This window comes from Salarias fasciatus (genome assembly GCF_902148845.1).
Source record: "Salarias fasciatus chromosome 23 unlocalized genomic scaffold, fSalaFa1.1 super_scaffold_20, whole genome shotgun sequence".
NCBI lineage: Eukaryota > Metazoa > Chordata > Actinopteri > Blenniiformes > Blenniidae > Salarias > Salarias fasciatus.
Genome location: NW_021941230.1, coordinates 15,278,807 through 15,412,935, shown reverse-complemented (window position 1 = coordinate 15,412,935; position 134,129 = coordinate 15,278,807). Strand labels below are relative to the sequence as shown.

Sequence of the window (134,129 nt, the reverse complement as noted above, 5' to 3'; positions counted from 1 at the left end):
ACACATACACACACACACACACTGATTCACTAACATCACAGGAAATATTACAATATTAAAATATGATCTCAGTTTTATGGAAACACTCAAAATAATTCAAATTGTTTCAAATCAGACTTTAACTGAATTTTTCCCCTGGATCTCAAATATTTAGACTTTTTCTGAAATGCAGAATGTTTACATTTTTCCCCCAACACTTTCTTCTTCTTGGAGCTTGTTCAGAGCTCTGCCGGAATGCTCATTCACTGCTCGACTGTTTTTGTGTTTTCTGGAACTCAGAGGAGAGCCTCTCGGAAGTTTACCATGTAACGAGACACTCTCTGTTTGCTGTAACCAGTAAAGCAACTCCACCACTTTTTTCAAAGAGGTATCTCCCAGTTCCTGGTCTGCGGTCTCTCTCACAGCGCTGGTGGAAACCTGCTGACAGAGCCTGAAAGCTTGCATTGTGTTGTCTCCAGTGCCTGAATAAATAAAAGTATGGGAGGCTCATATCCTCGCAGGAAACGGTGTGTTTACACGACTCGGTGGGTTTATCTGCTCCGGAGCCACAGACATCACGTCCTCCATCAGCACCGCCGGGATAAAGGCCGCGGCCTTGAACCGAGTGACTTGCCGAACCCAACAAAGACTCACTTTGAGCCGCAGAACACGGTAGGAGTGATAAAGAGCAGAAAGCGGCCGCTCTCTTCCTCTTTTCGCGCAGCCGGATCTGCAGCCCGCCACCAGGCCGGAGCTGGAGCTCCACCAACCCGCTGCAGGCGGCTCCACGGCCCACGAGGAGCCGGCAGACCTTCTGCCCACTGCCCCGAGTGAGGGCCCACCTCCGCAGACGGAGGAGGCGGCGCAGACGGGTGCACTTGAGGAGGAGAGAGAGAGGAGGGAAGTGCATGCATGGCTGGATTAATGCGGAATCATAAAGCGGCATCGCAAATATGACCCACTTTCATTTTCACGGTAAATCAGGTCGCTGTGTTTCCAATCAGAGCAATTAAAGCCGCGGCGTTCCTCTTATCGGCTCCAATCCGGCCGCAGACAGACGTCAGGCGCGGTCGCCACGGTTACGCGCTCACGGAGATTAAACACAGGCAGCAGATCAAACCAGGCTTTCTATGTACGTATGTTCGGTCCGTGTCGGAGCTGCTGCTCACAGCTGTGCTGCGGACGGCAGGAGCGCTTTGTGAGCAGCTCACTTTGATTTAGACCATTCTGCAGAGAGACGGTGAGCAAGTCGTCTAAAAACAGCTCCAACTGTTGGCGATCTGTGTTTTTAGTCATTTTTTTTTTGCTGAGGCTTGGGCTTTTGTGATGTTCGTCATTTCGGGTGAGGCATTCAAGGACAGTCAAATCAGGACAAGAAGATGGATGTGATGTCCCCCGTAGGTGTTTCCTGAGCCTCAGCGGGGTCATCCTGGGCTTTTTAGCGGAGGTCAGAGCGGGTCGAACGCACTGAAGTCAGGTCAGTTCAACGAAGCCTGACGCCACGCTCCGGCTCCACTGGAGCCACATTATGGAAGAAGCTGCAGTGAATCATCAGAGCTGCTGCAGCTCATCTTCATCTGCGGCTTCTCACACACACACACACACACACACACACACACACACACACACAGTGTAACAGGCTATAGGAGCTGACTCGTCAGAATTACAATCCAAACAAATGACACAATGAAACACAGAGATAAAAACGAAACCCCCTGTGTAAATCAGCGAGTTCACACATCTGATTTCACTTATTTCGGCTTTCAGACCCACTCTGAACTGAATCCTGTGGCCTCAGCAGATTCTCCCGCCTCAGCGGCTGAGCTAACAGCGCTAACGGAGCTCACACATTAACTCACCGGCGGGCTGAGGTCCTCCGTCGGCGCTCCCGTCCCGTCGCTACAGGTGTCTGCTCATGGTCCCGCCGTCCTGCAGCTATGTGCACACCTGGGGGGGCCGTGCAGGGAGGGGGAGGAGGTGGGGGAGGGGGTGGGGGAGGAGGGGGAGGAGAAAGTCAGCGCTTGACATCCGGTCACACGTGTTTCTGCTGACACTTTTTACAGCAGATCAGAGTCTGCTTGAGGAGCCGCGGGATTTTTTTGATCTTTATCTGCTTCCTGTTTCTAACCTCAGCTTGGTCCTCGTGCCTGACAGGGATACCCCCCCCCCCCCCCACCCCCCACCCCCCACCCCACCCCCCAACAAACAAACCACACCCCCTGTCCCACCCTGTGTTTTTCTAAGCCTCTCCAAACAGAGCCGGGACCGGTCGGACCTGGCCCGACCGTTCCCGCTGCAGAAGATAAACACTTCACTTCACGCATACTACTCCTTTACAAAGCCGCCATGCTTTCACACTGGGACCACTTCCTCGTCCCGGGGTAGGGCGGGGTCAAAGGTCGGCTGCTGGGGCACAAACACTGTCTGCGAAACACAACAAAAGCAGGAGCGTGGAAGAACGACTTGGTAAAAATCAGGAGCTGATTACATTTACTCGTTGCTTCTTTAAAAAAAAAAGTACAGCGACAGAGAGAGAGACAGCGGCTCTGCAACCGTTTACGATTCAATCTGAGACGGCTGCCGCTGACCTCGGAAGGCCCCGGCTCGCAGCCCCTCCGGGAGTCTGCAGCCGGCAGTATCGGTTACAGCTCGTCTGAGGCTTCAGCAGCATGACTGCACGCGTCAAACAGCATCAGGCGTCACGCCGACACGTCCACGCCCGACCTGCTCAGTCCCGACGCGCCGAGCATCTCCGCCCGACACGGCCTCCTGCCCCCGCCTCCCCTCCCAGCGGCGCCTTGCCTCCAGTGTGGGGGGCGACCAGACATTTCTCTTGAACATATGAAATACTGACTGTTTTTTTTTTTTTTTTTTTTTTTTTTTTAATTAAGATGCTGGAACCGACCACTCGCCAAGCCATGAGGCTGGAGTCAAATGACAAGAACTCTTAGCTACATGACGAGAGGATTCCTGAAGCGGCCGGGGTCAAAAATGAAGCTTTCTGACGAGTAAAATGTGCAAATGAAACAGGCCCTAAAAAGGCCAAGCAAAAGAAGCTGGTGTGAAATTACAAGCCCAGAATTCTGCGTGTCAGCAAGGTTTACAAACAGGAAACGAAAGGATCTTCATCAAAAATGTAATTTTTCACTAGAAGTTGCAACGAAATGATGCACAGCTTGTAATTTGACACCAGTCTCAACAATTTCAGAGCCATATCATTTTTTTTTCTTCAAATGAATAACTCATCATTTTTCAATGCTTCCAAGAAATGACTTGTCTTGAATTGACAGCCTCTGCTGAGCACTGAGTGTTTGTAATTTCACTCCAGCTTCATCATTTTCTGACCTATACTCGAAGGTATCAGCCAGAGAAGAAGCCAAAGAAGTTAAATAAAGACCATTTCTCTACACTTTTGCCTAAAAATGGTTGAGGGCTTGTAATTTGACACCAGCCTCATCAGTGATTTGTCCTTTTACATAAATAAAGCGGCGTTAATGGTCATCCCACATCCCCCCTGAGCCCGGCTCCCTCTGATTTACACCAAAGCTAATTACTGGTAAGTTACAGCGCTCCGCGGCGGACCTCCGCGGAGCGACACGCGCCGACGCCCAGCGTCCGCCCGCCCCCCCCCCCCCCCCCCGCAGACCGCCCGCCAGCCAGCGGGGTGGAAAGGATGTAATCAAAGGAGGCCAGGAGGACGCTGACATCTGGGAGTCTTTGTGCTGAAGCCTAATTAGATACTCGGGTGGAGGGGGCAGTGGGGGCTGTGGGGGGGGGGGGGGGGGGGGGGTCTCTGCTTTAACATCTGCTCCAGGAACAAGGAGGAGCCAGCTGAGGTCACACAGCCTCTCCTGGGGGGGCCAAACAGCTGAGCGATCACCGCGGAGGACGGCCGCCAGCCCGGGTCAAACAGCCACAATCAGCACAGATTGTCCATGAATATGCATCGTCATGATTTGATACTGTTCCTTTGTAGGGAGGCAAGAATCAGGCAGCTGTACACTCAGAGGCAGGATCCCCCCACTCATACAGTAACGAGCCCCCCCACTGTTCCCACCCCCACCCCTATACAGTATCTGTATTTCAGCACTGCAAAGCTGCTCCTTAAAACCCATTAAAGGTCGTTGTATTCGTATATAGAGGAGCTGGTGTAAATGTAAGACGGGGCTTAAATGTTTGAATCTGTAAGAAATCACCGGCGGACCTTCAAACACGGCGCTGAGTGAATCTGAGGTGCATTCTGCATGAAGCGGACCTCTGCGATCAAACCCCGCCGTAAAAAGAGCAGCATGCCAGGAAGTGCCAGGGCCTGAAAATAGATGATGGGGGTTGGAGGGGGTGGGGGTGGGGGGGTCTTTTGCCCCAGGAACCAATTCATTTTGTCACGGTGCCCTGAGCTGGGCTTTGAAACGGGGTCAGACGTAGTCCTGATCCCAGCTCGGTGTGCTCCTCCTCAATGATTCAGCCAGATCGGCGTGTCCGGGCGGAAGAAAGAACGGCCGGGAAGATTATACGTTTCTTTTAATTCGCCTGCTCCTGGATGGGGGGAAGAGGGAGGGGCTCCTATGGGGGGTGCGGGGCGGGGGACATTACTTTCCATTCATTGAGGAGAAAATTGAAGCATGCCAGTGTCTGATGTGGGCTTTCATGTGTGCAGAGGGAGCTCCATCTGTACGCTGGCAGCAGATGGTGCTGCTGCTGCTCAGAGGTTTGGAGCCCCCTGCTGGTCCACCTCTGTCCCCCCCCCACCACCACCACCAGCGGGACATCCCAGACGGTCCTCACACATCATCAGCCTGAGCACTGCTGCATCTCTCTGCCTCTATGGATCTAATATCAAAGCTTGCAATTTGACGCCAGGCTCACGTTTTCAGCACGAGTTACAGTCACCCGGCCCTTCAGCAGGAACGAACCTGCAGACAGTAATCAGCTGGTAATTTGACATCAGCCTCATCATCTCGTATGGATAAAGAATGGATCTGAGACTAAATCCTGCGTCGTGGTCAAGACTGAAAGGTTTTCTGAAAAGAAGCCACATAAAAGTTTGACGTAATGACTTTTAGAAAGCTGCTGCCTGGATAAATGAAAAACCCAAAAAAAAAACACTTGTTACAATTCTTGTAATTTGACAGCAGCTTCGTCATCTTGACCACGTGAAGAAATGTGTAACTTTGGCTGGTCCAAAATGAACCTGGAAGATTTTTGTCAAATAAATCACTGAAAATTAATAATAATTTGATATTTGCCTCTAATCACAAATTTTAAGCACAAATTGGGTTTTTTTCTCTCAATAACAGCATTCTGAGGTTTTATATTTCTTCATATATTTTCTATGTTTAACTGTACTATCATTGGTCGGACACAAATATTTCCTTTTGTGTTTTTTACTGGTTTAATTAACAATGAAATTCATCTCATGTCATGTTCATATGATTTTGTTGAACAATTTACCAGAATATTATTTTTTTAGCTTACACCTTGTAGTGATAATACACCATCTTACATTTTAAGAAGGAACTGAAGCTCGTTTGAAGTGTTGCAGTATTTATCTCTGTATATCTTGTTCGATATAGAACAGCTGTGAACACTGGAACTGCAGCTCAAATCACCTCTACTGATTACTACGAGTATTTTCTCTCCAAAAGCTGAGCACACTGAAAGGTGTCAGCTTTATTTGCTAAAAAGCCCGTTTTAAGTTCAAAAGGGTATTTCAGCTAATGAAGGAGCCAACGTGAGTTTATTTCAGCTCAGATGCATCTTTCAGACTTTCTTCAGTTGACAGAAGTCTTCAGACTAGTATGACTGCCTGACTTTGAAGTTAAACATTTTTGGAATACGTGACTGTTTCCTGCGTCCGTGCAGCGGGTGACATGTGCTGAGTTTCCCACAATGTCAGGAGGTGAACTCACCGCGAGGAAGCCGGGTCGGGTCCGCCGGTCAGGTCTGCTGCTCGCTCCGAGGGTCCTGCGGAGCAACGGCAAGGATGATGAAGGTGTGGACGGTCCTCTGAAGGCAGCTGGACGCACGCCGACGAAAAATTCCCCACAAAATATCTGTGCTGGCAGGGCTGCAAGTCTGCAGCAACACCCAGTCAGACTTGTAAATACGAGAGAGGAGGAGGAGGAGGAGGAGGAGGAGGAGGAGGAGGAGGAGGAGGAGGAGGCGTGGTGGGGCGGGAGGATCAGGAGAAGTTCCACATTACATCACCAGCAGCTGCTGACAGGCCCGTGTTTATTAACCCGCTGTCTTTCGCACATGTTTCTTAAATGTCTATCCAAATGGTGTGAAGGTGAGTGTTCAAAGTGTCCTTCAACCTGGTGCATGTGCAGAACCGCTGCAGGGCCGGTGCGGACCCTGCAGAGTCTGTGCAGACCGAACAGGCCCACGCAGACCTGTGTGAACCTGTGCAGACCCTGCAGACCCTCCAGAGCCTGTGCAGACCCGCGCAGGCCCCCACCCTCCGCCCGAGCTAACTGAGATGTTGGACTCTGAGTCACAGCGAGTTGCATTCCTGCAGTGTCTGCAGCCTCCTCTCATTTAAAAGGAGGCACATGACTCTCGGCTCGGCTGCCAAGTGGGCTTCTTTCCGCCACCGGCGCTCTGCTTTTCATTGGCCTCTCTGCAGGGCTCTCCTCACAGTGCTGCATTCCTCCCTGCCACCCATCCACAGCTCAGCTGCAGCGAGAAATATGTAGGTCATTGACTGTTTCTGCTGAATGCATGAAAATACAACCTGTGTTTGTTTGACTGTTTTTCCCTCCTGCGTGAAGCTGAAGCTGGATGACAGGCTGCAGCTGAAGGCAGGGCGGATGATAATTAAACTAATGAAGGTTTAATCCTGATGCTTCTACACCAACCCGAAATGAAGCAAGAAACCAAGGATACAAGAAAAAGCACAGTAACAGAACAGGATCTTTACGATTTACATACCATCATTACTTTGTATCTGCAGTAACTACTTTTTAAAGGCGCACGCTGTGAGCCTCTGAGCAGCTGGAGACAGTGAGTAAGACTGCCGATGATAAAGTGGAGCTGATGGGAGTGCAGACTTGTTGCAGACATGCTTGGCTGCTTTCTCACTCAGCCCCGGAGCTTCCCTCCGGATCGGCCGAGTCCAGGGCGCCCGTAAAGCCGACCGCAGAGAGCAGTCTGGAAACAGCTCTGCAGCTTCCAGTGGAGACGGGCTTCGTTCGGGCCTGGCAGTCCTGTGAGCTCATCCTCGGCTTCAGACTCGTCTGCGTCCCCGAGCACCGGGAAGCGTGTCCGCTGTGACTCCCTGCGCTACGCTAACGCGAAGGAATGCTCGCTGGATGTTATTTGCGGCTGCACTGGGAACCCGCCATCGCACCAGCGGCTCCAAGGCAGCTTGTTTATGTGCATGTGAGCGTGGAGCCCGGTGCACACGGTGAAGATCTCAGTCTCCACAAATCAGAGCGAAGCGTTTGCGCCGATGTCAGCAGCTGGGATCCACAGGAGACAGGCCGAGGGGATAAATCCTGCTTCCACTCAGAGTGGGGCTTCCTGCTCAACGTTGACTGTAAAAACTCGTGTCATCTGACTTCCAGACTCCGATCACTTTCAGACAATCGATGGCACTCCACAGGGAGCTCAGAGGGGCCTCCTGCTATTTCTGTTCCGTTTCCATCTCCAAATGCTCATGGTTCAGATTGCCAACACTATGAATAATGTAGTTCTCCTCCTACAGAGTCACAGTTTTATCATCGAAAATAATTTCTCCTGCCAAGCTACCTAATTTCATCACAGTCTAAATCTACTGTAGTCATACTGACACCCTTAACAAACGTTATTTATGCTAAAAAAGAGTGCTGTTGCCAACACAACACAAAAAATATCATCAATAATTACTCATTACTGCAACAATAGGTTGAGACTTCTGTCAGTCATTTTAACAATTTAAACCCAAAGCAGCAAATGTGACCTTTAAGTCTTTTATATAATGCTAATAGTATAGGTTTGGATTACCATCACTCAGTTAGGTTGACATTGGCTTTCAAAACTATGCCCCAAAATTTTCCTAAATTATCCTGATATATGTTTATTTTGTTCTTCCCTTAAATGTTGATTTATGCTGCTGCAGGTTTGAACGCCTGCTGCTCAAAAGTCATTCTTTATTGTTGCCACCGCACGTTTAGGTTGTTATTACCCTACATAAATGGAAATAATTTTTTTATTTAAGATGCTACAGATTGAAATTACTATCATTGAAAAACTTTTTACTTTGAGTTTTACAGTTTGAGAGTCAAATATCTAGACTCCTGTGTAGCTACACTACTAAAATTGCAGACTGTTAATACCACAAATAATTCAAAACAATTATTTAACTGTGCTGCCATAGGTTTAGATTGTTAACTGTTATATTATTCTTTAGGTAATTGCTACAGTTTAAATGTCTGCAATTCAAAATATATTCTTAGTTGTGCTTATTAAATATGAATAATTGTCATATCAATAATAGTCCTGATCTACAAAGTCTAGTCCGTGGATGTTGGAGTCAAACGAACACACAAACACGGCCTGTGTTTTCACCCTGTGTTTGTATGCAGCGCCACACTGCAGCCTCCTTCCTGCTCCTCCTTCATCACATAAAGACAGAGGCAGAGGCCGGTGCATATCCCCGAGAACGTGCCCGGATTAAACCCGGGCCTTGATGAAGACAGAGGTGAAGGAGGAGGAGGAGGCTCTGCGGAATGGATGTTATTTCACGGACAGGACCCGGTGGCCTTTTGAGCCTTTGCCAGCTGGGACGAGGAGCGGCATCCTCGGCTTTCTCTCCTGGTCTGAATGAGGCCATTGTCGGAGCTGGAGGAAGGATACCAGCTCTCATTTGGCCGTCATTGACATGTAAACAGAGTGTGGTGGTGACAGCTGACGAGATCAGAGGCCTGTAATTAGCTGAGGATGTATGATGGACACACACACAAACACACACACATACACACAAGGACACACACCATGTCACCAAAAACGAGGGTTAAACAGGAATCCACTATATGATGAGTAATCTATTACCCTGTGTGGGAGCCAGCTTTGTGAGCCATGTGATCCGAGCAGGCCAGGTTATTTTTAAAAATGCAGCACAAGGGCGAAACTCGTGACATGCACTGAGACTCAGGTGTGATAATCCAGCTGTGAAAAACACCTTCAGGGGTCACAGCTGGAATGTGTTGATTTTAGGAGGACTCCATTCAAAAAACATTTCAGACACTTAGTGTAAAATTTTACATTTTACAAGCCATTACAGAGCCTTCATTATGAACGATGTTGCTGTAAGTTTACAAGTTCCTTACCTGGAGGAAGAGAGTAAAGGAAATGGAAGTAATGGAAAGTCACTGCTGTAAAATTCATGACTTTGTAGACCACTGGAGCATAAAGGCCTCAAAATCTTAAAGGTGTTAGTTTTAGTAGTCCTGGGAGAAAAAAAAACGTAATTATTTAAATTCAAGAGCTTCATATAAATCGAAAACAGTTCTCCGTGGACATTGGGGAGTGTTCTTCCAAAAAAAAAAAACGTTTATTATGACACGCGTGCTCACGTCCCTTCAAAAACAAAAAAACTGTGCATCATAACTTTGACATTTCCGCGGAAGTGGTTTTCTAAATAATAAAAATATCATAAAACGATAACAAAAACTTACCTGTAAGTTCTGTTCCCGTCATTTCATTCCTTATTTGGGCTTCAAAAATTAAAATTGAAATACGCTTCTGCTTACTTCCGGGTTCATTTCCGCGTTTTTGAAGATCAACCAATCAGGTTGAAGTGTTGATATCAATTTGCTTTCTGATTGGATAGGATGGAAAATAGAGCTCGACAATCTTTTTTTTAAGTTGCGCAAATGAGATTAGTTGTAATTCTTATTCTTAATTTTTTTGAACAATTAATTATTCAATAAATTTACATAAAATCCAGGCTTACATCAGGGGAAGATCTTCATTCTTACCTGCTTTTCATGTGGATCCCTGATGGCTCTAATTGTAATTTGACTCCAGCTTCGACTGCTTACCTCAAAGCCTTGCTTTGATTGTTTTCTCTTTAATCGTGTTAAGCACAGAGCATTAGAGGTGAGGAGAGGTGTGTTTGTTTGGAGCACTCGTTCATGGTGGACTGCAGTTCATTTGATGAGATGTTTCTTTGTGTTGAGGCTCATTTTACATTTTATGGTTCACAGCTCAAAAAGTTCACAAACAATCCTCCCTGTGCTGTCCCAAGGGCCTCTCAGTGTGTGTGCATGTGTGTATGTGTGTGTGTTACCCTGGTGATTAAGCTCCTCTTTCATGTGAAGGTGGGTCCTCTCTTTGAATCAGGCCATCTCTGGGGCCGGCCTGAAAAAGGCCCCGATGACAGTGTGAGCTGGGAGAGGAGACCTGAGGGACGCTGCGTTCTCATGGGAACCTGTGGGAACCCCTCTGGACCACCGAGGCCCCCCGATGACCCCCGATGACACCGGGGCCATTGTGTCCGGGGGTCAGCAGGGGGAGAAGTGATGCGAAGTAAACAGTGTTTACACTTTCTGCCTTTCACCATATGTAGACACACACACACACACACACACACACACACACACACACACACAGAGTCTCGTATTTCTATCCTTGTGGGGACCTTCCATTGACTCCCATTCATGTCTAGCCCCTAACCCTGACCCTTACCCTAACCCTAACCCACACCACAATAAAGCCTAACCCTAAAGAAATGTTTTTGCACTTTTACTTTTTTCAGTAACAACAACATGGTCAAGAAAACACTGTTTCTCCTACTTAGGACCGGAAAAAGGTCCCCACAAGGCACGTCGTTCCACGTTTTGCTATCCTTGTGGGGACATTTGGCCCCAACAAGGATAGAAATACGAGAACACACACACACACACACACACACACACACACACACACACACACACACACACACACACACACACACACACACACACACACACACACACACACACACACACACACACACACACACACACACACACACACACACACACACACACACACACACACACACACACACACACACACTTTGCACCTCAACGAAGTCATTTTATTTAAAAATTGGAACTCACAAAACAAAAAGACAATTCTTGGTTTGAAGATTAACAGCATTAAGGACACTTTAGGGGGTAAAAGTGTTTCAAACTGTTTTTAAACAACAGATAAAAGTAGTATTATAGTGTAAACTGTGCAGCTTTGATTTTGAAATGAGAGATTTAAAAACAGGAGTTATAACTGCTCCTTGTGGTTTGTGCGTCTTTCAGGATGAGGGGCTCTCGCCCCCTGCTGGTGGTGGACTGAAGGTGCGGCCCTGGTGCCCTCACATGTGCTCCGGATGGTTCTGCAGGCACGTGATGAACTCTTTCACTTCTTTGCCCTCAAAACAGATCTGATACACTGCTACAAAGAGGGGAAACCTGCAAACACACACACGTACATACTGTAAACAGCGTGCCACGTAGAATTTGTCAGTGTGTGTGTGTGTGTGTGTGTGTGTGTGTGTGTGAGATGTAAACTCACTTGTCGATCATGTTCTTCTTTTTCAAGATCTTGTAGACTTCGGCTGATGTTTGTGGACCCTGCAGCTTCTGACCGTTCAACATCTCAGCCTCCAACTCCTCGATCGACTACACACACGAACACACACTTATTGATATTTGATTATATTTTATCTTGAATGATCAAGTACACAGGAAATTTGAGTTGAAGCTTATGATGACATTTTTAGAAGAAATACAAACGGGGAAATATAAAAATATGTATTTGTCTAAATTTTGTATTCTTAATCTGTGGATATGAGTTTATGAACGGAGATAAAAATTATATATGAAGTAAGATTCTTAAGTTAAAGGTGATTAAAGTAGAAGAGGGTAAACCAGCGATATTAAATATGGATACATTTGTTAATATGTTTCTCCATAGAATAAAATGAAGAATAAAGAGTATGTGACAAAAAAGAAACAACAAAACGAAAAACGGAAATCTCCAAAAAGTGTTTATGCTTTAGAAATTTCAAATAAAAATTAAGATAGAAAAAATGGCCTGCAGCGAGAGAGAGAGAGAGAGAAATACTGTGAGTTCATGAGACCTTGGCGGTCCTGACGAAGGCCTCGGCCACGCGGCGGTTCCTCCCCCCGTAGCACGTGGTGATGAGGTCGGCCACGCCGCAGCTCTCCAGAAAAGTCCCCGAGGTGACTTCGCCGCTGCAGAAGAGCTTGGCGAAGGCCACCATCTCCATCAGACCCAGACGGATCACCGCCGCCTTAGTGTTGTCACCGAAACCCAGCCCGTCGCAGAAGCCGGCGCCCACCGCCACGATGTTCTGGCAACAGGGAGAGCCTCGTCTGTCAGGACGCCACACTCACAAACAAGCGCTGCTGCAAGCCGGAGCCGCTTTACCTTCAAGGCCCCGCACAACTCCACCGTGTCGCTCTCTTGGACCACCGTGATCCGAAAGTTTGGCGTCTGCAGGAGCTCTTTGAAGATCTGCCCGTTGGCTTCATTTTTAGCTCCTGTTTTCACACACAAACACACACAGATATTTAACTGACTCACACTCTCACACAACTCCAAGTTCTAAGAAGAGATAAGAATCGAGTGGGGGGGGTCTGACCGATGGTGGTCTCGCAGAACTTCTCGTCGGCCACCTCGTTGGCGATGTTGGCGCCCATCAGGACGCTGACCTCCACCTCCAGCTTCTCCCTGATGATGTCGGAGATGAGCTTCAGGCCGTCCGGCCCCTCGTCCACGCCCTGAGCCACAAACAGGAAGTTCCCGCGTTAGACTTCCTCTCTTGAGTCACAGCACTCCTCGTGATGCGTGGGGGAGCCGCGGCGGGCTCGTACTTTGATGAGCGAGATCCCGATGGTTCCCTCCGTGACGTGAGGCTTCATCTGGTCGCACAGCTTCCCGATGAACTGGTGCGGCACCACGAAGACGAGGACGTTCGCTCCTTTCACCGCTTCTGTGATGTCGGGAACAGCAACCTGAAATTTAAACCACAGACACATCTGATCACACTCCAATCTTTATTAGAAACACCACCTGAACAGCTGAAGGTGTCCCTCAGGGAATAAATCTGGGTCCTACACGTTTGGGTTTTTTTTTTTTCAGTTACTTTGTCACACTCTTTAAGTTCTTTTGGCTCTGTTTCCTGGTTCCGTTCCATCCAAATTAACCACCTACAAACGGATGTTTCTGGACCATTCACTCACCACGTTCTTGGGCAGCTTGTGTCCGGGCAGATATTTGACGTTTTCGTGCTCCGTGTTGATGATCTCCGTCAGCTTCCTGCCCTCTATCATCTCCTCATACACCCACATGTTGACCATCGGGTTGAAGCGGTTCGAGCCCTTCACATTGTGTCCGATGATCTTGGCGATGGACGAGCCCCTGCAGAGAGACACCACCACCCACCACGGTGATCATGATCAGAGAGTCTGCAGATTTTAGGACTGGGGAGGCGCTTTGTGATCCAAAATAAAAAAAAAGTCAGACAGCAGGAACGGTGAAGGGAAGCTGAAGATCTGAGTGCCTGTCTGTCAGCAGGTTTCACTGAATGGCTTATGATCACACCAACCAGTTTTTTTAAAAAGGCGTTTCACTGGTTTCAAACCGCTTTAAACCAAGAGTTAAGCATGCATGATGGTGGTTTGACAGCTTTTGAGCTTGAATGCACACTGGCTGAACAGGATCTTGAAAATCTCTGGTTCGACTTCAGTGTTCAACTGGTTTCTAAGTGGGTCAAGACCAGGGACACGTTGTTATCATTTATTGCTGTCAGATTGGTCTTTAACCTGAGCTTGGAACTCTATCTGATATGGTTTTAGCTTTCTCACTGACCCACACCCAAACAGAAGGGCTCACTTCCACATTTTTTAAACAACAATCACAAAGGAGGATATCTGCGTGCAAGTTGCAACATGCAGGTCCAACCCTGTGAAACATAAGGAAGGATCCTCCAGCAGCAGCCATCAAACATGCAAGGAAACACAGAATGAAAGGAAGCTGCGGGTTTCAGAGTCAGTTTCAGGTTCAAAATCGCAGAAGAAAACCTCAGTTACCAGTTTCCAGACCCGACGATGCAGACCTTCTTCGCAGGCATGTTGACGCTGGAAACAAGGTCCTGGAGCAGCTCCTGTTGTTCTCAGCTCACTCTTCCTTACACGCCCTGGACATGTCCTCCTCTTGCTCCTCCCCCTGCTTCCCCTGCTGCTCCTCCTCCTCCTCCTCCTCCTCCTCCTCCTTCCCCCTCCTCCTTCCCCCTCCTCCTGGTTCACACAGACATAAAACACATGAGATTAAAACAAGAGTAAAGACAACCAGAAGTTACTTTTCCCCACCTTCAATAATATTTTTTTTTTTTTGCACTTTACCGATTCTTTATGCTTTCAGTGCTAGTTTCTATGTAAAATAAAAAACAAACATTATTTCTATCATTACTATTTTTCGCCGACATTGAAGACTGCCCCGTTGGCATTTGCGGCGTTGGAAGCGCTTTGTCCCGCCCCCTCTCCCCTCCGATTGGCTCACTAACACCTGCATGACTTCCGTTACTCCGGGGACATTATGATTGGTTAACATCAGAGAAGCCTTTGAATTGAGCCAATCAGAGGCTGAAAAAGGCGGGTCATTCCGTCGCCATGGTAATCCTGAAGCTTCCATAGAATAGAATAGAATAGAATAGAATAGAATAGACTTTTTCAAATCTAGTTTTTTTTCTTTTATTTATTTAATTTTATAGAACTTACAAATAACAGTTTAAAACCTGCATTATTTAACTCTTTCTGTGTGCATACATTTACGAATATATTCTAATTCCTTTCTCTTTTTGTTTTGTTTTTTTTAAGGCTTAATTTATTTAATTATTTTACTTCCTTGTTTCCTCGTTGTTGATTTTTTTCTGTTAAACCAGCTTTGAATTAATTTCAATAGAGTTAATTATATCATACTTATTATATGTTGTTGTTAGTTATTAATATACATTTCAAACATATCATTATTTCAGGAATAAAATTATTTCCTTGCTTTATTAATTGAAGTTTCAATTTATTTATTTTATTTTCTCACCATTTACAATAATAATCATGACAAATAAATTAAGAACATTTATCAAATAATGTTTATTTCTGTTTTTGCCATTTATTATATTCATTATGTCTTAAATTTATCTGATATTTTAAAATGATCATTTTCATATATTCTCATATGCTTCTGAAATGTCATTAAATCATCCTTTGATAATTGCATTTTTAATTTTGACCTGCTGCTTGCTGTGACCACGTTTGACCACCAGGTGTCGCCAGAGGTGCGTCCTCAATGGACAGGTGTGCGTCGCCGTTAATTACAGCTCACCTTGATCTCCTCACAATCATTAAATCCACTAATTATCGTTATAAAAATTTTTTAAAACCCATCTAAATGCCAAAATTGTGAATATCCGCCCAGAAAAACTGAGAAGTGTGAAATTTTTGAAGGTTGAAATGGTTTCAAAGTGACAGTGTGACATCTTTAAGAGACCACGTGTGTCTGGGTGGAGCCACGCGCTCTCCGGTGGGTGGGTGAGCATCCATCCAGACGGTACCAGGCGCACGAGTAGCGGCAGGCGCTAGAACCCGGACAGAGGGCACAGCGGTCGGGCCTCCTCAGCGCGTCGTGCCGCCTGGATCTGCTCGGGGGCGGCGGTCGGTCGGTCGGTCGGTGTGATGGAGGCGGCCGTGCTGGTCATGCCGGAGGTGGAGTGTAAGAGCCTGAGCGCCGAGCTGGAGGTGAAGAAGCTGCAGGAGCTGGTTCGGAAGCTGGAGCGGCAGAACGAGCAGCTGCGGACCCGGAGCTCCGGACCGGCGCCGGGCTCCGCCGCCGGCCTCTGCCTGCCCGGCCCGCTGCCCGCGCTGCTCTGCCAGGCGTCCCGGGGGGGCTTCGCTCCCCCGGAGGAGCCCTTCGACTACTTCCAGCCGCACGGAGCCGCCGCCGCCGGGGAAGAGGAGGCCGAGCCCGGGCCGTCGGTTCTGGACGAGCTGGAGCTCCTGGACCTGGACGGTGTGGACGGCTCGGATGAGACCTGGTGAGTTCAACCATTTGTTGCTGCTGCAGCTCCGGAGAGGAGAGGAGAGGAGAGGGGAGGGGAGGGGGGCTTTGTTTTAAGAAGGAGGAGGAGGAGATGTGAGGAAGAGGAGGTAGAGGTGGTGCTGAAGTTGTCAGGAAAGGAGGAAGATGTTACAGTGTGAGGAGGAGGAGGAGGAGAGGTTCTGGTGTCAGATTCACCTCTGGCTTCTAAAAATCTGGATGCAGTTACTTAAAAAGCAGAAGCATCACCTCCTGATTCCTGAATGTCAAAGTGAATTTACTTAGAAAAGCAGCTGTGGTGTTCCTTCAGTTTACCTGTTCCAGAAACCAGTGGCATGTTTCCTCGCCGTTTCAGTTTGACATCAGGATGAGTTTTAAAGGGACGTCAGGAGTTTTCATGATTACCCCAGCAGAGCCCCTCCTCCACCCAGACGTCTCCCTCCTCACCCTCCAGGTTGTACGTGGCCCCCGGGGGCCGAGAGGCGGCCCGGGACTGCCTGTCCCCTCAGCAGTGGTGCCGCCAGGTCCTGGACAGTCCCAGGTCCGAGGTGGAGGCCGCCCGGCGCTCACTGTCACTACGACTGGAACAAGGTTTGTGTGTGTGTGTGTGTGTGTGTATGTGTGTGTGTGTAGTGGGACTTCCTTGTTAATAAATGCTAAATAAGTAGATTTAAAAAAAAAAAATAAAACAGAACCAACATCAAACACACACACTGTTGTCATGAGCGGAGGTTACCTCACCAGCAGTGTCTGTCACCAACAGCTCACACAGACGAGCACAAAGCCTCATTCAAAGCGCACACACACACACATACACACACACACACACACACACACACACACACACAAAATTCACAGATTTAATTGGTAACTTGTTTCGAAGAGGAGGATTTTCTCTCTCTCTACCTGTCAGACGATGAAACAGGGGATTTGTAGGTTGGGGGTGTGTGTGTGTGTGTGTGGGGGGGTGTCTTTCATGTTAATGGTTACTATGGAAACGGCTCTCCATCTCGACGGCGGGCCACTGATGCAACACGGCGCACAGCTGGGGCAACTTGGGCCGGCCGCCGATGGCGAGAGCGAGGAGCGGCGCTCTCTCCTCTCTCTCTCTCTCTCTCTCTCTCTCTCGCTCTCTCTCTCCTCGGCTTTCTTTAAGTCGGCGAGCCGTTAGATAATGAGCTGCGGAAGGATTACAGTCTGGCAGCGCCGCGCTCCCACGCACCTCCCTGGAAAAGACGGTTACTTAACCTGTTTACGGCCGGGGATCAGCGCGGAGTGAGGAGAGCTGCGAGAGGCGGAAATGTTGCGGCTGCAGTGGCTGGGAAGGGGAAAGCTTCATTCACCAGGGAATTAAAGAATATTCATGGTTTTCCCGTCTGCTCCTCCCTCCAGTGTCCAGGTGGCGTAGCTCCCTGTCCAGCCCCGCCCCCTCCACCCCCTCCTCCTCCTCTCCCGGGCCTCCTCTGAGCCGAGTGTCTCCCGTCCCGGCGTCTCCGTCCCACAGACCCGAGAGGCCCGGTACATGGCCGTCGCACCTGTTGCCGTGCGTGTGTGTGCGTGTATGTGTGTGTGTGTGTGTGTTTGATGCTGATCTGTTGTCCCCAGCTCCATCCCACTCCTCCCCGCTCCACCCGGCCTTCCATCGGACCCTGAGCCCCATCGGGAAGGAGCTCTCCCCCGTAGCCGAGAGGACGCCCACCTTCCTCCCCCACCCGCCGGCTCGCAGTAAGAACCCGTCCCCCTGACCACACTTCCCCCAGGCCCTCGGGGGGGGGGGGGGGGGGGGGGGAGCGGGTCGCGCTCGCTGCCGGTTAGCGGTAGACGCCGGAGGCTGAGTGGGCGGCAGATTGCTGTGCATTATTACTGAGGGCCGAACCCGGAGTCGGCGTCTCGCCGATGGAGGCTTTTCCCCTCGAGCAGCGCAGAGTGGGTCCCCCCCGAGGCTGAAAGGCTCAGAAACGCCGCGATCTGTCGGCCTGGTTGAGCACAGAGTGGCTAAAATTATAGCCAGGCGTCATGATTGTGTTACCGTCGGTAAATTGACAGCAGGGTTGCTGACGGCTGCACTTCTTTATCTATTTCTGACCCGGAGAGTCTGTATAATTCAAGCGACTGTTTGTGTGTGTGTGTGTGTGTGTGTGTGTGTGTGTGTGTGTGTGTGTGTAGGCCGCAGCCTGCGCGGCTGCGCCGTCAGCCCGCAGTCGTCGGTGGACAGCGACCTGGGAGCGTCGGAGGCGGAGGACGACTCCATCGCTCTGGGCTACAAGCTGCAGGACCTGACGGACGTCCAGGTGATGGCCCGGCTGCAGGAGGAGAGTAAGTCCCGGAGCTCCGCTGGGAATTCCCGGTTCCACGGACATCTGGAACACGCCGCCGCGTCTTCCCGTGTCTTCTCGGTCGTTGATTCTCGTGTGTGTGTGTGTCTCTGTGGTTTCCTCCTCTCTAATAACGTAACACAGACCTCAGAGCTCATCGCTACTTCAGCTTCATTAACCCCAGGAGGTGCTGTGTGTGTGTGTGTGTGTGTGTGGTGTGTGTGTGTGTGTGTGGCCTCCTGGTCCTCATGTGTGGCTCCTGCAGGTCTCCGGCAGGACCTGGCCAGCGTGTCGTCCGTCCTGGCCGGCCGCCGCAGCCAGAGCTTCACCTTCCAGCTCAGCCAGCTCAGCGCCGGCCCCGGCCTGGAGGAGGAAGACGAGGAGGAGGACGACGAAGACTACGGCCTGCTGCCGCCGCCGCCGCCGCGCCTCACGCGCCTGCCGCACTCCCACACCTTCTCCAGCATGCGAGACTGGCGAAGAAGCAGCAGCTCCCTGTACACCCCTCCTTCCACCCCCTGCACGCCGCCCTGCCCTTCCGCTGGGTTCGCCTTTCAGGCGGCGGCGGTCGCGGCGGCGGCGGGCAGCCCGTGTCCGGCCGAGCCGCAGCCGGCCTTCAGGCCAGGATCGGGTGAGTGTTCCGGAGTTCTGGGGCGGCCGGCGAGCCTGCTGCCGTCATGTGTCGCTGACCTCTGCTCCCTCTGTTTCTCCCTCCAGCCGATTCTGACAGTAAGTCGATCCCCACCCGCCCACGTGAGAATCGCCCCGCGTTAGGCCTGCCGAACGCTGCGAGACGGCGGGCGGAGAGGGTTTGATGGGATCATGGCGAGGAGTTTCTGTCTGACAGCCTCGTGTGTCTCACGACAAAGGAGCCGATTAACTTCTTCCCCCCTCGACTCTTATTGTCCAGGACTCGGCGACGAGTCGCAGCGGGAAAATCTGGCCCGCTCTAATCTCCTTATCTTCACCCTTCCTGCGTCTCTCCTCTTAGATAAGCTGCGGAGGAGCATGCCTAACCTTGTGAGAGCTCCCAGCATGCCGAGCGTGCCCGTCCCCGCCAATCCCAGCGCCTCCCCTTCGCTGCTTCGTAACAGCCAGAGCTTCGACTCGTGCGGCGGCCTGGCGAGACTGCAGTCCTCCAGTGAGACGCCTCGCCTCAGAACGACAGATTTTCCATCCAAAAATCACATTTGATCTCATTTCTGTCCAGAAAATACATTTGCAGTTTACATTTACAATACAGTTTCAGTCCAAAAACTCTGTTTTCTGTTTAAAAAAGAAGAATATGTCCTGTGACTTCTGGCAGTTCCCTCCCCGGGCCAGCTCCAGCACCGGGTCCAGAGCGTGGGGAACTTCTCCTCGTTGTCACGGCAGCCGCTGAAAGCCACGGCGTACGTCAGCCCCACCATCAAGGGCTCGTCCTGCCCGTCGCCGTCGCCGTCCGCCGGCGGGGCGGCCAACAGCGGCATCCCGCTCCTCAGTAAACCGGCGGGGGCGTCCGCCTCGGCCCCCCGCAGCGGCCTCCCCCGCCCCGCCTCCTTCGTGGCCGCCACAAGCTCCGCCCCCCGCGGCAAGGCGGTCCAATCAACACGAAGGTAAAGTATTGAAACTCCTTCACCGCCATGTCTTTTTCTCAGTTCAGACTGACCTGACTGAATGTCTGCGCTCAGTTTACTGACGCCTCCGAAGAGCCTGTCCGCCCTCAGCGCCCTGCGGGACGGCGCCTGGAGGGACGGCTGCTACTGACGGAGCGGCGGTGCGGCGGCGCGCCCCGCTGGCTGGGGCTCCCCCCCACCACTGCACTCCCACCCGGAGCTTCGCTCGCCGTGGAAGGACGATCGAGACCAAATACGAAGAGACTGTGACCGTGCCAACAGGAAGCTGCTCTGTGCAATAAACTCCGAACTCTTTTTACAACTAAGGACTCCGACTAATCAGGGAATCCTCCTCCTGCTGCCAACATGCTGCTAAAAGTCAGTCCCTCCCCGTCAACTGGTAACTGCTGGTGTTTCGACCGATTTTGAATTTAATTGATGCAATATTAAGTTTTTAATGTTCTCTGAATGTGTCTCACTTTAAAGACCTCCATCTTGCACTTTGTATCGAATCTCATTGTTTTCTAACGTTTGCACTTCTGTAATTCAAACGGTAAAAGTAAAGTTTTGTTGATGTTTCACAGCAAAATGTAGCACACTTACACACACACACACACACACACTTACACAGTTCTATTTGTGTTTGTAACTCAGTCTCACTCTTTGGATCAATCATTTTAATAAAAACTGATTAAACATGACGTTTCCTTTCATTTTTCCATGCAGAGGTTTCAACAGGAAAAGGCAAAGAAATGCTCATTCGTAGAGTTATTTAGGGCTGAAACTGTCACTCGGTAAACAATCAACTTGATGCCCTGATCTGATGGCTAATCACCAGCCTTTCTTGTAAATTTGCAGTTTAGTCTATGTCATATTGCCTATCCTGGCTGGATATTGCCAAAAAAATCCCAAACTATTCAAATGAACACCTGTCATCAGGTTTCCAACAGTTTAAATCACACATTTCTCACTCTTATTTTTATAAATAATATATTAGAAAAAAAAAAACATGTTTCCTGTCTGACCTGTTCAGTGTTGCAGCCTCTGATGGTCATTTTTAAGTGAAAGAAGCTCAACAAAGGCTGGATTTCTCACCTCACGTTTAGAAACGGCAGCACAGCGCCACCTCCCGACGGTGTTGTGAAGGCGTCAGCAGGAAAGAGGACAATGAGACTTTATAAAAACTCCAAAAGTATCGAAATATAAGATCTTCTTGACGGAAAGTTTGTTATTTATTATGGAGATTAAATTTCAGGTTGCAATAATCTTACATATAAACTCAACATAGTCTGTTTTTATTATTGAAAGTCCAATTTCACTTAATTTTTTACATTAATTTTCCGCTATATTCATAGTGATTGATTTAATAATCGTTATAACGTGTCTTTTGACATTGCTTTGAACTTTTTCTTCTTTTTAAATTTATATTTTGGATTCATATGGATTGTATTCAGTCATTTTGACTAAATTATCTTTTTTTTCTATTTATATGTATTCAGATTTATCTCACCTGCGTGTTCAGTTGAATTAGTCTGTTTTAAGTGATTTTAGTATTTATGTATTTATGAAGTTATTTTAGTTGGTTATTTCCCTTTAATCGTCTCATTGTGTTCATTGTTTTGGATGCTGGTGACACACGCCCAGCCTCAGCACCACCAGCATCCTCCATCATCCTCTGAGTGTGTGCGCGCGCGCGCGTCTCCTCCCTCCTCCTCCTCCTCCTCCTCCTCCTCGGGGTCTTCCCCTCAGTCTGCTCCGCCATCGCCACGCTCCATGCCTCCATGATCGGGCTGCGTCCCGGGTCCTGAGCTCTCTGCGCGGCCGGAGCTTCCCTCCGGCGCCCCGGTATGTCTTTGGGCCGCGCGCCCGCCTCGCCATGCCCGCCGCCGTGCGCTCCGCTCCGCCGCTGCTCGCCCTGCTGCTGCTGCTGATCCTGCGGCCCGATGGAGCGGTGAGAGCCGCGGAGGAGGAGGAGGGCGGCGGCCCGGCCTCCACCTCCTCCTCCATCCCGGCCGGGGACAATGGGGTGGCGGCCGGTACCGACGGGACGGCCCCGGGCCGGAGCCCCGGATCCTCCGCAGGTAAACACCCGGAGCTGCGCTCATTGTCTGCGGCCCGCGGCAGATCCGGGCTAATTAAAAGTCATCCCGCAGGATTTATTGATCCACATTGATTTATTATCTTCAGTCTTCATGTTATTTATAATGAGAATCATCAAACTGTTTCTCAATCCGCTGTTTGTTCTCGAAAAAAGGTGGAAAATGGAGACATTTCTTCAAAACAGGGCCATAAATTAGCTGTTTATGTCTCCTGTCACTGGCCTGGCTTATTTTTGTTTACATGGCGCCTCCTCTGGACACACAGGCTCTAAAATCTGGAGAATAATCCCCATGATTTATGAAGAAAAGCAAACACGTCTCCTGAATTAGAGTAAATTCACATTTAGTCCATGTAAAATTAACAAAATGCGCAAGATCGGATAATTGCGGCCATTGCAGGCTCATTTGCATCCGTGACTGACGGACCCTTGGAATAACGGATCCATTATTTGCGCTGCGCATCCGGTAAATCGCGCAATTCGCCAACAAGCACTTTGAAAATGTATTATTTTCACTTTCTCTGAGGCCTCTTGGGGGGAATGGAAACGTTAACAATAAATGACACAACTGTTTCCTGAAGTGTTTAATCACAAATCTCTTAACTCCAGTTTCACAGGAAACAGGAAGATGGCATGATTACCTCTGAAGATCAGTCACGTTTTGTTTGACAGTGAGAAATGTTTTGAATTATTTGCCATCTTCTCGATGAGCCTCATCAACGAAGTCTGTTTAGGTGTACAACAGCGATCAAATGATGTATTAAATGAGTCAAATCAGCAAATTTTGTGGAAAAAAAGACTTAAATGAGCAAAAATAAATGTAATTGTTGTTTCCTAAATCTTAGCTGGTGTCTGAAGACATGATTTGAAGTCATTTCCTGTCTGAAAGACAATAAGACAAAGCTCGCATTATTTAATAGATGATAGATTTTTTTTTTAAGGTATAGTCTGTCAGTGAGAGATTAGAAGCGGAGCTCCTCTGCTGTCACTTGGTTTGTGATCTATTATTCATCCTGCTCTGAGCCTCATCACTTCTTCATGTTGTGAGAAAGGTTACAGTCTTCCTCCTCCTCCTCCTCCTCCTCCTCTTCCTCGCCCACAGAGGCCCTCTTCGCTCTGAAGGTTCTGGTGAAGGACGCTGTGACCCGCCAGCCTCTGTCGGGGGCCTGGGTGGACGTGTACCTGAACCACAGCGTGAGGAGCTCGGCCCGGACCGGGGAGACGGGGGAGGTCCTGCTGTGGGTGGCGTACAGGCCCAGGGCCCCCGGTCTGATCCTGCTGGGCCGCATGGAGGGCTACGTGCCCGGACCGCTGCCCTGGACCACCTCCAAGAGACCCAGTAAGGAGCAGCGTGGAGGTGTCCCGCTCCTCTTTGTCCTCAGTCACATGGAGGAGGGGAGGGGGAGGGGGGTGGAAGGGGGGGGTCCTGAATGTTTGGGGGCGGTGCGCCTCCTTTGTGTGTGTGTGTGTGCTCCTCCAGCTGGTGATTCAGAGGGAGGGAAGCAGGCGCCTCCTTTGTGCTGCTCACACTGATGAAGATGCTCACAAGGTGGCGCCACCTGCTGGAGGCTGCACACACCTGAGCCTCACCGCTCAGACAGCACACACACAAACACACACACACACACACATGCATGATGACTCTTCTTGATTGTTCCTCTAATTAATTTATTTTTTTCTCGTCAGTTTTCTCCGCAGTGACGCTGCTGCTGCTCCCTCTCAGTCAGGGAAACATCTGGCTGTTCGAGGACTCTGTGCTCATCGCCGCAAAGTTACCTGGTGAGTCCACACACACACACACACACGCACACACACACACATGCAAAAACACACACACACACACCTGATCTGACTAACTCCGCCGCCTCCCACAGACAGCTCCTCTCAACCCAAAGTCAAGTTCCCGAAGTCCCTGCTCGCCATCCCTGACAGAAGCAATGTGTCTTCAGTGAGCGCCTTTCTGACCGTGCCGCAGCGCCACCTGGCCAAGGACTGCAGCAACTGCACTCCGGGCATCATCAGCAACAAATCAGGTGAACAGGAGAAGGGCGTCGTTGCGAGTCCCCTCCGCAATCTGTTGAATAAAGAGGCGAAGCGGCAGCAGGTGGTCGTTTCTGAACTGGCCCCTCGCCCACAGCACTGAGGAGCATCGAGCTGAAGGCGGTGGCGGCCGTGTGCGTGCAGCTGTACTCCGGAGCCGAGGAGCTCCAGGTCCGAGGGCCCATCCAGATCAGCCTGCCGCTGGGCCGTGGCGCGCAGCTGAGGGCCGGGGACACCGTGCCGGCCTGGGCCCTCAACCTGAAGACAGGTGGGACCCGGAGTTCACGGAACCAGCTGAGACCATGAAGACCGGAGAGATGATTAAAATGGAAGCAGAATGCAGTCGCGCTTAAATCCTCATTTCTGTCTCTTGTGTGAAGGCGCCTGGGAGAACCAGGGTCTGGGAATCGTCAAAACGGTTGGAGATGGACTGGTCTGGACCTACACCGCGTCCCACCTGGGTTACTGGATCGCCGCACCCTTGCCATCGTCTTCATCGTCCAGCGGTAGATCAATCGAAGACCTGCGTCAGTACGTCTGAACCGATGCCCGACCGGCTCTGACCTCCGTCTCTTTTCAGATTACCTGGCACATCTGAACTCCTTGGATTTCATGTCGTACCACACCTACCTGCTGACGGGAATCCTGGGAGGAACTCTGGCCGTGGTGGTCGGGTTTCTGTCGCTGCTGCTGTGCCACTGCGGGTGAGAGGCCGATCTGCAGAACTCCGGATGAACCCTGATGGTTCTCGTCTGAAGCTGTTTTCTCTCTCCTGTGCACAGGGGTTCGCATCGAGAGCCCCGGCGGCGGAGAGCTCGCTTCTCCAAACTCACGGTGGTGAAGAAAGACCAGACCACCTCCACGGACCTGGAGGAGGGCCTGCTGTTCCGGTCCGGAGACAACAGCCTGGCCTCCTGCAGCATCCAGTGTGAGCCGCTGTCCACGCCCAGGCACAAGGCCAACTACAACATCTACGTGGAGGATCCGGGGGGCCGGGCCTCGGCGCCCCTGTACCAGAACATCCCTGCAGACCGGATGAAGGGTCCACAGCCGCCGCACTACATCAACAGCGAGGAGCTGGCCCGGCTCCGGGAGCAGTCCGAGAAGGCCAACATGAACACCGACTTCTTCCCTGACAAGCTGGTGCATCTCTACAACCAGCCGGTGGCCATCATCCAGGCGCCGGAGCTGTTCGGCGGTGCGGAGCAGCAGCTGTCGGGATGCAAGTCCGCCACCTTCCCCCGCAACGGCGTGGAGTACGACGCCCACTCGGAGCCTGCGAGCAAAGACAGCTACACCCAGACACTGCCCAAAGCCCAACACCACCACTCGCAGGGCGGGGGCAGTCCCCAGCAGAGCAGCCAGGATGACCCTCAGCCTCTGGAGACCCCTCCCCAGGGTCAGGGCCCCAGCGCCGGGGTGTGGGGGCGCTACAGCAACCTCCTGGAGTCCTCCGTGTCAGTGCCGGGGACTCTGAACGAGGCGGCCGGGATGCAGGCCTTCAGCGGCGGCCACGGCGTTCCCGGCGAGCTCCAGGGGATCTCAGAGCGCACCTTGCTGGAGCTGACCCGCGGCAAGTCGGCGTCCTCTCACCCCAGAGCCTGGTTCGTGTCTCTGGACGGCAAGCCGGCCGCGCAGGTTCGCCACTCCATCATCGAGCTGCAGAGCCGCCACCGCCCGCCCAGCAGCAACGACACCAGCCTGGACTCGGGCGTGGACATGAACGAGCCCCAGCACAACCTCCGCGAGACGGAGCGGGACAGGCCGTCCATCAGGGCCTCGTCCCTGTCCCACCACAGCCGAGGGGGGCGGTACGGCGAGGAGCAGGACCTGAGCAGCAGCGAGAGCGGCACCACCGCCACCTGCACGCCGGAGGACCCCGCCCTCAGGAACATTTTAGATGGCAGCAGCGGCGCCATTCCCAACATTCCCGAAGAGCGGGACGGGATGGACACGTCCAGCGCTCAGGAGGACAGCGAGTCCAGAGGGACGCCGCCCCCGCGGCGCCTGAGGAAGGTGAGGGAGAAGGTCAAGACGGAGAAGAGGGGCGCCAAGCACGTCCGAGAGGCCCGACCTCTGACCAAGAGAAGCTAGAGCGCCGCCGCCTCTTTTCAAGCCTGTTTTCCAGTTCAGTGTCCCATCATGCACTTCACTTCGACGACGGCGGCCCAGGAGGACGAGCGCGGCACCGCATGCAAAAGATACCGCCGTACTTCACCCATACGGAGAGACTGGGGTTAGTTTGCTTCCACGCAGGCATCGTTGTTGTTGATTTTCCGTGATTGTACAACCTTGCCAAAGAATGCATCGAGCTCGCTAAAGGCGCGGAGCGGCGTCCCGACTCTGCACCGCGTTAATGTCACTCTCCCCAACCTGACGATCACCAGCGAGACCCCCCCCCTCCCGCCACCACCACCACAGCAAGCGTCCGCGTGAACACGATGTCCCACAATCCCCAGCGCCGGCATTGAAGAGGGTGCCTTCCTACTGCCCGAGGTCGCGGACTCCGACCGCGTGGAGGCACGGGCGGAGCTCAATCTGGCGAGACGGGCGGATGCGCAGTGCACTTATCCTCACCGTGAATGCCTGCTCGAAATTCAGAGGCTTTCCCAATTTGCAGTTTTGATAGCAAAGCCTTGATCCACTTTTTAGAAGCAGAAGAAAGAAAAAGCCTCTGGGATTTGTTGACCATTAGCAATCTGATTGTGAGTCGAGGACGTCCAGCTGGACTCTGGTGGTTTTGGAGCAGAGACATCGATGTACATTGTGAAGCTAAGCTGCCGTTATTTAAAGTGTTTTCTGAATGCATGAAAATGAATGTTTCTTTGTGGGTGAGACCGTATTTTGCATTTTTACCGTAGAGTTCCATGATCATAGCTGTTAGACGACTCGGTGACAAGAAGCTACACGACTCGTACAAAAGCCCCAATGACACTCATGAATTATACACATTCCTGGGCACAACCGGAGCCGATACCCGGCAGGACTTTTAACCGCGATCCCTCCTGCCATTGTTTTCTTGTCGCTCCTTGTTTGGTGCCTTGTAGATCGGCTGTATTTGAGAGCCCGAACCTGTACTATTAGCCTGGCCCTGTGGTGCGTTCATGAAGGTCCCACCTCCATCCGTCTGGAAGTAGCATTGTCCTTTTTTTCCCCCCACAAGTTCCATGAACGCACCGTCAGGTACCGATCAGCCTAAATTTGTAATTTAATACTTTTTTGACATAACAAAAATTGTGGTAGCCAACTTGTCTTAACTCAAAGTAAAGAAAAATCTCAACATCTATTCTTAGTCGCTGATTTAGATGCGTCCAAATGAATGAAATAACTTCTTCCTCTCAGGATAAAACATCATGACACTTTTGACCTTTTAACTTCTCATCCTTACTGTATATCAGTGGTAAGCTTTCTTTTTTTTTTTAACTTAAAGGTGCAGTATGGAAAATTTACTGACATACTGTACCTTTTTTAAACAGCTGAAAAAAAAAAACTGCAGCTGTTTTAAAGCCATGAAGCTCCGAACAGATATCCACAAAAAAAGCACATCCCACTTTATACATGAGATGCTTATACGGCTCCCACGCGCCGCTGGAGACTCGACAACCACCCGTCACGCCACCGAGAAGCAATATTTACAGCAAATTCACTCTTAAAGTCAACTTCCACGAGTTGATGTTGGATGTACGACGTCTCATTCACAAGTCTTTTCCATGTGTAAATAGTAAAAAAAATCTCATGTACTAAGTGACAGTGATTTGTTTTTTTGTTTTTTGTTTTTATTGTGTGTGTGTGTGTGTGTGTGTGTGTATCACTGTCCTCGGGCTTCTGTTTCTTGTGTTTTTTTTTCTCTGTAATAATAGTCGTGTTATATTAGTCTCGCCTTTTTTGTGCACTAAATAAATTTACTTGATACCGGAAAACTGCGCACAGTGTTTTAAATTCCTGTGAATACAACTACGCAGAGTGAGATGTTTATGAAAACACTGCATAAATAAAATCAGTTACACTTATTCAGCCCATCAAGAAAAAAAATAACAGGAAATTCTTTGAGCCTGACACCTCAAATGTCATTAGATTGCTTTTAAAGAAAAAAAGGCAAAGTTGTGTCTGGTTTTAATGACAAAATATTTGGTTTACATCCAATAGAAATAAAAACTAATAACATTTTCACTGTTATTGTTGTCAGGAACGGTTTATCCAGTTTTAAGAGCCACAAAGAAAAAAAAAGTCAAAATATAATGAAGGAGGGGAATAAAATTATTATTATTATTATTTTTTTTTTTTAAAGACTATGTTGTTTTAGTAGTGTGGTGACATTTCACCAGAGGGCGCTGTTGACCAGGAAGTGAAAAAGCAATTCCCGTTGATTGGTCCTTTCTGAAACCTCAATAAAACAAACAATAATTATTAATTACATGATTAACTACTGTCCAAAATGAGAGTAAGTTAAATAAATTATGTGAATTAGAGATAGCTATCAGAACATTTTAAAACAATGTGTATTACGCATTATATCATGAAAGGAAGTCAACCAATATTAAACAATAAGAATTTTGAAGTACTATTTTGACTAAAAATGAAATAAAGCAATAGAAAATAGAAATATCAAACAACAAAAAATAACTGTGGCCCCAAATTAAAAAAATACTAAAGGATAATAATTAAGAAAAACATTAACAATAAAAAAAAACTGATATAGAATATTACGTAACATGCAACCATAAAAAAATGACATTATAGTAAAAGAATAAAATAAACACCATGAAGAATTCAAATTAAATATATTTTAGCTATAATTAAAGTCAGAAATAAAACCCAAAGGTAAAAAGTGAAGTAGCAGCATCCTGGTTAATGTTAAGGTTAATTCCTTTAATTAGGAGACCAGCCTCCATTAAATAAAATACTTTTTAAGATTGCTTATTTGCGCTGAGTGATCGGCCAATATTTTAATCAGTAAAGATCCTTCATTAGTAGATCTGCCCATCCCCTACTATAATACCAGATAAATTAACCCCTGCCTTCCCGTCATCACTGGTTAAACAACTGAAAACCAGTCAGTTCTCTTTGTGTATCAGCGAGTCGATGCATTTCCAGGTCAAAAAGGGTGAAATGTGCCACATTTGACCTTGAAACAGATGTAAAATAGTGACAGTGTGTTGTGTTCTGATGCCTGCAGCTGAGCAGAGCCCCCATGACTCTCCAGGGACGAGTCTGCACAAAAGGCAAAGCATGGGAGGTCACTGCAGTCACTTCTACACACACACTCACACACACTTCTGAGCTGCTCCTCAAGCACTCCTCTCCACGCACTCAGTAAGGATTACCCTGGAAAATACTCATCACTGAGGTACTTTTCTCCCTCCTGCGCGAAGGTAAGCAGCTTTATTCAGCATGTTGGCAGATTTAAGTCATTTTACAGACTCAGAAGCAGGGAAATGCTCGAGCTGCACACTCAGGACTCAGAATGGGAAGATATCAGGACTGAAAATGTATAATTCAAGCATGGGTGCATAGAAACATCTGCTTTGTGTGACAGTAATGCACAAAGGATCTGAGTTAAAGCAGTGTTAACTGTTAATTCTCAAAAGGGTGAAAAACAACAACAAAAGAATCATTTTTTTCTGTCTTTCACAAGTGCATTTTTTTGAAATACAACACAAAATAAGGATTTGAATTTTGAAAAAAAAGAGAAATCACAATAAAACTACACTTTATCAAATATAATTGTATTTACATGAGTATTAAAGAATAAGCAGTGAAAGTAGACTCCAATTTGAATGCTTCAGCTTCAAATGTGTTGATTTATTTACATATTCATCTCAGATTTTCTTTTGTTTTTTGTGAGTTTGTGTCACCAACTGCTTTTGACGGAAAAGCTTCTGGACGGCGACACATCCAGGAGCTGCTCCCTGTTGTTGTTCAGTCTTCTGGGTGTGTTACAGGACACATTCATCATGAAAACCGTCTCATATTTCCTGGCTGAGCCTTCAGGGGGGCTCGACTTTTGATAAAATTGAGGCGGTACACGATTTCTATAACAAAATGAATGACTCCAGAGCCTCACTGTTTCGGTCATATAAAGTGTTCATGTTGCAGAGCCGCTGTCTCTCTTTCTCTCTGAGCGTATACTAACTTATTCTGATATCCAGATCATCAAGTGTTATCACCATTTTTAAAATAACGATAAGAGAGGTTGGAGCCTTGTGCCCTTTGTTGTTGTTGTTGTTGCTCAGACTCAGATTGAGTGACGATGCATTCAAAGACATGTGTCGGTTCCTCAGCCCCTCCTGACGCTCGGAGCACAGATGGGTCTGAACTGCTTCACTCTTCTTCTGGTGCTCTGCTCACTCCACACGGTAACCGACTGGTGCACCCGAACGCCACATCGTCACCAAGATAATGTTCCTTTCCACTTGAGTTCCACTTTGCTTTGACGTTTCCTGTCACCTCTCAACCCCCGGGGTCTGTTTACGCCCTCAGCCGCTGGCGTCCGCCACCTCCGAGGACGAATACAAGGACCACCCGAACTACCAGGGCGAGCCGCAGTCCACCAGGATGATCAGGCAGGCGCAGTACGAATGTTTCCAGAGGATCATCAAGGAGTCGCATCGCAAAACAAGACCAAACGGTGAGCAGTCACGAAAACGAACAAATATCATCGATCAAGAGTCAAACTGAAGTGATGCTGAAGTCAAAGGATTCAGGAAAATGTGCATAGCTTTCTACAACATGAGTAAAGGGAGTAAAATAAACTGCATTAGCATTAGCGTTAGCATTAGCAGCCCTGCTGACCTGTGTTAATGGTCTGCGCCTGCAGGGACTGCAGGGCCGGCGTGCAACGCGACGTGGGACGGGTGGCTGTGCTGGGACGAAAGCGAAGCCGGGCTGACTGAGCAGAGCTGTCCAGACTACTACCACGACTTCGACACCCTCGGTGAGAACAAAAAAACAAACGAAAACCCAAATCTCTTATTCAAATTTTCAATTATGAACTGCTGCTGATGACGGCGTCCCGTGTCCAGCCATGGCGTCCAAGGTCTGCACAGAGACGGGCGAGTGGGGACGCCACCCGGAGAGCAACAGGACCTGGACCAACTTCACCAACTGCAGAGCCAACGTGACGCAGGGGACGGTAGGAGTGTGACAGCAGAGCCGGCACGTGCGCTCTCCGCCAGCCGTGCACGCGTAAACCCGTGTGTCTGCGTTCTGCCGCAGGCGGCCATGACGCACTTCTACCTGGTGATGATCGGCCACGGGCTGTCGCTGGTGTCCCTGCTCATATCGCTGGGAATATTCTTCCATTTCAAGTGAGTTTCGCCGTGCTCGGCCGTGTCTGGCCGGACGCCGCCCGGACGGCTCCGTTAACTCCTCTCGCGGTGCCTTCAGGAGCCTGAGCTGCCAGAGGATCACGCTCCACAAAAACCTCTTCCTGTCGTTCGTGCTGAACTCCATCATCACGGTGGTGTGGCTGACGACGGTGGCCACGAAGCAGGGCCACTCGTACAACGACTCGGTGAGTCTCCCAGCGGAAACGGCGTGCATGCTGGGAGATTTCTTTGTGTGCGTGTGCGTGTGTTTGTATAGCGTGTTTCCGTGCTTCCAGGGGAGCTGCAAGCTGGTCATGTTCGTGCACCTCTACCTGCTGAGCTGTAACTACTTCTGGATGCTCTGCGAGGGCATCTACCTGCACACGCTCATCGTGGTGGCCGTCTTCGCAGAGAAGCAGCATCTGGTGTGGTATTACCTGCTGGGCTGGGGTGAGAGAGGGCTTTTTTTTTACCCCCTACACTTCAGCATGCTAACTAGCACTAGCTAGCACTAGCGTCACTCCTTTGACTTTCCAGGTTTCCCACTGGTTCCCGCGGTGATACACTCGATAGCTCGCCACTTCTACTACAACGACAGGTGAGTGTTTGTGATCCCGTCCAGCGTTTCCGACGATTTTAGCCGTTTTCCTCCGGGTGTGGATCTGACTGCCGCTTTCGCAGGTGCTGGGTCAGCTCCAACACCTCCCTGCTCTACATCATCCACGGGCCCATCTGTGCTGCGCTGGTGGTGAGCGCTGACACACACACACAACACACACACGCACGCACACGAGCCTGTACCAGCGGTAGTTGTGTAACTGACCCACACGGTGCCGACGTGTCGCACAGGTGAACCTCTTCTTCCTGCTGAACATCGTCCGGGTTCTCATCACCAAGCTGCGGGTTACCCATCAGGCCGAGTCCAGCCTGTACATGCGGGCGGTGCGGGCCACCCTCATCCTCATCCCTCTGCTGGGCATCCAGTTCGTCCTGCTGCCCTACAAGCCCCACGACCACTGGGTGTCTGAGATCTACCTGTACATCATGAACATCCTCATGCACTACCAGGTACCAGAACACGACTGTGGACTAATCTCAGACCCCAAGTGTAAGGTGGAGTTTCATTTTTCTCATAGTTTCTGCTCATTGTCATTGCAGGGCCTCCTGGTTTCTACAATATTCTGCTTCTTCAATGGAGAGGTGAGTCATGAGATTGTGTTTTTTTTTTTTTGTCTAGGCTGATTTATTCAAATTTGTGAATTTCCTGCGTACCGATTGCCCTGCTCCTCCACCCACAGGTGCAGACTGTTCTCCGGAGACACTGGAACCTCCAGCGGATGCAGTTCGCCGGCACCTTCGCCAACGCCGACTTCTTCCGCTCGGCGTCCTACGTGGCGTCGTCGCTCACCGAGGTGCACCGCTGCTACAGCATTGAGAGCCACACCGAGCACATGAACGGGAAGAGCTACTCGGACATTTTCCGCTCGGACAGCCCCTTCGTGTGAAGGCCAACTGTCCACGGACCGAATGCCAACTTTTTCCCTATATTCTGCCCAAACTTCCCAGTCCAACTGCCTGAGGACCCGACTGTGGATTAAACCCCAAGAGTCTGCTGCTGGGATGCTGCCCTGTGAAGACGCCAGGGCAGCTCAGAACTGGGCGGTCAATGGTTTGTGAGTTTGGAGGAAACGGGAGAGCGTGAGGAGATGGTTTAACACGCGAACAGTAAATCTCCCTCGGTCTCTTGTTGCTCCTCCTGAAGAGAAACTCTGGAAACATGAAGAACCTGTCTGGATTTCCACTGTTTAAGGCCCTCTTAGAATTTGTTTGACTTAAAAAAAAAGGCTAGCTTCGGCGCTAACAATGCAGCAGTTTCACATATATGTGCGTTTATTTGCGAGGTTAGCAGTGATTCTGCCTGAGAATCGTATTGACTGGGGAAACGTCCACCGTGGAGGCAGTGTGTGTCTGAACGCCCTTTTCAGTGCGTTCGTAATATCCTCGATTAATCAAGGTCTTGCTCGGTTAAATAGAAACGGAACGGTTGATGAAAAGAAAAAAAAAAAAAATCAAATAACTTTGCATGACCTGTTTTGACACTCCACATAACCACCCAACGATCTTTGCGAAACGCTGTGTTCTCAGTGAAAGGTATGAGTGGCAGGGAAAGAGCTGAACTCTTCTCTATTTATGTTAGAAATATAACATATGTAAAAGGTATTTATGTTATATTTCCTGTTTACTAAGTTAAAGGAAAAAGAAATGAGTGGACGTTCAGTGGTTTTACACTTCATATCTGATTAATTCTAAATGCTGGAAAGTGTTTGTACATATTTAGAGTAGTTAGTACTTTTTTTTAGAACTTCTCGGCTGGTTAAAGCTTTAAAAAATAAAGGGAATAATGTCATTTTATTGCTTTTTTCACTTGAATTGAGATGTCTCACGTTACATTAATTATCACCATGGCCTGATCTCAATTTGTCTTTAATGTTACTGCATATGGAGACAAATATTGCCCCCCTTGTTGGAGGTGAAGTGGAGGTTTTCCTGTCGCGACTGAAGAGCTGCTGGTTTCGGCCTTCAGAGACACGAATCCCAGAGAGTTTTTATTCATTCTCGACCTAAACGCGGTTCACACCAGCTCAGTGAAAGAAGAAAGGAGTGAGTTTGAGTTAAAGAATGATGTCGTTTCGTCAGCATTTGGGTTGCATAGTTCTGTGAATAGATCCCCACTGTGCTGTAAATAAAAAGTAGCTGTTTGGTTCCAGAATGTGAGTGGGTTCATTTCCCTGAAAGACAAACAGAAGAAACCCTCTGAGTGTCTCTCTCCGTCACATATGGTTAATGAAGGGTGGGATTTCCTTGTGTGACCTTTCCCACTCCGCTCAATATTGTTTTCAGACAAAGCCGGGTGTGTCGCTGTCTGCCCCTCCACTTCAGCACGTATGGATGTGAACAGGTACGAGGAGGAAGTCCCAAAGGAAAAGAGCCCCATCTGCCCCTCTGAGGGCATCATCCATCAAGCCCAGCCGGCTGGAAAAGCCCCGAGCAGGCCTGGGACCAGAACACCAGAACACCAGAACTTTCCACACCAAAGGGAATCAGAGCACCTTGATTTTGCGTCCCTCAACTCTCTCTGCTCCAGCAAAGTTTGTCCCATTGTCTGATTTGTTGTGACAAACTTGACTTCTTCTACTGATGAACCCACAGAGGTATTGATGCATGCGTCAGTCCCCAGTGACTTTTCCACCTCCAGACTGATGGCTCTGCTTGCCAAGAAGGTAAATGTCGCACCATACCGCTTGAAACTGCCTTTCCCCTTCTAATCATAACTGGCCCAAAATGATCCACACCAACAAATGGAGCTAGATCTTTGACAACTCTCTCGCTTTGAACCGTCTGCAAAGCGTACACTCAGCTTTGGCAACATTAACCAAGGTTCTTCTTTCGGCCTCTGGATCATCACAATCCACTGTGTTGTCACAGCCATTGCTGGTTGGCCAGTCAGAAAACTCGGACCTTCAAACCGGCTGAATTCTGAAGTAACTCAGAGGCCCTAATTCCTCTGGATGCAATATTCCTCTCACCCTGCATTATCGCAGAAGATTCTGTGATTCCCATGAATCTTACGTCTTCTTCAGACATCTTTGTGCCCACTGATCCTATTTATGAAACCGTTTATCTCCAGCCCCGACATTTCCAGTTGGATGGAACAACTCTTTCCTGTCTCATGGTTTACAACAGAAAATTAGTCTTTGTTGTGCTATTTTCAACTTTTGTGTGAGATGTTCAGGACAAAGGTTGCTGGACAGCCAGGGCCTAAAAAAGCGGAAGTTTATAGTATCGTTTCCTTTTGTAGACTTAACTTGCACTGAAACGATGGAAGTGTGCGTTGATCTTTTCCAGCCAGGCAGCGGTGGAAGAATCGAGTTTGATGCCTGGTGACTCAGTTGTCCTGCTGTGAACTGCTCAAGATAGTTCAAGCAGTCAGCTTTACCGGCTTTGCCCTCAGCTCCTTGTTCAAGTGCTTTAACGAAGGCTTGGTGCCGGAGTGGAGAACTGAAGGTGCTGCCGACGCAAAAGAGCAGTGGCAATCTCATTTTGTTAGTGCATGGTTGCAACATCTCCGAGTGGTATTTGGTTGTTTTATTGTTGATTTATCTGCTGAGTATCCTCTTCATTAAACCAAGCAGCAGCTTCTGGTTTTAAAGGTCTTTGATGACATGTGCATGATAAAGATTCAACACATTTGCTTCTTTAATTTATATTTTCTTAGATCTTGTATCCATTGCAGATTGTTTGTTTTCTGTGCTTGTCCCACATGTTCTTTTCTCTTTCAAAGCTGCAAGCTTATGTTATACTCCATATATTAGCCATGAAGTCAAGAGTGTTGCATGTTGACGCTTTCCTCTTCTTTTTTTCAAAATTAGAGTTCATCCCATTTGAAGATTCATGAGAAGAACTTCCTCTACCTCTATTTATTTGTTGCTCCCGTTCCACCAGTGCATGTGTCTCCTTTAAAGCTGCCATACGAGCAACAAGTGCAGTTCTCTCTGCAGCACTTTTAAGTTGTGCAGAGGAAGCGGCACTTGGATTCACACTTGTTTAAGAGTTGCCCACATTTGAAACACTGTCATTGGGATTGAAATCATCTGGATTTGTAAAGTTGCTCATTTGCTCCTGTAACGATAGTAATCACAAGATTGTCTCCTTCTATCTTCTTTTTCCATCAGAATTCCAAAAACACATCATAAAGTAGCTGTAACTACTTGTAAAATTACCAAGCGTTGTAGTCCTCTGTTCTGCTGTCTCCCCCTGTTAGCTTTAGCTTGAGCATGATCAGATGCGTCTGTCCCTCACGGCCCCGATCTATGAGCAAAATATTAATTTTAGAGCATCTTCCTGCTACTGACTGGTGTAACTTCCTGAACTCAATGAGTGAATCAGTCATCAGGAAAGTCATGGGCTACTTTTATCGGCAGTGAAGAGTTATTGCTATTTTCACTTTTCCAAGAAGTAATTACTATTAGCTGACATCCTGCTCCAGTAATCTGATGGCCTGAGTTGTGTCCTGTTGAGTCAACCAAGCGGTGGTTCTGTTGAAGAGGAAAGCTGCAGTGAAAACATGTAACTGATCTGAGCAGAGGTGTTTGTGTTGTTTACCGATCACAGCAGCAGCGAGGAGCCGCTCCTCCCTGTGTTTACCTCGGTGGGAATCAGAGCTGTGGATGTATTGCAGGCTTCCTGTTTCTAAGAATACATTGCCATTGAACTCTTGATCTGTGAGCTTCGGTGTGCTGCGAGCAAAAACACTTCCTCGCACTCATGACTAACGCTTGTTTACTGCTTCCACTTCCGCACGCTTCCACAGAAAGCTGCAGCGTCCAGCCGCTGCGAGCCGTGCAGACGGAGGTCGCTCTGGGAGTCTGTCAAGGACATTTCCACATGAGGGGAGACAGCAGCTCTGCGGCGGAGTGCAGGGTACTGAATGTTACAGCAAGAACACACAGTGCAGGATCCACTGTGCGCACACGAGCGCATTCTGTAGTACAGAGAGTATCCACTGATCAACACAGACTAAAATGTGCCGCAAGACAAAGAATGTTCCATTCGTGAAGCGTGTAAAGACACTGTAGAGTCATTTGATTTTTGGTGACTTGTTTAAGAAATGCAGCTGATTGAACTCAAACTGAAGTGTGCGCCCTGAGACTTTTTTTCTCTCCTGAAGCTTGAAAGTCCATATTTGTCATTGAGAGGAGGAAGGTGAGGAGCAGACACAGGAAGGAATCACATCTCGGCTATAATTGTCTGAGTGCAGCTCGGTGATGGAGCAGCCCATTCGAGACCGAGTGTGTGACTGGTTACCAGACGACTAACTCCTCTTTGATCCAAAACACGCAGCAGCTATTTACTGTTGGAAAAGAACAAGTGAGTCATCTGAAAGAATCTCTTCCAGTGAAACACACACCCGCAAATACATATATACTAATATACACACACATTGGAATGTTTCCCTCTTGAGAACAATAGATAGAGTTCTTGAGTGTGTGTGCGTGTGTCTGTGTGTGTGCGTGTGTGTGAGTGTGTGTGTGTGTGTGTGTGTATTGTGGCAGGCTTGCCCAGCGATGTGGACGTGACCCAGGTATGGGTGGGACAGCAGGAAGCCCACTAATGAATGGTGGGGTCACGAATCATTGCAGTGATTTCACCTCTGGGTGTCCACTGCTGTCCGTGGAAGGTTTGTATAAGTAACACACACATGCACGCACGCCCACACACACACACACACACACACACACACACACACACACACACACACACACACACACACACAGCAGCCAGGTTCCCTTCTGGCTCCCTGTCGAACAACTGTGAGCCACTCGGTAGAACACTGGTTCTGTGTCATATTTTTGTCGACTATTGAAACAATAAAGTAATAAATAATGTTTCCATCTTCACTCAACATGAACTGTGATGATCATCGATTGAACATGCAGGATTCATTAAAAAGAATAAGAAAAAATGATGTATTTTGGTGTAAAAGAAGACTGGTTTCAGACTCTGTCTGCTTTAGGACTATTTGTTTTCTTAATTTGGTGTGTTTGGGTTGTTTTTATATGTATACTGGTTTTTGTTCTGGGTATAAGATAGTTTTTAGCCAGGTTTTGGCCACCTCATGTAAATTCTTGGCCACCTCCTCGGCCCCCCAAACCGCATGGTGCGGCAGTGGCAGCATGCGGAACCTTTGTACACGGTCACAGAAGCACTGTCGGACTCTTTACCTGCGCACCACCTGCTGCGCCGTGCTAAATATGAACAACCAATAATTACAGGCAAGTGATTACTCTCTTACATTTAATAATTATGAATATCCCACGACTGCATGATTATATAAATGTTATATGTGTAATTGACGCTATCACTGTTATTATGATATCTGCTAGCTTCAGCTAATGTTTTTTAGCGAACATGTCACACGCTCTGTTTTAGTTTTTTTTCCAACTCCAGAAACGTTCTGTGCTCTTTATCGTTCACGAAATTTATCTGAAGTCTGTAACCAATGAATTTGGCTTAAACTGGAGTCAGTTTAAATATTCGTCAGGTTGCGTGTTGCTTGTGGTGTTACAGTTTAACTGGTACCCCTGTTAACTGGTGACCGACTTCCTCTCGCGTCAACAAATAAATTCACGGGTAAATAAACAGAAAATGAGCGGTAGCAGATGAGAGCACACAAAAATTAAACACTGGCTAATCTTTAAACAAACGAGTGACATGAGGCCCAGTTGAACCACCAGGCAATCCAATTCATAATTCTAATTCTAACTTATTCCTAATACTCATAATAACATAATAATCTGATACACTGGATCACTGGACTTATCTGATCATTCATCAATATGTTTTTTTTTACACGAGTTTTTTTTTTTTTTTTTTTTAATGTTGATCAGCTTTGACATAATTAGTCTCAAGTATCATGAAACATCTTGGTCATTAAATTAGATTTATCTTAAGGAAAAATGTTTTGACTAAATTACTTTTTGAAATCAGTATTTGAAGGAATAATTTAGTTTTGGTTTTTTTTTTCAAAGTGGGACAAGAAGAAAGAAGACTCCGGGGTGAGAGGCAGAGAGACCTTGGCAGCTCCCATACATGAAGGTATTTTGGATTCTAAAGCACAGAGAGTGGGGGACTGATGCATATTTGTGATAGTCACATAAAATAATGTGTTTTTTTTTTGTTTTACAGTGTGACAACTACCTTATTTACAACTTCTTCTTATCTTTTTGTGATTAAATCTGCATATTTGGAGTAATTTCATTCTGACCGGTCCACTGATTTTTTTTCTGGCTCTACCACTGTAGTTTCAGGCCTGTTTTTTGCTAGTTTTGCCATTAGTCTGGACATTCAGCATCTTTGGACTTCTATGAACTCTGTTGTTTTATGGTGGCGCCTGGGGTAAAATTAAAATATTTCACTTTTTCATATTAATGTATGAAAGGCAGCTGGAGCAGACTGAAGCCGACAGCTCCGTGTGATCCAGGTTGTTTCACTTCCTGCTGTGCTGATCTCACAGAAGAACAAAAAAAAAAAATCATTCTTATTGTCTTGAAGTGTTTGAGCTCACATCCACTGCGTAAACCCTTGAGGATCTCCTCTCCTCTCTGGACTCATCACTATGACACTGCTGGAGTCTGCGACCCTGCGATGACTTTGCAGCGACGCCCAGATCCGGACTTAGGGTGTCTCTCGCTCACTGAGGAGCCTCCATGAGATTTCCCAGCTACTCCTTTTCCTTCCTCTGCACCCTCCAACCCCACCACACCTTCATCGACGCCCCCTCTGAAAACACTTAAGAAGAGCGGGAAGGGACCCTGAGAAAGGTTCAAACTGCTCCCACAGTTGGCAGATCGGAGTCGGTTTTTCTCCGTAAACAAGGAGATAAAGTTTGCTGGTGGGAACCGGCAGTCAACGAAGCAGTCACAACTCGAGTCATTATACTGCAGAACCAACGCACAAAAATATTGTAGATTCACAAAACAAACAAAAAGAACATAGAATCAAACATTTGTGTTAAAAACTGGACTCACAGTATTTGTACTGAGTTGCCCCCCCCCCATGAGGACAGTTACCCCCTCTCCCCCTGGGTGAGGTCGGAGCTGATCAAAGGGGAAATTCTAACTTCCCACCTTTTCCCAGATCCTGGGAGGAGTCAGCGCCTGCTGCAGGCTGCACAACAATGGCAGGAAACGGGCAGAGGAGTGAGGGACTTCCTGTTCGCTGAAGAGGAGCGCCGCTCTGCTGCCGGGGGGAGCTTGGGGGGGTGGTGTCCAACTCGCATGGGCCGAAGAGCAGGGCTCTTTAAAACCAAGAAACGGGAGCGCTTCAGAGAAATGGTCTTTAAAACTTTCCATCTCTTTCAGCCTACTTTAGTCTGCACTGGTCCCTTTATTTACTGTCCACAATACTGCAGAGTTCTTGCAGTAACCGCTTCTGATCTGCTCCTGCTAACTGTAGAAGAGCTGTGAACTCTTAACTCTCTGAATTTGCTGCCTGAAGACTTGAAGTTACAGCCAAAGCAGCTCCGTGGAGCATAGACGTTTTCTGCACTCGTAAATGCGAAGTCAGACAACAATATTTTGCTCCCTTCTAACAATGAACTACTGCAGCAACGATTTTAGCTGTCTCTTCACTTTGTCCTCTTCACACCTGGAGAACAGCTGTGAACACTTACTGCAGAAAATCAGAGGAATGTTGTACCATCTTAGATGTCATGTCCAGGCAGTAATGGAGTCATCGGCATATTATCTACTGTGGTGAAGTCTCCTACTGCTCAAACATGTTCTCAACATGAAGGATTTGTTAAAAAAAAAGACCTTTGATGAATCGCCTTGAGCAGTTTCAGCTCCATTATGAGTTTCTAACTCAGTTTGTCAAACTCTTTTCAAACTACAATAAACCTGTGCAGTTTAGGTTCCCCTTGCCTTCATTTTAACCTTTTAATGTGTTTAACTTTCCACAGTGGATATGAAAATAGCAGCTCTGGCTAAAAATGACCGGGCCGACAGATGTGGAGCGGGCCCGGGCTCCGGGAAACGGTGAGAGTGTCACGTCTTTCAGCGGGCGAGGACGCCAGAGGTCGAGCCACGAACATGTGCGGCCTGAACTCTGGCTCTTTTTCTTCCTGTCAGGACGCCTTTGCGCTCCCTCTCTCTGCACGGTCTCACACCCAGAAACACACAGAGGACACACTCGAACCACAGACGTGTCAGACACTAAAACTGATAACCCTCACTGGCAATTGTAACGTCATTATCTGGCTCCTTTGCTGGTTAGCTTCACCCTAAATGGAAAAAAAATACTCAGTGGAAATATTTTTAGAACTTTACCAAGACTTGCTTTAAATTCACCCAGACTATTAAACCGCGCAATACATCTGAATTCTTTGAACTTCTCAAAAACCTTTGCTGAAGCAGCAATGTCTACATTAGAAATGTTTTTGTCTCCCCCTGCTGGAGGAAGTTGGTTTCTCCTTTAAACTCATGTTAATGAGAAGATTTCATTAAACTCCAAAGAATTAACATTTATTCCACATCCAAAGTCAACAATCAACAATTTACAGTCATATTTTGCATTTACAGCTTTAAAAAGGCGAAAAAAGAGTAAATACAGGAGTTCCTGCACAGAACTTTAAATAATTTAGGTTCAAGCACCATTTGCATGTTTCATTTTATTAAAATTAAACTTTTTTTCTCTCTCTGCACGTGCATGTACTGGATAAAAGTTCTCACCTGTAAAGAATAAAAAGGTCGCAAACCTTCACGTTTTATCTAAAATTTCCCCCCAAATCCCACATTTTTCCAGTTCGTGGCTCCTCTCAGTGGCCTGCAGGCTTCATGCTTCACTTCTAGCAGCTTCAGATCATGACGCGATGGTTGAGTGAATAAATTATCTTCAGCTACTCACACACTCAGGGAGATCCCCATCTTTTCTGGGCTGTGTGTGTGTGCGTGTGTGTCCATGCTACACTGGGAAAGAGTGCATGTTCTCATGAGAAGCACACGGGGCCGATGTCCAGGCCGAACTCCTGATCGGCTCTTCCAATGTCCAGAGGAGCCACGTCCACGACGGGCAGCCGGGCCGGAGTCTGAGTCCTGTACTCCATCACCGTCTTGCTCCACTCCCCGTTGGATTTCTGAGCAAAAACACAGCATTACACCTTCTTTCCTCAATAAAACTTAACTTTTATCAGTGCCTGGCATTTAGCGGTGTAGCTATAAAGTAACATATTTTCATAAAAGATAGCTTGGAAGTAAGTAAATGCTCTATAGAGTGGATGTTTGGTAAAGCTTATCAGCATTTTTCCAAAGACTTTTCTGTGCGACTCACCGAGCAGCCGTCCTCGGTGACGGTGTAGCGCAGCCGCGGGTTCCCTTGCGCTCGCACCTCCTGGCCGTTGGAGCCTCGGAGGATGAGCGCCCTCTTCAGGTTGCCGCTCTTGTCGTCCCTGTGGGCCACGCTGTTCCTGCAGTGGTAGGTGATGCTCTGGTGCGCCTCCTTGGACAGGAGCTGCAGCAGCTTCAGCTGCACGGACACGGCGTTGGGCTGCTCGTCCTTGTTCCCGTAGCGGAACTGCAATCAGACGTGATTCCATTCAGGAAATACACATTTTGACAGATTTGCTGGCTAACATATGTCGCTGTTATTCTGACCCAATATTGCCCCAAAACTTGGTTAGTCTCGTACTTTGGTTCCAGCATTCATGTCGGCTCCGAACCACACCGGTTTGTTGGCAGTGGGGCTGGACTTGGTCCACCAGGCTTTGCGGGGAACGTTGGCCGGATTGGCAGCCACGCAGGTCTCTCCGGTCTCCATGTTGCAGAAGACCTTGATGGCGTCCTTGGCGCTTCCCTGGTTCGGGTCGATCCAGTACTCTCCTGCGTCAGAGAGAGAAGTGTTACCGCGGAAACGCCGGAACACAGAGGAGCTTGAAAACCTGCTGGAAATGAGTTGTGGTCCTGACCGCTCTTCTTCTGAGGGTAGCACTGCAGGATGTCCTGGCAGGTTTTGGCCGGGTTCATCTTGCTGCCGTCGGGGCTCCGGAGGTTCTGCAGGTGTCCGCTGAGGGTCTTGAGCGTGGCGTGCACGCCAGTGTCGGTGCGCAGGACTGCCGCCGCCTTGTTGGGAAGAGCTTCGTCTTTGTTGAACTCGGGAAGAGGGGGAGGGACGGCGGCGGCGTCGTCTTCTGTGAACGCCACAGCCTCTGGGATGCCACCTTTGAAGTCATAATCCACCAGCCCAGCGAAGAGGTCTTCTACTGCAGCCGTAGGGGGCCCTGGAGACCCCGGAGGACCTGGAGGTCCAGGTTCTCCAGGAGGACCCTGATGGAAACAGATTCATCTGTCAGAAGAGCTCCTTCAGGGTCAGGGTTTTGATTTCAAAAACCAACAATATTAGAAAACATGTGCTTTGCTTGAGTAGATAATCCTCTCAGGTTTGATGTCATGAACCATAGTGGAAGAATCCCGATCCCACCTGAGCCCCGATGTCTCCGCCGGCTCCTCTGCTGCCCGGAGCGCCCATCGGTCCAGGGTGTCCCATGTTGCCCTCCTTTCCTGGTGGTCCCACCACTCCTGGAGGCCCCTGTCACACAGATGAGAAAACCAGCGCCTCAGAGCGGGAGCTCCGGTGGAGAGTCGGTGTTGGACATTATCTTTGACCCATATATGATAATGAAACCTACATGTGTGTGAATGGTTTAAGCAGTCGGTAACGAGGGACGCTGAGTGGAATTTGAATGGTTTCCCCATTTTCACAAAGTCATTCACTGACACTTTCGGTGGATTTTGCACAGTGTGACCCTTGTTTGTGAATACACAGGTTAACAATTCATTAGACGATGAAGACTCTAAACAAAATCTTGAACCGAATCGAGGTTCGGTGGCTGGACGTCTGTGAAAAACCGTCTCACCTTGCCTCATCCATTATGTTGGGCCTAATATCATCCGAACTACTTCAGACTGAGCCTCTCAATGAAGGAGAACACCTTGCTCAGTCGTCCAACAAACTCCCTGTTGAATCTCTGGCGGCCACTCACCCTGGGTCCAGCTGGTCCAGCAAATCCTGCAGCTCCAACGTCTCCCGTTGCCCCCTGAAACAGAGAACCACCCTCAGATGTGGGCATCTCCACCCAAACAGGACCACCAGTCAAGGACTTCTTCACGAAGTCTTCATGGTTCTTACAGTGATTCCTTGCAGGCCTTGGAGTCCGGTGAAGCCTCGGTGACCTTTCTGACCCCTCTCTCCTTGAATTCCAGCGGCTCCTTTCTCTCCCTGTGGTCCTTGAGGGCCCTGAGACCAGACACAGGTCATTGCTATGGACCCTGCCAAATGTTTTGTTTCTGCCCCGATGCCAATTGTGAACCAGGAAGTCCTCAACTTACCACTTTTCCTCGAACTCCGGCTCCTCCTGGAGCTCCAGGTGGACCTTTAGCACCCTGAGGGACAACACAGTAGCAAGCGCGTTCATGACCATGTAGCAGATGCTACGTTAGCTTTAATTTTGTCCCGACTCTGTTTGTGAGACCCACTTTTTCGCCTTCTGGTCCCGGACTGCCTGTCATTCCCACCGGACCCTCCGTCCCCGGAGACCCCGGAACACCAGCCAGACCCTCTGGACCGCTGTTTCCCCGGTCTCCCTGCAGTTACACAAAACGTCAGCAATCAGCGCACGTCCAAAGCTCAGCTGACCTCAGAAATGCGTGTCAAATCCATTTGTACCCTCTGTCCCACGAGACCGTCTTTGCCCGGAGGCCCCTCTTCTCCAGTGACGCCCTGCAGAGTGAACATAAAGACACGACGTCTCAACACACGACAGTGAATCATCTGCAAAGAAATCACAAAGCTGAGTCCAGACGAGACAAACCTCTGGCCCAGCCTCTCCTCTTGGGCCTGTAGAGCCGGGTAATCCCACCCCACCAGCTGGCCCTTTGCCCCCCTGAGACCCAACAGGTCCAGGCTTTCCTGGCGGACCCTTAGGAAAACACAAACTCAAACTTTTTAGTCACAGCGCACCGGCTCTGTTCGGCCAACCGTGAACAAAGCAACAATAGAATACACACAGCAGGACCAGGAAGTCCCAGCATGCCGCTCTCTCCTCTGATTCCAGGCTGTCCCACCACACCTCTCTGTCCTGCCGTGCCAGCCGGTCCCGGAGGTCCATCAGGACCCTGATGGTGGCACACCAGAACTCATCAGTTGCCGAAACGTCTCGGGATTTATTCGCTGACAGTTCATCTAATCACCCACCGGAGGTCCATCCTCGCCGGAGTCTCCTTTCTCCCCAGGACCACCCGCGGGACCCGGAGCTCCACTTTCACCCTGACGCCCCACACCGCCGTTCTCTCCTCGAACCCCTGGAGGACCGCGCTTTCCTGGAGGACCTATGGGCCCGTCAGCCCCGACAGCACCCTGAGACGGGCAGAGAGTCCCGGTGAGGACGTGAGAATGTCATTAAAAACTGACATTTGTGTCACTTTTGACCAAAAACTGTCAAAATTCCTTCACAAAATCAACAAAATCAGATAAATTCAAGGTGTTGAAACTCACGAGGGATCCAGGTGTGCCCACTCCTCCAGGTAAGCCAGGAAATCCAGCAGAGCCCTGCAGGGAGAGAGGAGGCGTCCTACTGACAGCTGCTTTGGTTATAAGCCCGGAGGCGATGTGGAGAAAGGCTCACCGCTGGACCCTGAGTCCCTCTTCCTCCTTTCAGTCCGGTCACGCCAACGGGACCCTGGGAACACAGGCGCAGGCTGATTCATCTAAAACAGGAAGTGACCCCGCCTCCCTTCTCCGATCACAGGTACCGGTGGATCCACCAACTCTCAGATCTCGTACCTGTCCTCCAGACTTCCCGGCCGTCCCCTGTGGACCGGGTGGTCCCCCTTCACCCTTCAATCCGGGTTCGCCGGCTTCACCTTTGGCCCCGGGCTGCCCGTCCGGACCCTGTAAAGGACGGGATGAGATGAAGCCTCCGAGCTGAGAGAGTGATGGTCTGCCGGGCCGTTCGCGGTGCTCGTTGTGGATCTTACTTGAGGCCCGGCGAAGCCAGCAGCGCCGGTGGGACCCGGCTCTCCCGTAGAACCCTGTTAGCGTCACAACAGATTTTAAAGACTGTTTTTTTCTGAGAAACGTCCAAGAAAATGTACGAGAACCCCGGTACGCACCGCGATGCCTCTGGTGCCTCTGCGCCCCGACGGCCCCGGCGGTCCGGGTTCACCCTGAAGACCACGGGAGACTTCGTTACTTACTGATGGCGAAATCTTGACCTCCATGTTCAGAAGGTTTTAAATCAAACCTCTGAGCTCACCTTGTCTCCGTTGGGTCCGCCAGGACCGACCGGGCCGACAGAACCAGGAAGTCCCTTTTTTTTTAAAAAAGAAGCAGAAAATAGAAAAATACGATTAATTTAGACATAAAGTAGAAGTTTAAACAGTGACAGAGTGTGTGTGTGTGTGTGTGTGAGACTCACCCTCGCACCGTCAGCTCCAGCTTTGCCTTCAGATCCTTTATCTCCAACAGAACCCTGAAGGAAGAAATGAGGAACTCAGTTCTTCCGGTTATTTCAGACACAAAGTAAGCAGCCGTCTGGAGGAACTCACAGTGTCTCCTTTGGGTCCCGATGGTCCTGGTACCCCCCTCTCTCCAGGCATCCCCTGGAGTCCCGGACCGCCCGGTTCTCCGACACCGCCGGCCGGACCCGAGCTGCCCTGGAAGGTGCAAACAGAGCCCGGTTCACGGCGGATCCTGAGCTCACCGGTCTGCTCTGACTCGAGGTGACGGCGGAGCTACCTTGGGTCCGTCTGGTCCGGGTCCACCTGGACCTCCTTTAGGTCCCTGCAGCCCGTTGGGTCCAATTTCACCCCTCTCTCCAGGAGGGCCTCGTTCTCCCTGTCAGGTACAACCACACATGCATGAGTCCGGATGAACGGATACTGATGGAAGGATGGAGGAACGGGTGGATAAACTCACTCTGGGACCCGTGGCTCCGTTAGCGCCGACTTCTCCCGCGAGACCCTGAAACGTCAGCATCCTTTTTCACCCAGAGTTCATCTCTTCACTCCAAAACTACCTTCTGTCGCATTTTTCACCATCGTACCTCAGCTCCCGGTTTCCCCGACTCTCCAGGCGGGCCTTGGGTTCCAGGCAGTCCCTGAAAAAAAACACAATGAAATGTTGATTTTTGTGTCGTCGTGTTTTGACGCCAATCGGAGAGGACACACACGTACCTGGAAACCGTTCACTCCCTGAGGCCCCTGCTCTCCTCTTTTACCAGCGGGACCCTGAAGAACAGCAAAGATCAAAGGTCAAGATGAAGACATCGGTTTGAGTGTGTTTGTCTCGGGGGTGGGGGGTGGTTCTTACAGGAGGTCCGGCCGGCCCAGCGGCTCCCGCCTCGCCGTCCTTCCCGTTGGCTCCCTGAAACACAGTGAGAGCTACGGTTGCAAAATTCCAGGAATTTTCAAAGTTGGAAACTTTCCATGGGAATTAACGGGAAAATATGGGAATAAACAGGAATTAACAGGAATATATGGGAATAAACGGGAATAAATAGGAAATTTACAAAATTGAAGGTCGGCCCTTAACAGGGAACCTAAATATAGTTGGGGGGAATATATTGCAGCATAGTCTTGGCTAAAACAACCAGATTTAATGCAAGTACACTGCTCAATCACATGCACACAGCACACTGCTTACTGCAGGGCTATTGAGGCCACGCCCCCTTCATGCACTGGGCATTCCTCCATCACATGCACTGGTGATTTCTTGAAGGCTGGAGGCCACACTTTTCAGCTCAAAGCACAAGACTATTGGAGCTACACATTTGAGGCGAGTAAGTTTTGATAATATCATGGGGTAAATATATTTACGTAAGCCCTGTTAACTTGCATATATTAAATAAAAATGTATTAATACAGTTGCAGTAGCTAACTAGCTGTTAAGTTCGGTGCTAAATGAAAGCTAGTTTTCATTTCATTGACCATTTAAGAGGCTAGCTAATTATGGTGGTAGCTACCTCAAATTTGATGCTGTTTCTTCTGCAGATTGGGAGGGGAGGGGTGAGTATTTACTCAACATTCATGTTTTGGTTGTTCGTTAAAATAATTGCTCATGATACAAGAATAAAAAGTAAAGTTCTACTGAAATAAATCTGTTGAAATGTCATGTTTTTGTATTATTTTGCATGGATGTCTGCTTATGACATAAAATATTTACATTTATGTTTGGATATGATTCCTTTTTTTTTTTTTTTTAAATTACCCCCAATTTCCAGTTAATTCTGATAAATTCCCATAATTCCCATGGAAAGTTTCTAATTTGGAATCTTTCCAAAATTCCCCAGCTTAACTTCCCATGGAAAGTTTCTGGAGATTTACCGGAAATTTACCGGACATTTTCCGCCCCTTTGCAGCCCTACTGAGAGCTGATGAGGACCCTTTGTCCCGGCGGTCTGCTACTCATCGAGAGACCTGGACTCACCCTCGGACCGGGAGCTCCTCCGCTGCCCGCCTCCCCCATCTTCCCAGCGTCCCCCTGGAAAACACCACATGGAGTCAAACATGGCTGCTCACACACCTCCCCCCCTCACACACACACGGTACTCACAGTGAAGCCCTTGGGCCCCGGCAGACCCATGGAGCCCGCGGGGCCCCTGGAGCCCGTCGATCCGGCCGAACCCTGCTTGCCGTCGTCTCCCGCCGAGCCCTGAAAGACAGAAATCCGATTCGTCGCGACACAAACGGATCGGAGTCGGCCTCTGTGGGAGGAAGGAGGCGACCCACCATCGGTCCCGGCTTCCCCTCTGGACCCTGGGCGCCGATCAGTCCCGTGAGACCCTGTCGGACAGAAACACCGACGACCTGAGTCACAGTTTCCTGGTGATGACTTGAAGCCGGCGGTCCGACTCAGCTGATTGAATTTAAAATAAAACAATGCGGAAGAGACACACCCGAGCTCCTGTGAGGCCTGGCTCTCCGGCCCGTCCTGGGTCTCCCTCTAAGCCCTTGGCTCCAGCTGACCCGGGCAGCCCTCTCTCACCCTGAGCTCCCTGCACGCATTAAAGAAAACAAACAAACAAACAGACAAACACGTTTCAGACATGAACCACAGAACGCAGACGAAGCGAGAGATGAAGCGAGGTTCACCTTCTGTCCAGGTAATCCATCAGCGCCAGGGAAACCTCGGTTTCCTGGAGCTCCCTGCACACACACACACACACACACACACACACACACACAGAAAATCATATTAACTCCATTCAGTATGATTATTAACATTGATTCTACCCATATCTTGTGTTTTTGCCAAATTTACTGATTTACTAAATTTAAAACAAAAAAATTATCATTGAGTTATTTTGGCGCATTTTAATCCTATTAAATATTTAGTAACCTCTTTTCTTAGCTTTTTAAAATTTATTTATATTTTAATTTCCCTCATCCAAACAATGCATGTTCATTAACATGTTTTTCTCTTCTGGCTATTTGGTGTCTTACTTGCTTGATTTACTTATTTTTTCATTTTATTTTAAGTGATTTGTACCTTGCGTTACATTTTTTTTTCTTGTTTATTCATTTTTTCCTTTCCTACATTCATGGAATAACTTTTTAATCTGTATTATTTTAATAATTTTTGCGTATTTCCTGACTCTGTAGGGTTGCAGTACCCACCTTCAGCCACCAGGGGGTGGAGGGTTGCAGCTAAACTCAACTGTTAGTTTGGTTCTTTTCAGGTCAGTTACCGTTAAAACTGCTTTTCAATGCCTTTAGATATCAATGCATGTCAGTGTTACAGATGTTACAGGTGTGTCTTACATTTTTTTAAGGAATTGTAGGCAGAAAAGTAAGTAATGTAGAAATCGGCTAACAGAATTAGCTTTGCTCACTTAAATCGACTGTAGTGTGTGTTATTGAGACGTGAGCAGTGTGTAGGAAAGAACTGAACTCGTCATTGTGAGAGTGTTGAGCTCATGTGATTTGTTGTGAATTAAATTGGAAGCGTCACACACTCACCGTCTCTCCCTGCGGCCCTGGGTTCCCCGTGGACCCGGCGTCGCCCCGGGGTCCCCTCTTCCCCTCCTCTCCGATCGGACCCAGCGGACCCGGAATGCCGTGGTCCCCCTGCCAGCCGGCCACATAGTGTGTGAGTATTGATCCACGGAAAACACAAAGTACACACTTTATTGGATTAAACTTTTTGGGAGAAGCAGTAGCTGAAGTTCGCCACCAGGGGGCGCACTCACAAAACTCTGAGGCCCATGAGCACAGACTGTGTCAGGAAAGCTGGTGAGTTGTGTGTGTGTGTGTGTGTGTGTGTGTGTGTGTGTGTGTGTGTGTGTGTGTGTGTGTGTGTGTGTGTCACTCACTCGCTCTCCCTTCAGTCCAGCCTCTCCTTTGAATCCAGGAACTCCTTCTTCTCCCTGTAGACACACTCCGGTTCACTCCGTGTAAAGCCTCACACACACACACACACTCACACACACACAGACAGGAAGTCACACTCTACCACTTGGCCTTTGGCTCCCTGTGCTCCGGTGGTTCCCTGGGGACCAGGGGGTCCCGGCTGACCCGTCTGCCCGGGGGGCCCCTGGATCCCCGCGAGCCCCTGCAGAGGTTCGAACAAAGAGTTTAGAAAACTTTATTGACAGCAGCGTTTTAGACGGAGACGAGCTGAGGACGTACCGCCTGTCCTCGACTTCCTGGAGCTCCATCAGGCCCCTCTGCCCCCTGCGCGCACACACACACACACACACACACACACACACACACACACACAGATCGCATAGCAGTTTATATTTTTAAATTTGAATAAAACCCAAATAAAAAGAAAGTAAATAAATAAATAATATATTTTTTTTAATGTTGAATAAAACCCATCTAGTAACACAATCAGTAATAGAGATAATAAATAAAATTAAATAAATAAATAAATAAAAAATAGATAAAATAAATAAAAATAATAACATGATTTTTTTATGTTGAATAAAACTCATCTCGTAACCCAATCAATGATAGAGATAAAATAAATAAATAAATAAATAGATAAAATAAATAAAAATAATAACATGATTTTTTTTCAGGTTGAATAAAACTCATCTAGTAACACAATAACAGAGATAACAATAATAAGTAATTAATAATATTAAGAGGGGAGAGTGCTGAAGCTGAGTCCCACCTGCTGCCCGGTCTTCCCCGGAGGTCCCACATGTCCGGCGTCTCCTCTGGCCCCCTGTGGCCCCGGACTCCCCCGGACCCCCGTCGGCCCCGCCTCCCCCTTCATGCCCGGACTCCCGGGGAATCCTGGAACTCCGGGAATTCCCAGAGGACCCTGGAGAGGAAGACCTGGTTATAAGACCCTGCAGGGACTCGCCTCCTGGAGCTCCGAGCCTCGGACGGAGGAGACGACGTCTCACCACAGGTCCCGGTTTGCCGACGTCTCCGGGCGTCCCTCGTTTCCCCTGAAGAGAAACAGAAACAGGAAGACGTTCAGGTCCTCTGGTCTCCGGCTCTGGAGCCTCTGGCGTTCTGGATTCGTACCGCAGGACCGGTCGCTCCCAGGCGGCCTCGCTCTCCCTGCAGGCCGGGCGGACCCTGGAGCGGGACACACGTTAGCATTAGCATTTGTTAGCATGAGCCCCCTGACAGGGACGTGCTGTTGCAGGGTGTGCGTCGCCTACCAGCGGACCAGGAGCGCCCATCACACCGGAGGCGCCGGATTTACCCTGAAAGTACAAACAGATGTGACGAGGGGCGCTTCAGGGGTCACGGGGTCACGGGGTCGGCTCGGCCGCTCCTACCTTCCCCCCGGCTGGTCCCGGCTCGCCTCTCGATCCCGTCGGTCCAGCGTGTCCCTTGTGTCCTTTGAGTCCAGGATGACCCGGGAGTCCGGGGAATCCTCGGGCGCCCTGCGGGTTCAACGCCAAACATCATCAGCGTCACGACGGCAGACTGCAAGACTCACTGGTGTGTGTGGGACGGCGAGTTACCGCCGATCCGGGAAATCCTGGCTCCCCCGTCGCTCCTGACGGTCCGGGTAGCCCCTGAAGGAACACACACACACACACACACACACACACAGTGTCACACTGGGACGCTCGGCTCCGGGGTTTGGCGGGATGTGACTCACGTCAGGCCCGTTCTTCCCTGCCGGTCCGTCTGGACCCCGGTGACCCGGCTCGCCCTGAAAACAGGAACAGGATCAGTTTGGCCCCCCATGCCCCCGTCTCCTGCAGCGAGGGGGGTCCCTACCATCAGTCCGGGCTCTCCGGCCTCTCCGGGGATCCCCTGGCCGCCGTGCGGACCCTGGACAGGAACATCAAGACTCAGGATCCGCGTCACGTCTGATCGGCGAGCGCCTTTGGCGTCATGAGGTTCCTCACCTGTGGTCCGGGAGATCCCGGAGGTCCTCGAGGTCCCGCTTCGCCCTGAAAGCACAGCATCAGGTCACACGCAGTCCGAACCGACCGCCGGCGACGCCGTGCCGAGACTCACCCGGGTCTGAGACACCATGCCGGCCAGACCGGACTTCTCGCCGAAGCCCGACGCCATCTGAGCCACCAGGTTCCCCTTCAGAATAAAAGACGCACACGTTCAGTGGCCTGACGGGTCACTGTCTGACCTGCAGGGGGCGCCGCCGCGGCTCTCACCCCGGGAAGGGATGGGTGTCCTGGGGGTCCGGCCTGTCCTGGATTTCCCGGAATACCAGGCTCGCCATCGAAGCCCGGAGGTCCTTGGAAGCCCTGCGGGTGACACATCATCGTCATCCTCGCCGTCCTTCATCAGCAGGTCTCCGTAGATGAGATTACCCGTCTGCCTTTGAATCCTCTGGGTCCCCTGTGGCCCTGCGCTCCCGGAGGCCCCTACAGGACGAGAGCGAGACACGATGAGGCCCCCCAGAGAGACCGCCGACCCCCACGATGACCCCGAGAGACAGAAACCCAGAAACCCACCGCCGGTCCCGACGGTCCTGGAAGACCCACGATCTGAGGAAGACGAGCAAACAGTCCGGTTAGTCCCAATTTATCCAAACTGGAACTCAAAACTCATTCGTTCATATTTTCACATTATTTCTCATCCTTAAAGTTCGAAACATTCATTTTTTTCATAGCTGGAAATAAATAAACACGGAAATTAATCCATGAAAAATGAAAGTTTTCAAAAAGTAAATGTTTGATTGACAAAAATAGTTAAGTGTGACTGAAAAATGTGTCATAAAGTAAGAATATAACTGACTAAAAGTCAATAAACATAAATAGTGCATCAATAAATCAATTCAATATGAGAAAAAACGTCACCTGGCCAAAAAATAAACAACTTACTGTTCTCTACACGGTTGGTTGAGACATTGTCTACTAGGGATTCTTCAACATTTTGGCAAATTGGCCCATTTAGCGCAATTCCTTAGTCATTTCGAACAGCGTACTTACTGTTTTTGTGAGGGCGAGCTGTTGTTTATCCAGAGGTGAGTCGGGGAAGGTTTTCGGGACGGACACAATGGAAGTGGATGGTATTCTTGTTTCCCCTCGTCAAACTCATCAAATGCACAATCCAACAACCCCAAAACACTTTGGTGGACACGTTATAATCCGCACATTCACTACGCTGTGAAATATTAATGCAAAATTACGAGATTGAGTTGTTTATGCGAAGATTGCTAAGACTGCTTACTAAATATGGCGTCTGGGCGTAGTGATTTCAAAAGGAAAAAATAGTTCCCAGTATTTGCTTCAGTGTCGTAACGCCACAATATTATTTGTTGGTGTTCCACAGCGTAGTGAATGTGCGGATTATAACGTGTCCACCAAAGTGTTTTGGGGTTGTTGGATTGTGTATTTGATGAGTTTGACAAGGGGAAGCAAAAATACCGTTCACCTCCATTGTGTCCGTCCCGAAAACCTTCCCCGACTCACCTCTGAATAAACAACAGCTCGCCCTCACAAAAAACAGTAAGTATGCTGTTCGAAATGACTAAGGAATTGCGCTAAATGGGCCAATTTGCCAAAATGTTGAAGCATCGCTTTAAATATCTTGATAAGTCAACATACGAATGAGTTAAAGTACCAATAAATCACTAAATAAATTAATTAATGGAGAGATGCATGAATAAAAACAAATATCTCTGTCTTGCTGCATTCATAAGATTGTATTGATCAATAATTACCAAAATAAAAATATATTTCTAAATCATACAAATGGAAACATTTTAATATAGATGGAAAACTTATTATGCACAGCTAATCCTATGTTTTATCAATGTATTTTGATTTTTTTAGGGACATTTTTTACGTGCAGATCTATTATTTCATTCATGAATAAGTACATTGAGCTAAAAACCAAAAATATTTCTGTGTATTAATGATTAAATATGATTATAAATTAACGTGAAACATAAAAACGGCAAACTGACTTTGATTCATTAAGTCTGTGTGTGTGTGTGTGTGTGTGTGTGTGTGTGTGTGTTACAGTGTCACTCACGTGTGGGACGTCTCCTGGTTCACCTTTCTGTCCCTGTCTCACACACACACACACACACACACACACACACACACACACACACACACACACAGTTGGTGCCATCATTTGCTGTCATGATGATGATGATGATGATGATGATTATGATTGGGAGGGGATGAAGGTTCTACCTGGAAGCTCATCATAGCTGAGAGAGATCAAACAGAGTTGTGAGTTAATTTCTGCTCAGTTTGCTGAAACTGAAGGTACGCAGTGTGTGAACGACGCCCCGCCCCCTCCGTACCGACGGCCCTGCTGGCGCTGGCGAAGGTGTCGCACACGGGGCAGCACTCCCCGTCCGGGGTGTGTGTGTGCGCGTTCTCGCAGTGCGAGAGGACGGGACACACGACCTCCTCGCACAGCGACACGCCGTCGTCGCACACGCACACGCGGCACGGCTCCGGCTTCCACACGGCGTTGTGGAGGTGCAGCTCGCCGTCCACGCTGCAGCTCGCTGTCCCATTGCCTGACACACACACACACACACACACACGCGCGCGCGCACGTCACATCAGTCAGTTTTTGATATGGCAAAGCTAACGGCTAATAACTAGTAGAAGCAGCAACAGCAGCAAAACATCTGCAAAAAACAGATTAAAAAAATAGAAAAGAACAATTTTTCTTCAGGTTTAATGTCCTTATTTGGCCACTAGGTGGCACCGTCCGCAAGGACGAGCAGTTTTACAGCGTTTTGACGAGTTTGTTGGAGAAAACCGGTGAAAGCGGCGTTTATGTCACATTCCTGCAGCGACAGCTGAAATTACCCGGAATCACAGAGGCATAAATCTCAGTCAGATCCAATAAAAGTCTCGGTTTGAAGGGGAAATTCCCCCCTCCCGTCTGCGTTCTGCAGTTTATCGTCTGGATAAAACTCAATGTGTGATGTTCGTATGCATTTGTGATGACTTTCAAAAGACAAAAAAAAAAAAAAACCTCTGAAAAGATGGAAAAAAGTGCATCAAATTGTCAAGTGAAATGGCTAAAACTGTCAAAAAAAAATTACACCTTTTCAAGACGATACATTTAAATGATATGTTTCATCCAAAATGGCTCAAAAAGGAGATGAAACTGAGCCGCTGTGAGGGAGTGAATTCACCCCAGTTAAAACGCAAGATCAGTCCCAGCATATGTTGCTTTAAGTCATAATTTATTCATTTTCTGTACGTCCTCGCCTTCTTGCTGTGATTATGGAGATAACGGGGGTATTACTGGAGGAGCTCGGCGGCTCCTGCTGTGTGTGCATTCAACAGTGTAAGTGGCAGTAAGTGCAGGTTTGACAGGCCTATTTCAGTCTGCCCCCCCCCCCCCCCTGCCCCCCTGCCCCCTCCCACAGCCTCTCCCTGAAACTCTCTGGAACCGGTGCAGGAGTTAAAAACAGCCAACATGGCCACCTGCTGCGGCGCTCAGGCGTCCTGAGGCACTGATTATGTGGCGGGCCGCTCCCACGCTGCAGTCATTTCAGTTATTTCAGGGAAACCGCTGCAGCCTGGATTACATGTTAGCCTGCGGCGGAGGGGCCACACCCGCAGGAACCCGCTGCTAGCCTTAGCATGGATCGTTAGCATCCGTCCCTTTATTTCAGACCGAAGTGAAGCGGAGCGTTTCATGACCTGCAGACTTCAGCCTGAATCAGCCCGCCTCAGGGCCGCACCAATATAAATCTCCTTCTACACAAAGAAATACAAGAACTCCACAAAAAAACGTTTTCCTTTCTGGGTGTTTCACTCAAATTTTTCTCTAAACAAACTCTAAAAATGGAACAATTCAAGGAGCAAAGGTCACTTTTGGAGAAAACAGTTTGGGGAAATGATCTAATAATCGCATGCAATTCTTCACAAATCGACTTTAAAGTATAATTTTTATTCTGAAACTGTGTACTTGAGTAAGAAAATGTTTCAAGTATTTACTTTTAATGCTTTAATTGGTAGATTCTTGTTCAAATTAGCTCTAAAATTTACACTATTCAATGTTCACACCTCAACTCAGCGCTAACAAACAGGAGTATTCTTGGAATAAAAAAAATCATAATAATATAACAGCAGGAATGATGACATTAATACAGTTTCAAGCTTCAGTTAAAAGAAAGAGCCTTCAGATTTTACAGGTTTTATGGAAATGTTTTCAAAAAACTTTTCCAAGGTAAACAATTTGAAGAGAAGTTGTTGAAAATTGAGTCTTTAAAGTTGTGACTTGATCTAAAAATAATACAAAAAGTATATTTTTTTTCCCCCAGAAATCAGCTTTTAAATCCGATTCAGAGTTCAATAAAAAGCTCTTCAGTAGAGATTCACACACCAACTCTCACACACACCTGATTCAGGTTAGGATGAGATCTGAATCGTTCTCTGCTCTCTCTCAGTCTCTTCTCATGGCCTATTTTCAGCTTTTGGTGCGTTTTAGAGGATCAGAATGTCCACCTTTGTGTTTTTGAGGACTTTTCCTTGGTTTTTGCTGCTGATGCAGTGAGTTGCTGCTGCAGGCCCGGGTGAGGGCTGGATGTTTGGATGGAGTCTCCTCTGGGTGTGTCCACTCTGCCTCTGGACCCCAGTCTGACCAAAATTAGTGGCCTGCTTTTGTCCGTCCCGTCCACGCGGCCACATCATTACAGCCGCGGCTCCCCGAAGCCCGTCATTCAGCCCTGACCTCGCTCTGAAATAGAGCCACGGGCCGGCGCTGGGTCCCGCGCCGGGTATTTTTAACCCCGCAGCTCACATCTGCCCCCGCTGGAGGCACTTCGCTCCTCTTTGACCCCGACTTCCTGCATCGTGACCTCTCACCCTTCATCCTCTCACAGAAACGCAGGGAGCACCAGTCTAACAGAAACACACTGGGAACTGATTACATTCTTAAAATTGTAGGTTAGAATAGTTGCAGAGCTGCTGTCTCTCTATTAGCGTTAGCATTGGCATTAGCGCTGACTTTATTGTTATGATGAAGCGTCTGAAATTCTCCAGTTTTAACAGGAATCCAACTGCTTTTGTCAGTGCAGAGTAACTGATTACTTCTGGGTAATGAGTATTTCAGTCTCTGAAAGTCTTCGTCCCTCTGTTAGCTTTAGCATTAGCATTGTCTTGATTTTTACGATGAAACGTCTGAAATTCACCAGTTTTAACAGGAATCCAACTGCTTTTGTCAGTGCAGAGTAACTGATTACTTCTGGGTAATGAGTATTTCAGTCTCTGAAAGTCTTCCTCCCTCTGTTAGCTTTAGCATTAGCATTTTCTTAATTTTTACGATGAAAGGTCTGAAATTCACCTGTTGTAACAGGAATCCAACTACTTTTGTCAGTCGTAGCTGATTACTGGTGTGTATATTTCAGTCTGAAAATCTTTCTCCTTCTGTTAGCTTTAGCATTAGCATTGTCTTAGTCGTTACGATGAAACGTCTGAAATTCACTAGTTTTAACTGGAATCTAACTATTTCCGTGAGCAGAGTAACTGATTACTTTTGTGTCATGAATATTTCAGGCTCCGAAAAACTTTTTCCCTCTGTTAGCTTTAGCGTTAGCCACTATGAAGTATCCGCATTCTACACAGAGAGTAACATCCACCACTTTCAGCTACAACATGAGGAACTGTTTACTTAGTTACCCAACTTTCAGTTACTTCTATCCTCAGTGAGAACAGTTGTCGTCTCTTGTCTTTGTTAGCATTAGCATTAGCCAAAACAGTTGTCCCTCCAGTCACTATTTCTCTAAGCTCCTGTTTACTGGAGGAGGAGCAGCGTGAAACATTGTCCCACTGTGGGTTGCATTAGCATTAGCTGTGATTAGCATTAGCACGCTTGAATAGCAGGATGTAGAGGAGCGAGTTAGTAAGAGAAAGTTACTCCTCTGTGATGCATTTTGAGAAAGTAGCTGTAACTGTTCCCGCTCACCGTTGCTGGCCCGGTCCTGGCAGCTGACGGCGATGACCTGGAGCAAGGCGAGGGCCGCGCAGACGGAGAGCCTGCAGCTCGCGGAGGGGCCCATGTCGGCTTCCAGGGGCCACAGCAGTCAGAGAGAGCCGAGTCCACAGCTACAGCATCCACAGACAGAGAGAGAGATCACTGCAGCTCTGCTCCTCCTCTGGCACTCACCATCTCACTGCTCCTCCTCCTCCTCATCCTCCTCCTCCTCCTCCTCCTGCTGCTGCTGCTGCTGCCTGGGATGATGGCGCTAATTAAAGGCTGCCTTAAAAATCCCTTCGTAGAAAAAGAAGTGGGTGATGCAGTTGAAAACGACTTGAAAGAGAAGCGAGAACGTCGAGGAGCCACGCCCGGTGCCTCTGTTAGCATCGGGGTGGGTCATTAGCATCCCCTCACTTTCTCTGCTTCAGGACGTGTTCAGACTCTTTGTGCCACGTGCACGCACTGCACATCATGTTTATATTTAACAACGTTCAAACCACAAACTCTCAACTTCAGGACAGTCTGAGGCTCCGACCGTGGAACCAACATTTATATGATAAAAATAGATATTTTACTGTCTGGGTTACAAAAAAAGGTACCAAATGGAGTTCAGTGCTCAGATTTGTTCCCCTTTTGTCATTTTTTAATGTTTACTATTTAAATAGATTCTTTATTTAAGGTCAGTTCAGTCATTATAGCTAAAATAATGAATAGCTGGAGTCATATCCTCAAAAACAACATCCGCTCCCAAGCTGCAGGAAGCTTCATGTTCATGTTGAAGGGTTTTGTGTGTGTGTGTGTGTGTGTTGTCTCTGTAAATGTGCTGACCTACATGTGTTCCCCAGCCTCGCCGCTCCGCACTGAGCTTCCTACATCCACCTGATGGCTTTTCCAGAGCGGCGCTCTGCCAAGTCGGTATGTCAAGCAGACCGTCGCTCCCTGAGGGGGCGTCCCGCAGGAAGGCGGCCAAACAAACATCAGATGAGCCGTCTGGCATCGTGTGCACCGCAGACCACTGTCTCCACAGTCTGGAGGTTTGATCTCTCAGGTTTTCAGGTACGACAAGCAAATGAAAGAGGAGGAACCCTCCGGGGAGGGGAGCGCGGCGCAGCCGCCGTAATGCGTGTTACATGTGGAAGATGCTGGGGTTGTTCGGGTGTTTATTGTTTCTGCAGACACAACCGAGCTGAGCTGCTCCAGCCAGATCCTCTCCAGCAAGTCTTCCAAAAATAAAAATAAAAACAAAACAAAACCCCCCAAAAAAACCACACACACATCATTGTCTGCAGTTATTTAATCTGCTACTATGGCCTTCTCACACTGAAACGCTTCAGTAAAAACAATTTACCCCTGAATTTCTTTTCTTTGGACTGAATTATGCACCTGAAATGTTTATGTATTCATTTCTAGATGGATTTATTCGCTTACATAAATGTATCCGGCAGCAGATTTATTGATTACTTTGACAATTTTACTTTGATTTACTCTTGTTTTGAGCAAAAACAAATGTAGAAGTAAAAATGTCCTGATGACCAATCCAAATTCTTTTCTTTACTTTCGGCAAATCAAAGCATTTATGGAACATTTCGGCCCTCTTTGTTCACAACTTCGGCTTCTTTCTTTCTCCTGGAGCCTCTTGTGTTGTTGTGTTTGCGATGAGCCACCAGGGGGCGACACAGACTGTCAGAGGACCTGAGGGGAAACCTGAGGGCTTCAGGATGAAGACTGCACAATCCACACTGCTTGGAGAAACAGTGGACAAGCGTCTGAGATGAAGGTAAAAACCGCGATCCAGTTGGAGACTCGTGTGTTTGTCTGCGAGGAGTCCAGTTCTCTCTGAACGTGTTGTTTATTGGCTCAGAGTCGTGAACATGGAGGGTCGAACAACGTCCAGCCCTGCTGTCATCTTATTAGTCAGAACTAAGCAAACATTTCCTCAATGAATCTTCGTGCAGCGGTGAATAAAAACATCCAGAAACAGTTTGAAGCTTTATTGACACCGAGCAGAATCAGTTCCTCTGAGCGCCAGCGGACAAACCACAACAGAGAAAACCGCAGAAAAGGAACCGGCTTGTTTTTACATTTTGCTTCTGCAACAACCAGACTAATAGAAACGGGTAAAACCACAAACGACGTGCCACTCTGGCGGCTAAATGACCTTTGACCCCCTGGCAGCAGGGGGCGCCACACGGCTGCAGTGTTTGGCAAGCTGGGTAAAAAAACGTGTTCAACCAGTCCCAATAGAATCATAATGCTAATTTACTAATAACCATACAGATTAGTTTGTAGTTACCAGTAACTGCGAGCAGGATCTCTGCAGTCATTAGGTAATGCTATAGGAACAGATATATATATATATATATATATATACAATAGAAACTATAGTTCCACCAGTTTTGTTATTTTATTTACCGAGTTAACACGGACAGACAGTGACCAGGTAAAATAGAAATCAGCGATAAATAGATATAAATTGCGACTAGTCGGCACCAGTAAGCTATAACAGAGCAGAATGGAATACATTTGTATCAAATAGAATAGAATAAATATAACAGCGTACAATGGAAAATGTTGGACGAATAGAATAGAATAAAATAGAATAGCTGTTGTGAGTTCCACCACTGGTTACCTTGTTGGACGATTCGCCACGTGCGATTACTGAGAGTTAGTAAATCACGATTAGCACTCTAGAGTAATAAACCTTGAATAGTTACCACGAGTAACCAGGATAAAGTAGCGTCATGAACTCATGGAAACACCAGTTTGGCCACCGTGATCGAACACTAATTAGTAACAACCAGCTGGTTAACATGAATATATGAGCAGCCTCCAGAAACATCAGTGCTAACAGCATGAACACGTTAGCACTGGCTGATAAGTCTGTACAGACACACACTGGTAATGACGAGCTGTCACTTGACATTGCTTTAATGTGGCCATGACCTGCGGTCATGGCGTCCTCGTTCAGCCAATCACGTCTCTCCTCAGAAGGAGTGAGTGGCGCCTGGCGGCCAGCCGGCTCCGCCCACTCGTCCGTGACCGGCCGGCTGGATGAGGCTCTCGCTGCCGATTTGTCCGTGGAGAGCGGCACATGGTGAGTGGGCGGGGCTTAACTCGCTGCATCCCACCGTCCACAGACATGGATACTGACTGTGCACGCACACACACACACACACAGAGAGTTAAACACGGTTACACACACACGCTGTGTGTCATCTATGAGCAGGGGAAGATCCGTTTACCATATATGGTAGTGGGCGGGGCCTCACCTGGAGCTGTGAGGAGGAGGAGGAGGCTGTGAGGAAGGAGCACTGCTGGTTAGAGGGAGGGAGGAGGAGGGAGTGGAGGAGGAGGAGGAGGAGGAGGGGCGAGGTGAAGAAGAGTTCCATCCGTCCAACACCTGGACACCTTCGGACAGACACACTGACACGCACACACACACAGGTCAACACAACACAACAGTAATTGCCTCTTGGGGCTAAGAACTAAAGTTTTCTAACATTTAAATATAGAATTCTTACACACACACACACACACACACACACAGAGTTACCTGAGGAGTGTGACCGGTGCGGCAGGTAGGCCGTGGGGTAAGGTGTGTGTCGGCCAGGGTAACCGTGATGCTTGTAACCATGATGATGATGTGATGTTAGTGGGAGGCTACTGCCGTAAGGAAAAGCCCCGCCCCCTCCGGCTGAGCACAAGGACCAACCTGACACACACACACACACACACACACACACACACACTACTTTAGCTTTTAAAAGAGAACCTGTATACAGATAAATCGAGAAATTATTTTTGATAAATTCGTGCTTATTATGTTTTTACAGATTGATGTTACTGAAGTGACTCACAGGACTGAATCCCGACACGACTCTCAGAGGACTCCGCCAAACCCCGCCCCCCTGGGTTCCTGAGGAGGAGAAACGAAACGCCCCATTAGAGGTGAGTGCGTGTGCGTGTGCGTGTGTGTGTGTGACTGGATCACTTGACACCGTTTCTCCAAACGAGTGAGAAGTTGAAGCTCCCAACAGCTGATAATGACTCTCTAATCACCTGCTAATGCTAACTTCCCCTGTTACCCTGGTGAGAAATGCTAAGCGCTAAGTGCAAAGTGTCAACAGTTAGAGAGAATAAATCGGAGTCGCTCGACACACGATGAGCTGATTTGAGACATTTTTTTTAACAGAGGATTCAAATAGAAATAAAACATTAAAACATACAAATGTACAAACATTGTCTATATAGAATATTCATTTTGAAGACACATTCTTTGAATTATTTGTTTCATACATTACATTTGTCGTGACAAGGTGGGATGAATAAGATGACAGAAGTTGTAAAAGCAGATTACCTCTCTTTGGCATCCAGGAAAGCTTTAGCAAACGGGTTGTATTTGATCTTCAGCGCTGTGATCTGCACACACAGACAAGCAGGACGTTTCCGCTCAGGTCATTTAATCTATTTTTAACAACATATTTTACTTAATGGTTCCATTAAAGCCATCTTGAAGAACTCCCAGCGGAATCAGTCGCCATGCAAATACTGTAACATCCAGGCCTTTCATTGAATTGCAGAAATTGAATCTTTAATGCTATCTCAAATTGTCCCAAACACAACACAAAACAAAAACCCATCGGAAATGTTCTTTTCATTCCTCTAATATCTGTAGAAAACAGTCATAGTTTTGTCTCTTAGCTGATTGAAAATTTGTCTTGGTTCTGTTATCAAAAAATGTACATTATGGTGAAAATCATTGGGCTAGCTAAGGCAAGGCCACCTTTCTCTTTTGTTAACTGAAGAATTTACATCGATCTTTTGCAACACTGACGCCACGATCCAGCTCCCAATTTAACTCAGTCTCTGAGTCAGCGTCTGGCTCGGTATATAATGAAAGATTTGGAATTGTGTTTTTCTAATATAAAGTTTATAGCCAAATACTGATCCAGATAACTCCAAATAGGAGAGGAGATGAAGGAAAGAGGAATCTGGATTTAACAAATAGATCAGAATGTCGTCTGCGAAAAGTGAAATCTTATGTTCTTTTATGAGCAATTCGACTCCTATAATTTTGATATTCTGAATAATTTCCTCACTTAATGCCTCAGTACGAACGGCAAACAGCAATGGGCCACTGGGACCCCCTTGTCTATTTCCTTTCATTATGGAATGATTTTGAGAAGGCTCCATTTACTTTATATCCTGCTTTTATGAGTGATTGATGGAATTATTTCTTTGGAATTTGATGGGATTGATTCAAATTTTTCTAAAACTTCATGTAAAGATTTCCAATTAACCCTATCAAAAGCCTTTTCGGTGTCAAGGCTGATAATTATACATTTATTTTGATTTTTAATAGTGTTCAGTGGTTTGCCAAATATCTGTCTGTTATTAATAAAACCCATTTAGTACAAACTAATAATTTTCCCACAAAATATTATAATCTTGATTGAGCACACTTATAGGGCGGTAATTCCCACGCTCCAGCCGGGATCAATAAAATGGATTTGATTTTCCAAGAAGGAGGCGCGATGCCGTTTCTTGAAACCGAATTAAATGCTCCTCTCAACGTTGCGACCGCATCTTTCACCTCTTTATACCATCCTGAAGAAAACCCATCCGGCTCTGATGCTTTATTAGTTTTTGAATCAGAAATGGCTTTATCAATTTAAAGTTTGGTTATTTCTACAGTTAAACTCTTGTTTTGATCTTCACCTAATTTTGTTAAATTAATTGGCTCCCAAAATTTGAGGTTGGGTCTATAATTGTCCTATAAAAAGATGAGAAGGATTCTTGAATAATCCAATTTGCAAACTAAATTATTTGTCTGGAAAACATCTAAAAAAAATGTATTTCTATTTTTTTTAAAAATGTTGACTTATTTTTTTGAGAATTTTCCAACATCTTTGCGCTTGGAGCCCTTTCAGTTGTTCATTCTGTCTCTCTTTCCTTTTACTTGCGACGGTACCTCTTCGTTCTGGTAAGCGGTGACGGCGATGAACTGCGTCTCTTTGAAGGAGACGTTGGAGACCAGCCGGTGGCGGGAGCCCACACACACGATGTGGAGCTGAGGCTCGTACTTGTGCAGAGAGTTCAGCATGATCTGGAAAACACAGACGAGCCACGTGTGATTTCGAACCTGGCGCCCTCCCCGGTCGCCGTCGGCCATTTTGTCTGTATCACCTGTTTGCGCCGCCATCTTTGCCGTTGTTGCCTGTGCCTGTCTTCACGGCGACTCAAAGATTCTTTACGATCAACTCAGCGAACAAAGCTAACACCGAACTCCTGAGTGAAAGTTTGGAAAAGTCCAAAACGGCTCTTTGGAGCCATCAGGAAGCAGACAAACCAAAGCAGCGGTGGTTGAGTCACTTTTATGGAGTGGAGCCATCTTTGTCTTTGGCCCAAACACTCTTTTATCCATCTGTCTTTTCTCTCCAGTCCGTCTCTCCATCCAGCCCGCTAACGAGGCCCAATTAACCAATCACAGCTCTCTGGGCCGGCACACAAAAACAAACTGTTTTCTATTCAGATTGAGAGGCTGGCTTCAGATGTGACCCCGTGCTGCGTGTGTGTATGCTGGCAGAGCCACATTAGCTGGAGTGTGTGTGGGCCCGCTTTGAATATAGTTTACCTCTCTCTCGCTCTTGTCCATCTGAAGCATGATGGATAAATTAATTTTCCAGTAAAAAACATAATTACCATAATGTACAAATAAGCTGAGCAATTATTTCATTATGGCCGAGCTCTCTGTTCCAGAGTGTGTGTGTGTGTGTGTGTGTGTGTGTGTGTGTGTGTGTGTGTGTGTGTGTGTGTGTGTGTGTGTGTGTGTGTGTGTGTGTGAGTGTGTGAGTGTGTTCCATGTTTGGAAAGGGATAATGGGTAAATATAAACAACATTAATGCCAATTTTGGAGTGAGTGTGTGTGTGTTGGTGTGTGTGCATGTGTGTGAGGGCCTCTATGAGTGGTGAACAGCTCTCGACAGGAAGTGCATTAAACTGCCGCCGGCCAATTAAGAGCTGTTTATCCCGTTCCCGTGGTTACGAGGGGGCGAGCAGGTGAAGTGAGCGAGGAAAGGGACTGAAGTGGTTAATTAGAGGAGGTAGTCTCTCGCCCACTCCAGCTCAATGCGGCCGGGAGAGAGACTCGACGGAGAGTGGGATAATGGCCTGAAGAAGACTCCGGAGAAGGAGAGGAGTCCAGAAAAAGTTGGACGGAAGAAAGAGAAGCGCTGGTGTCAAATGATCGACCACATGACCCCTGACCCCAACCATGACCCTGAGCCTTATCGAGGGTTTTCCTCTGGACTCACCTGCCCGCCCCCGTTGACCTTGTTGGTGAGTTTGACCTTGTTGAAGGTCACGGCGGCCTTCATCCAGTGGGCGCCGAAGTTGGGCGAGTCGGGGTGGATGTAGATGCCGCCGTGGCCGCGGCCCTCGCCGCGCCCCTCGGCCCGGCCCGCCGCCACCCACTCGCCGTTCACGAACTTCCAGCGGCAGCTGTCGGCCGGCACGAAGTCCAGCAGGAAGGAGTACATGGAGGACGGGTCCAGGCCGGACACGCTGACCTTCAGGACCGGGAACATCCGACTGCACACGCACACGCACATTCAATCCATACAGCTTGATTTTAACAATTTCTGTCATTGTTTTAATGACTGAGGAGATAAATTGAGTGAACTAAGTGATTTTAAACTTCAGTTTAACCTTGAAAAACATCTTTTCTATTAGACGTCTTCATTGTGGCGCGCTTTGAGTTGGTTCGTGCGCCGGACGATCAGAGTATTTACAGTTTTTTGCAGTGGTGTGCGAGCGAGGCGTGCCCGGCTTTGTTTCCTGACCCTCCTCTGTCGACTCTTTCCATCAAACTAAAAGCTTTTCTTTGTGTTTGAACCTGAATTTGTTGCCTTATTTAATTTAAAAAAACAACAAAAAAAAAAAAGGGAAAGTTAGCGTGCGCGGAGACAAACAGCGGCTCTCGGCGCTAACAGCCGCTCAAGTGGCCTCCTGCAGGTGTGAATGGAGTGTTTTCCCGCCGCGGGGCTCGACCGGTCAACGCACCTCAGCTCGGTAAAAAAAAAGCAGCCGGCGGCTCGCCGAGCGGCTGCTATCGACACTAATGAATAACCCCGATTACCAAACCGCGTGTGTGCGCACACATGTCAGGTACGGATCGGCCGCCGCCAATAAAAACACTCGATTCGGCCAACAAACTAATGACGGCTTCGTCGCTCCTTCATGCGGGAGGAAAGACTTTCCAGATTCACTGAAACGATCTGGTCTCGGGACGAGACCGTGGAGAACTGACCGTCCGTTCTTGGTGACGATCATCTCGTTGGTGATGTGCTGGAACTTCCTCCACAGCTCGGCGTCCTCCAGCGTCACGCGCAGCTCGCGCTCCGTGGGGTCGCCCTTCTCGCGGCCGGCCTGCAGCTCGCTCTCCACGGCGCTCAGCAGGCGGGACATGCAGCGCTCGGCCGAGCCGGGCCGGCTGCACGCCGCGCCGCCGCCGCCGCCGCCCCGCTCCTCCAGAGGCAGCGGGTCGGCGTCCCCGTCCTCCTGCAGCCCCTCCACCTTCATCTGGGGGGGGGGGGGGAACACAGATTCCAGGTCACCACAAAACACCGACCACCTCTCCTATTAAAGGAGTCCTATACAAACTAAAGCTCCACTTCATTCTTTCAGATTGACATGCAGTTCTTCAAATAAGTCTTTTTGAAAATGCTTTAGAGTGCGTTAAAACGTGAATGAACCGAGTCTCCGGTGTTGATCCGGACCTCCAGAGACGTCCCGCCTTCAGGCTCAGCTCCAGTCTCTGCACTCATCTTCTTTCATCCCTTTGTTTCAGAGGAGTACGTTTGATAACGAGCCGGACGCTCCAGACTGAGGCTTTTAGCCTTGAAATTACGCTCTTGAGGGAGGGGGAAATGTTCACAAGGGTCCGAGGGTTGGCGAGCGACGCGTGAATCTTTTCCTCTTCTCTTCCTGTGATTCGCTTGTTTGTGCACCGAGGCCGATCCGGATCAGATTTGACTCGTGTCTGTTGATTTTTAGACCCTCTTGCTCTCATCTGGAGCATCAAAATCAAAATGTTTTACAGGATAACAGGTGTTTTACTATCAGACGTTGACTCTCTGTGCTGAAACTATTATTCGGGCCCGAGCACTGAGAGTGTGTCGGGCCCCATCGGAATTTGAAGAAATTATTTATTACATGACATTTTTCTTTGCACGTTCTCAATACATTATTTTATTCAATTAATATTATTTTACAGATTATCTCTTGTAGATTTTTGATAAGAATTCTATTATTCTGACTGTAAAAAATACAGTCATACAAAAATGATAATAATAAATGTGATTATAGAGGAGAAGCAGAGTGAGAAATTGCTTAACAGAATTAATATATTCATTTCTCTGTGTTTTAATGTTTGAAACACATCTGAGTGACAGTAAATGCTTTAGGATTATTTTCTATTCCATCGAGGTTTTTTGCTCAGCAGGCCAAATTCTATTGAAAGAGGTCAAAACTCAAAAGGATTAAAGTTTTTCCAGCTTTTCTTTTCTTCTAATTGTATTTTATGTTGTCCTTTTATTTTAGTTTTTTCACTTTTGTTATTATTTTCACTACAGCCTTATAAATAATTAAAAACACTTTAAAGAGAACTGAATGTGTAATAATAATAATAATAATAATAATAATAATAATAATAATAATAATAATTATGATGACGATGATGATGAATAGATAAATGTTGGATCGAGTGTTGAGTGTCAGAGTCAAAGCGTTATTTAACAATCTTTGATTTCTTGTCATTCAGGTCATTTATGTTTTATTTTATTTATAAAATGAAATTCAGACGGTGTGAAATCAAATATAAAATTAAGAATTTCAGTCCTCAAGCAAACAAATATCACTGAAGCCACATTTAAAGTTATTTGTTCAGTAACATTGATCAATCTTTCCTTCTTATTTTTTTTTTCTATTATATATTATAGTGTTTTAATTATCATCAATATTCTTATAATTATGGTTTGATAAAGATAAAATGTACAAATTAAAAAAAGTAGGTGTTGCAAACTTATTTCTAAATGTGTTGTTAGTCGACAACATTTCAGTGCATTCATGAACAAATACAGATAAAGTGGACAGTTTTAAACATCAAAATATGATCACATCATTTTGTCTTTTAAAGTTTTCACCCAAATTATAAATTTTTAAATATTATGTATTTGCAAATGTACAAGACACGACTGGAGTGTCAGAAAGTGTTAAAATGTTAAATAGCTGCTTCACAGATGGGAAATTACTCCAAATTGTCATTAAATGTATGAGACAGTGGACAGTTTGAAAAATGTTTTTTAAAAAATCATTCATAAAGCTGCATAATTAGACCAAATGATCCTGAAATAAAAAGTGATGAATGAGAGTAAAACGAACGTACCTGTGAGACAGTGAACAGGTGAAAGGATCCTGTTAATTAAAGTGAAGCTGATGTGATGCTGCTGCCACTGCAAATGATCCCAAACCATCAGACTGTTACACCAAACCTGTGTTCTCACACACACACACTCACACTCTCACACACACTCACACACACACAGCCTCTCTCTCTCTCTCTCTCTCTCTCTTTCTCTCTCTCATTGTTTGCTGCTCAGCTGTAATTTGAAGCTTTAAAGGGACAACATGTGAAATCTTTAATATTCCTCCTCCAGGGGGCGATAGAGAGTTCCATTATGAAAAAATCTGGGGGTCCCGGGAGGCCGTTTCTACCTGAACAACTCTTTAACTCAAGGTAAAAACATCTGACTGGTCCAACGTTCCTTCCAGCTTTCAGCACGTTGTTGACGACCGAACACCAGAAATTATGACACTCCATAAAGATTCGAATGTGAGCAGACAAGCAGGACTTCGTAACGTGTCAAATCTGTGAATGGCGGCCAGCGTTTGGCTGGCCGGTGGTCACTTCTGCCGATTCGGCGTCCCGCGGCCTTAAATGTCACGCGCGGCGTAGAAGACAATCGGAGTAATCTGCCGGGATCAGAGAGTCGCCGGGGATAGGTCAGATCTTCGCCGGGAACATCTGGACACGCACACCGAGGGACATCCGACACCCGCGCTCGGTGTGTGTGTGCATGCTTTAACCAGCGCTGTGTGTGTGTGTGCTTTAATCAGAAGGTGGAGATTAGCTGGCTTTAAGGCATCTATCGTGCAGAAAGAAAGAGGCGGGGCAACGCGCACGTCACGCCGGCGTGGACGCATCGTGTTCAATTTATGACAATCATAAGACAAGACAAGTAGCTCCTCCCACAGTTGATACAAGCCCCTCCCACACCAGAAAGAAGCTCCTCCCACACCCAGTACAAGTCCCACCAACAGCTTCCACAAGCAACTCCCGCATGATTTTTTCCAATTCAGCTTTATTTATATCGCGCCTATTACCATTACATCACCTTTTTTTTCTGTCAATTTTACCGAGAAAACCGTTCCAGCAGTTCCACGTGAGCAAAAAGAGGCGACTGTGGAAAGAACTGTTTTTTTTCTTCTGAATTTAGGAGAAAATTACGACACATCCAGGTTTTTATGTCTTTAAGACAAACTTCTAGTTTGACAAGTTGATCGGTGTCATCTGGCTTCATAGATGAGTGTATCATCTGCATAACAGTGGAAGTTAATGGAGTGTTTCCTGATGATGTTCCCAACAGGAAGCAGGTATAATGTGAAGAGTATAGGTCCGAAAACAGAACCCTGTGGAACTCCAGGTTTAACTGTAATCTGACCGGAAGATGAGAAACATGAGACACACGTTCCTCAGTCCACATTTATATATGTATATGCATTTCATGTTGTCACTGAACACAAACACCCTCTTATAAATGACTGATCCCAAAAAAACAAAACAAAAAACACTTCACTGGAAACACTCTGCTGTCGTTCACATTTATTAAAAAGAAAAATACACAATAAATCAATAGTGACACAAGCGACAAAGTGTTCTGTCAGCAGCACATTATTGTTTACAGAAATGTTCCGAATCTGATCTGTGTATCTTTATTTTTGAAACATTTCACTTAAGTACGAGCCTAACCGTTTGTGCGACTTCAGCAGCTTGGACTCGTCATCGAGCCACTTCCACTTGAAAAACTCTCAGGCACTGCCACAGTATGTTAAAAAAAAAAATTGAAAGCGAAAAAAAAATACGAAATTCTGCGTTAGGAAATAGAGATTTCCACATAAATAAAGTTAAAATGTTGTGTTGTGGTGTGAAATTCCAAGGTTGAAGAAATGACACAAGTTTCAGTTGCCGTAGTAACAGAGAAAACCCTAAAAGTGTCCTGTGGATGGGGGGAGACGCCTGAAACTCGAGGACCGATGAGCTGCTCTGAAATGTGACTGGACACAGAACACACACTCCTCCTCCGATTGGTCCGACGGGAGGTGACCCGGGGCGGGGGGCGGGGCTTAAATGCAGAGCGAGAACAACTTCATAACAGCGTCTCTGAATGAGTAGAAAGAGAGAGAGAGAGAAGATAAAACTTTCGGCACTTTCCAGTCATTTTATTTATGGCGTAAAAACAGGAAGGTTTCAGATGTCAAAGAAAGGCAAGAAAAAAAATCAGTGTTTCTTACCTGGCGAAGGGAATGTAGGAAAGACCATACCTGCAAACGAACAGTTGTGTACATTTTTAAGTTTCAACTGCACTGTTGTGCGTGTTTGTGTGTGCGTGTGTGTGTGTGGTGTTACCAGGTAAAAGCGATGAACTGCAGCACACAGAACAAGAGTGCCAGTCCGTTGTTTTTCCACTGCAGAGACGCAAAACCACGGTTTAACCCAAACGCACAACGTTCATTCAAACCTGTGTGTGTGTGTGTGTGTGTTTTTGTGTCTCTTCCTCACCCAGAAAGCGGCGCACAGCGTCAGTATCAGACACACCTGCAGAGACACACACACACGGTCAGACTGTGATTGTGACCGAGATGAACCTGAACTCGTCGTTTGGCTCTCACCAGCATGATGGCGGTGGCCAGCGCTCGCTCTTTAGCGCACATCGTCTTCAGCTGCCGCAGCGGCCCGATCAGGAACATGGTGCTGGAACCACACCAGTGAGTTGAGCTTAGTTCCACTAAGTTGTGGTTTGTTAAGATCGGTGTTCGCTCGTGCTGGCGGCTGACGCCGGTCTGTGGTTCGTACCTGGCCAGAGCACAGACGTTTCCGAGGCTGTAGAGGACGGCGAAGACGGCCAGTCCAAACCCCGGAACCCACAGCAAGCAGGTACCCTGGACACAAGGAAGGAAAGGCTGTTACTACGGCAACAGACAAGGGAGACAGCAGGATGATGGTAACCATGGATATTAACAGGACAGAAGCGGTTACCATAGAAACAGATGAAGCATTGCCTTGGATACAGACAGCAGGACCAAAGAAAGGGCGACAAAAACAAAATAAAAAGTTGATGACCAAGGAAACGAAGAAACAGGTGTGCAGAGAACAGGGAAGTGTGTGTGGTCAGCGTCTGGAGGAAAACACCGTGGGGCTCACCAGGATGGAGCAGAGCGCTCCCAGGACGAAGCAGATGCCGAAGCCCCTCATCCTCGTCCCCCATGAGAGCGTGGACGCCTGATTGGCTCTCTGCAGAGAGGCCATGACCATGAACAACTTACAGCAGAACTCCCGACTTTCGCCCCAGTATATCAGCATCATAACAACTAAGAGGACAATTTGAACATTGACGAGGTTGTAACAATTTTAATATTTGTATTCGAACTAAAAAACGTGTCACGAACTAAAAAATGTAAAAAAAAAAAATTCTAATTCTCTGAAAAAGTCTTAAAAACTGGATGTCTTGAAACGCCCTTCTGGAGCGTGTTTTTTTGTTATTGTTGTTTTCTACTCAGGTGCAATGTGTTTTTCAGTGGATGGACAGGGAGCGAGAGCGGTCCTGTGGAAGATAAAGTCTCCCTGCAGGTAAAACCCGGTGATCGGTGTGTGTCAGTCTCTTCCTCCCGGAGTTTATGAGGCTCGAACCGCCTCCGCAGCGCGTCCCGGGAGCTAACGGGCTAAAAACAAACCTCCAGAATCCCGCTGCCGTCCCCGCTGCTCTCCTCCTGCCCGCTCAGGACCTTCTTCAGTTTGTCCATCGGCTCCGGGTGTCGGGTCCTCGCTGGAGAAGGGGATAGAAACGCTTTCCAGGAGCTTCTCAGGTGTTGGAGCTGCAGGTGAACTTCCACAAGACATCAACAGGTGCGGCGCTTCCGCCTGCAGTACCGCCTGCCGCCACAATAGGCACCAGGGGGGCGCTGTTTCCCCCACGTGTTTGCTCGCCGATAGAAAATCAAAGAAATGCAAAAAATAAAAAAAATAGGGCAAACACCAACTTTATTTAGAAACAAAGCTCAAAACATTGTTGAAAAATAAAACAGAAACGTTGTGAAATGAGTAAGGAGAACTGAAACATGTATTTCTACTTTCTTTTTGTATTAAATCATTTGTGCAGATCCTAAAATAATATTTACAAGGAACATACAATCATCGCCATTTTAACATTCTCAAATTATTCATATTTCGACTCTTCGCAGAGTGACATGTATTTTCCTCTTCCCAGAGGATTACACTTGAACATTTCTTAAGCTCCTCTAATGCCAGAGACACATTGATCTTCTTTTTTTAAGGTTAAGTCGCTCCAGAAAAACATATTATGTCTGTTTATATATTTCTGGACCCTTTTCTGAGGTAATCAAAGCACAACTCATTAAAAGAACAAAAATGTGGAAGGGAATCAATACACTAAAACTTTCACTCCAATCATAAAAACACAAAAAAACAAAAAAACATTTGACGAATGACAATTTTGTTTCACTCGCAGTTGTATTTTATTTCCGCCATTGATCTGTTTTTTAATGCTTGTTCTGTTTCAGTTATTTCAATGAGAAACCATGCAGCTCTGGTCATGAGTTCAAATATTTAGTTTTCCTGAACAAAGATGTTTTTTTTTTCTCTGTTTGTTTTTCGTTCCCTTGTGTTGATGATAACAGTTGATGGAAAAACTCCAAACTCCAGCTTCACACGCAAAGTCTCTGGAGGAGTTTCTGCGGGTTTCAGGGGACTTTGACGCAGTCGTAGACGGGCTGCTGCACCGTCACCTGAACGCGGCATGTGGGACACGAGTGTTTCCTCCACAGCCACTCCTCGATGCACTGCAGAGAGACCACACCGTCACACACAGCCGGGGTCAGCAGGTCATGACAAGGAGCAACAAGTTACTTTTTGCCAATATTAACTAGAAAGTAGAACACTGAAGCAATGTTTCCAGTGTGTGTGTGTGTGTTACCTCTTTGTGGAAGGTGTGTGTACACTCCAGCTCTCGAGTGCCGCTGCCTTGGTTCAAGTCATTGTGGCAGATCAGACACACACAGTATGCATCACTCTGCAACACAACACACACACAGGTTAGTTACACAACCTATTCTTGCTGTCTTACTAGCAGGCTTGCATTTGTACCAACCAATGACATGACGTTGCGTCTCCTGAACTGGCTCCGCCTCTCGGGTGGCACAGCCTCAGGGATTGTGGGTATGAGGGACGGCCTCCGCTCCATGGCAGGCTTGATGGCGGCGGAGACAGGAGAGGGGGACTCCTGCGGTGAGAGGAGGAGGCGGCGGGAGGAGGTGCGATGCAGTAGAACCCGCGCCGTGACGGCAGCGCCGCTGGATGAGTGGAGGCGCGACAGCTGCATGGCCGAGAGGGTCGCCTGAACCACAGGTGGATCACCAGTCAGTTAAACATCATTTAAATGTAAGCAGTCAACCAAATGGTAAACCGGTCACTTCATGAGATCTTAAAAACTCCGACAGTTCACCAGTTCATTAACAACACAGTTAACTAAGTTACATATTTCACCAAATGGTTCACTAGTCAGTTCCCTGACTCGAAATTTGCCAGTTGACTGAGCCCCTGGTTAACTATTTATAGCATTTATGAGTAATTTAATAAGTTGGTGAGAATGAGAGAAAATGACAACATCAGAAGCAGTAACCATCCTGTGAAATGAGCAGTGCGATATGAACATGAGTGAACTGTTTACAGCAGGCGAAAGGCTCAGAGAGAGACTCTGATCCTCTCTGATCCCATCAACACACTCAAAGCCTCATTAGTGAGCTCATGTTAACACCCAGAAGCCCCCAACAGTTCTGAGCCCACTGAGCTAAATATGGGAACGCCGCAGACCACCTCCACCCCGGAGGGTAATAACGGCCACGTCTGTAGAGTCTCAGCGTAGAGCTCAGGAATGTTCACAGACGATGGTTTTCCGAGGAGTTGACAGATTGTTTTTTTATGTGTTGACAGAATATGATTTTCAGAAATCTTCACAGACAGTGGTTTTCAGCGGTGTTGACAGGTGGTATCTTTCAGACATGTCACTCCATCACAGACACATGTCTGTTTTAATTGCACTACTGTGAAGTGAAATATTATCAGGAAACGCTTATTTGTATTTTCAATATAGAGTAGAATAGGAATATGTTATCATTGCAATGTTAACTTTTTGCTTCACACGGCATTGAGACTCTGGCCTTCCTGCACTGCTGCTGTCATAATCACCCTGACCACTAGAGGCCCCCGGGGAGCAGGGCGTATGGTTCTGCTTATGCATTTTATAGTGCTAACGGTATCTACGGGCCTTGATGAACAGGTGGTAGGGTTATGAAGGTGTCTCTTACCGGACTCGGTAGCGATGCTCGGCGGTCCACCCTCACCCGGGCCAGAGGCTCCAAGCTGTTCCTACTTACAGGCCTGGCTCTCTCTTCCTCCTTCTCCTCCTCCACTTCCTCGGCCTTGTCTGTCACTTCTTCCTCACCCCCGGGCTTCCTCTGTCGTTCCCCCCCTCTGTACTGCGACATCCAGGCGTTGAAGATCTTAGCATCTTCCTCTTCATCTTCTTCCTCCTCTTCCTCCTCCTCCTCTTCCTCCTCTTCCTCCTCCGCTTCATTCAGAGGATCTTGCTCCTCATTCTCTGATGTTTCACTGTCCTCTCTCTTTGGATCCATGATCAATTTGTTTGGTTGCATCAGAATCAGACAGATTGTTGGCGAGCTGAGCTTCTTCTCATCTTCCTCCTCTGTAACATGCAGTCTGCAATCATTCACTCACTCATTCATTCACTGGCAGCTGGCTGAAAATAAAGAAGTTAAGAAGATGTTTGGCAGCCTGGCAGGTCCTCGTCTTCCTTTTAGCTGCTTCACCTTCATCTCGACTCTCTGCTCTTGCTTCAAGTCTGCTAATCCGTTTACCGGGGAGAAAAAGGAGGAGGAGGAAGATTACGGGAGACTGAGTGAGCACTGAGCTGCTTGTCATGAGTCTGTAAACAAAGACACCTTTTGTGTTATTTGTCTTAGATAAACTGAACATGTGGGGAAGACTGTTCTCTTTTAGTTACTGATCACTGGGGTCCAGTTGAGAATCAAGGATGTTGCTGAGAATGCCACAGCGGTCAACTCTTGTGGGATTCTGTGAGTCTCTGATCAGAAGTCCCCCTCACTCAGCTCATAAAACTGCTCCCTTTACAAATCACATTCATTTAAACATCAGTGTTTTGGGGAAAAAAAAAATTGATGAATTCATTTAACCGCCATTCATCAAAAAGTTTGTATTATTATTTTTAACTCAGTCTTGGTAGTGCGCATGCGCGTCCCGGATGTTTCCCGTCCATTTCCGGCTTAAAAGGGGGCGGGGCTTCCGCTGGTTGAAGCGTAAACAAGTTAGCCGCTAGCTCGTCCTGCTAACTTCTCATCACCATAAGGGTTGTAAAAACCTCGACAAGCAGCTCGCAGCCGCAGAAGCATGACGGGTACGTGCTCACGTCTCTATCTTTATCCTCCGTCTTTTGTAATTCCACCTCCTTCCTCATTTTAGAGTGATATCAGATAATGTGAGCGAGCTACATCATGGCGAGCCGAACTCCGTGCCGAAAACTGTGATTTTTACTGAAGTGGTGATTGAAATGAGACTTCAGTCTTTCTTGAAGAAGTTTTATAAAGTGGTCTTGAATCATCTGTGACAGGAGTTCAATTCGGCTCTCTGATAACCTTCCACGTCGTGTTAAATTTATTGTAGTTATTCTAAACTCCAGGTAAAGTGTGCTCTCGGTATATCGTTCCTGTCAGCAGTAGTGTCACTCTGCTCATTAGTTTCAGGTATTCTACATTCGCACTGAATCTGCATTTTATTCTTTAAAGAACTGTTAAAGCACCCTTACACAAAATCACAGTCAAAGGAATCACTAAACACGAGTATTACGTTACTTTAGGTAGAAGACATCATGTTTGTGTTGGGTAGACTTCGTAAAAGACTCAGAGTAACTTCATCCCAGCCAGCCAGTGTTTAGTGATGAAGTTAGTTTCGGCACCAGACCCTTCGGTCCTGCTTCACTCCTCCTCTCCCCTCCCTGCACCTCCTCTCCAGCCTCCGCTCTGCCCCTCTCCTCGCTGCGCCTCCTGGTCCCTCCCCTCCGCCTGCTGACAGCAGCCATGTGGCAGGTCGCGCGGCATCAGAGCGTAAAGCATTACGGGATGCTGGGGGACTTCGTCTCCATGGTGACTGAGGCTGTCCCGGAACTGCTGACCAACAGGCAGAGGAGTCTGCTGCTGCTGGCTCTCAGGGCCAAGGTGAGTGCTCCCTGCTTCAGCCGTCCCTGAGAACGAGGCAGACAAACAGGAAGCAATGCCTTTGTTTGGTGTCTTCAGGTGACCCTCTCCAACCCAGATGCACCTGCTGGCCCCGCCCACATGGAGGAGATCCGCTCTGTCTCCAGGGAGGTGGCGGATGAAGTCCTGGAGGAGTGTTGCTCAGCTCTGTTGTCTCTCAGTGCCGCAGTGACACAGAGTCCGGGTGAGGCGCAGCGCCTCCTGCAGGTGTGAGCTGATACCTGACTCCAGCAGCTTTCTGCTGACTCGGCGTTTGTTTGCGTGACACCTTTCGCCACTCCTTGTCTTGCAGGAGGTGTTCGACCAGAACTTCGACTCTGCCCTGCAGTCCCTCGTGTCCGACCTGCTGTCCCGCATTGAGCAGCTGTTCCCCATCCCAGACTTCAAGCAGGTGGTGCTCCGCTTCACACACACAGTCAGAGAACTCTCTAAAAAGATGCCTTTCTGACATTTAGCTGTTGTTCTGACGTTTCTCTGCTTTTCATATCATTTCAGTGTTGAATTTAATGCAGATTTTCTTGTGTTCCCCTCTCAGTATATGTCACCAAAATAAAGTAGACTGAGAAGGTTTTCATTTATTTAGCTCTGATCTGAAAAAACACACTCGAAGTGAGGGGAAGGTTTGTGATATCCTGCTGTTTCGTAGCAAAAAAGTACAGTGTGGCTGTGTTCGAAACCGCATACTGCCTACTACATACTTCCATACCCATACTGTCCATACTGCATACCCAGTCTATCAGACAGTCCGTCTATCAGAATCCTGTTTAGTGTGTTGTAGAAACAATTTGAAAATATGATCATAAAGGGCTTCATATGTACGCGTAACATTTATACCCAAATAAGAGAAATGTTTTTGTTGTAGTTTGAGGGGGAAACGACTGTAGTCAGTGGAAACTGCAAGATGATTCATGGGAAATAGTAAGCTTTTTGAGAAATTCAAGTTGGTATTTCTCAAATTTCCTTTAATTTCCTCCTTAGCTGCATGTTCAGAGCTTTTATCTTTAAAACCTCCAAAATAAGAGCCTTTGTAAGAGTTTTCAGTTTATTCAGCTGAAATGTAAAATGTTTGCTGCACTATAATGGTTTCATTAAATTTATGTTACAATTTGCAGAGTTTCTCTAACTTTCGAGACGTGTTCTGTGCAGTGTTTTTGGAATTCTGATGAAAACGTGATTGGGGAGCTTGTCCCTGGACTACAGTGCCCATAATGCAATGGGAGTTTAGAAGCTTAAACATACTGTGTTGTTATCAGGCTGCCTGTTGGCTCGATGCTGCCCCCTCTGGTGTGGAGGACTGCCTGCTCGAGGCACACAGGGCGGAGCTCCGGCAGCTGCTGACCGATCAGAGCTGCTCCCTGGAACGAGCCGCGACCGCAGGTACGAAACGAGAATCATCAACACACCAGCGTGCAGTGAATCCAGGCGGTAATGATGTCGTTTCCTTAGTGGGCGGAGACTCAGAGAAGACCCTCCTCTCTGTGTGGTCCCATCCACTCTTCACCAGACTGACCAATCCCGAGCGTCCTGACTGTGCCGACGCCCGATCGGACGCTCCACCGGACGCGGAGGCGGTGCTGGCGAAAGGCGAGGAGGCGACCGATCGGGCCGAGGAGGAGGCGTCCAATGACGGCTCAGCAGAGGGCAGAGAGCAGCGGGTGGGGGTGGACAGGTGAGGTGGGGAGGGGTTCAGTCCTGATCCTCCATTGTCTTCAGAATCATAATTACCGGGTTGTTCCTGATAGGTGGACGGACTCGCCTGGAGACAGAGTCCACCAATCAGAAGACACAGGTAAGCCCCGCCCCTCTTTCCTCTGTACACGTGCTTTGTTTTTGTCACACCTGAAGTACCTCTGACTGTTACAGTCGGCCAATCGGATCACGCTGAGGTCACAGCCAGTGCTCTGCATAGCATTTCCCATAATTCCCAGCGTGTGGCTCACAGGTGTCCTCGCTGTGGGAAATGTTTCATCTACCGCTCTCAGGTGAGCTTCACGCCGAACTGTATTCGTCACTCAGACTCGGGCCGGAGAACAGACGGCTGCTTTCCGTCTGCAGGTCATCCGACACCTGCGCACCAACAGGACCTGCCGCCCGTCCGCCGCCGCCGCCGCCTTCCAGGAGCTCCGCCCCCCTGAGCCCCGGCCCGTCAGAGCGCACTCCTGCTTCCAGTGCAGCGCCGTCTTCAGGAGCAAGGCCGAGCTCCTGTCGCACCAGCGCGTGCACCGCACCCGCCCCACTTACCGCTGCAGCCACTGCGACAAGGAGTTCCACCACCTGTCCAGCCTGACCAACCACCGGCAGACGCACCTGGGCAAGGCCGGCTTCTCCTGCCGCCGCTGCCACCGGGTGTTCGAGTCGGCGAAGGAGCGCGACGCGCACCGGGCGCAGCACCGGCCGGCCGGCCTGGCCTGCACCGTCTGCACGCAGGCGTTCGCCTCGCAGACGCAGCTGCTGCGCCACATGCAGACGCATTCGGTGGAGGGCGCCGAGCCCACATACACCTGTCGCCACTGCGAGCTCAGCTTCTCGGGTGAGTCGCCGCCACACACAGCCCAACTTCAGCTGCTCCGGCGCGTCACTCCAAGCACAGGCTAACTTCAGCCAGTCACGTGAGTGTGACTTTGGTTTGAAGCGGTGCCTGTACTTGATAGAATAGCAAAACGAATATGGATACAAACGTTTGTGGCCTCCAGAATCACTGACCTTTGACCCCCTGCTGGTTTTGAAGTGGCTCGGCCTGTTTGTGTCTGCAGGAGTGACCCAGCTCCGTATCCACCAGCGCACACACACCTTCCGCTCGTACCAGTGCGACCAGTGCAGCAAAACGTACGGCTCTCTGACCGGCCTGCAGTCCCACCGGGCCAGCCACTCGGCCGACAGCCGCTTCCTCTGCTCGCAGTGCGGCAAGCGCTTCAAGACCCGCGACGGCCTGGAGGGCCACCTGCGGACGCACACCGGCGAGCGACCCTACCGCTGCCCCTACTGCCCCAAGGACTTCACGGCGCTCGCCGGCCTCAACGTGCACGTGCGGCGGCACACCGGCGAGCGGCCGTACGTGTGCTCGGTGTGCGGTAAGGGCTGGCCGTCTGGCGGCGACCTGCAGAAGCACATGAGGACCCACACGGGCGAGCGGCCGTACGTCTGCCAGGACTGTGGGAAGGCCTTCTCCATCTCCTGCCACCTGACCGAGCACCGCCGCATTCACACGGGTGAGTGGCGTACCAGCAGGGGGTGCAGTGAGCTCGAGCGCGACGCCAGTAACTCCGTCTTCGTCTTTCATCTTCCAGGAGAAAAACCGTTCTCGTGTCCGGACTGCGGGAAATGTTTACGCAGGAAGTTCGACCTGAAGAAGCACATGTTGTCCCACAGCAACGTGCGACCTCACGGCTGCAGCTTCTGCCCCAAGAGCTACACCCGCAAGACTCATCTCAACCGGCACCTGCTGACCCACGGCACGGCGCACAGCCAGGAGGCGGCGGGAGCCCGGGAGGAGGAGGAGGAGGCGGCGGCGTGACGTTGAGAGAAGAGGCCGTGTGGATCCACACACGAGCTGACTGAACTCTGTCCCAGTCCGTCTCAGAGAGACTTACCAACACGTGTGTGAAGCTCGCTGCTGCTGCTGTTCTCTCTCTGATAAAACACACTGTCACGCAGTCTCACTCTGTTGTTCTTGCAGGGGTGCGTCACTTTAATGATCCGTGAGGTGAGCGCAGTGGTTACCGTCACACTTTTATTGCCATCCTCTCCCATCTCTGGGTGTGTTTGGTTGCCGGGTTTTCAACCTCACAATATAAACATTAGAATCAATAGAAAACAGCCTCTTGATGAGTGTGGTGCAGTTTTATTCAGAAACAAAAACATTGGTCACCAAATAACCAACACACACGTGTGTATGAGATACTGCCCCTGGAGGTGGATGGTGGTATTGCGTTATGGGATGGATGTATGTGCGCGTGTGTTTTCGTTCAGTCGTCGCTGTCTCCCGACCTCTCGATGACCTTCTTCATCCACCGGGTCATCCTGAACAGGTGAGTGTAGAAGCCGTATTTTCCATCGCGGTCGCAGCCTTCGCCCCAAGACACAATACCCATCTGATACCAGCGATTCTCTGCTGGGTGCTGCACACACACACACACAGAAATACACTCATTTACAGTGTCAGACTGAAGCCCGTCATTTAAACTCCTTTAATAATGAGAAGGTATGAAGTTACACCCTGCCCTGACTTACCTTCATCACGAATGGGCCGCCGCTGTCTCCCTCACAGGCATCGCCTCTTTTGGTGTCGTCTGGACTGTAACCTGCAGTACATTCAAACACCCTCACATTTGATCTGGGATTTTTTTACCTTGTTCCGTATTCGACTGAACTTTCAGAAGTGACTCCCGGTCAAGACGCACAACACAAGCATGTTAATGTCAGATTTCACATCTGATATGCAAACAACATAATTCAGTTCTGACCACTTTGGTGGTTAATTTGTTTTTCGAACAGGTTCAGTCCCTTGCGTTGAACTCTAAATCTTGACCTTTCATTATCCAACATTCTGACCTTCACTAATAGACCATACTGGTGTAATAATTGGACCCTGATTAATTTCAGATAAAGTGATACAAAGGAACAGAGAGTCTACCTGATGTCTCCTCTGAGAGATATGTCGTTTTCGGTTCAGGAAAGAATTAGAATCCTGCAGAGCTTCAAAGCAACAATGGGAATTGAAACTTTACCTGCACAGAACATGTTGTCTGTGATCTTGACTTGTGTCGAGGCGCGGCAGATATCCTGGTCCACGATGGGGAGGTGGATCTGCTGGAGGACCGTGGGTAAGTTCCTCGCGGCGGGATTCCAGGTCTCCTTCAGGTTACCCCATCCGGTCACTCGACCCTTGAAACCCTGAGACATCAGCCTGCCGGCAATCAAACAACAGAGAAGAGTTGATGCTTTGAGGAGAAACTCGGTAGTGTGAGGTGCGAAGCAGACGCAGTCCTCCTACAGCCTGGCGACGGCCTTGCTGGGCAGACAGACGGGGTGGATCTCGTTGGTGAACTGGACCGGTCGTCTCATGTGCAGCAGCGCGATGTCACGGTTCAGGTTCACCTTCCAGTTGTACTTTGGATGCACAATGATTTCATCGATAGCCACGATCTTCTCGGTGCCACGCTCAAACCTGGAGAGGATGTGAATCAGGGAAATGTCAGAGGGTTTGGCACACTGCCTCCAGGCTGCGGTGTTGTGCCGGCGAGCTGTTCTTACTTGGCTCTGTTGTGTTTTCCCAGACGAACCAGGATGTCGTCTTTGGTGAAGTTCTTGTTCCAGGGTGGGTAGAGGACGCAGTGGGCTGCAGTCAGGATCCATTCGTCGCTGACCAGGCTGGCGCCACACAGCAGCTCCTGAGGGCTGCGCTTGTACAGCATCACCTGCCTGTGCGCAGTAACAATCAGGGCTTAGCTTATCATGAACGCACAGTTAAAGGTGCTTTGGACTGATAAGGAGAGCAGAGTGTCGTCAGCACGTCGGTATGCAGTGAAACTCGGGGACTGGTATTGTCAGAGCGATCCAACAAACACCGACCCGTTAGTAACCCCTCAAACAAGTATGATGAGAGCATGACCCTCGGGCAAGGGAGCAACAGGTCTTCAGAGAATTCAAGAACACCGTGGAGGAAATAGTTTGCAGGAGGTTTAAAGCAGAATGCTGTTACCATGGTGCCGAGGCCACTTCAGCATCATCACCCCCAACAATGCGTTGCTCCCTGTACGACTCCAGCAGCTCCGCCTCCTTTCCATCCTGTTTGCTTATCTTCTCAAACAGTGGACGAACGCCACACTCTAAAACACAGCAACCATAGAACCAGTCAGAACAATGGTCGACTGGTTTTCAGCTGGAAGACGGGTTTTTGGGTTATGTAACTCACCACTCTCCCCCTGTCCGAAGGTTCGAGGGTTGAAAATGGTTTTCCTGGCAGGACCAAGAACAGAGCGCTCCCTGCCTTCGGTCTGCGTTGTGTCCTCTTCACCAAGCAGCGGGTCGTCTGGACGGCAGACAAGTGAAGGATCAGACAGGTGAAGGGTCACACAGATAGAAACAAAAGTGCTCTTTACCACAAAGCTCCAGGTTGCAGTAATCAATCGTGATGTTTCCATAAACTTGAACATAGCACCAAGGGCCCTCGGGGTCATTGTCTGGGTTTCGGCACTTGTTGCCCGGCAGGGTAACCTCGGGGATGAACTCTTTGTCCACACTGAGGGCTTTTGCCGCTGGTGAGGACCACTCCAGACAGGTGTGGCCTCCCGTGGTCACGCTCAGGTCACCAACATAATCGATCCCGTAACTCTGTAGGCACTCTGTGGCTTTAACAGGTTTTGGAGCTTCGGTAGGTTGGACGAAGTCCTCACCTTTAAACCAAGCAAGAGTGTGTGGTGTCATCGTCATGTTGGTCCGAAACGTACCGTGGTGAAACGTGCTCTGTCAGACACTGACCACAAACAGGCACTCGGCAGGACTCTTTCTGCACTGAGGGGTCCTTCGTGAAACACCAAGGTCCCTCCGGACGCTTGTCAGGGTTCCTGCAGAAGTTCTCCTGAAGGAGCGGGTTCTCTGAAACATTGTACTCCCTGCACGGGCCAACACGCCATCAGCCACAACGGCAAACAGGAAATCCGGTAAACAAGTCATTTCACAGGTACATCTATAAGTATGACAGTAACTTGCTGATGGGTGGGTTGGTGGGTTGGTTGGTTACCTACCTGCTGATGGGGTGGGGGAAGCTGTGTCTCCAGTGTTGGCACACTCGTCCTGACCTGGTGATGTTGATGTTCCCTTCGTAGTTCAGTCCCTGACCAGAGATGCACTGACCTGAACGCCCACACACACACACACACACACACACACACACACACACACACACACACTCAGCAAGATGCACAAACCGACGGGACGAGATCAGGTGAGCCTGTGTATGTGTGTGTGTTTACCTTCTATACAGTGCCGGACCAGCTCGACGGTCTGTGGCGTTCTTGCTATCTCGGTTCCTTTACAGTCTGGAAAACGGACACAACACCGCAGTAAGGTGTTTGTGTGTTTGTTCAGCCGATCTGGACTTTGTTCATGTTTGCAGGACAGCGCACAGCTGAACAAACATTAAGAAACATCAGACTGATCGGTACATACCAAGGTATTTCACCCAGAAGTTCTCCTGTGGGATCAAACGGTGATGAATCAAGCAGTTGTTGTTGTTTGTGTTGTTGTTTCAGTGCTGTGTGTGAAAGACAGAGTGAAGTGTTGTCGTACTGTTTTGTCCGTCTGTTCGAACACCTCTCTGGCCTCTTCATGGTCACAGATTTCCTCCACACACTCTCTCTCCAGGTTACCTGACAGGAAATAACACACAGTAAACTGTCTTTATGAATTCTGATGTCTTTTTGTTCTAGTTTTTGTCATTTGTGGTGGTTTTATCTCCTTTAAGATTTTTTGTTTCAATCAGTTCCAGAGTCCACACGGTCAACCCTGACTCTGATCATGGTGCGTTTTTAAGAGTATAATAATCTGTAAGCGTTATAAACTCTCATTAATCAGCAGAATAACCCCAAAACACCAGTGAACCGTTAACCTGACGGGTTTACCTGGTTTCATCTCCTCAAACATCTGGTTGGCTCGTCGGTTTCGCACCAGGACCTGTGACGCCCGCTGGCTGTCGAGAAAAACTGCAAAACAAACATCGTCATGAAAGCCAGACATTTTAAAGGGCTGTGTTTGAGTTTTAGACGTATTGAACATACCACAGATTGAAGGCTTGTTCTCCTTCAGTATTAAAACATCAATACAATCAATCATGCTCTGATCATGTTCAACTAGCTAAACAAAATTTTTTCATAATCAAGCTAAGAAAATGTGATGTAAACAGAAATTCTCAGACTGCATGTCGTTCAAACGAAGTGCATTTCCAGTGAATTTCAAATGCCGCCTGTATTATCGTGACCCAACATCGAGTACCTGAACTTCTCACACAAGCATCGGAGTAAAGCGTAAACCTGATACCATGGTCGGCCACGCTGCTGTGCAGGACGAGCAGCAGCAGGACTGCGGCTGGTTTCGGGTCCACCATGATCCAGACCTCCAGTCAGAACCTCAGAACCGGATCCGGCAGAGTGGCAGTGCGGTGTGTCTCTGGCTGTCCGTCCCTCCCTGCTTTCTGAGGCCTCGCTGTTGACCGGAGGGTCAAAGTATGAGGCGCTGCCATGAGTGGGACCTGTTTACTTTGACTCAGCGTAACATCCTCGCTCCCGTCTCCTTTGTTTTCAGTTCAGAACAGTCAGATCTCATCACTTTCTGAAGGGATAGTTTGGTGTGAAAATCTCTCCATAATCAGCCTGGTGGGTTTTTAACAAGAAATGACTACTTTGAAGGCACATTTTTAAAATTTAAACATTTGTCCTGTCTTCGTTCTGTTTCCATATTTACTGACACACCTTTGTACATTTAGAAAGTGTGTTTCTGAGAATCGCTGTGGTGAACTTGAGTGTTTTTTCGATCATGACTTTAGCAGCGCCTGTGAGAAGTTTGTCCCCTGATGTGCTCCCACCCACACACACACACACACACACACACACACACACACACACACACACACACACACACACACACACACACACAAACCGCCAGTGTTAGAGATCAGAGCTCTACAGATTCAAACGGAACAGCACAGATGTGAAACGGCATCGATCCCCTGACTCATCACCAACTCGCACATCAAATATTTACCTGCAGATACTGAGAGGTGAAAGTCTGCGACGGTGCTGGAAAAAAAAAAGTGAGCGAGGCGGAGGAGGAGGAGGAGGAGGACGACTCGCACACACTTCCTCTCCTCTCATGACCTCCATCCATTTCTTTATTTATTCTTTCGGTTCAGTGTTCGGTTTTCTTATTTGCAGTACATTTAAAATTGATTTCTTGATTTCTTTGGCATCATTGAGTTGGTGCAGGTTACTTTGTGGATTGTTGGTGTTTTGGTTGGTTGATGTCTCAACCAGTCAGTCAGTCAGAGTTAGTTACAAAGGTGTTTTTTCCTTTTAGAAGTATTTCCTTTCCACAGCTTGCTTACGTCTGTTACGAAGTGTTGCGTTTTTTTTTTCCTGTAAAAGTACTGTTAAATGGCCGTTTTGTACTTGGCGCTGTACAAATAAATCTCAACTGAAATGAATCATTTGGTCTAACAGTTAGTTAGAAGTAACATTAAAAAATAGACCAAATCCGTTCCAGATAAGTTAGTTCGTTGTTTTCGTCTGTCTGAGGCTGTTTCGTGAAAGTTGGCTATCAGTTCGTCGGGGTTTGCTTCATGTTCCTTCTTGTCTACATTTCAATCTGCTTATGATCAGTGAGTTGGTCGGTTGGTTCTGTCATTGTTGGCTGGGCCCGATGACCTTGGATGACCCTTGCTCCTGAGTGTATTGTGGTCATAATGTTGTGGCTTATTTGGCGGAATGAGCCACCGCTGCCCTCAGCTGGCGAGACAAACCCCCGTCAGGAAGACAGAGTGGAACGTTCTGCTCCGTGAGACGAAGCCGACCTTTTCGTCACTGTACATTTCATAATGTCGACATTCGACAGAAAAGGAAGCAAAAAGGAGAAACACAAACGATACCGGATTGCATGAGTGGGAGTGTTTTCCCCACAAGGTGACTTGGTTCTGCTGCTGCGAACAGTTTTTTCTGTTATTGCATGAAAAGGGAGTCTACAGGAGAGAGCTGCATGAAGAAGTTCTTCTCTGGTATCCTGGGTTAGAGGCTGTCGTCACACAGCTGCACGGCGCACTGCTGACATTTTCCAGCTCAGTGTCAGAAATCGAAAAGTGTTTTTTTTCTTTAAAGTGGGTCAACGCACCACGAACAGGAAGACCTCATCACTTCTGTCTTTCACTGTTTGACCGTCACCAAAACCGATGCCTGTTTTCTGTTCTTCACATTCTGCACGGATCCGTGTGAAGAAGGAGTCCCCAGACCACCTGGACCTGACCCGGACCCGGGCCTGGGTCCGGCTGTGTGTCATTCAGGACTGACCTGAAGATGGATCTTCAACCGTTTTTTGTCAGGAAACGTTTCCATCCTTGTTTTCCTTTCTCATTGCCTTCACTGATCAGCCAGAGACTGAGCTGCAGTGAACCAGTTCCTGCCCCAGACCCGAGTCCTCAGCATGAACTCGACCGTTCCCCTGATCTGGACTCTTCACCAACGTCTCTACAGGAACCCAAAGCAGGACCGGAACCCAGAAGTGGTTCTGAATCTGGAAACCAGCATAAAGCTGAACCTGTTGTGGAAGAACCCGGTCCGTCTGCAGAACAGAAGTAAGAAAAACCCATTAATAGTTTTTATAAATTCTGTTCTGTTTGAGACAAACACAGCTGAAGCGTGAGTTAGTTCAGTGCTTTCTTTTGTAAATACAGCAGGAAGATGCAGAACAACAGCTGTTTTCCATCAAACATACATTTTATTTGGATGTCTTCAGAACATTCAACATGAACAATGTATTTATCAAATTTGTGTGATTGAAATTCTGATGAATGTGAATCACCGTCACAGAGCTGATGGTACGACGGATCGGGCCGATCGACAGCTGTCCCGCAAACCTTCAGTGAGTCCAACCCCACAACGACGGCACAACGTATGACAGTGTGTTCTGGTGACTGTCAGTCGATGAGCGCGTCTCCTTGCTTCAGCAGAGGACGGAGACGGACGGCGCCCTGAAGCTCTGGCTGCTGGACAGCCTGCAGGATCTGGGGGCGGAGCAGCTGAAGCACTTCCAGTGGCTCCTCCAGAACGCAGACGAGGCGGAGGACGGGTTCAGAGCCATCCGGAAGTGTCACCTGGAGACGGCAGACCGCCTGGACACGGTGGACTTGATGGTGGAGATGTACAACACCGACGTCCGAGAGGTGACGGAGAAGGTCCTGAAGAAGATGAGCCGGAGTGAAGGTCTGTGGCGATTTATTTATCTTAATTTTTTATTCCTGTTGGTGGAGCAGTCATGGTTGTGACGCAGCTTCTTCTCTGGAACAGGAAAATGTTTGGCTCATGTTCCACATCCAGAAGAAGTGCGTTGGTCTGCAGGTAGCACCACACTCTCTTCGCACAAAGCACCTGTAAAGTTTTATAAATAATCTATATGATAATATATTCATGGTGTTCATCAATCATGACTCCGTTTTTGTTTTTGCTCGTTGAGGAGTCTTCACATGTCGCCACAAGTTAAAGTCCATCCTGAAGCAGAGGTTCCAGAGCGTGTTTGAGGGGATCGCGAAAGCCGGAAAGTCGACCCCCCTGAACCAGATCTACACGGAGCTCCACATCACGGAGGGCGGGGCCGCGGAGGTCAACGAGCAACACGAGGTCAGGCAGATTGAAACGGCGTCCAGGAGGACGGACGGAGCGGAAACCAGCATCAGAGCAGAAGACATCTTTAAATCCTCGCCGGGAAGATCTCAACCAATCAGGACGGTGCTGACGAAGGGCGTGGCCGGCATCGGGAAAACAGTCCTGACTCAGAAGTTCACTCTGGACTGGGCTGAAGACGAAGCCAACCAGGACGTCCACTTCACCTTTCCGTTCACCTTCAGAGAGCTGAACCTGGTGGGGAAGCAGTTGAGCCTGGTGGGACTGGTTCACCACTTTTTCACTGAAACCAAAGAAGCAGGACTCTGCAGCTTCCAAGACTTCCAGGTGGTCTTCATCTTGGACGGTCTGGACGAGTGTCGCCTCCCTCTGGACTTCCACCGCGCCGAGCTGCTGACCGACGTGACAGAGTCCAGCTCAGTGGACGTTCTGCTGATAAACCTCATCAGGGGGAAACTGCTTCCCTCCGCTCGCCTCTGGATCACCACACGGCCTGCAGCAGCCAATCAGATCCCTGCCGACTGTGTGGACAGGGTGACGGAGGTCCGGGGGTTCACCGACCCCCAGAAGGAGGAGTACTTCAGGAGGAGGTTCAGAGAGGAGGAGCAGGCCAGCAGGATCATCTCCCACATCAAGACCTCCCGAAGCCTCCACATCATGTGCCACATCCCGGTCTTCTGCTGGATCAGTGCTACAGTTCTGGAGAAGGTGCTGAAGAGCAGAGAGGGAGGAGAGCTGCCCAAGACCCTGACCCAGATGTACATCCACCACCTGGTGGTCCAGGCCAAAGTCAAGAACGTCAAGTTTGATGGAGGAGCTGCCACAGACGACCACTGGAGTCCAGAGAGCAGGGAGATGATCTGGTCTCTGGGGAAACTGGCTTTTGAGCAGCTCCAGAAGGGGAACCTGATCTTCTTTGAATCGGACCTGACAGGGTCTGGCATCGACCTCAGAGCAGCCTCAATGTACTCAGGAGTGTTCACGCAGGTCTTCAGAGAGGAGAGCGGCCTGTACCAGGACAAGGTCTTCTGCTTCGTCCATCTGAGCCTCCAGGAGTTTCTGGCTGCTCTTCACGTCCATCAGACCTTCGTCAGCTCTGGAGTCAACCTGCTGGAAAACAACCTGAAGGAGTCTGAAGAGTTGAGAATCGACTCATCGTGGTTCTACCAGGGAGCAGTGGACGAGGCCTTGAAGAGTCCAAACGGACACCTGGACTTGTTCCTTCGATTCCTCCTGGGTCTCTCACTGCCGGCCAATCAGAAGCTCTTACGAGGTCTGCTGGCAGAGATAGGAGGAAGTGCACCAGCCAGTCAGGAGGTGCTATACATATACCTGCTGCATAACGTTGCCGTTGTTAACAACAACTCACGGAGGATGTTGGCAGTAGAGGGACACATCAGACGGAGGCTTGATGAGAATCTGTCTGCAGATAAAATCGTCAACCTGTTCCACTGTCTGAACGAACTGAATGACCATTCTCTGGTGGAGGAGATCCAGCAGTCCCTGAGGTTAGGACGGCTCTCCAGAGAGGTCCTGTCTCCCGCTCAGTGGTCAGCGCTGGTCTTCATCCTACTGTCATCAGATCAAGATCTGAAGGAGTTTAACCTGAAGAAGTACTCTGCTTCAGAGGAGGCTCTTCTGAAGCTGCTGCCGGTGGTCAAAGCCTCCAGCAAAGCTCTGTAGGTGTATTTATGTACAATTAAGAAGAACCGTGGCCACGACAAACACTGAACTGGTTGTTATTGTTGTTTTTTTCTTCAGGTTGAGGAACTGCGACCTGTCCCGGAGAAGCTGTGGAGCTCTGTCCTCGGTCCTCAGCTCTCAGTCCTCCAGTCTGACACAGCTGGACCTGAGTAACAACAACCTGCAGGACTCGGGAGTGGAGCTGCTGTGTGACGGACTGAGAAGCCCTCTCTGCAAACTGGAAGCTCTCCGGTCAGGGTCCACATATTTAAATAAAATGATTTCTGTCCCATATGGCGCCTCATGCTTTTCCCCCACGAGAACTTGAGCCATGCCGTTACCGCTCCATGAGAGAAGCATGCAGGTCACATGGACACCGATCTCAGAAAAACTGCAGCAGAGAGCGCTGGAGGCCAGTAGAAACACAGCATCCTCTGTGGGAAGAGGAACGTTTTCCAGAGTCTCACTTCTCGATTCAGATTACACCGTCCTCACCCCCAGCCGGCCCGGTGAAACCGGAAACAACTAAATCCACTTATCAAATGTTCTGTTGTGTGGTAGTCTGAGAACTGGTCAGAACAGTCTCTCTCTCTCTCCCTCTCTCTCTCTCTCCTCCCAGACTCAGCAACTGCAGCCTGTCCGAGAGAAGCTGTGGCGCTCTGTCCTCAGTCCTCAGCTCTCAGTCCTCCAGTCTGACACATCTGGATCTGAGTGACAACGACCTGCGGGATTCGGGGGTGGAGCTGCTGTCCAGGGTGCTGAAGAGTCCCGGCTGCAAACTGGAAGCTCTCAGGTCAGGATTCACGCTTTAGAAGTGAAAACCTGATTCCGTACGTGACGCTGCTGATGGTTCTGTGACCTTTTGCCTGATGTCTGCTGTGTGTGCAGCCTGGCAGGGTGTCTGGTCTCAGAGGGAGGCTGCTCTCCTCTGGTCTCAGCCGTGAGGTCCAAGTCCTCCCGTCTGAGAGAGCTGGACCTGAGCTACAACCATCCCGGGGACGCGGCGGTGGATCTGCTGTCCGCTGCCGTGGAGGATCCGGACTGCGGTCTGGACGCCGTCAGGTATCCGTCCAGTGAGAGCACGCCTCCGTCGCCAGGCTGACTCCACCCAGGGAGGATGGATTCGAGCTTCAGCTCAGGACTGATCCGCTGTGTGGTCTTCTCAGGGTGGAGCCTGCCGGAGTCCGCTGGCTGAAACCCGGAGTGAGGAAGTGTAAGTGTGTTTCTCAACGGGAGCGAAACCCCACATTTCCTCCCAGTGAGCAGGAAGTGTTTGTTGTCTCCGACAGACTCCTGCCCGCTCTCCATCGACACGAACACGGTGAGCGCCAGACTCGGAGTGTCCGACGGCGGCAGGACGGTGACGCACGTGGGGAAGCGCCAGTCCTACCCGGAGCACCCGGACCGGTTCGAGCGCTGCCCTCAGCTGCTGTGCGAGACGGCGCTGACGAGACGCCACTACTGGGAGGTGGAGCAGAGCGGAGACGTCCTGCTGGCGCTGGCCTACAGGGGGGTCGGGAGGAGGGGGGCCGGCATGGGCTGCCGGTTCGGGGAGAACGACCGGTCCTGGTGTCTGTATGGATACGACCACAGATTCTCTGCCTGGCACGACAACAGGCAGACCCTGGTCCCTTCCTCCCCCTGCTCCTGCTCCTCCTCCTCCTCTCACAGACTGGGGGTGTATGTGGACTGTCCCGCTGGGACTCTGTCCTTCTACATCGTCTGCTCTGACTCTCTGCTCCACCTCTACACCTTCAACACCTCCTTCTCAGAGCCCCTGTACGCTGGATTTGGCTGTGGGAGCCGCTCCTCCCTGTCCCTGTGTGAGCTGTGAAGGAGGAGGAGGAGCACGGAGGCGTATTTACCGTCACACACACGCCTGTATAAATGTGAATGTATAAATGTAAGATGTAAGACGCTGAATTTTGTAGCTCATAATAAAGATCGCAAAGCTGGGACAGGTTGTGTTGCACTTCTTGGGGTTGAGTATTGCGTTCGGTTCAACCACTTGCTGAACCAGCTTTGTTCCACAGGAGTCCAGAGATCTGGCCTCCACTGATTAAAACAGATCCTCAGTCTTGGTGGTCTTGAGTTCTATTCCGCTCCGGATGCTCACCTCCAGTTTCATATTTACCCTCCACGCGCTCCACTTTTCTCCCTTCAATGGACTTAGAGGAGCTGCAGTACCTGCAGTTGTCCACTGGAGGGCAGCATATATACAGTGTTGAATGAACCTTTGTGTTGCGTGTGCGTGCGTGTGCGTGCGTGTGTGTGTCATGAGACCCTGTTTTCGTGGGAGTCATGAGACAGGGAAGAAGAGGAGGAGGACCGGGAGTCTCAGAGGAGAAGGAGCGGAGGTGATGGGAGCTGTGTGTCTGTGGGCGAGGGAGGTGTGGAAGTGCTGCTGTGGAGAGGAGGAGGAGGAGGAGGGGGGTGGAGGAGGAGAAGGAGAGCGGAGAAGAGGAGGAGGAAGAGGAAGATGAGGAGGAGGGGAAGGAGGAGGTGGGCTTCAAGAGGAGCAGCAGCTCCTCCTCTCTCCCACCTGCTCAGGTAGGTCCTGAACTCTGCCAGAAGTGAGGCTGAGCTGGAGAGTGGCTCACAGCAGGGGGGGGGGGGGGGATGCTGGGCTTTCTCCTCTCAATACTGTTTATTCTGCTGAGAAGTTTTCTTTTCATACGAAGTTTGGGGGAGTTTACGTGCTCCTGTTTCCAACATTTCTTGCAGGTTTCTGTCATAATTTAAGGTGGTATTACAGATTTAAGGAGTTATTAAACCAGTGTTGTAATCTTAAGACGGTGTTATGGTGGCGACATTAGTTATAAAGCGCTTTAATAGTTTCATGTTAAGAGGATTTTTGTCTTTTCTTCATCCCAAATTGACCTGGACAGGTTTTCAAAGTCTGATAATAGTTTTAAAGTGGTAATAAAGTATGTTTGCCATCTTATTTTGTGCCCCAACATGGCAAAGTTTTAGAAGGAAAGGAAACAGATGTAGGTCAGCACAGCTGTTTTTATTTTTTTCCTTCAAGAAAAAAGCGGTGGGTGAGAATTGCTGGCTAATATCTATGTTTACTTTTACTGGAGAAAAATAAAAACAATGGAAAAATAGGTTTTTGTCACTTCCACCAGGATCACAACTCAGACCCAAACTGTAAATTATTAGTATTTAACAATACTATTAATTCGAGGCAAAAATGGTGGGGCTTGTCCTTTAATTCAGGACTTGTCCTTTAAGGTGGTCTTAAAGTCTGTCTGTTGTGTCTCCAGCTGGATCCGGACCAGTCCCGGTCTCAGCCCCACTGGTTCCACACCCTGCAGACCCGCCGGCTGCGGGTCTATCGCGGCCGCAGCAACAGCGACCCTCTGGGAGGCGCCGACGACGAGCAGGCCTTCACCTGGGTCAGCCGAGGGGTCGCGCGGGGGCAGGAGGGCTCGGGTTCGGGGTCCGGGTCGGGGTCCGGGTTGGGGGTTCGAGCCGCCGCCTGACCCGTTCTTGTGTGCGCAGAAGGCGGGTCTGCAGTTCGGAGCGGCTCAGTCGTACCTGAGCCTGGAGAAGCTGGGAGAAGGAGCCTTCGCCTCCGTCTACAAAGGCATCAGCAGGTCGGTTCTCGCATTTTTAACGTTGCTTCATTCGGGCAGAAGGGGAGTGTTGAGTAGCGGCGAGCGTTTCCTCCCCCACGCAGGATCAACGGCCAGCTGGTGGCGCTCAAGGTGATCCGGATGAAGACGGAGGAGGGCGTCCCGTTCACCGCCATCAGAGAGGGTGACCGGTCACACCGCTGCCACAGTGCGCCCCCAGCATGCCACAGTGTGTGTTCACGTGTGTGTGTGTGTGTGTGTGTGTGACAGCGTCTCTGCTCAAACGGCTGAAGCACGCCAACATCGTCCTCCTCCACGACATCGTCCACACCAGAGAGACGCTCACCCTGGTCTTTGAGTACGTGGTGAGTGACCAGGGTGGACAGGCGGATGATGTTCTAGTCCTCATGGTTGTTGTCACGGTTGCGGTGGTTGTGGTGACGGTGTTGCTGTTGTGTTGTTGCTGTTGTTGCTGCAGCAGACAGATCTGGCTCAGTACCTGGCCCAGCATCCCGGAGGTCTGCGCTCGCACAACGTGCGGGTAGGCGTGGCGGTGCAGTGTGCATCCTGCTGAGGACGCTTACACACACACACTTCTAACTCCGTGTGTGTGTGTTTCAGCTCTTCATGTTCCAGCTGCTCAGAGGTCTTTGCTACATCCACAGCCGGAGAATCCTCCACAGAGACCTGAAGCCCCAAAACCTGCTCATCTCCTACCTGGGGGAGCTCAAACTGGCAGACTTCGGTTAGACACACACACACACACACTGATGATGTTGATTAAGATGAATGAGGACTGTGGTTCTGGTTGTGGTCTGGGTCTGGATTTAAGTTCTGTTCTGGTTCTGGTTGTGGTCCAGGTCTGGCGCGGTCCAAATCCATCCCCAGCCAGAGCTTCTCCTCAGAGGTGGTGACTCTGTGGTACCGACCTCCTGACGTCCTGCTGGGCTCCACCGATTACTCCACCGCTCTGGACATCTGGTCGCTGCCTCCTCCTCTTCATCATCATCTTCATCATTCCTCTTCATCATTCCTCCTCCTCCTCCTCCTCCTCCTCAGAGTGTTTTCTTGTGCTCATTGTTGTTTTTATTAATGTTGTTGTGTTGTTTTATTTGTTGCTACATTCGCTGTTGTTGTATTTCTGGTGTTTGTGACGTGTTTGTATTTCTTGTCAGTGTTAATATAGTTGTTGTTGTTGTTGTTGTTGTTGTTGTTGTGACGGTGTATTTAAAGCGCGCTGTGTTTGGATCAGGGGTGCCGGCTGTGTGTTAGTGGAGATGCTGCAGGGGGCGCCGGCATTCCCGGGAGTCTCCGACGAGTTTGAGCAGCTGCAGAAGATCTGGGCGGTCAGTCTGGAGTTGGTTGTCATTATTGTTGTTGTTGTTGTTGTTTACATGACGGCATCCTGTGCAGGTCCTGGGCGTTCCCTCTGAGAGAAGCTGGCCAGGCGTCAGTCTGCTGCCAAACTACAGAATCGGTCTGTATGCGTGTTGTTAAATGTGTTTATACTTTTTGTTTTTTCCTTTACAGTTGTTAGCATGTTGACTTTTGTCGGTTTGTCTCTGTTTCCTCAAGAGTGGTTCCTTCCTTCTGAACCGAAGTCTTTCAGGACAGTTTGGAAAAGGTATGTTGACGGTCTCAGCTTCAAAGTCATCAGTAAGTCATTTCTTTTGATAGTTAAAGCAGAAAGGATACTGTGACTCTTTGTCAAGTTTTAGTACAGTTGTAGTCAAGATGCTAGCATGCTCGTATTGATGCTAACATGCTAACATGCTAACCTCGCCACCAGACTGGCCCAGCTGCCCTGTAAGACCGAGGACCTGGTCCAGAGGATGCTGAAGCTGGTTCCAGCGGACCGGATCTCGGCTGAGGAGTCCCTGCAGCACCCGTACTTCAGCACGCTTCCCCTTCCCATCATGCACCTCAGAGACAGTAAGGGCGTGGCTAAATGATCGCATGCATTGTTTTTTGTTGTGTGTCTCTGATTCCAGGTGTTTGTTTTCCAGATGTTTCCATCTTCAAGGTTCCCGGTGTTCGCCTGGAGACGGAGGTCAAAGACATCTTCACCCCCGCACGCCGCGTCAAACCCTCGCTGCTCGACGCCATGAAACGCAGCTAACGCATGGACGAATCGGACGTTTGACAGAAGACGCTCAAGCAAGCTTAAGAGAAAAGTCTGTGCGGAGTTTCCAAAGTAAAACATTAACCGGCAGGTCTGTTACACTCGCTGCAGTCATCTCCTTCACTGTTTATGAGGTGAAACATTTCCATCAGTGTGAAATATAGGAATGGATTCAGTGTTTTGGCGAGTAATAAGATAAAATCTCACTAAAAATAAAAGCCAGGAGAAGATTCCAACATTTCAGAGACAAGAAACATGAAGAATTCATTGCTAATAGTTCAGAGTAAACAGGTGAGCTCATGAACTGCTTCAGTGTAGAGGTGGAGGAGGTGAGGAGGTGAAGGTGGGAGTCGAGATCATAATTTATTTATGTGAAACATCCTGACAGCCTGGTGGATGGAGCTGTCCCTCATTCAGCAAACTTGGCTCAGATTATTATTTTTTTCTCCTTTTATTTATGTCGAATTTAACGTAAAAGTTTTAATAACTCCTCTGTTGTCCTGTTAGCATTTGTTAGCATGTTAGCTGCAATCTGGTGCAGCTTTGATGTGTTTTTGGTAATATAAACGCTTAGTGATGCCGTCATTTCTTTTGTTTTTTTGTCATTACCATACAGACGTTTGTTTTAGTTATATTTTGTAATTTATTGTCACTATGATAGTTGTTTTTGTTTAGTTGTTTTATTAAAGTCAGACTTCTTAAGCACAATTTGAAAATTCGTAAACAAAAAAAAAAACTATGATTTTTCATGAAAAATTACAGCAAACTTGAAAAGAAGGTAGGAACTTATACAAACTCAGTTTTTTTTCACTTCTTATGTTCATTTTTGTAAATTATAAAACAACAGTTTCACTTTAACCTTAGACCAGCCCACCCCCCCCCTCTTGGTAGTTTTAGGCCTGATAACTGAACTAATGTCACCCAATAATACTTCAGGACACACAATGTAAAAATCCATGCTTTGCTACATTGATATTCACTCTCACCACCAGAGGGCGACGTTGATGTGAGGCCGGCTTCAGGGCTCATTTTATACTTTTGTTTCTTTTGCCTTGTTTCACTTCAGGCTCGATTCTGACTCCAGACAAAAGGCTAACGCTTTGCTCCCGGTTAAAATCCCAACAGTTTCATCCATTTCACTTTGAGTCGGTACGGCGGTTTGCTTTTGTCATCTGTTTTTTGTTTATCAGTAAATTCAAATTAACGTCCTTTTTTTTTTTTTTTTTTCAAAAACAAAGGAAGTTTGGTTCTTCCCGTCGAGTTTGTGTGTGTAAATGTGTTTTTGTCCGATGAGTGATTGACAGAAAACAAGCGTATCTTTGAAGGCGGCGTCTGTTTGTGGAGATGAAAGAGGCGATGGGAGGTGTTTGAATATTTAACTCTGTTTGTGTTTCCGTAAGTTTGATGAGCGAAGACGAATTTACGCAGTCATTAATAAATCAGGACGCAGCCTTTGATCCTCACCCTCTGAAGACTCGCGCTAGCATTTCTCTCGGTTTCATCCCGAATTTACCGAAGTCGCTGAACAGAAAACAGACGTGAACTTTGGAGCTCAAAAGGCGGCAAATATTTATTCACCGCTTTTGTTGGAAAATATAAATATGACGACTTGTGTGATAATTTTTGGGCGGGCGATGTTTGATTTGAACAGCAGAAAAACGAGGCTAGCTCTTTAAATAACAACTGCGGTTTCGAAAAGCTACATTGAAAATGGAGTCTTTTCAACTCGGTGAAAAACCAGAACATTAAAAAAGGACACAATTTCACTTTTTCACATGGTTAAAATTTAATTTATCTTCGTATTTGTTTTGATCGCAGCAGAAAAAAGCCTGAAGATGGAAGAAGGATCCAAAAGTCTGAAAACCGATCCGCTCTGGTCGTTTAATTTGGTGTCTTTTACCTCCAGAAACCAGAGCGCTGAGCGGCTGAGTCAGCGTGGAGGTGGCCCCTCCTCTCCCCTCTCTGGAGGTGGGGTTGAACACCGAGCAGAGGTGTAGACGGCTGTCAGAGGGAGGAGGTCCAACCTGCTGCGGGATTACAAACCGAAAACATCCCAGCAGAAAAGTGATTTCCTCACAGGCAGGATTCGGGCTGTTGGATCTGAAGGAACTCACAACATCCCGGAGCTTCTCATGAGGTCTTTTTTGCGTTTTTTTGTGGAGACCTGCAGGACTCTGCTCAAGGTACAGACTTTCATTTTGTGACTGATCCCCACACGCGCTTTGAATGACCTTTGAAGCTCCCAGTGGACGGTCTCCTCGGCGGGCGGTCTCTGCCGTCATGGCTGCGGGGGGCAGCAGGAGCTGGCTCTGGCTCTGGGGCTGTGCTCTGGTCGTCCTCCAGCAGCCCGGCACCGGTCAGTACGAGCCGGAGAGCTCTGTCCCGGATCGCAGCTTCTGCCAGCCCATCTCCATCCCCCTCTGCTCGGATATCGCCTACAACCAAACCATCATGCCGAACCTGCTGGGCCACGGCACCCAGGAAGACGCAGGACTGGAGGTCCATCAGTTCTACCCCCTGGTGGAAGTCCGGTGCTCCGCAGACCTCCAGTTCTTCCTGTGCTCCCTGTATGCGCCGGTGTGCACGGTGCTGGACCGGGCCATCCCGCCCTGCCGGGCCTTGTGTGAGCGTGCTCGACGGGGCTGCGAGGCGCTCATGAATAAATTTGGCTTTCAGTGGCCGGAGAGGCTGCGCTGTGAGAAATTTCCTCTGCATGGTGCAGGAGAGATCTGCGTGGGTCAGAAACATCAGTGACGGACCCCCCTCTGATCCGGGTCCGTCCTTCTCTTGTCCGGCTCAGCTTCAGGTGCCTTCCTACCTCGGCTATCACTTCCTGGGGGTGAAGGACTGTGGAGCCCCCTGTGAGACCTCCAAGCCCGGCGGCCTGATGTATTTCAGTGCAGAGCAGCTGACGGTGGGCCGGCTCTTGGTGGGCTCGTGGTCCTTCCTGTGTGCCCTCAGCTGCCTCTTCACCGTCCTCATATTCCTGATGGACTCCAGGAGGTTTCGATTCCCAGGAGCGGGCCGATCGTCTTCCTGTCGGGCTGCTTCTTCGTGGTAGCTCTGGTCTACGGCGCCGGCTCTCTGCTGGAGGACCGGGTCGTCTGTGTCGATAAGTTCAAGGAGGACGGCTTCAGAATGGTGGTCCAGGGAAACCAGAAGGAGGTCTGCACCCTCTCCTTCATGGTCCTCTACTTCTTCAGCATGGCCGGCTCCGTTTGGTGGGTGGTCCTGTCCTTCACCTGGTTCCTGTCTGCAGGGATGAAGTGGGGCCATGAGGCCATCGAGGCCAACTCGCAGTACCTCCACCTGGCAGCCTGGGGCGTCCCGGCGCTGAAGACCGTCGCCGTGCTGACCACGGGACAGGTGGAGGGGGACCTTCTCACTGGCGTCTGCTTCGTGGGGGATCCACAACATGGACGCTCTGCGGGTTTTTGTGCTGGTGCCGCTCTCCGTCTACCTCTTCACCGGCACGTTTTTCCTCTCGATGGGTTTCGTTTCCCTCGTACGAGTTCGGACCATCATGAAGCACGACGGCACCCGCACGGACAAGCTGAGCGCCTGATGGTTCGGATGGGCGTGCTTGGTTGTCGTTACTCGGCGCCGGCTGCTGTGGTGGTCGCCTGCTGCCTCTATGAGCAGGTCTACCGGACCCAGTGGGAGCAGACGTGGTCCCTTGCAGGCCTGCAGGCAGTTTGGCCTGCCGTGCCCTGACAGGGACTGTCCACCCTCCGCTCCGGACTTCGCCGTGTTCGTGATCAAGCACCTGATGATGATGACGATCGGGATCACGTCAGTTTTTGGGTCTGGTCGAAGAAGACGCTCCGGTCATTTCACGTTTTTACAGACAAGCCACAAACAAGCAGGCAGCGGCGACAGTGGAGACATGAACCTCGAAACCCTTCGAGAGTCATTTTAACCCAAACCAAACGCATGAAATATTCACTGCATTCAGAGATCTCTCTGGACACAATGTCTAATTCAACAGTTTTCTAGGCCTTGTAAAGGTTTGGAAAAGATTTTTAATGCATTCAAATGCTGAAAAACAAACAAAGATCCTTAATCAAGTCTTTTTTTTTCCCTCACGTCTAACAAAAAAAAAAAGAAAATGCATTTCATATTCGTACCAGCAGATGGCGGCAGATTGCCATTAGCAGAGCACAACTTCAGTCGGTGCAAAGTTAACCTGCACGTGGTCAGTCAGTTCTGTGGGTGGTTGATTCTTAAAAGCTTCCAATGGCTTCAGTTAAAGTTATTTATCAGGTAAGCTTTTGATTTCCGCGCTGCTCAGACACCCTCAGGTCTTCAGAAGACGATTTCTGAAGCTAAAACTGACAGTTCAGCCGTTTTCACCTCTGGAGCAGCTGGTTGTAGCTTCAGTTTCAATCTGCGTATTTCTGCTTTTTTCTTTTTTCCACCATATTTTTTCCTCTAATAATGTTTCAGTTATTGACTTTCTGTTGGTTTAGTCATTACCACTTATCCTCGTATTCAGACCTTGATCTACTGTTCTTGATGTCTGAATTTTATGTTTTGATATATTTGGGCACAATTCCAGTGTTTCTTAAAGCACACACACAGGTTTGATAGTTTGCTTGTGTGATTTTGTGTGTGTAATTGTGTAGATATGTGTGTGTGTGTGTGTGTGTGTGTATGTGGTAGGTGTGTGCATAGGTCTTGTGCTTCGTAGGGCTGGGTGGTTGTTTCATTGTAAAGATTGATTTATTTTGTGTAAACCACTTTGTGTTTATTCTGTCTTGGAGAAAATGTGTGGTGAATAATGATGTCAGTTAAGTCTGTGTCACATGTTCTCTTTCTGCGTGAAATTGCGAATATAGAACATTAAATAAACGATTCCCACGATAACTGACTGATTTCTACTCAGATGGACAGATGAGGTGAGCTTGGTTGGTTCAAAAACTCTAATTGGAATTTTAAGGTGAGAGCTCAGAGGAAAGGTGAGGAGGAGGTAAGATGCCTACTTCCGGCTAATCTCCTGGTCCTGGTCTCAGGTTGACCTCTTGGTTCTGGTTCTGCTGACTTCTGTTGATGTCCTGGATCGAGTTATCAGGTTGACCTCCTGGTTCTGGTGCTCTGGTTGACCTCTGGTCTTGGTTCCCAGCTTGACCTCCCGGTCCAGCTTCTCTGGCTCGTCACGTCTGAGGTCTGCCGGAGGTTTATGAGTTCACGGCTGCCGTCGATCTTTTTGGCCGGTGGATTTCTGAGCTGCGGAGGCGCGGCGCTCCTCGTGATTATGACTTTACTTTGCTTCTGTCCCTGTTTTCTTGGATTTCTGCAGCTGAGCTGCAGATAAAAGTGGACTCAACAGCCCTCCGTCTTTCCTTCCTTCTTTTCTGCTGCAGAGGACTAAACGCACGGCGCTCCCCCTCAGAGAGCCGCCGAGGACCGGGACTCGCCGCTGATTGCCTCTGCAGCATCCGTCGTGCGACCCGCTGTGATCCTAAAACCCGGAGGGAGCCGGTCCCGGAGCACCTGCAGGTTGTGGGGGTTGGCAGAGCGTGGCAGTGTTTCCCTATTTGACTTGGTGATGAGATCCACAGGGAAACATGTGAGGGGGAGGACCGCTGTTCCTCCAGCTCCGCTTTCCCAAATCGCAGCGCTATTGTCCGGAGAAGGAGAGGGTAATTAGAACAAGGTGGAGGACCTGCAGCTCTTGGCTTTCATCTCCGCTGAAAAAGACCATGTGTGACTCTTGGGGGGTTCAAACCTCTCTGTGAGGAACGCAGCAGCCGCCGGCTCATCCACTGCGCCACAGCCACAACGCCGTGACGAGGCAATCCTCCCAACATGGTGCTCGCCAAACACCTCAGAAAGCTTTTCATACTGTGCAGAAATCTGCAAAATGTTAAGATACCCACAGATCAAAGTGATTTTTTTTTAAAAATTAAAAACTTTAACTCAACAAAACTTCAGAAACCTTCAAAAAATGTTGAAAACCTGACTGAATGCGTCGCTGTGGACCATTTCCTTGGTTACAGCCGTGCGGCAAAACTGAGACGGTTGCCGTGGAGACAGCTGTGTGTTACCCTCGTTGCCGTGGCGACGGCTGTGGTGAGATCACATTACACTGTTGCCGTGGCGACCGGCCCAGCTGCCAGCCGGCCGCGGATGATGAAGGAGCGTTCTGTTGAAACGGAAACAACAGCAGCTTGTTTGCGTGCCGCTGACCAATCGGACGGCTCGGAGGACAGCGCCGGGACATCGATGATGTCGCCAAGGTAGGCATGTGGTTTCCTGTCCCGTGTCCTTGAGGCCACGCCCACATTTTTGAATAGATTTTTATTTCACCGACAGACTGCTGGACAAACGAGCGGAGAAAAGAAAGAGTTTGAGCCAGTTTCATTTTACTTTGGTTTTATTTACAATCGTCTGCTGGTCACCTTCAACATTCACCATCCGAGGAGACGCGTCTGATTGGACTGCCAATGATTCGAAACACACCAGAGCATTGTATGCAGCTCCAAAAATGAAGAGAACATGGAGATCAACGTGGAGAACACACGGAGCAAATCGAGTAGGAAAACATGTACAGCCGAACATAAAGAACTCGGATCACAGAGAGCACATGCAAAAAAAAAAACAAAAAAAAAACCGAACATAATGATGAACAATGTCAGGAAAATAAGGAACAAGAAGAACATAAAGAGCTTGAGCGGCATGGTGAAGATAAAAACCAAAAAGAGCATGAAGCACATAAAGAATGGGGGACATGGTGAAGATGAACATGAGGAGGACAGGAGGACGGAGAGATGAGGGAGGAGGACGGGAGACGTGGATGATTGTGGAAGTTCAGATGCTTTCAGCTGAAACTGCGACACATTCACAGGTGTTTGAACAGGAAAGAAATGAAGGAGGAGATGTGGCAGTGAGAGTTTCTTCCTCTTCAAACTTTGAACCAGTTCCAGAGAAGCAGCGTTTTGAAGCAGCGGAGGTGAAGAAGAAGTTCGAAACTCTTTGGAGAAACTTTGGTTTGAGTCATAGAAACGATTTAAAACCTCCATGTTTGACCTCTTGACCCCTTGGAAGCAGCTCTGTCTGGATGAGTTCCTGATCTGCTCAGACGTACTCCGTCCGGGTCCCGATGTCGAGACGTCCCAGCGGGACGCGGACGGGGACCTGGCGGTCCCGGTGGCGGGCGCAGGACGTCAGCAGCAGCGCTCCGGCCAGCAGGTGCAGCACGCCGGCCGCCCAGCCGCAGAACAGCGCGCCGCCGAACTCCCAGCGCGGGACCATCTCCGGCAGCGACTCGTCGAAGAAGCGCACCACCGTCATGTGGGCGATGTAGGACACCGGCACCAGAGCCAGGACGCCGGCCGCCAGGCTCAGCGCGCCGCCCGCCGCCTTCAGCGCCCTCTTGTCGCGGGCGCGGCGCGGCCGGCAGCCGTTGACCAGGCGCAGGCCGGGGATGGGCAGCAGCAGGCCCAGCAGGCCGGCGGCCACGGCGCAGCACATCAGGATCCGGGCCAGCATGATGTCGGGCGGCAGGCCCAGCAGGCTGCTGTAGGGCCGGCACTCCATGGAGCCCAGCTCCTGCACCACGCAGGTCTCCCACAGGCCCAGCTGGTAGCTCTCGCTGGGCAGCAGCTCGGTGGACAGCGTGAGCCAGGTGCTCATCAGGGTGGTGGCCAGCGCGCAGAGCCAGGCCCCCGCCGACACCAGGACCCCCAGCAGCTCCGCGGCGCCCACGCTCAGCTCCATGACGATCCGAGTGCCCCGCAGCCCGGGTCCGCCGGCCGCTCCGCCGGGGCCGCCCCCGCCTCCCGCCGCGGCGCCGCCTCTGATTGGCCGGCGCGGAACAACAGCAGCGCTGTGAGGTCGTCTGCAGGCAGGATGTCGTTGGGCCGCAGACGGGATGTTATCGATGCCCACGACTCCCACTGAGAGTCTTTTGAAGTCCACTGCTTTGTCTTCCTCCCGCCTCCCCCTCCCCGCCGCGCTGCAGCCTTACAATCGGCCGGTTTTCTCGCCGTCTCTCGCCTCTTTTGTGCCGCTGATGGACACTGAGAACTCAGGAAGCTGCGGCCGTTGCCGTGGAGACTTGGGACACAACATGCGGAGGGATGCGAGTTAACGAGGTTCGTCTGGACACTGGTGAGGAAGTGGAGCCGTGATGAAGTTCCCCGAGGAGAATTTAAGGTGGTTTAAAGCACGTCTCCTCAAATAAACTTGCTTGTGTTAAAGTTTACAAAGTTTTCTGAAGGGCTGACAGTGAACATCACTGTGCTGCAGAGTTTTATGTTTTACTCTGGTGTCATCACTCAGACTCCATTGAAAAGTCTGCAGAGTTTAACTAAAGTCTGTTTCTCTTTTAAAATGTACAAAAAGATTAATCTTATGTCAGTTCTTCTGACAGTGTCTCATCTTTGCTTTTACTTTGTATTCGCTCGGGCTTTTCCTTATTTTCATTAATTGTGCTTCAACTCAGTTTTCTTTTTACTTCGATGTTTCCTCAGACCAACTGTAGGAACAGTGGTGATCACTCTCACTTCACACTGAGAATGTCGTCCCTTCACATGCCGGCCGGGACTTTCTGTGTGGAATTTGCAGGTTCTCCCCATGTTGGTGTTCTCCAGGTACTGCTGTTTCCCCCCGCAGTCCGAAAACACACACGTCACATTAACTACCCTGACTTGCCTCTTCGAGGTGTGACTGTGAGTGTGTGTGTGTGTGTGTGTGTGTGTGTGTGGCTGCCTGTCTCTGGGTGGACTGGCGCCCTGGCTATGGAAGGGGGATGGATGCAGTAAATGGAGTCTGCAGCTCCCCCAGCTGGGTATTTGAGCTTCATTCAATTTGATGTAGTGATGGTAAAACCCAATGAATGCACTTTATGGAATAGTTTGAGTTAATCTTTGTTTCTTTTAATTGAATTTTATTCAGAATGAATTAAAAAAGGTAAAGATTTTTTTATGGATAATAAAAAAAAATGACAACAAATTAACAACTTCAAAAAGAAAACATGTCACAGGAGCAATAGACACAGCATACAGAGTAATAATTTTTATTGATCCTATTGTAGAAATTCCGTTTTCAGCATCAATTCAATGGACAGCCACATTACAGTCCCGATGGGGTCAAAGGTCATACACCATGTGGGAATTGAAGTTATGAACTCTCTTAATCCCACTTCTCTGACCTCTCGGCCACCACTGTCAGCTCTTTGTGTACATTTTAATCTTCTCCCAAGTTTTTTTTTTTTTTTTACTTTTTTTGCGTTTGCGTTGAAGTTATTTTTCAGTGTTTTAGATACAAAGTTGTTAAAAACACACCGACTGCAGAAGTCATTTCAGCCTAGTTAGATTTGTGTGTTTTTGATGCAGTCACAATAATTCAGTAATTCTCTCCAAACCGTCTTCCGTTTATTTCCTGTGGAACCATTAAAAACAAACATTCCTTTCTGAGCGGCATACATTACGTCACTCGGTGACGTCACGGCACACTCAGCTGAGCGGCTGTACGTCATCGGCCTGCGACGGGAGGGGGTTCTGCGTGACTGTCGGCAGCGTGGACGGCTGAAGACCTGTCTCCCGCGAAATGTCGGTCTTTCACGACGAGGTGGAGATCGAGGACTTCGAGTACGACGAGGACACGGAGACGTATTACTTCCCGTGTCCCGTGCGGAGACCGGTTCGCCATCACGAAGGTAGCGTCGCGGGGAGCGGACCGGATGCTACACGTTAGCATCCGATTGGATGATCACGTTCTCCTGACGAGGGAAAGATAAACGTTTAACGTCTTTTATTCATAAATTAACACTGTTCCACATATTATATGAGTCGTTGTTGGAGACGTTTGTCGATTTTAAGTGTGTTTTTTTACATTACTGTTTAGCCATGCTTATATCTGTCGCTGGTTAATGACGTAACAGGACAAACTTTTAATGACTTTCCTTAACATTTGGCTTCAAAATCTTTTTAACATCAGCAATTTGAGTCAGATTTAAATAACTCTCTGCCGTCACATTCCAGTGATCCCTAAAAAGATCTTTTAAATGTTTTCAGATTTGTGTTTGATTCGATTAGTTTCTCTATTTGTTTATGGCAGATTCTGATTTTTTTCTTGAAGGAGGACCTGGAGAATGGTGAGGAGGTGGCCACGTGTCCGAGCTGCTCGCTCATTGTTAAGGTCATCTACGATAAGGTACGGTCTTTTAAAACACCTGAGCTGTGTCACTTCTAAGTGTGTGGTTGACTTGATTGTGGTTCCAGTTTGGAACACTGATGAGACTCCTCTGAGGTGATTGGTCACGTTCATCATCCGATCATGCCGTGGTCTCGTTCGCAGGAGCTGTTTATGTCTGAAGAGAACCGTCGAGGCGCCGCTGCCGTCCGACTCCAAACTGCAGCTGGCTCAGGCCTGACGAGACGCCGATCACATCGCCGCGTGGCGCCGCACTCTGCTGGGGTGTCTGAGACGTCCCTGTCCTGATGGCAGAGACGACACAGGGACGCGGGACGTCCGCCGGGTAGACGTTCCTGCGATGGAGTTCCTGGTTTGATCTGACTCCTGACGGAGAGAGGAGTCAGGCTGTTATCGGCCAAGCAGTCAGTCCTGTGTTCTGTCGGCGTGAGCCAGGAGGAACCAGAAGGTCTTATTCGTCTCCCAGTCGCGGTGGCGATAATAACAGCAGCGTCGTCAGGGAAGCACAGGGTAGAGTCTGGGTTTTTTTGGAATTGTGTGGCATTACTGTGGGTATTTCTGCCAGAAGTGTCCTCTTTCCATGAAGTTAACCAAACAGCTGTCACATTGCTTTCACAGACAAATTGGATTGTTAAGTTTTAACATTTTAATACATTGAAATCTTCAAAAAGAAATGTTTTTAACAGTCCCAAAGATGGGGAGCATTGGAGCCAGAGTGTTGCTGTATTCCTCGAAGTGGTGGTTGTGTTGATCACAGCAGCGATATATGCAGGCAGGATGACAAAGTGTTTGTGTCAAGGAACAAGACTCGGAGCATCATGGTAGTTTTTGAGTAAGAGGAAGGTTTTTTTGTTTGATTGCGCTTTGTTTTCAGATAAAGTGATGACATGCTTTCTAATCTTTGTAGATTGTTTCCATGTTTTAATCTATCAGGTGTAAATTTCTCATTTTACATTTAGTTACAATGAATTCTCAGCAGGAGCAAAATGCTCACTTTCACATGATTTCCATTGCTTTTTCATCAGGGCTACATCTTTGGTTGCACATTTTTTAACAGCTCATTCCCATCTGAGAGAGTATCTCCAGTTTCAACACTATCAGCTCAGCAGAGCACCAGCAGCAAAACTAATCCAGAACAGGTGAAAGATGGAGAGAACAGTGAGGAAATGCCAATTCTCCAACACAGACTGCAAACTCTGTCTCCCTGGCTGAACACAGTGGAAGGTCAGTCTGAACTAACAGTCATGTTCCTAAGAGAGGAGTATCAGGATGAGCTGTATGTACATGTACCTCGTTTTCTTCTTATAAATATTGACACATACAAAAGAGAGTACAGCACCATTTTTGAGCCACTTGCAGCACAAACTGTGCCTATTCCAGCTGAATGTGTCTTTTTTTTCATGAAGCTAACAAGCATCTTTTCCACATTTCCACAGACTTCACCATGATCCTGCGCCAGGTGCAGGGTGTTGTGACCAATAAGGTGCAGTGTGCGATTGTGGCCAGCAGAGGGCAGCACACTGCCAGTTTAAACGACACACAGTACCTGCACCAGGTGGTGTGTGTCGTCTTGGACGGAGAAGAGCTGCTCCCTCCTGCCATCTGCCATCTGCCGGCCAAAACTGCGCACTGCACCTGGTGCAGGTAAATCCTGTCGTGAAGCGAACAGTCAAGTGAAGCTTTATGGCCAGCAGGCGGCAGCAGAGAGCAGCCCTTTTCTGTCCAAGACACCAGGGGCCTCGTGAGCAAAGACTCCACGAGATTTCCTCATGAAACATGTCGTACGGTCTGCGCAAATCCAGACGTGTGAATCTGTGGGCATGAATTCAAGCACATTTCTTTTGTACATCCCAAACAATAAAACAATTTTATTATTTACCATGAAAATAGATTCAAGTCCTGAGATTAAACTCTTAATACAACAGAAAATTATGGAGGAATACTCCTCTTTCTTTCTCTTTTACTCTGTTACTGAGAAGCTTAATTTGATGCCATGACAACAGATTTGTGTGGTTCTCAGTGGTGTGATTCACTGGTAGACTCTACCTGTAATGTGGGAGTCTGGGGTTTGGTTCCCTGTTGATATGTGATTTTGTGGTGCGGGTGTCACGTGTCGGCTTGACCAGCAGAGGGCAGTAGAGAGCAGCACTCTGCTACCCAAAGCCACTCACTGCACCTGATGGAAAGCTTCCAAACCACCGTCTGTGTGTGTGTGTGTGTGTGTGTGTGTGTGTGTGTGAACTGACAGGTGATCTCACAGGAAAAACCCTGAAACTGGGACATACCACTTACAGGAAGAGCCTGACGGCAGCATGGAGGAGATGATGGAGTTTATGGTCTTGATATCTTGTTTTATGATGTCTTGTTTTTCATCAGTCCCCCTGACAGCTTTTATTTATCCAACATAACCCTTTTGATCATTTTAAATGCTCCACATCTGACTAAATCCGTTTCTCCGGTTTGATGTTTGGTATTTTAAATTTTGATCTGCTTCACAGACACAAAGGAGAGGGTTTTTTTTTGAGTTTCTTTGTGTGTCACATAACTTTCAGGGAGAAAGAACGTTCAGGTGCTTTAAATTGTGACAAACCAACCAATCACAGTCAACCTTTCACGGTGGGCGCGGGGCTTGTTTCCCACCGGCGCGTCTTAATTGAAGTGGTTCCCGGGCACTGAGGACTCATCTCTGGAGGGCACGCGCCCGTCGTGTTTTCACAGGTGAGCGACGTGCACGTGACCCATGGTGACGCCAGCGCGCGGCGCACTCTGTCGGCGGCATCCGAGCTCGGCTTCCTCAGCAACCCGCTCGTGCTCGTGCTGTTCTGCCGCTTCCGCGCGCTGCGGAACCCCGTGCACGCGCTGCTGCTCAACATCAGAGGTGCGCGGCCGCTTGCTATTCGGCCGCTCCGGTTGCGCATGCGTGATACGGATCCATCAACTCCTGCTTTGATAAACCTCCTGATAAAAAAACATTTTAAAAACAGCAGTTTTTAACTCTTAAATCATGAATTCTGTATCAAAAAGTGAATAAAAAACTTCAAGAAACTTGGAGTTATTGTAGTGTGTACTCTACAGTAAGTGTTCAATATATTCTGTGAATTGTAATAATTTAAACAGCACTGGAAACCAAAAAAGTCAGATTACTCTCTTTCCTTAAACCCTGGATTCGGTCTGTCAGGTGGGGCGTATCATGTGGACGGCGGCCCGTTGTCGGGACATTCACGTCCTCTCCGTGGTCGTTGTCATGGTGATGTGCCACCATGGCCAGGATGGCGACGTTTGGACAGCCGTCCTCGCCAAGACCGGCACCGTCACCAACCCCGGTGTCTACATCCTGATGAACAGGCAGGTGAGTGTGGAAAGCATCTGTTGCTAGGCAACAACATCACAACAAATGTCATTTGAAATCAAGCTTGTTTTGTTTGTTTGTCTCAGTTTTTCCGCTGCTTCATCATCATGTTTCACTGAAGTCACCCGCCGACCAAGAACCGGCCCTCACTGGCCTCCAAGACCGCCGCACGGCCTTGCAGGGCGTTTAACAGTGTCATCTAATATCACTTTGATAGTTTAATCCAACATATTTCGCCTTTTAATCCCAGCTGTTGTTGCAGTTTGTGTCGCTCTTGTTTTTGATAAAGTGCTCAGTGAGTAGCTGCTGTTATGAAACTTCACTCTACTTTTCCTGGGGAAGTTTTCGATTTTGATCCATCAACCAAATACCGGCGCCTGTAGTTTCAAGTGACGACTCCTGGTAACCAACGGTTAGTGGTACGGCCCACTGCTTGGTAGTACTGTTTAACAGGTTCCTCCTCGTGCTGTAGATGACTGGTTAGTCTGGGTTGCAAGTGAATTGTACCAGTTATAACTCGTTCCTCAGAGTCCTGTTTTTGAGTCCCACTCACTACTATGTGGTTAGGAGCACTGGTCAGCTGGAGTTACTGCTGGTCAGTACTGGTCACTGTAAAAGTTAGCAGCTCGTTAAATCTGATATTAACCAGTCGATGAAAGAAGACGGAGTCATAAAAAGGGGATTTATTGATGTTCCTCATTACTCACATTTCTGACTTGATCTGCTGTTCTCGGGTTAAAAACATGTAAACACACACTCCTCTCAGACCTCGTCGTCGTCGTCGTCGTCATCATTTTCCTCCTCCTCCGCCTCATCTTCATCGTTTTCCTTCGCTTCCTTGCTGCTCTCATCTCATCTTCTCCCCTTCCTCCTCGTCTCCTCTTCCTCCTCGCCTCTTGCTCTCCCTTCACCTGCATCTCCTCCTGCTCCTCCTCCTCCTCCTGCTCCTCCTCCTGCTTTCTCCTCCCCCTCCGCCCAAGCTCTCCCTCCTCCCTCGTCTCCGTCCTCCTCCTCGCGGGCGTTGCAGCGGCTGCAGTGTCTCCTGAAGCCTCCCAGGAACTCGGACCTGAAGTAGCAGAAGGGGCAGGCGTAGCGCCCGGGCCGTGTGCGTGGCTTTGACGTGCTGCTGCAGCCGGCTGGGCAGAAGAAGGTGCGCTTGCACTTCTTTGCAGCCGTACGGACGCTCGATGTTCGTGGCAAGCGGCACGACGTGGCTGATGGCGAAGCCTGCGGGACATGAAGGCACACACAGTCAGGACGGGATGGTTCCTCGTGGCGAACTTGTTGCTCTTGCTCATTCTCTCACCTTTGAGTTGGTCTTCCAGCCGCAGAGGACGCAGACGAAGCGGTTTGAGGTGAAGCGCACCCACCTTGGCCAGGCCTCCGTCTCCTCCTTCAGCTGCTCGGCGCTCAGCCCCACCGGCAGTCGCCTCCTCCTCCGCCGCCGGCTGGCTGTCGCGCCGTCGGCTGAGTCGCGGCGTATGGCCTGGGAGGCGCAGGCTTTGGGGATGTCGTGCTTGCGCACCACGTGGTTGACGGCCAGAGCCTTCAGCTTGTTCTTCCAGCCGCAGATGAGGCAGCGATGAGCGCTGGCTTCCGAGAGGACGGCCTTTTCCTCCTTCACCACCGCCCGGTTTCACCTCCTCAGAAACCCCCCCGTTTCCTTCAGCTCCAGTGCCCCTCAGAGGCTGCTCGCCTCCCTGCTCCTCCTCCTCAGCCCTCTTCAGTGTATCTTCCTTTCCTTGTGTTTCCTCGTCAGCCTTGCTGCTCCCCGTTCCCTCCTTTCCCTCAGTCCCATCCTCCTGATCTTTCATCTCTTCCTTATCCTCACTGCTTCTCTGCACCGCCTCCTCGGCTTCACCGCTCTTCTTCAGAGCATCCTCTCTGCTCTGCTCTTCCTCCACGGCCTCTGTGCTGCGTTGCCTTTTCACCTGATCCTCCTTTCCCTGCTCCCCCTCGTCGGGGTCGCTGCTCCTCTTCCTCTTCAGCGCGCCCTTACGTCCCTCTTCCTCCTCCTCCTCCTCGTCTCCCTTCTCGCTGCCATCGTCCCCCGCCTCTCCGTCCTTCCCGTCGGTGCAGTGCTTGGTGATGAGGTGCTTGTAGAGCTTGGTGAAGTCCCGGCAGGTGAAGAAGCACTCGGCGCAGTGGAAGAGCCGGGCGCCGCTCTGGTACATCAGGATGTTGCCGAGACGACCCACCGACACGCCGTCCAGGCTGGAGGGGTGCGACGCGGCAAAGTGGGAGAGCTGGTGGGCGTGGCTCCTGGAGAAATGACCGCAGTGGGGGCATTGGAGGTGGGCCGCCACGCCGCCGCCCGCCTCGCCTCGACTGTGGATGAGGACCGACATCACTGCAGGCAAAGACAGCAAACCAACCAATCAACAGCCAGTATCTCACTGTTAAGAACAAAGATAGAAAAATATTCTAGTTTAAAACATTTTCTGCATTTCTGTGTGTTAATATTGGGACCAACTCACCAATAAGAACTTTCCAAATGTAAGTTTTAAAATTAAATCAATTTGTATAAAATGGAAACATGTAACCACAGGGGGGAAAGTAACAAATAGCACAGTTAAGTATTGAATTGAATTATTTAATTACGGTGTTTGGAGATACAATCTCTAAGGATTAATCAAGTATTTTGCATTCTGATCGCAATCTGGCTACGTTCAGATTTTGCCATCACTGCATTTTTAATATGTATTGATGTTGGATTTAGAAACTTGTTCGCATTTCATTTGTGCCCCCAGAGATTTTGTGTCGATGAAAATATTTTCTTTTCTAACCAGACTCTATTGAAATGTACGCAGATTTTAAAACCAAAAATATGGATAACGAGGGCAGTGAGCATCAGGTAGCTGTAAAGTATTTTTCCTGAGTAAATATACCTTTCAGTGCGTTATTCTGGGTTAGTTCCCGGAGCGTAACTACTCTGTAACAACGGGAATCGATCCCGTTACTAACGGTAATAACAGTAACGACGCAATGCTCACAAAGCATACCTGTCACTCCTGCCTGGATTCACCCGTCATAAATGTCCCTCGGGTGTGAAACGTTTTAAAAAGAAAAGGTTTGGTTGAAAGAGAACTCTTTGTGCCTCACAGCCCGCTTCTTCACGCTGTAGCGACAACAAACCCCAACTTCCGTGTTTACCGAAAGGACAGCCAATCAGAGCGCTTCAAGCCGACCAATCGCAGCACGAGTCCAGGTTTGAGTTATCGCGAGATTTGGGACATGAAAGTCAAGTCACGTTTTGCTTATTAGAGCTAAAACGATTGATTTGTTTTTAATTATTTGGAACAAATAAGTGAATGATTGTACGAACGTGAGTTTTGAACTGATGGAGGGAAACTAATGAGCTTCAGATTTAAAGTTTAATGCGGATCCGTGGTGGAGGAGCGCAGCTGCTGCTCGGTATCTGGGTTACTCTGTTACTCTGTAAGGACACTGTCACACCCTGAAGTGATTAATGGAGCTATTTCTATCCTCAGAGGTAAATACCTGCTGAGGAGGGACGACACTACGACTCCCATCAGCCGTCCGCACCACGCTCACCTTCAACACCTGAGAGTAAGGAGGGCACTTCCTTAACTCCTCAAAGTTTCTAGAACAAACTGATTATTTATGTTTCTAAAAATAAATAACACGATGTTTAAAAATATTGCAGTACTGCAGCCATTTTTAAAATCTAAATTCTTGATTATTGATTATTATTGATCATTATTTCATTAGAAAAAATAAAACAATTTTGAAGCATAAGGGTGACCAGCTGAGAGGGGAAACTTGGGATTTTTTTTAAAATTCAGAAAACAGCTTATAATGCAGTTTTACCATTTGGTTGTGATTTTGATTTCATGATGATGAAAAGAGGAAACAAGGCCGACAGTCTCTAAATATCTGCATTATCAGATGATTCTTTCTTCACTTGCACAAAATATTATGTTGTATATGACAGAAATGACTGTTGCAGGTCATCTAGCACAGTGAAAACATTGATATTAATTTCAGTAGTTCCATTACTTAAAGTGAAACTTGGTTGATTTAACACTTTAAAAAAAAAATCTTTTCAAATAACATTCTTGAAAGTGCTCCAGGGAAACTACTCTGTAAAGTTGCCCAATCATAACTAAAAAGTCTGGCATTACTTGGACATTGGGATAATCATTTTGAAAAACAACAACAAACAGTGCCTCCAAACTTGTTTACGATAAAAAAAAAAAAAAAAAAATCATGTGAATGAGGTTAAAGGTCAGTGATGGAGAGGGGAGGGAGCTGGTGGGTGCAGGTTTGGGTTTGATCGAGAATTGGTTTGACAGAAGAGAGCGAGGAGGGAGGGAGGGAGGGAGGAGGGGGCTTTTCTTTTAGTGAAAGAATAGAGGGAGGGGAGTCTCAGTTTGAACTTGTGTTTCCTCCAATGTCTGAGCTCACCACACACACACACACACACACACACACACACACACACACACACACACACACTACACACAGTCTCGCAGACACACAGGTATCGTAAACACCGTGTCGAGGGACGGTGGGAGAGCGAGGAAGACATGCGCTGTTTTAAAGGTGAGCGAGAAGTTTTATATGTAGGTCATTTGTTATGTTACTATTATCGCTCTGCGGTTCTTTGTGCAGCTGTTGCCAATGGTTACTGCTACTTCTGCAACCTGTAATAGTACTGTAACTACTGTTACCGCTGCTGCTGCTGCTGCTGCTGCTGTATGCTGAGGTGGTGGAGAAAGTTGTGGATCAGGCGATGTTTGCATTCTTCTGCGTGTGTGTGTGGTGTGTGTGTGTGTGTGTGTGTGTGTGTGTGTGTGTGTGTGATAATCACTGTTGGCCTGTTGAGGCAAGCTGAAACATCCTATTCATGGTCTTAAAACACAGCTGTCCTTCCTCTGTAACACACACACACACACACACACACACACACACACACACACCCTGATGTACAGGTGCTGTAAGCACGTGTAAATACACACAAAGTGACACATTTTGAGCGTTTAAACTATCTGATATTTGAGTTTGTGTTCGCTTATTTTGCATCTTGTGAAGGTTTTGCAGACATTCAGAGTCTTGTTGGTAATTTCTGTGCGTATTTTTTTGACATGTTGAGTCTCTTTGAAGTTGTTTGGTCATTCTTCTGGTTGCTCTGTGTCCGTTTGTTGTTTTTCTTCATAGTTTTCTTGTGTTATTGTCATGATTTTGTACCTGTTTTTGGCCGTTTGGTGTTGCTTTGTGAGGTTTTTGATGATTGTGTTTGAGGTTCTGCTTGTTTTCTGGTTCTGGGTTCGGGATGACACGGTGCACTAGTTGGAAACTATTTCTGAAGAAAACCACGTGAATTATCCTCAGATGTGTCTCTGCAGTGTAATGAAGCGGCAGAGGGCTCTGACCTTCTGTCGGCTGATTCCTGAGATCTAAATACCGAGTGTGGCGGTCAGTCACAGTGTGAGGCAACATGTGGTGTGGAGGTAATACCTGTCGCTCTGCGGCCATCTGCAGACCTGGATAATCCCCGTTAGTAGATTAGAGCGAGCAGAAGAAAGGCAGCAGCCGCTCGTCTGAAGGAAAATTCCAGTTCCTGCTGGACTCGTTTCGAATGTGGACACTCGGACGCTGACACTGTTTTACTGGTTTTGATTTGCAAGCTGCTTTACTGTGATGTTTTTGAGGGTTTTTTGTTCTTTTATGACTGACTGAACACATTTTTTCTGGAATAATTTGCTTTCATGGTGATGGATACAGCACAAATTCACTGGATGTTTCTATTCCCCTCGTGAAACCATTGTGGATACGAACGCAGCTTTCGGTGTTACACTGAAGGATTTTTATCCAAAAGACTCTTTCGCTGTCGCTGTGGTTCTTTCGCTGGGAAAATATTTCATTATTTGGATTTGTTGTGATGTTTACGGTGATTTGCAGAGAAAATAGAGACCAAAGACTGAACCTTCAAGAATTTTTTTTTTTTTTTTTTTTTTGCGTTGACAGTGAAAATGACTCTCTGAGTTGACTTTGAAGGACAGGCCAGTTTTTATGCGATCATTCGTGAACAATTCATTTTTTTCTTTAGAAAACCTTATTTGAAAAGATGTAGATGTGTCTATTTGATATTAGAAACTTCTAAAAGCTTATTATGAAGCAGTTGGAGTCTTTTCGGGCTTTTAATGAGGAGATATTGATAAGGGACTAGTCTTGTGACAGCAGGACATCATGATCTCCTACGTGGAGTGTTTGGGCGGCGAGGGGGCGGGGCCAGGCGTCGCGTCAGGCTGCTGGAACCCCGGTCCTGATGAGGAGCTCGACGAGCTCCTTCCCCGGAAGATGGCACCCTGCAGCCGAAAACAGAGGGCAGCCTGCGGCGGCGCCTGCTCAGCGCCAAAATCTACCAGCAGCACGGAGCCATGTGGGGCTTGCACGCCGGCGGCGCCGCCCGGCCGGGGTCGACCCTCGTTTGACAGAAAGCTAGCTTATTCTCCCCCCAGCAGCCCCTGGTACTACCCCAGAACCCCCCCCAGCACCGCCATGCCCACCCTGCGTTTGCCCAAGAAGTCGACAGGAAGCTGCTCCTTGCCTCGGAAGTTTACGGAAAGCCCCGCCCCCAAACCCCGCCCCTTCAGCTGTCACGCCCATCCTGCCCGATCCTCAGCCAGCGGCGCCGGACCAGCTCTTGCCCCCCGACCCCAGAGCCCCGCGCGGGCTACGCGCTGCCCGTCCCGCCCCCCCCGCACCGCCGCGCCCCCCTTCAGGGAGCCGGAGGCGCCGCCGCAGTACCGCTACCAGCCCAGCAGGAGGCGCCGCACCAAGCTTCTTCTGTTTCCGGCGCCGAAGAGGCAAGAGCTCCCGACAGGAGGCGATTCAGACCACGCCCCTTCTTCATAGAGGTACTGTCACGTGCTGGATGTCTTTAATGTCACACTTCAGATGAATTTGGGTTTGTTTGCGCGTCTCTTGCACGTTTTACGCTCAACGGTTCTTCCTCTTCTTCATGTCCATTTCTACAGGAAACTCTTGTTTTGATCTGTGTATCCCTTAAACGAATCGGACTCATTGGACCACATCGTTGGTTCTTTTTGGATAGTCAGTGGCTTTCATTTGCTTTGGTTTGGGTCCAGTCACCCTTCGTTGGCTCCGTTTGGTCAATCTGATGCCCGTTTGCCAGATTTGTGGATGTTTCACCTCATTATGCACCAAGAGCACGAAAATCAGAAACTGAAAATGTTATCTGACTTTAACCCAAACGCTTCCAGACCAATCCTCAAAAGAGAGAGCGCGCACCTTCATTTTCCCTTCTTCGTCAGGAGTCTGAGGAGAGGAGCCGATGCCGCTCTGATTGAAGGTCCACAGCCGAGTTCTGTGGACAGATTCTGTAATCTGAAGCATCGCAGATCATATTCCTTAAAATGAGCCTTTTGTTTCTGAATCTTGGAAAGACCCTTGGTCTTGAATTGAAGATTCGGTGATAGCTTGGAACCCTCGGTTGGGTCTTTATTGGACATATCTTGATTGCGGTTTGGCCAGCTTTGATCTCACCATCCCTGTTTGGTTTATGGTCCAAACGGTTTCTTTGTGAAATGAGTATTGAGACGGACTTGGTTCTGGGAAATAGGGACAGTTCAAGTTAATTAGATCGGTTGTGTTTTGATAGTAATGACCTGGTTTTGGTCCTGGTTGGTCCAGTTTGGCCCGGTTCGGTAGAGTGCTGGATGCGGTCTTCGACTCAGAGTTTCTTGGTGTTTTAAAAGAGAATATGATCTGAGAGATCACACCACACATCAATAATTCATCACAGCTCCACTCGGCTCATGTTCTGAGAAAGAAAACAGTCATATTCTCGCTTAATGAACTCCCCCGTGTGCGCGTGTGAGTGTGTGTGTGTGTGTGTGTGTGTGTGTGTGTACAGGATTAGCTTCAACTCCATACGCTTGGCTAATTCCTGTAATAACAGATGAACAGGCTTTATAACGGCAGCAGCTGCCGCCTGTAAACGTCACTCTTTACCTGCTGCTGAGAATCACACAGGTGATCACACAGGCCCCGCCCCCTCCTGACCTCTGATTGGCCAGCAGAACGACTATATATACATGGCAGGAATATGACAACAGCGTGGCCTATTTCTTGTCTAATTAATAAAAGTAAATTAAAGAGAGACTGAAGGTAATTAGCTGCTCTACTGGCCCACATCAGCGACACACTTCCACACTGGATCTGTCCCAGTTTGGAACCCGTGGTGGCGAAGGTTGTGATCGAGGTGATCGCCGGCGGGCCGACCGTCGGGCCGACCGTCGGGGATCCAGGATGGTAAATACGAGTCGACAAATGACCAAGAAGGAAACACAAAATAGCTACTGCACTGATCACTCAGCGGATCGTTGAACGCACCATGAAAAGGGCCTAAATTGACTCAAATTGCCGGAAAATATCCTCTGAGATGTGCGAGGCAGTTACGGATGCACAAACAGAAAATCGCCAAACAGCCGCGAGTTGGGAGTGAAGCGCTTCGGAGACGCAGCACAGCTACAAGAAGAATCAGAGCAGCTATGAAGGGATACGAGACAACTTCAGACAGTCAAAACCACCACCGAGAGGAGGGGGGAAATGAAGGGCTGCGGGAAGGCTTCGTCGGACAGATACATGATTTGCTGAAACGCCTCATGAACGCGCTGACAGACTGATGTCTTTGTTCGGGTTTGTCTCGGGAAAGATGGAAACACCGGAGCAGAGGGAATAAAAGATGATCAGAGGCAGATCACACACACACACACACACACACACACACACACACACACACACACACACACACCCTTTTATCTACAAAGCGAAGCCGTGTGGTTCCACAGTTCCTGCAGCATTTGCGGGTAACCTTCATCACCTGGTGACACACATAAAGGACACACACTCTAACACACACACACACACGCGCAGCAGGGCTGGCACCCTGCCAACGTAATGCATGTGTGTGGGTGAGAATAAGACTGAGGGGGACGAGCCACACAGACAGAAGAGGAGAGAGAGAGGAGTGGGCGGAGTCCGGGTCTGCATTAGAGCGGCTGCCGCGCTGCTCTGTCTCTCTGTCTGCTGCAGTCTCAGCAGAGTGTGCGTGCCCCTGCGTGCATGTGTGTGCCTGTCTGAGTGTATGCGCGCGTGTGTCTGTGTGCGTGTGTGCATGCGTGCGTGTGCGTGCTGTGCGCAGTGCGTGGCGTCGTCATGGTTCTGATCTGGAGCGGCGATCAAGTCCGTCCTGAGGTTTCTGAGCCACCGCAGAGGTGAGTGCGTTCCCGCCGGCGACTCGTCGGTCCACCGCGGCGCTCCGGCGCTCCGGCGCTCTGCTGACGGCCGGCTGAAAATGCTGCGCATCTTGATGCCATATCGGAGTTCGGGTCACATTAACCTGCCAGTAACCATAGCAACAGTGCAGGTCACTTACTCAAGGACCCTGTCCAAGGACTGTGGGAATCTCCTTTGGGGTCCTGGGACGCTCCCACGAACTCCAGAACTGTCTGCAGGACCACCACAGCCTCTTTAAAGGAATCCAGTACATATTTAAGGACGCTCCGCTGTCCTTAAAGACCCCAGAAGTCCCTGAAGGATCATCTGAGCCTACTCTCCAGCCCTCCAGGATGTCCTTAAAGCCTTCGAGACCATTCTCGGGGGGCTCAGGAACCCTCCTGAAGGATGGACTCAGTCTGTTCAAAGGCCTCCAGCGCCTCTTCATCAGATACATCTGGGTTGTTGGCAGTGACTCCGGGCCCTTCTGCTGAGGCCTCGCAGCACCGTCACTCCGCTCCAGACCTTTCTCTCAGATCATCGGAGGCTCTTCGAGGACCTCTGCTGGAGGCCCGTCCAGGACTCCGTCTCAGTCTGAGTACGGAGCCATAATTCAGGACTCAGGACCATTCTTGTCTGAATTCAAAAGTGGATCAAGGATCACTTGATGTACCTCAAGAAAATGCAGTTCTGTCTCAGCGACCTTTGAACTCTCCTTTGAGAACCCAGTTTCTCTCATAAGCTGACAGCAAACGTCTCCCTTTGGACCCATGAAACCTCCTGAAGGACTCCTTGAGTCTCCTCAGGTCTACGGCCACCTTCGGCTGGAGTCCAGAAAACGCTGCTGAATTCAAGGAACTTGGTCAGGAGTCTGTCTGGAGCACATTTTTAGCCTTTTTCTCCAGGGAATCGATCAAGGACACAAAATCGATTGATAATTCCAGGACCTCCACGCCCCCCCCGCTCAGTAACTTCTTCGAGCTCCTCAAGGAAAACTTAGACTCTTGAATTCTCTCTGGTTCTTGTTCCAGGATCGCTGGAATTTTCTTGAACGCTTCAGATCATTTTCATGAGGGCTTCATGGCCATTTTAACAAAAAACCCACAGGATCCTCCCTTGGACTTCCAAAGGTTGTTCCAAATTAAGGATCCCAAATTTACTTTAAAAGGGATTTGTGTTTTAAAAACAGTCAGTTAGAAAAAAACTGCGAAACTTTACTGAGTCAAAATCTGAAAACATACCTGAAAATTCACCAGTGAAGTCTTCAAATCCAAGCAGCTCGAAATGGCCAACATAATGAACGGCGATGGTTGAACTGGAACGTGTGCATTTATGTATTAATTTGCATACACAGAATGTGTGTATCATATATAATGTAGAATGTAAAATATATAAGATATGTATGAATAATATAATATAATAATATATATGAATAATATAAAGTAGTCACATAAATGAAAAGAATTAAACATGTGATATATATGTAATGTAAATATGATGTAAAGTTATGCACCCTAAATACTCTGAAACTATTATAGGAATCAGTTAAACTTCCCGTTCTGTTTTAGTTTGTTTTAAATCATGATTTCATCAGGTGCATTTCAGCGAACTGAGACCGTCAGTCTGTATATTTAAAAAAAAAAAAAACCCAGATTCTTCTCCTCCAGAGGACGTAACGGCTCCAGATTCAGACGGGTTCTCACGAGAATCTCTCGAGTTCTTCAGAGACTCGTCAGACTCGCCCCAGGGCTTCGGTCACCTTCTCCATGAAGTTGATTTATTAATTAATTTATTTAATTTAACCTTTCTTTATACAGGCGGGCCCCGTTCAGACCCAGGGTCTCGTTGATCTGAGGAACTCATAAAGTGCTTTCAGAGTTGGACCAGGATGGACCTCAGGACTCCCTCTGCTTCTCGTCCAGGATCTGCAGAAGCTTGTCGGAGACTCTTTCAACATGTTCAATGACTTTTATTACGTTTTCTATGATTGTTGACACCCGGGCCTCCTTGTGACTCCCACTCTGACCACAGAACTCCTCAAAAATCACAGCTTTAAAGATCTGATTGAGAAGAAACCGACAGTCCTGCAGCGATCTTAACTGATCCTTTCTGTTGCTGTTTTCATTCTCTTTGTTTCCTCATGAACCCGAATTGCCTTTTCAGTCTCGCAGGTTTCCTCTGAGGTCTTTGTCAGGTGTTGCAGTGGATCTCTGAGGTCTAATCAACAACTTTTCAGGATCTGTGGGGCCTTCTGGTCCACACTTCCGGGGTTTTCGGGGAATTAAACGCTGTTTCATTGTTGGTTTATGTTCCTGAAGCGTTCTGATTGATGTCCGGTGAGACGTGAAGTTGACCTCAGCCCAGAGGGCTGTCCACCCGTCTGTCCGTCTGCTGGTCCTCCGTGACGGCGGCGGCCCAGTGGCCCAGTGTGGAGGTGACCTTGAGCAGTGCTGAGAGCTGCAGCGGCGCCTCCCAGTGTGAATGAATCTGCTGAAATGAGATTAAACCCAGAAAGCCGCCTTTCGCTCATCTCAGCCCGTGTGTGTGTGCGTGTGTGTGTGTGCGTGTGTGTGTGTGTGTGTGTGCGTGTGTGCAGCAGAGGATGGCGACAGCAAGTGGTCGGTTCACTACAATACCCAGAAGCCTCAGCAAGGACTGCGTTTCATCCCGGGAAAGAAGCGCTCAGGCAGCGCTGACGACCTGCGAGGTGAGAGAGTGGCTTCATGTGGGGTTTTTAGTGTTATTATATGTCTTTTTTTGTTTTGTGTGTCTTTCTCATTTGAGTTGCGTCTTTTTGTCGTTTTGCATTTATAGTTTTCGCCACTTCCTTAAAATTCATTCCCATTTTTTGTCAGTTTCACGTCCTTTTGTGTTTTATTTTTCTCAATTTGCTTCTATTTCGCCCCCTTCTCTTTCTTCTATTTCATCTTATTATTTGATCCTTTTGAATCTCTTTCGTGCAATTTTGCGTATTTTTGTTATTGTTCAGTGATTTTTGTCTGGACTTGTGATGAAAAACCTCAGACAGGCCTCTGAAGCTTCAGGCGTGTGGGTTTCTGCCCTCGTGAATCCAGTTCTGACCTCCGGTCCTCCCACTCGCTCTCCAGCAGGGTTAATGCCGTGTTTCAGGCAGACGTGAGTCACTCTGTCCCTGAGCGAGGTTTCAGGTCTTTATGGATGAAAGGGAGGCCTGCGAATGCAGCAGACTGCAGAGAGCTGCAGAGAGCTGCAGAGAGCTGCAGAGAGCTGCAGCAGCTGCAGCGCCGCACGTCGCCTCAGAGAAACACAAAGGACGAAGGACGAAGCCCCCCGTGTGTTCCGGAGTGACGGAGCGACGCCTCAGAAACTCCGCACACTGATCGATTGGGTCGGTTTGATGATAACACCGCATCATCTGTCTCTGCCCGCCATGTGTGTGTGTGTGTGTGCAGCGTGGAACGGGCTGACTCAGCATGGCTTCAGGAGGCCCGGCAGCTCTCGGCCCCGCGAGTCCAGTCCTGCCTTCTCTCCGTTCCCCGGGCCCGACCACCAATCAGAGGGCGGCATGCGGCGACGCTGGAGGGACAAAAGCAGGAAGATGGTGGGCGACACACACACACACACGCGCACACACACACACACACACGCACAGTCAACACAGAGGCTGATGGTGAATTTTAATGAGTTTGAAGAGGCTGCAGCAGAAAGAACCAGCTGACTCATAATTCTCTGTGTGGCCCTGTTGCATACATTCCTCTCTTTGTGCTCGTTTTAAATCTTTTTTTGGATTTTTTTTTTTTATTGAAATCTTTTCAATGCAGTCTTGCTTCCTGTTCCTTTTCTCTCGGATGATTTGCTACTGTAGTTGTTCATTAGCTTCCTCGCTCTTGTATCTTTTTCTGCCTGTCTCTTTGCAGTTTTGCATCTTTATGCAATCATCCCACATTTCTTTGGTTGGTTGTTAAATATCAAATGTTCTGTCATTAATTGGGTTTTGGGGTTATTTTTGTTTTTATTTTATTTTCTTCAGTCATTTTTAATCGATGTTTCTGTTTGCCGTCCTTTGTGATCTCACCCCTTCTCCCTTCAGAGGTCCAGGTTCTTGGACTTTTTCTCGCAGTCTTGCTTTTCAGTTTGTTTCAGGTTTTCAGTTTGGAGACGAAAGGTAAACATGGATTCTGCTCCTTTAAATCAGTCCAGATTAGATCGAATAGCGCCCACCTTCAGTAGCATCCCCGCCACATCCAAGTAGACGCCATTACACTCCTGTGTGTGTAATCTGGTGGAAGTAGAATCTAGGATTTGGGTCTTAAACCAAACTGTTTGGGTTTGGAAAGATTCCTCAAAAAAGTCTGATTCATTGTGATGGAATGAATCTGAATGGGATGGAAGAAAATGTAGTCAGCGTTCTTATTTCTCTTGGTTTGTTAGTCGTCTACGTCCTCTGAAGAAGAAGAGAGGTTCATCGTGAGCCACACGCGACCCCTGACCCCTCTGGTCCTCAACCCCGTCCCGCTCACCTCCTGCTGGGATGTCTTTGCACCGACTTATGAGCCAGCGGCTGGCCTGGACATGGAGCCGGCCCCCCGGCTCCCGACTCCTGAGGAGAGGATGAGGCAGCAGGCCGAGGCCATCGCGGCTGATATAGTTCCCATCGATGTGACAGGTACAGCCCAATCTAGACCCAGTCCAAGACCAGCTTCAGAGGTCAAGATGTTGACCGCATGAGGACCTATGAGGTCCTGGCTTCTTAAGTATTTAGAAATGTTTAATTATCAGAATGTGTTTTGTTTTGTAAGAGCATGTCTTCACTGTTCTGTGTTTATTGACTCGTTCTTCAGGGGAGAGTTTTGATCGTCAGGCCAGTTTTCGAAGATCCATCGCCAGCACTGACTCGTTGACCCGCCGACCCCGTAATCTGAGCCGCCGCAAGACAGTCACCGGATTACCAGACGACGTCAGGCCCAAGCCCTCAGCGGGCTCTGCGGCCCTGCCCGGACAGTACTCCACCGTGGGTCGGCCCGCCTCCACTTCCTGCGCCTCCACCCGCCGTCAGACGAGCACAGAGGAAGAGAAACCAGGAAGCAGGAAGAAGGGACAGTCCTTGTCAAGAAAGATCCGAGCTCCGCGCGGTGAGGGAATGTCCAGCCTGATGGCCTCGCTGACCTCCTCCCCGCGAGCCGATCATCAGTACGCCTCCTCCAGTCTTCCCCGTCTTGCAACAAACTCCTCTCTGAACTCTGAAGTCAGCTGTCAAAACACGTATCGGACGCTCAGTGCCTCCTCTTCCTGCCAGGTCAGATTGCTGGGAGACATTAAATAAAACGTTAACAAGTTTTCCCCTTTTATAATACTTTCTATCTTATCTTTCTCCACAGTCCCAGGATCTGCAAGGATTTCCAAGCGACCTCCAGCCCCTGCTGCCCATTGATCCCACGGCTTGTGGCGGATCCCAGTCTCCCTGCTCTGATCCGGGCACGCCGGGTCGTCGCGCCCTGCGGTCTGAGTGGTCCTACCCCAGTGACAAGTCTCTACTTGAGGCCGCTTCATCCTCCCACCGCCTCTCTTCTTCCTCCACACCTGATTCGGAGTCTCAGCTCAGCTACCAGGCGTTTGATCCGGACCAGGCCGGCACCCAGCAAGACCCTCGGTGCTTCTCTGACAGTGGCTCCTACGACGGGGAGGGGTGGAGGTACAGGCCCCTCTCCCCGGCCTCCAGCGTACACAGTAGCGTCTTCAATGATTCCGCAGAAGGTTCTAACTACGACCCCCTGCTGTGTTCCGGCCGGTCCTCCCCCTCTTGTGCCGACACCAGCTCTTTGTGCTCAGAGAAGTTCACCTCGTCTCCACCTCTGAGCCGGAACAGAAGGAAGTCGAGCACGGCGTCGTCCCACTCGCACTCCTCCACCCGCAGCATTTCCCTGCGCAAGTCCAAGCGTCCGCCTCCTCCGCCCACGCGCTCCGACTCCCTGAGACGCCGCTCAGGTCGTAGTAAGCCCTTCCGGTCGTCCTCCAGCCCCCGCCCGCCTCGCGCCGCCCAGGTAGAGCGCACGCCATCGCCTCAGGCCTTCCACGACCCCTGGGTGCCCCGAAGCACGCCGAAACGACGCCAGAGTGGGGTCACCTGCGGCACAGTGACAACTTTCGAGCCTTTAAGTACCACCTGCCAGGAAATGACCACGGTGGATCCTCCGTCATCTTGCCATCGACCAACCAACAACGTCTGCTCCCAAGTCCCCGCCCATCGGTCCCCCGTCCCAGAGGGGGCGGGACTGAGACTTAGCCTCGGTCCCCAGCCGCCTGCTTCCTCCTCCGTCCCCCGGCTTCAGCGTCTCGCGTCGCCGTCCAGCGGTTATTCCAGCCAGTCGAACACTCCGACGCCGGGCACTCCGGTCTCCTCGCCCTTCGCCCCGTCCTCCCCAGGAGCCTTCTCCCTGCCGCCCGCCTCTCCCTTCTCCTCCTCCTCATGTCCGTCCTCCTTCCCCCTGTCCCCTGCCGCCGTGGCGTCCTCTCTGCCCAGGACGAAGCCTCGAGACGGCAGGCAGAAGCCACCGGTCCCAGAAAGAAAGTCGTCGCTCTTCTCCTCCCTCTCTTCATCTTTTTCTTCCACCTCCTCCCTTTCTTCCTACACCTCCTCCGATTCATCTACCAAGCATCCTCCTCTTCCTCCCCCACCTCCGTTACCACCGTCCTTCCTGCGCAGTCCTCCTTCTCCAATACCTATAGCTCATCATCCTCCCCCTCCCCCTCCTCCTCCTCCTCCTCCTACTCCTCCACCTTCATCCCACCCACTCCCTCCTCCCCCACCACCCCCTCCTCCTCTGCTTCACTCCTCCATGGATACTCCTTCAGCTTCCTCACTTTCTGAAGTCCTTCCTCCCCCTCCTCCTCCTCCTCCTCCTCCTCTCCCACCGCTGTACCACTCCATGTCTCCTCCTCCTCCTCCTCCTCCCTCCCGGCCTCCACCTCCACCTTACTCTTACGCTGTGAGGCACACCTGTGCTACACCGACCAACCTTCCGCCTCCATCTAATTTCCCACCTGCCCTCCCAACCTCCGAACCTTTCACAGATCTTCCTCCACCTCCTCCTCCTCCTCCTCCTCCCCCTCTCCCCTCCCCCTCACTCTCGTCCCTCTCTCATGCTAGCAGCAGTGCTTCTCTGAAGAACTGCGGTGATCCGGTGGCGCCTCCGTGCCTCCGGGTCACTCCTCAAGCTCTGCAAGGCGTCAGGCTTCGCCGAGTCAAGAACCACGAAGTCCTGCAAACCGCGGCTCTGCCTGCCGAAGCAAACCAGCCCAGCCCGGATCTGCAGCGCCACGAGGATCAGCCAGACTCTGTCAGCAATGCTGAAGTACAACAACCTGTATTCAAATTAAGTCGAAGCCCCTCCAAGAAAACAAAAAGTGAAACAGCTGATCCAGCCAATAATGATGCTGATGCTCATCTTCGAAGCTCAAGAGCTTCAAACATCCAGTCCAGCAACCAAAGGATGGAAGATTTAGAGTCGCTTGTGAATAACCAAGTCTCTAGTCCCTATTTGAAAATGTTTTATGATACCGACAAAAAACAGAGGAACACAATTATGCAACAACCCCAGGCCATGGGTTCTGCCCTTATGGATGCTAAGCTAACAGACTTAGCATGCCCTGACATGAAGCACAGTCACAGGGGCATTCAGGCAGGCAGCCCAAGGAGGCTATGCTCACCAGAGAAACCGGTCCCACCGAAGAAGCCCGACTTTTCTATTGTTGGCGCTGTGTCCTCTCCAAAGTTCAGGATACGAGAAAATCCAGCACCTTCTGCTGGACTCAGCCACCAGCCGCAGCCTCTTCCCGATGTACACCCAGCTCACGGAGCACCTTCACCGGAGCGCCTGACCTGCAGTAAACCAGCAACACACGCATATTCAGCGCACGGAAGACCTACCGACGGCAGCAAACCCTCACCTGCTGGTTCTCCTCACCGACAGAAGCCGCCGATAACTCACAAGAAGCCAGAACTGAGTTCTGCTGCAGCCAAACCGGTCAGTGGGTCCAGTGGGACCAGCGTGATCACTCAGACTCACAACACCACCAGCACTGGGACCTCAGCGAGCAGTGGCCTCTCCAGGTCCGTCGGTACCTGCAGCTCTTTGGGAACCGCTGAAATCCAAGGAACCAGTTCCGTCTGGACGGAGCGCTCCCAGATCCAGGGAGGAATGGAGTTCAGAAAGACGAGAGTCAACCAAGGCGATGAAGCATCTCAGAGGAGGATGATGAGGTCTTCACTGGCTGAGGACGAAGAGGACGACGAAAGGCAAGAAAGAGGGGCGGTAACCACCATCGTCATGACGTCAAAGAAAAAAGACAAGGCGAGGAAGAGGAGGAAGAGGAGGGCGGGCAGGCAGCTGCTCATGATGCCGTCGGTCATGCACTCCTCCCCCGCTTCATCGTCCTCGTCCACATCCTCATCCTCCTCGTCATCTTCTTCCTCCTCCGGAGATGAACCGGACGAATATGAGAACAGGGCGGCGAGGAAGATGGTGGCGAGAGGCTGCGACGCGGAGACGAGCGACTCGGAGAGCTCCTGCGCTCCGATGGGCCGGAGCGGGTTCTCCCTGAGCAGCGCGCTGTCCACCGACAGCCTGCGGGGGGAGCTGGCGCTTCCAGACCTCCTCATTCAAGAACCGCGCGACCAGGAGGTGGACGAGAAGGCCCAGCGGACGGCGGCGGTCGGAACCAGAGGCCAGGACACAGACGAGGTCATCAGACACCCAGACGGTAAATTGAGACGGTGGTTTTGCAGTACAGTCCTCTGAGACAGTTCTTTTGGGTCTTTCCGACATCGTGTTGGTCTTTAAAGTGCTGCATTGACTCTTTCAGTGGTTTTTATGGTTGTTTCATTGTTTCTTGTTCTGCTGGGCCTTTTCAGTGTGGTCTTTTTGTGGTCAATGTGAAAGACTTTATTTCCGTCATCGTTGAGTCGTCAAACATTTACAGTTGTGTTTTGGCTTTTGTCGAGCCTCTCCATATCTTTGCAGATGGTAAGTACCAGTTGGAGACAGAGCTCCTGTCAGATTCAGCCGCGGTTGCGCCTCCTGTTGGTGCAGGTGTGAAGCAAAAATAGGACAAGTTTGCGAAATGCCGAGATGAAAATACTCGGCGCCTGTTCTCGGGTTCCGGACGTAACATCCGTTGGTAAAGAGCGGCTTTCTGTTTTGCAGCCGAGCTGTTCGTCAGCGTCTCGGCTGACCAGATGTTCGTCTCCGCTCGACCGCGAACCACCGAGGATCTGTTCGCTGTCATCCACAGGTACAACGACACATTCACACACACACACACACACACGATGCACAGTCACACGTTGAAACACACCTTCACACGTCTGCTGGCTTCCTCCCTCCGCCTCTGTGGAGCAGTGCAGTGTGGGAAGGCACAGTGTGAACTCCTCCAGGTCTGGCTGCAGGTAAAATCCTCTGGATGTGCAGTAGAGCGTCGAATAGAGCCTCAGTAGAAAAATCAACCACTCCTGAATAACAGATGTGAAATTTTGGTTCCTTGGTAAATAAATTTGTCCCCTTGCTTTGTTTTTTGGTACCTAGAAATAGAAAGTTCCCTCTAAATCCACCCCGACTCTTAATTCTGAATTTAGCTTTGTAGTTTGTGCAGGTGAGTGAATCCAGGAGACTTTTGGTGCCTTGCTCAGTGGTAGTGTGTCAGGATCTCGCTGTTTTCTGGTCTTTCCTTTCGACGTCTCGGTGTTGTGTCGCTGTTTTGCTCTCGGCGTCATGGCGGCGGGTTGGTCGAGACTAAGTCTCAGTTGTGTCGTTTTCTCCTTCGTCTCAGGTCAAAGAGGAAGATGCTCGGAAAGAGCGATCCGGAAACAGACGGGCAGCGGATCCCCTCTTCCTCGCCCTCCTCCACCCACCCCCTCCGCCTTCGTCCAGCGCAACCTTTCCCACGCAGAGGTCAAAGGTCACCGAGAAGCGAGAGCTTCAAGGCTCTGCTGCTCCGGAAAGGCAGCCGTCCTGATTCTTCTTCTCGAGTCTCGGCCGTGGAGCGTCTCTGTAAATGTGCCACGTCTCTGGACCTCCGGGGGGTTCCGCTGCCTCTTCCTCCTCCTCCTCCTCCTCCTCCTCCTCCTTCACCTCCACACCGAGAACCCCACAGTGCTCCTGACATCAACATCCACCTGAGCGTGGACCTTCAGGCCCCGCCCACGCCTCAGAGCTTCTCCATGACGCTCGGATGGAAGCAGCAAGATCTGACGCACCTCCTGGCCTCCTCTTCCTCCTCCTCCTCCTCCTCTTCCTCCTATTCCTCCTTTTCCTCTTCCTCGCCCTTCTTCTTCCTCACCTCCTCCTCGTGGAGACCTCGCTCCCTCACTCCGCCCTGCTCTACCAGACGGCGCCTGGCAGCTCGCTGCCGCCTCTTCACCCCTCCCATGACCGCCATCTTTGAAGGCGAGGACGAGGACGAGGACGGCGAGGAAGAGGAGGACGATGATGTTTTCCTGGAGGCACCGGTCGGCAGCAACGAGTCGGCGCTCCAGCTGGTGGAAATTTCTTAACGGGCGACTTGAAGCAAAAGAAAACCGGATCAAACCGGATCAAACCGGATCGGACTTGACTGAAAACAGACCCAACAGGATTGAACCGGATCAGACTGGACAGAACTGGATGACATCACACTGAATCTGACTGGATCAAGCTAACTGAACTGAATCAAACCGGCGCAGGCTGAACCCATAAAACCGGTTCTAACGTCAGTGAACCGGTCTGAACTGGATGAGTCCGCATCCACCGGACTCAAGCGGCTTCAACCGGATCTGACTGACACTCGGACCGTTTACCAACTGAATGTACTAAAGCACACGAGCTGACCCAAGTGTTCCGCTGCCACGTTTATACGTCTGAAAACCGAAAGAGAACCTGTGTTTGTTTCAAAACGAGCTAAATGAGATGTGGGGTTTCTTCCTGAGATTAACCAGTACACATTATAATAAGAGTGCAGTAGTAATAATTAAAGGAACTATGTGATTGTGCAGTTTTAGGTTCAAGGAGTCCAAGCAGAAAGATAAAAGCAGGCGTTTCAGTTCACACTGAAACAATATTGTTTTGCTGTGAAATCTGAAATCTCCTGAGAGGCTTGAAGATGAATTTGCAGCCTGCGGGGAACACGTGGCGCAGCTTGGACCCCGTTTATTTCCAATAATAAATCTGCCTAATCAGCTGTATTTAAACCAAACCAATGATGAATGAAGTGAGTTTAGAAAACCTCCCCGCTGTGTAACACTGGGAAATAGTGAGATTTGGGGTTTTGTGCAGTAGAGACGCAAAAGAATGAAAAGCTGACGCAAAAGCTTTTTTTTTTTTCTGTTAAAGATGTTTTTCTTTCTGTTTCCATTTGTGAGCCTGATACTGTTTTTCAGTTAATCCTGGTGTCATTTTGTGTTTTATTCCTTCAAGTGAAACTTTTTTAAAGCCGATTTCTCCCCGGTTTGAAGCAGCTCATGTTTTACTTGTTTCTCTCTATAATATGATGAAACAGACCTCGGTGTAACTTTCTCAGTTTTTTTGTAGTTCTTCCTGTCCTGTAAATATTCCTCCTCTTTTACATTTTTACAGCCTTTCCTTTTTGTAGCCGTCCCCATCTTCACCCGTCTAGTTTGTTTTTACCTAGCAGGAGACTCCCAGTTTATATATGGACTGTATTAGCCTGCAGGTCAGAGGAGGGACGCACTGTGAGTGGAAACTGGACCTTAAGAGAGAGAACAGGAGGAAAAAAAGTGTTTTAAAGTGAAAGCAATAAAGACAAACTGAACCCTGGAGCTTTGTGGTTTGTCCCTGATTTTCTATTCAGCTTTTTAGTAACACTTTGTGGCCATTTTTCAACCTTTTCTACAACACAGACTGAGTTTGAAGCTCGCGGAGCCTCGGCGGGTGTTTCCCATCAGCCATCAAATCGCCTTCAGTCTCACACAGGTAAGAGTGTCTGCACAAACAAACCATCCCATCAGGCACGAATATGAAGACGAGAAGTCACTCAGAAGCTTTTGGGGTCATTAATCTTTAGATAAAAAGAAAAAAAGAACCAGATGGGATGATGTTTGATCAATAATTTAGATGTTGATTGAACTGTGGTGACTTCATGTTAGAATGATCTCATTTCAGACCTCTAACTGCATTTTGATCATGCTCGAAACAAACCAGACAGACGCATCGATTACATTTCCAGTATTTATTGGAAAAAAATTAATGCTAAATCAAAAAAACCTGTTTCTGTTATGGCGCAGTTTGCATGTGCGTCCACTGGGGGGCGCTGTTGGTCCGTGATCAGCCAACAAAATCCACCTGTTGCTGCAGGTTTCACTTTACACACATGGCGTGTGTGTGTATGTGTGTGTGTGTGTGTGTGTGTGTGTGTGTGTATGTGTGTGTGTTGGACGTTTTTCAAAGATGAAGAAACACGTTAAAGATACCAGGACCTTTTTTTGGGGGGGAGGTTATTCGAAGAACTGCAGTCATGAGTCAGTTTGAAATGGTTCCGAGATCCTCTTGTTTGAAGACTCTGCCAGAAAGTTGTCGTTCTCGTGAAGGCTGGGATGTTTGTGGGGTTCAGAGGTTGCTGGATGGACATGAAGGGTTCTGTCAGGGTTCCAGAGGGAGATGCCAGAGGATCTAGAGGAAGTCCAGTGGGGTCCCATACAAACACATGTCAGTGATTTTCCACCATGTTGGGAAACAGATTCCGATGGTTGGAGTTGCACCGTGTTCGTGCCAAATATTTTCTCCTTGGTCTTTGGGAATTTTGGTCCGTGAATTTTTTTTTTGTTTTTCATGGTTTTGATTTTTCGAAGCCCCTTGGGGATACCTCAGCTCAGTTTAGGCTGGAGGTGTTTTGTCGGCCCACCGGCCGACTGTTCAGGCAGTCCTTGATGAGTTTCGGGTCATTTCTTCAGCGTGGAGAATTTGTTGGCATCTTTCAAGAAAAATTATCATTTTATGATTCGCTCCAAAAAAAGTGTTCAATATGTTTGTGAACATTTAAGACGGAGAGGTTCAAAATGCTTTGGACTGATTTGTAATGGGTTCTTGGAAATCCCAGAGTTTCTTCGGTTTGAAAGTCTTTGCAGATGTCCCGGATGTTTTCGAGCATCGGGGTGGGGATGCGATGGGGTCCTCCGAGGATTCAGGTGCTCCTGACACAAACCAGAGGCTGCGAAGGACGTCTTTCGTTCAGTTCTTGCAGAATTAGTTCAGCTTTTTCAACAATTTTGCCTCTTCTGACCTCCCGCAAAATCCCCCAGAACACTATTCTGAGACACCCGAGAGAACACACTGTCTGTTTGTGTGTTGGGCCCGCAGCCTGAAGCTGTGTGTTGGTATGTGGACGCAGGAGTCACACAAATATCTCCGCTGTCAGATGATGCAGCAGTTTGCCAGTCCTGGAGGAGAAACCGAATGAAACGCGTATTATTTTTATTATGTTTGTTGCCTCCAAGCTCTCAGAAAAACACGAGATGTTTTATTTCTGAGGAGTTTTTTTTTTTTTTTCGGAGTGGTGAAGGTCTGGAAGTGGGACAGGCGTGGACGGCGGGCGACCGACCCACGCAGCTGCACGCCGAACATGGACGTCTTCGGGCCTCTGGACGTCTCCAGAGTGAGTGGACGCATACTTTACCATGGCCCACGGTGACCTTTGACCCGCAGACCGTGAATGAGTTTAATGGCTTTCATTAAGAAGTCTCAGAGGTTTTGATAGTGGAGCCAGAAGCATTAGTGCGTTTTGTTTCTTTATTTACTTTTCCTCCTGGTCCCACATCCCTGTTGCTTTAGCCTCTGACTCGGCCAGTCAGAGCGCCGGCCGTCGGCTCCGGGCCTCAAACCGGCACCGTTCAGACGAGCTTTATCATTCAGGGTTCGTTTTGTTGTCTTTGTAACTGATATCCAAGATCTGCTCCTGTATGATATTTCATTGGCCTCAGCGGAGAAGCCGTGACCTGAGGCCGCGACGTCTCCCGGTTCCGATCGTCAGCTGTCCTTCAGACGGACGGCGTCGCGACGGCGTCTCTCGCACACCTGGTGTTGTTCTTGGCCTTTTCGGGGGTCTGTTGTGAAACCAGTCGGGCCTTCAGTGAGGAATGCGAACACGAAGCGAGGCATGCAGGGCGGCGCGCTTCCAGTCGCCTCACTCATCGCGTCGAACGTCGCTCGGTTCTCATTTATTTTTGCGTCTTTTTTTTTTTTGTTTTTCGTTTTTACATTAAAGCTTTCCTGTGTTTTCGGCGAAACACTCCGACGCAGAATCAGAATGTTTTGGGACGTGGCAGACAGGAGTCAACAATGTTTGGAAAATCATCTGACAATCGGGGCCTTGTCTGTCTGCAGCTCCTGTTGGACAAGATTTAATGCTTAATGACATGATTTCGTTATTTTTTTTTTTTTTTAGCAGCTTTCACGAATTTGGCACAACATTTCTAACTTTCCTCAGGAGGCTCCAGATGTTTGTCTCGACGCTCTGGAAGAATCTGACCTCTTTGTGCTGCTCAATTAAGTTCTGCCAAGCGTGGCGGCTGAAGATCCGAGAGGACATCCCAGAACTTTTCAAGAGGACTTGTGGAACTTTTGAAATCTTCCCAGGTTCCAACAGAACGCTCTTTTCCTTTTGAAGAACCTACAGGATCCAACGCCGATCCAGTTTTACTGTGAAGGTTCCTGAAGGCCTACTGAGAGAGAACGTCTCAGGTTTCAGTTCTCTTCATTCATAATAACTTTAGAGATGACAGAAATGTGCTTTAAAGAGCCAGATTGGGAGATTCTTGGGGGTCATACGTCTGAGGATCATGAACTTCCTCGATATCTCGGTACGTTTTCAGGCTTCGACATGAGTCTCAGAGACCTGTGAGGCGGTTCTCGTCTGAAACTCCTACTGGGATTCCACAAGTGCCTCGAATTTCAGAGGTTTTGGACGGTTTAAAACGGCCTTAAGGATGTTTAATGGTCTCCCGGGGAGGTTCCAGAGGTTCTTGGAGTGGTTCCAGATCAGGCGGCGGAGTGAAATGCTGCAGGACGCCGGAGCAGGTCTGGATGTGCAGGAAGGGGGAGTTAATGGCCGTGAGAAAAGCTGGTGTACACGGCAGTGACCTGCATGAATAAACAGCCTCCGCTCTGAGATACAGGGCGTCATTCCTCTGCAAACCTCCCCCGAAAGCCTGTATAAATACAGGTTTAAAAAACATTGATACACACACACACACACAGGGCCTGCTGTCCCCACATACCGTCTTGATGATTCCTTATTCTTATAAATCACCACGCTGCAACAAAAATACCCTCTAATGTGAAAATGTGTTTGTGTTCGGAGCCATTCGATATCTGATGGAGCAGATGAACAAATAAGGGCTGAACTCTACGGCGGACTGTGGCGTTCGCCGTTTTCTTTGTTTCACTCTGAATTGAACTGTCACCGTTTTGCCCCTCTGTTCACACGCCGGACAACTTTATTCCAAAATGACTGTAACGAACACGTGCAATCAGACGCAGTCAATTCTTTTCTAAATC

General features: G+C 48.9%; 17 protein-coding genes and 1 pseudogene across 22 annotated transcripts in view; 9 read left to right on the top strand and 9 right to left on the bottom strand.

Moving 5' to 3' along the window:
- Positions 1–6,028, bottom strand: part of LOC115383841 (nck-associated protein 5) — a 59,353-nt gene extending 53,325 nt beyond the window's left edge. Inside the window, exons 1-2 of the mRNA XM_030086032.1 lie at positions 5,889–6,028; positions 1,839–1,926 (exon numbers count right to left, since the gene is read on the bottom strand). The gene's annotated coding sequence lies outside the window, so the exon portion shown is untranslated. The remainder of the gene's footprint in view (positions 1–1,838; positions 1,927–5,888) is intronic.
- A 4,997-nt stretch (positions 6,029–11,025) lies between these two features.
- On the bottom strand, positions 11,026–14,191 carry gpd1c (glycerol-3-phosphate dehydrogenase 1c). The gene is made up of 8 exons (XM_030086015.1): positions 14,055–14,191; positions 13,206–13,383; positions 12,837–12,977; positions 12,605–12,743; positions 12,391–12,503; positions 12,080–12,313; positions 11,512–11,618; positions 11,026–11,408 (listed from the first exon to the last, which is right to left on the bottom strand). The coding sequence occupies exons 1-8, from the start codon at positions 14,093–14,095 to the stop codon at positions 11,312–11,314; spliced, it is 1,050 nt and encodes a 349-aa protein (XP_029941875.1). The 5' UTR covers positions 14,096–14,191; the 3' UTR covers positions 11,026–11,311.
- Positions 14,192–15,573: 1,382 nt separating this feature from the next.
- On the top strand, positions 15,574–20,650 carry LOC115383821 (SLAIN motif-containing protein 1-like). The gene is made up of 10 exons (XM_030086013.1): positions 15,574–16,054; positions 16,511–16,647; positions 17,449–17,574; positions 17,662–17,782; positions 18,224–18,372; positions 18,637–19,002; positions 19,089–19,100; positions 19,363–19,512; positions 19,678–19,966; positions 20,042–20,650. Exons 1-10 carry the CDS (start codon positions 15,696–15,698, stop codon positions 20,115–20,117), a joined length of 1,785 nt encoding a protein of 594 aa, XP_029941873.1. The 5' UTR covers positions 15,574–15,695; the 3' UTR covers positions 20,118–20,650.
- A 1,023-nt stretch (positions 20,651–21,673) lies between these two features.
- On the top strand, positions 21,674–26,774 carry fam171b (family with sequence similarity 171 member B). The gene is made up of 8 exons (XM_030086012.1): positions 21,674–22,047; positions 23,167–23,403; positions 23,751–23,843; positions 23,939–24,097; positions 24,202–24,372; positions 24,485–24,610; positions 24,685–24,808; positions 24,887–26,774. Exons 1-8 carry the CDS (start codon positions 21,843–21,845, stop codon positions 26,196–26,198), a joined length of 2,427 nt encoding a protein of 808 aa, XP_029941872.1. The 5' UTR covers positions 21,674–21,842; the 3' UTR covers positions 26,199–26,774.
- Positions 26,775–29,357: 2,583 nt separating this feature from the next.
- On the top strand, positions 29,358–34,161 carry LOC115383822 (calcitonin gene-related peptide type 1 receptor-like). The gene is made up of 13 exons (XM_030086014.1): positions 29,358–29,476; positions 30,386–30,460; positions 30,585–30,732; positions 30,922–31,038; positions 31,127–31,236; positions 31,320–31,411; positions 31,491–31,617; positions 31,708–31,861; positions 31,949–32,009; positions 32,093–32,159; positions 32,261–32,479; positions 32,570–32,611; positions 32,710–34,161. The coding sequence occupies exons 2-13, from the start codon at positions 30,410–30,412 to the stop codon at positions 32,914–32,916; spliced, it is 1,395 nt and encodes a 464-aa protein (XP_029941874.1). The 5' UTR covers positions 29,358–29,476; positions 30,386–30,409; the 3' UTR covers positions 32,917–34,161.
- Positions 34,162–41,483: 7,322 nt separating this feature from the next.
- On the bottom strand, positions 41,484–58,498 carry LOC115384109 (collagen alpha-2(V) chain-like). The gene is made up of 52 exons (XM_030086430.1): positions 58,354–58,498; positions 54,722–54,943; positions 54,609–54,625; positions 54,442–54,474; positions 52,917–52,949; positions 52,773–52,826; positions 52,614–52,706; positions 52,459–52,533; positions 52,347–52,391; positions 52,216–52,269; positions 52,094–52,147; positions 51,954–52,007; positions 51,765–51,872; positions 51,645–51,689; positions 51,505–51,558; positions 51,381–51,425; positions 51,143–51,295; positions 50,650–50,694; positions 50,474–50,572; positions 50,334–50,387; positions 49,981–50,088; positions 49,114–49,167; positions 48,918–49,016; positions 48,751–48,804; positions 48,575–48,673; positions 48,449–48,502; positions 47,333–47,386; positions 47,197–47,250; positions 47,067–47,120; positions 46,940–46,984; positions 46,760–46,858; positions 46,570–46,677; positions 46,440–46,493; positions 46,278–46,331; positions 46,135–46,188; positions 46,000–46,053; positions 45,806–45,913; positions 45,648–45,701; positions 45,518–45,571; positions 45,218–45,379; positions 45,031–45,138; positions 44,835–44,942; positions 44,690–44,743; positions 44,500–44,607; positions 44,353–44,406; positions 44,153–44,260; positions 44,007–44,060; positions 43,445–43,552; positions 42,933–43,290; positions 42,656–42,846; positions 42,299–42,541; positions 41,484–42,104 (listed from the first exon to the last, which is right to left on the bottom strand). The coding sequence occupies exons 1-52, from the start codon at positions 58,445–58,447 to the stop codon at positions 41,958–41,960; spliced, it is 4,548 nt and encodes a 1,515-aa protein (XP_029942290.1). The 5' UTR covers positions 58,448–58,498; the 3' UTR covers positions 41,484–41,957.
- Positions 58,499–61,349: 2,851 nt separating this feature from the next.
- tbx19 (T-box transcription factor 19) lies at positions 61,350–66,945 on the bottom strand. The gene is made up of 8 exons (XM_030086431.1): positions 66,674–66,945; positions 65,679–65,955; positions 64,337–64,471; positions 62,723–62,784; positions 62,223–62,281; positions 61,919–62,077; positions 61,635–61,788; positions 61,350–61,515 (listed from the first exon to the last, which is right to left on the bottom strand). The coding sequence occupies exons 1-8, from the start codon at positions 66,943–66,945 to the stop codon at positions 61,350–61,352; spliced, it is 1,284 nt and encodes a 427-aa protein (XP_029942291.1).
- A 3,358-nt stretch (positions 66,946–70,303) lies between these two features.
- Positions 70,304–72,655, bottom strand: sft2d2b (SFT2 domain containing 2b). Its single transcript, XM_030086255.1, has 8 exons — positions 72,436–72,655; positions 71,906–71,995; positions 71,558–71,643; positions 71,374–71,455; positions 71,264–71,299; positions 71,111–71,169; positions 70,996–71,025; positions 70,304–70,864 (listed from the first exon to the last, which is right to left on the bottom strand). Exons 1-8 carry the CDS (start codon positions 72,502–72,504, stop codon positions 70,828–70,830), a joined length of 489 nt encoding a protein of 162 aa, XP_029942115.1. The 5' UTR covers positions 72,505–72,655; the 3' UTR covers positions 70,304–70,827.
- Positions 72,656–73,400: 745 nt separating this feature from the next.
- On the bottom strand, positions 73,401–75,411 carry LOC115384202 (histone H3.v1). Its single transcript, XM_030086507.1, has 4 exons — positions 75,085–75,411; positions 73,869–74,114; positions 73,695–73,790; positions 73,401–73,560 (listed from the first exon to the last, which is right to left on the bottom strand). The coding sequence occupies exons 1-4, from the start codon at positions 75,409–75,411 to the stop codon at positions 73,462–73,464; spliced, it is 768 nt and encodes a 255-aa protein (XP_029942367.1). The 3' UTR covers positions 73,401–73,461.
- A 668-nt stretch (positions 75,412–76,079) lies between these two features.
- Positions 76,080–80,869, top strand: LOC115384241 (zinc finger protein 345-like). Its single transcript, XM_030086561.1, has 11 exons — positions 76,080–76,211; positions 76,826–77,028; positions 77,107–77,274; positions 77,360–77,458; positions 78,321–78,444; positions 78,514–78,736; positions 78,810–78,856; positions 78,931–79,049; positions 79,123–79,597; positions 79,821–80,276; positions 80,355–80,869. The coding sequence occupies exons 1-11, from the start codon at positions 76,205–76,207 to the stop codon at positions 80,579–80,581; spliced, it is 2,148 nt and encodes a 715-aa protein (XP_029942421.1). The 5' UTR covers positions 76,080–76,204; the 3' UTR covers positions 80,582–80,869.
- A 102-nt stretch (positions 80,870–80,971) lies between these two features.
- f2 (coagulation factor II (thrombin)) lies at positions 80,972–85,258 on the bottom strand. 2 transcript variants are annotated; one of them, XM_030086439.1, is made up of 15 exons: positions 85,105–85,258; positions 84,690–84,770; positions 84,358–84,437; positions 84,238–84,262; positions 84,042–84,107; positions 83,814–83,922; positions 83,548–83,681; positions 83,169–83,462; positions 82,982–83,098; positions 82,769–82,895; positions 82,321–82,488; positions 82,061–82,234; positions 81,795–81,973; positions 81,298–81,368; positions 80,972–81,185 (listed from the first exon to the last, which is right to left on the bottom strand). In XM_030086439.1, the coding sequence occupies exons 1-15, from the start codon at positions 85,169–85,171 to the stop codon at positions 81,033–81,035; spliced, it is 1,845 nt and encodes a 614-aa protein (XP_029942299.1). In that variant the 5' UTR covers positions 85,172–85,258; the 3' UTR covers positions 80,972–81,032. The 2 variants fall into 2 exon arrangements, with proteins under 2 accessions (XP_029942299.1, XP_029942298.1); XM_030086438.1 differs by lacking the exon at positions 85,105–85,258 and having other exon boundaries at positions 84,690–85,000.
- A 1,540-nt stretch (positions 85,259–86,798) lies between these two features.
- LOC115384112 (NACHT, LRR and PYD domains-containing protein 3-like) lies at positions 86,799–92,084 on the top strand. 4 transcript variants are annotated; one of them, XM_030086435.1, is made up of 10 exons: positions 86,799–87,406; positions 87,642–87,693; positions 87,782–88,034; positions 88,119–88,169; positions 88,285–90,130; positions 90,213–90,386; positions 90,754–90,927; positions 91,023–91,196; positions 91,301–91,347; positions 91,424–92,084. In XM_030086435.1, the coding sequence occupies exons 1-10, from the start codon at positions 87,129–87,131 to the stop codon at positions 91,966–91,968; spliced, it is 3,594 nt and encodes a 1,197-aa protein (XP_029942295.1). In that variant the 5' UTR covers positions 86,799–87,128; the 3' UTR covers positions 91,969–92,084. The 4 variants fall into 4 exon arrangements, with proteins under 4 accessions (XP_029942295.1, XP_029942294.1, XP_029942296.1 ...); XM_030086434.1 differs by having other exon boundaries at positions 87,779–88,034; XM_030086436.1 differs by lacking the exon at positions 90,754–90,927 and having other exon boundaries at positions 87,779–88,034.
- Positions 92,085–92,579: 495 nt separating this feature from the next.
- Positions 92,580–95,844, top strand: cdk15 (cyclin-dependent kinase 15; the record flags this gene model as incomplete). The annotated part of the gene is made up of 13 exons (XM_030086122.1): positions 92,580–92,684; positions 93,401–93,532; positions 93,639–93,733; positions 93,817–93,896; positions 93,983–94,077; positions 94,191–94,253; positions 94,334–94,457; positions 94,573–94,693; positions 94,965–95,058; positions 95,126–95,189; positions 95,288–95,336; positions 95,502–95,644; positions 95,719–95,844. Coding segments are annotated over 13 exons (1,278 nt in total), but the record flags the coding sequence as incomplete, so codon positions are not given.
- Positions 95,845–98,114: 2,270 nt separating this feature from the next.
- On the top strand, positions 98,115–101,293 carry LOC115383895 (frizzled-7-like; annotated as a pseudogene).
- Positions 101,294–102,911: 1,618 nt separating this feature from the next.
- On the bottom strand, positions 102,912–103,612 carry LOC115383894 (putative claudin-24). Its single transcript, XM_030086100.1, has one exon. The coding sequence runs from the start codon at positions 103,551–103,553 to the stop codon at positions 102,912–102,914; it is 642 nt and encodes a 213-aa protein (XP_029941960.1). The 5' UTR covers positions 103,554–103,612.
- Positions 103,613–105,319: 1,707 nt separating this feature from the next.
- On the top strand, positions 105,320–107,197 carry dph3 (diphthamide biosynthesis 3). Its single transcript, XM_030086123.1, is given in 5 exon segments — positions 105,320–105,464; positions 105,466–105,495; positions 105,918–105,992; positions 106,137–106,157; positions 106,159–107,197. Coding segments are annotated over 5 exon segments (258 nt in total). The 5' UTR covers positions 105,320–105,386; the 3' UTR covers positions 106,213–107,197.
- A 2,807-nt stretch (positions 107,198–110,004) lies between these two features.
- LOC115383917 (uncharacterized) lies at positions 110,005–112,483 on the bottom strand. The gene is made up of 3 exons (XM_030086121.1): positions 112,344–112,483; positions 110,648–111,691; positions 110,005–110,568 (listed from the first exon to the last, which is right to left on the bottom strand). The coding sequence occupies exons 2-3, from the start codon at positions 111,687–111,689 to the stop codon at positions 110,249–110,251; spliced, it is 1,362 nt and encodes a 453-aa protein (XP_029941981.1). The 5' UTR covers positions 111,690–111,691; positions 112,344–112,483; the 3' UTR covers positions 110,005–110,248.
- Positions 112,484–113,853: 1,370 nt separating this feature from the next.
- Positions 113,854–130,373, top strand: nhsl1a (NHS-like 1a). 2 transcript variants are annotated; one of them, XM_030086119.1, is made up of 8 exons: positions 113,854–113,907; positions 121,205–121,315; positions 122,040–122,188; positions 123,019–123,253; positions 123,429–123,883; positions 123,966–127,347; positions 127,791–127,878; positions 128,413–130,373. In XM_030086119.1, the coding sequence occupies exons 1-8, from the start codon at positions 113,892–113,894 to the stop codon at positions 129,134–129,136; spliced, it is 5,160 nt and encodes a 1,719-aa protein (XP_029941979.1). In that variant the 5' UTR covers positions 113,854–113,891; the 3' UTR covers positions 129,137–130,373. The 2 variants fall into 2 exon arrangements, with proteins under 2 accessions (XP_029941979.1, XP_029941980.1); XM_030086120.1 differs by lacking the exon at positions 113,854–113,907 and adding an exon at positions 118,467–118,607.
- Positions 130,374–134,129: the final 3,756 nt, after the last annotated feature.

Coding starts and splice junctions, on each gene's coding strand:
- gpd1c (XM_030086015.1), bottom strand. CDS start 14,095: ATGCCTGCGAAGAAGGTCTGCATCGTCGGGTCTGGAAACTG. Junction 13,384..14,054: donor ATCGTCGGGTCTGGAAACTG/GTAACTGAGGTT, acceptor GTCTCTCTGCAG/GGGCTCGTCCATCGCCAAGA. Junction 12,504..12,604: donor GTTCTGCGAGACCACCATCG/GTCAGACCCCCC, acceptor GTGTGAAAACAG/GAGCTAAAAATGAAGCCAAC.
- LOC115383821 (XM_030086013.1), top strand. CDS start 15,696: ATGGAGGCGGCCGTGCTGGTCATGCCGGAGGTGGAGTGTAAGAGCCTG. Junction 16,648..17,448: donor GTCACTACGACTGGAACAAG/GTTTGTGTGTGT, acceptor TCCTCCCTCCAG/TGTCCAGGTGGCGTAGCTCC. Junction 19,967..20,041: donor GCGGTCCAATCAACACGAAG/GTAAAGTATTGA, acceptor GTCTGCGCTCAG/TTTACTGACGCCTCCGAAGA.
- fam171b (XM_030086012.1), top strand. CDS start 21,843: ATGCCCGCCGCCGTGCGCTCCGCTCCGCCGCTGCTCGCCCTGCTGCTG. Junction 22,048..23,166: donor GAGCCCCGGATCCTCCGCAG/GTAAACACCCGG, acceptor CCTCGCCCACAG/AGGCCCTCTTCGCTCTGAAG. Junction 23,404..23,750: donor GACCACCTCCAAGAGACCCA/GTAAGGAGCAGC, acceptor TTTTCTCGTCAG/TTTTCTCCGCAGTGACGCTG.
- LOC115383822 (XM_030086014.1), top strand. CDS start 30,410: ATGGGTCTGAACTGCTTCACTCTTCTTCTGGTGCTCTGCTCACTCCAC. Junction 32,010..32,092: donor CACTTCTACTACAACGACAG/GTGAGTGTTTGT, acceptor CCGCTTTCGCAG/GTGCTGGGTCAGCTCCAACA. Junction 32,480..32,569: donor ACATCCTCATGCACTACCAG/GTACCAGAACAC, acceptor TTGTCATTGCAG/GGCCTCCTGGTTTCTACAAT.
- LOC115384109 (XM_030086430.1), bottom strand. CDS start 58,447: ATGGGCCCCTCCGCGAGCTGCAGGCTCTCCGTCTGCGCGGCCCTCGCC. Junction 52,950..54,441: donor AACCAGGAGACGTCCCACAC/GTGAGTGACACT, acceptor CGTCTTCCTCAG/ATCGTGGGTCTTCCAGGACC. Junction 45,702..45,805: donor CCGGGAAGTCTGGAGGACAG/GTACGAGATCTG, acceptor CTGTGTTCCCAG/GGTCCCGTTGGCGTGACCGG.
- tbx19 (XM_030086431.1), bottom strand. CDS start 66,945: ATGAAGGTGGAGGGGCTGCAGGAGGACGGGGACGCCGACCCGCTGCCT. Junction 65,956..66,673: donor ATCGTCACCAAGAACGGACG/GTCAGTTCTCCA, acceptor GTGCGTGTGCAG/TCGGATGTTCCCGGTCCTGA. Junction 62,785..64,336: donor CCGCTTACCAGAACGAAGAG/GTACCGTCGCAA, acceptor CTGTGTGTGCAG/ATCACAGCGCTGAAGATCAA.
- sft2d2b (XM_030086255.1), bottom strand. CDS start 72,504: ATGGACAAACTGAAGAAGGTCCTGAGCGGGCAGGAGGAGAGCAGCGGG. Junction 71,996..72,435: donor ACGGCAGCGGGATTCTGGAG/GTTTGTTTTTAG, acceptor GCCTCTCTGCAG/AGAGCCAATCAGGCGTCCAC. Junction 71,456..71,557: donor AACGTCTGTGCTCTGGCCAG/GTACGAACCACA, acceptor GTGTGGTTCCAG/CACCATGTTCCTGATCGGGC.
- LOC115384202 (XM_030086507.1), bottom strand. CDS start 75,411: ATGGATCCAAAGAGAGAGGACAGTGAAACATCAGAGAATGAGGAGCAA. Junction 74,115..75,084: donor GAGCATCGCTACCGAGTCCG/GTAAGAGACACC, acceptor CCTGTGGTTCAG/GCGACCCTCTCGGCCATGCA. Junction 73,791..73,868: donor GACGCAACGTCATGTCATTG/GTTGGTACAAAT, acceptor GTTGTGTTGCAG/AGTGATGCATACTGTGTGTG.
- LOC115384241 (XM_030086561.1), top strand. Junction 77,029..77,106: donor TGCTGGCTCTCAGGGCCAAG/GTGAGTGCTCCC, acceptor TGGTGTCTTCAG/GTGACCCTCTCCAACCCAGA. Junction 80,277..80,354: donor GCACCGCCGCATTCACACGG/GTGAGTGGCGTA, acceptor TTCATCTTCCAG/GAGAAAAACCGTTCTCGTGT.
- f2 (XM_030086438.1), bottom strand. CDS start 84,900: ATGATTGATTGTATTGATGTTTTAATACTGAAGGAGAACAAGCCTTCA. Junction 83,682..83,813: donor TTCCCCCACCCCATCAGCAG/GTAGGTAACCAA, acceptor TGGCCCGTGCAG/GGAGTACAATGTTTCAGAGA. Junction 83,463..83,547: donor CTGCCGAGTGCCTGTTTGTG/GTCAGTGTCTGA, acceptor CTTGGTTTAAAG/GTGAGGACTTCGTCCAACCT.
- LOC115384112 (XM_030086434.1), top strand. CDS start 87,129: ATGGATCTTCAACCGTTTTTTGTCAGGAAACGTTTCCATCCTTGTTTT. Junction 88,170..88,284: donor AGAAGTGCGTTGGTCTGCAG/GTAGCACCACAC, acceptor TTGCTCGTTGAG/GAGTCTTCACATGTCGCCAC. Junction 91,348..91,423: donor GAAACCCGGAGTGAGGAAGT/GTAAGTGTGTTT, acceptor TGTCTCCGACAG/ACTCCTGCCCGCTCTCCATC.
- LOC115383894 (XM_030086100.1), bottom strand. CDS start 103,553: ATGGAGCTGAGCGTGGGCGCCGCGGAGCTGCTGGGGGTCCTGGTGTCG.
- LOC115383917 (XM_030086121.1), bottom strand. CDS start 111,689: ATGTCGGTCCTCATCCACAGTCGAGGCGAGGCGGGCGGCGGCGTGGCG. Junction 110,569..110,647: donor GCTGGAAGACCAACTCAAAG/GTGAGAGAATGA, acceptor CATGTCCCGCAG/GCTTCGCCATCAGCCACGTC.
- nhsl1a (XM_030086119.1), top strand. Junction 122,189..123,018: donor GGGACAAAAGCAGGAAGATG/GTGGGCGACACA, acceptor TTGGTTTGTTAG/TCGTCTACGTCCTCTGAAGA. Junction 127,348..127,790: donor GGTCATCAGACACCCAGACG/GTAAATTGAGAC, acceptor TCTGTTTTGCAG/CCGAGCTGTTCGTCAGCGTC.